This window comes from Pantherophis guttatus, chromosome 8, assembly GCF_059756535.1.
Source record: "Pantherophis guttatus breed Tessera chromosome 8, ASM5975653v1, whole genome shotgun sequence".
NCBI lineage: Eukaryota > Metazoa > Chordata > Lepidosauria > Squamata > Colubridae > Pantherophis > Pantherophis guttatus.
In genome coordinates this window covers 62,972,016-63,116,194 of record NC_142070.1, presented here as the reverse complement: position 1 = coordinate 63,116,194, position 144,179 = coordinate 62,972,016, and the positions used below count along the sequence as shown (strand labels likewise).

The following is a 144,179-nucleotide window of genomic DNA, read 5'->3' as shown; positions in this document are numbered from 1 at the left end:
GAAATTGGAGAGTAAAATACTAACAATTTGCTATATGCAAATCTTTAAAGTATCTCTTATTGTATGTTGTCATATTACCCTATTTGCTGTTATTCTAGAGATACCTTTCTTTGCACTTTTGTGCTTAACATTGATTACACTGACACTGACAAATGATAGTGATTGACAAATCTTACTGTATATGATAACTACCTTCTCTAAGTCCTATTTGCTTACATACCAACTGTATTCTTTTTAAAGGTCTATATTTAACCTATATACTTGACATCTAAAATTCATGGAACAATGTATGATCTGCACTTGGAAATATTCTAGATGACTTCTTCATGTTTAATTCTACTATGTAGTTTATAGAGATATAGATATTACATAGATAATTTGGATATTGTCCATTCAGAATGTCCAAATCTCTGTTTATATTGGCAAGAAAGAATTTTCTTTGAAAACCTTATTGACTCTTATCTTGTGCTGTGACGGTTATTCAGTCAAAATGTTTCTTTGGCAGTTTCTCCATTTATCCAGATTTTTAAATCTAATTTCCTGTTAGTTCTTTCATACTACTGCATCTTGCACCTCTTGCAATTTATAATGTTCTTCAATGTCTTCTTTCACTTAAACTGTATTAGATGCATACATTTGTATAACATTGATTTTAACAGATCTTAAAAACAATAATACTCCCTCTCTCACACACACACAGATGTCCATTATTCCTTTGTATGGACTTGTGAAATCTGCCTAATTTCATTTATCATTAAAACATCATTTCCACTCCATTTCCACTCTGAGGATTTCACATTTTCACCTTTCAGTGTTCTGACAATACACTGTATGTTTGTCTAAAGTGAGAAACTTCTTTTTCAGTAATAACAACATCAATTACCAGATTCATTCTAACTCTAGTCTTCGCACATCTTCAACCTCATGTCTACTTATGGAACTTTTTTTCCAGACACTTCAGTGCTTTGTCACCTCAGTTTTTTTTCAGCTAGCACCCAAACTCATCTGTTTCAACCATGTCCTTCTCCCTTGACCAGAGAAGGACCTTGTTTTCTCTTCAACCTGTTTTCTTTCTTCCTTGTGTTGCATTGGTCAGTGATGTGGTGGGGAGAAGTACAGAATGGAGTCTGAGCCAGTTGTCATATTTTCAGGAATAATTAATAGTAATATTAATGAGAGAGCACTGTGGTAGTAAAAAGTATTATAATAGGTTTTAATCATTACAATGTTCATTCAAATAAATATGATTTCAGGCTTGTTTCAGAACTCATTTAACATAATTTGTTTCTTTCTAGATGGCTGGAAATGAGAAATATATTTTCTTGGCACTTTACCCATTTTTTAAATGGCTATATCAACCAGGAATGTGTATTTGGGGACATTTTACTGAGCCTTATGGCTGCCAAACACTTTCATGACTCAACGAAGCATTCTGGGAATTGTAATTCCCAAAAATAACATTAAGAAAATGAAAAGTGATATAAATTTCACTTTCACCTTTCATAAGGAAGCTATTTGCTTAAAGAGAAAACACTGAAGTAGACATTATAAGTAAATGCGTGTATCTTAATCCCAGGAACTTTTTAAAGCATGTAAACCAAAATATCAACTTGGAAAGAAATAATATAGAGCACAGTAGAAATAATGTGTGCTTAATCTAGCATCATTAACCAAATTCCCAGGTAGCTTAGTTAATGGACTTGCTTGTTCAATTGCCTAAGAACTGCACACTGTGTATACCTGAAAGACCTGACAGGAAATATTGGATTATTTTTTTTTCCTATCTTTTTCTCTATTCCAATTTTTTAAAAAATGTTTTCCTCAGTTAAGGCCTTTCAGACAAATACCTGCAATATAATGTTGCAAGGAATAGCAGTTGACAGAATGAAAGGCATTGGTATAAAAATTATACTAAATGAAGAGCTAATATTTCTATTTCAGATTACTGCCTTGCCAAATTGCTATTTTGTGGGAAAGGATTGGCAGATATGAATTTCTAATAAAAATACAGTTTGAAATTTGCTTTCATTAAAAGGACTGTATGGAATAATTCTTATTAAATGTTATTTGCACCATTGAAAGTACACCATGCCATTCATCCCTGTGAAAGATATAAATTTTCAAATTTTTCTCTGGCTCAGTTTTTAAGACAGAAAACCAATATATGGAGAATATGAATTCAAAACATAGTTTTTAAAGATTCAGCAGTGGCTCCTATTTTATCTTTAAAAATAATTTCTGATAATAAATTATTATTGAATTTAACCCACTGTTTGAAAGTTGAGTAACATTTTTTCTCAGCCTCCATATATGGTAGTATAAGGTCCCTGAATGCCAGTTTGACTGGCCAAAATTAATGCAATAACAATATTTCAACTATTATATAATGCAAACACATCTGGAGGGTGTGGGACAAAAAACCTGAGTCCTCCCAATCAAAAGCAGTTCTGCCCATGAGACTGCATAGTTAATAATGATATTTCCCATATAATAATGTGCTTGATTAAATTTATTACCAGACCAGCTTTCACTCCAAACTTCAGAAACAGCATTAATAGTGCAAAATAATGTATCTATCTCACTTAGTTTTATTTAATTCTAACCTAGTGACAGGGAAACTTCTTCGTACCTAGGCCCATATGTAAGCAAATAATAAATTTACAATTGGAAAAAAAAGTATAAAGAGTCAAAATTAGAAGGGGCCTGGGTCCATAGCAAAAAGAGTTTTACGTATTAAATAAGCATTTTGCTTCAGATTATCCCAATTCATATTCTTCTAAAAGCACAAAGCCTAGGTCAGGGGTGTGAAACTTGACTTCATTGACAGTTGTATCAGTGTTGTGATTGACCTCAACGGGGGCAGGGTATGTGGCCAGGGTGGGCATGGCCAGCTCGACGTCACTTGTGTTGGGGTGCAAGGATTCTGCCAGAGAAAACGGGCTCTCAAGCTCCATTTTCAACTGCGATGGTGTCCTGCAACCATCTGCCAGCAAAAACATTTTCGCTGGCAGGGGCATTGCAGGCCGGTCTTTCACTGTTTCCAGGGCAGCCCCGCGGGCCAGATCTAAGCACCCCGTGGGCCAAATATGGCTCGTGGGCCTTGAGTTTGACACCCCTGGCCTAGGTAAATAAGATTGAGCGTATTCTGAGATTTTGGTATCTTTTTCCTTTAACAATGTATCTATTGTTGTTGACTCTAATCCATTGAGTTGTATATTTAGTTTTTGATCAAATAAGTTATGTTATCACATATGTTAAAATAAAGTTATTCCAAGATGGGTTTTTTTTCTGAAGATTGCATCATTTTATTTCAATTAACTATGTGGAAAACATATTTTGTATTCTTAGGACTAGAGCAAGCCAGCCAAAATGTTTTTCACTTAGCCATCCAGTAACCAACCCTACTTTATTTTGGCAATCTGAGGCATAAAATTTCACCAGCAGCTATCTTTTTTCTAATCTGTTTAATAAAAAATAGTTAATTTTCATGACACCCAAGCTTTATTAACTGAAGTTGCCTTGCTCATTTTAATTCTCAGTTAGCCAGATCATGTTAGGGAGGCAGGCAGGGTGGGAAGGCAGAAGGAAGGCTTGTGCTACAACAAATCCACATAAATAATTACTAGAACATAGATAGAATTCTGACAATCAATCATCCTTAAGTCCCCAGGATGACCACAGGAAGTCTTGTCTAGAAACTGCTTATTTCCTTAATCAAATTCATGCTGTGAAAATCAGTTCTTTAGTGATAGTCTTCTAAAAAGATTTTTCATTACAATATATTCCTATACAGAGGAACTTTCCAATGATTTGTAGGAACACACTTGTACATTTCTTCTTTTCCTTGTATATAGTATTCTAGATTGAAATAGCAGTTCAGGCACTACATTCACTGTTATAGGAAACACCACTGATTCAACTTTCTCGCCTTAAATGTTTAAGGCTGAAAACATTACAAAGTGCTACCTTCTGCTATGATTGATACTGTAATCCTTCTTGATCATTGCAAACAGATTTGTGCTAGAATAAAATTAATTTTAATACATGGCAAATCTCTTACCTCTGTCACTGTCATAGAGATATGCAAATTTGTTCCATTGATAATATTCAATTAAGCTCAGAAGTGCTCCCTTAAGGTCAGGTCTCATCTGAATGACAAAAGGGTGTGTACCATCTGTTGGAAAACTGGGTGTTATGAAGGAAACATGAAGAGTTCCACAAAATGATGTTATAGTATTTACAGACTTCTTATCATAAAATCCAAAAATAGCAAAGACTCCTCTTGAAAACTGAGAGCAAACTGAAAGGAAAAGATAAGAAAAAATTAGTAGATTGTTTTACAGTTTACATACATACATACAGAGGGAGGGAGGGAGAGAGAGAGAGAAGAGAGAGAGCAGATATGTATATATAAATATGTAGTTGATAAATATTAATCAGGCAAAGTAGCCAATAAAATAACCTGAACTAGACCTCTGTATATTAAACAAATAAATGGCAAGGATCTCCCTAAGAAAATGCAATTTTAATATCAGTTTCATCTAAAATAAACTTGAAAAACTCAATTGTTATACTTTACACCATTTGATTTTATTCAATCTGACACCGAATATATGAAATATATATTTTTTCTATTCAATGATAAATAGAGAATAAAAGAATAAAACGGCTATAAATAGTACATTAAAACAGAGTCACATTTCTATCACATAGCAGATGAGGTCAATAGTAGGCTCTGATGTAACGCTGAAGTCAGCCAATTTCAATGTTATGAGGGACCCCTTTTTTATTGCCTCTTCCTAGATGTATATTGTATATCCTCTCTCTCTCTCCCTCTCTCAAAAAAACCCTTGAAGTAATTATCTACTGGTCACTGCAAAAGGTGGCTGAGATTCTGCACAAGAACAATATGGCAGCCTTTAATGAATGAAGTCCACAAGCTAAACATCTTGACCAATTTAAGCTGGGGAAAGGAAGGGCAGAAGTGGAGATAGGAAGTATTCCCCTACCCATTCCACAGAGCTATAAATAATAACAGAATATGCAGCCAAACTGAAGGTTCCAGAGAACCTGTCTACAGTGGTAAAAAAGAGGTAGTTCCAGAGAACTGGCATCTGGAAATGATAAGACACTACCATTTGACCATGGATGAAATAATGCAGAGAAGAGAAGCTTAGCAGATAAAAGTGGGCAGTAAAGAAATTGAAGGAGTCCAGAATGATAGATGGAATGATAACAGATCTGATAAGGAAGCAAGAGCTAGATCAGGCATACTGGCAGATGGCAGAAGAGGAGGGCTGTCAGATCTGCCATTGTCAGCTTGGCGCCTTGTTATCATCCTGCCATCAACTGTTGGGCAGGAAGAGAGGAAATGGGCAATAAGCATGTATGGGGTAGAGATGAGAAACAAGAAAGGGGGGAATGATAGGTTTGACAGAAACCAGAAGTGTGAGAAACCAGCCCGTTTCAGTCTTCAATGCCATTAAGCTTGGGAAAGGAATGAGACTTGCATTAACATCCAAGCAGTTCCCCAAACACCTATGGGGCACACCATTGGTCGATTGGGGGAGGGCCATGATGTAGGGGAAACGTTTATAAACTTTTGCATGGAAACTTTACTCCTAGCCTACTTTTACTGCAACCAGGAATTCTTAGTAAAAGAACCATCAATCAAATGGAATCGAGGGCCTTTCTTTCCTAGGGACCCAGTTGGGGCAGGTCTCACAAACTCCAAGTACTATAAACTTATCCCAAAAGCAGTCCACCACCCTGGTGGAGAGTCAAAAGAATTCGGATTCTCAACCATACTATTCAATACCCATAAAATATTTTTCCCAAAAATGTTTGTCTTATTTTCTATACTCACTACCTTAATATATAGTAAGCCGCGTTGGTGCAGTGGTTGGAATGTAACTAAAGGTTACTTCTGCTGACTGCCAGCTGCCTGCAATTTGGCAGATCGAATCTCACCAGGCTCAAGGTTGACTCAGCCTTCCATCCTTCCCAGGTGGGTAAATGAGGACCCAAATTGTTGGGGGCAATAGACTGACTCTGTAAACTGCTTAGAGAGAGCTGTAAAGCACTGTGATGCGGTGTATAAGTCTAAATGCTATTGCTATATTATTGAGCCATAGCAAACATTTTATTTTGTATTATTTTATATTTCTTGAAGACCTAATCTTATATACAATTTATATTAAGCAATTTTAAATAAAATATGTGTCATCAGGGATCTGCTATATCTTCACTCATGAAGCTCACTCAGCAACTTTCAACTAATTATCATTTCTCAATCTCTTTCAAAAGATTGACCTTGGATGAATAAAATCAGAGGAAGGATGCTCTATATTCTGCTTTAATTTCATCTGATTAATAAATAATTTCCAAATGTTCCAAATGCTATGCATTGCCAATTATAGACTAGCTCTGTGCTATTTTAAAATCTCTCTAGTCTTATATCTAAACATTTATTAGGAAATTAAAAATCACAATAGCACTAAAATTATAAAAGCAGGAGGAAGATTATAGTTCCTATCTATTGTGTGCTAATCCTCTGTTTTAATATCAGTACTACCAGATTCAACAGAAGCCAGTCGTTCTCCAGTCGTTCTCCAGTCAGTCATGGAGCAGGATAGACAATCTCTTGAGCATAAATGTATGCTGTTTATTCTGTTTTTATTGCCATGTCAGACATAAAAGTCTAAATAATGCTGATCAATAAAAAAGCCCAAATGAACCCTTCCATCTTTCTGGATCATCCAGCTCAATGACAAGTTCAATTTGTAACTTAGGTGTTAAAGGTCCATGTTTTTATTTATTAAACAAATGAGTGTGAATGTAATTATAAATATTGTTTGCATCAGATAGTGGAATGTATTTTTAATTCAAAATCCAAATATTCTCAGGAATAATTTTCAAGACACATAGTCAAATGGTAAATGAAATTCATGCCAAATGTGTCCATGACTCTTCTGTCCCTTTTTCTATTCTTCTTTTCCTAACCACCCTACCATTTACTAGATCATTCTTGAAACTGTAGGCACCTAAATTCTGAACACCTTTATTTGCAAATTTAAATGGAATTTACTTCTAAGAATTATAGTATACTTAGCTGCATAAGAAGTAGATTTTATTTAAACCAACTGGATGCTCTTCCAGGTAATATATTAAGAATGTCAATGTTATATTAAAAATTGTAAAGATATATTGTCAGAATTCGAGGATCTTGCCCAATAATTACTCAGAGTCTGTTATGATATTAATTATTGTTTATTTTCATCTATTCTCTTACAGGAGATATAGCAGAAGAACCAAGATTCAGGGAGGAGTCGGTATATATACAGAGGAGGAGTGGTTAGAGGTAAGTAGGAGTGGTTACAGGGGTGATGTAGGCAGAATGGGAGGTAACCATAATTATATACACAGGCAAATATATATTAGGCATTTATATATGTAACAAAACCCCCTCTAAATGCCTAAGATAGTTGTATGTTGAGCTTTGACCTTAAATATGAATGCTGCTTGTCAGGTAAGGGTTTCGTAAGTATGTCTGCTATTTGCTCACTAGTTTCACAATGAACAGTTTTTAGAAATCCAATGTTAGACAACTGTCTTACATGTTTATACTTAATATCGATGTGCCTGGATCTTTGACCTACTGCATCTGATTTGGAGATTTCTATGGCAGCTTTATTATCTTCATAAATGATGATGGGATAATTGGGTTCATTCCATATTGTAGTTAATAAATCGTCAAACCATATGAGGTTATTTGCTGCTTTTGACAAACATACAAATTCAGCTTCAGTAGTAGAAGTAGCAACTAGATTTTGTTTTCCTGTATACCAATGGATGGGACAACCATTGAGAAAGAGAATATAACCTGAAGTGCTTTTTCTAGTTTTTACATCACCTGCCCAATCAGCATCAGCATAACATAAGAATGTGGGTATAGATGAGTTACTTGGCTCTAACCTTAGAGATGCTCCTGAACTATGTTTCAAGTACTTAATGATTTTTTTAACCGCTTCCCAATGATAAATAGTAGGATTGCTTACATATCTGGATAGTAAATTGACAGGTAATGCTATATCAGGTCTGGTCCAATTAGCTATATACAATAAAGAACCTATTGTTGACCTATATAATTTGTTGTTAGTGAAAGGATCGTTTTCATTATGCATGTTCTTTACAAAGTCAGGATGCAGAGGGGTTTCGCAGTACTTAGCTTCATTTATATTACATTTTTTCACTAATTCTAATATTTTTTCTTCTTGGCATAATTGGAATCCCTTTTGTGTTTGTGTGATGTGAACTCCTAAGTACTTGTTTATTTTCCCTAGGGATTTTAGAGAAAAATGTTTGTTCAATTCCTGAGCGAAGATCTCACATTTTTGTTTCTGATTCCCTATATATAAAATATCGTCAACATATATGAGAACATATTCTGTAGAATCCTTGTTTTTCTTATAAAAGAAACACATATCAGCATGAGTGGGGGAGAATCCTATTGATTTTAGTATGGTGGACAAACAATCGTACCATTGTTTTCCAGATTGTTTCAGTCCGTTTAGGCTTTTGTTTAATAGCCATGTGTTACCTTCCAGTGGGTGTATGCCAGGAGGAGCTTTAACATATATTTTCTTGTCCAGTTTGGCATGCAGATAGGCAGTTTGAACATCGAATTGATATACATCTAATTTCAAGATTGAAGCAATCACTAAGGCGCATTTTACGCTTTCTGATCTTACTGTAGGAGAGTAGGTTTCCGTGTAATCTTCAGGATATTTTTGGGGAAACCCTTGGGCAACTAATCTAGCCTTATATATGGTTTCATTATTATCTAGGCTCTTTATTTTATATATCCATTTTGTTCCAATTGGAGATTTGTCATTAGGTACTGGTGAAGGGGTGCATACATCTAGTTCCTTTAGACTATTTAATTCCTTTTTCATGGCTATTTCCCATTTATTTCTCTCCTCATGAGGTAGTTTTGTGACTTCTTCATATGAAGTAGGGGTATATTCTTCAGTGTGTATTGACATGACAAAATCATTGTGTTTGCTAGGTTTTTTGTTTCTGTTCTCCCTGATAGGTCTGTTCTCAGGTGTTATAGACTCATGTAGGTATCTTGCTTCTTTATCAGAGAGAGTGTCTAATTTCAATGATGGGTGATTTTCTTTCCAATCTTTAGTATCAATCTCTTGTGTTTGGGTTTGATTACTGGTTGTGTGTCATGATTTGAACTATCTGGATCTAATTGATTGTTTGTGTTGTGTGCTGTGTGAGTTATCTCGTTTAGGTGAATCTTGGACCAATTAGTGTGTTAATGAAATGTGGCTGACCTGGAGATTATGAAGTTGTTTTGGTTGTCAATAAATCTATACCCTTTGGTGCCAGATTCGTACCCCATGAATCTGAGTCTTTTGGATACTTTGTCCCCTTTTCTCCTAATTTGTTTGGGGATGAGGATGTCAGCTGTGACTCCAAAAATATGTAAATGAGATATGCTGGGTTTTCTTTTATACATTAACTCGTAAGGGGTTGAATTTATTGTGCTGGACCATAATCTGTTGATTGTATAGTTAGAATATAGGACGGCTTCTGACCAGAATGCCTTTCCTAGTCCAGCATCTTCTAGTATGCATCTCATCATTACCTGTAGTGTCCCATTCTTTTTTTCTACAATATCATTTTGAAAGGCTGAAAATGGACAAGATGTGTAATGAAGTATTCCCTGTTCCCTAAGCCATTTAGAAAAATCCTTGGATAAAAATTCTGACTCTCTGTCGGTCATAGTTTGTTTTATTTTTGTATTATGTTGAACTTCAACCCGTTTGTAGAATTCTTTAAATTTGTGAAAGACCTCATTTTTGTGTTTAATTGTGTATACAAATCTATAGCGACTATAGTCATCAACTATGGTTAGAAAAAATCTTTTCTTATATTTTATGGAAGGTTTGAATGGTCCTACTAGGTCCATATATATCAATTGAAAGACTGAATCAGTGGTACATACTGATTTTTTAGGTCTGGGTTTTGTTTTTAGTTTGGAAGATTTACAAATTGAGTACTCGAGATAATTGTCACAATTCTTTATTTTTAAGCCATTAGTATATTCTTTCATTTTTTGTACTGTGGGGAAACTTATATGACCTAATTTTCTATGTAGGAGATGTGCACAATCATCATGTAATAGTTTCCTTATAGAAGGCTTATCATTTTGAGTTTTTGGTTGATTGTCATTGTTTGCATTGTTATCAGTTATTTGATTTGATGCTGTGAGTGTATTGGTGAGATGTTGATTGGTGTATGTTGTATTGAGATAAGGCAAACCATCAATAATGGTGGTTTTTCCTATACGCATTCCGTTTCTGTTCATGTAAGCTTGGCCTGTCTTAATTTTAATTTCTATATTTAAATCTTGGCTGAGTCGAATGGCAGCCAGTATATTGTATGGAATGTCGGGTGTAACCAGGACCCCCTCTATTTTGCCAATTCCTGGTAAGATTATATCTCCTTTTCCAATTGCTTTGACATTGGCCTGATTGGCTACTTTGATTGTGGAATCTTCATTGACAAATGAAGATAATAGACTAGCATCATATGTGGTGTGGTTGGTTGCGCCCAAATCAATTAACCAGAGGTTTTCCTTTTTGATGTATTTGTTATTGTATCCCCGCTTTGTTAGCCTGTATAGTGATCCTGAATATCTCTCTTTGGAGGTGTCTCTACGTTCTTTTCTGTTGTTGGGGTTTGGAGAGTCTCTACGTCTAAATCTGTGTTCTGGAGAATGTCTATATCTATGTTCTGCTCTGTCTCTATGATAATTATGATCTTTACTTCGAGTGGCTTTGGGACAATCCCTTCTATAATGACTCTTAGATCCACATAAGTAACATTCAGGGTGATGATTGTATCTGTCTACAGTGAGTGGCCTTTTATCTGTTTTGTATTCTCTATGAGACAGGTTTCTATCCTTTCTTAGATTGTCTTCTGTAATCAGTTTGCTAGCTAGGTTTTCCACTGTCAAGTGCTCTATGTTGAGACTATTTAACTGAGATATGAAATTGTCCCAGCTTTGATCTAAGGAATTAATAATTATACTTTTCATGCTTTCATCTGTTATATTCTCACCTCTTTGAATTAATTCTGCTCTAGTAGCAGAATGTAAGTGTAAGCAAGTGTTCACTCATAGACATACCTATTTTCAGTTTTGAGGAATAAAATTCTCTGGAGATTCTGGTAGTTGTTGCCCTACTTCTGCTGTAAAACAAATTAAACAGTTTTTGTATCATTGTATCATTTCAGTTATAGTTAGGTGGTCACAGAGACTGGGGTAAATACAAGGAGATATGCTAGCAATTAACAGATAGAAAGCCCTGTGATGTAAACAATCTAACTCAAAAGACCAGGGTTTTTTGGGTGGATTGTTGATTAGAAATAAAATATTTTCCTTTAAAAAAATAATTTGCAATTGTTGGTTCCATTCTAATAAATTGGTTCCATCAATTTTAAATTTGGGAAAGTCAGATGGTAGAGTTCCTGTATTATATGGTGTACTACTTATAGGCAGGCGCTGTCTACTTATAGGCAGGCGCTGAGGAAACTCACAATATGGCATTGGAATAGAGTTAGGCAGTCTGTAGTGACTTGCTTCTATGTCTCTCTCTTGTTTCACAGGAGGCAGCTTCTGTGCATGCTCAGCCCTCATTTGAGCTCTGCAGTCGTCGGGGAAGGATCTCTCCACCAGAACTCCTGCCTGTAGGCCCCACCAGCCTGGGTAGATGGTCGGATCTGGTCCGGAGGCCTCTGGGTGGTCGAGAGGGTCCCGAATCATCGCACGGTTCTCCTGGGTGTCTCTCCGGATCGTTGCTTGAGGCAGAAGGTCTGCAGCGAAGTGCCTGCCATCGATGAAGCTTGGCTCCGCATTGCGATCATCATTGGGGGGGTGCATTGAAGACGTCACCAGCTGCTGGATTGGGGTGCCTCTTCGGTGTCATCAGGACTGGTAAGTATTTTTCCTGCTTTTGGGGGATCGGCACAGTGGCTTTTAGTTGTTTGGGTGTGTCCCAGCGGTGTAGCATAGGCATGGTAGTATCGATAGGGTCGTGGTAGTCTCTTGGGTAGGCTCTGTTAGGATTTATTTCAGTGTGGTAGCTGTTTGTTGTGCCTTTAAGGATGTTTGGGTTTTTATTTGTGATTTTTATATTTTTACCGAAGGCAGCTGTTAGGACTTGCATTGCCTTCTCTATTTCTTCTCTGCTGGGTAGGTTTTCAGGAGGGTTGTGACTTTCTTCTTCACTTTTATCGTCGCTGTCTGATAGGTTTTCTAGTGAGTAAGCCCTTGTTCCCGCTTTAGTGTTTAAATCTGGGGATTCCCTCCCTGATTGGTCGGCCATTTTAGTTATTATTTCTGGGCAAGATGGCCACCGCGAAAAAGGCGCAAAAGTTGTTTCTGCCCGTTTGGAGGGTGTGAGGTAAATGGAGGTTTCCCTTACTGGATCAAGGTCTTCATGTTCAGTTTCGGGGTCAGGTTCGTTATTCTTAGTCGCTGCTCCACAGTCTTTTATTAGATCTTGGAGTTTCACAATTAAGTCCCCTTCACCTGGTGTGTTGTTAATCATCTCCAGCAGATTTCTTTTAAGTTTGTCTTCCTTGCTTGGCGAGATTTCAACGAGGGTTTCTTTTTCATCTCCTTTTGATGAAGTTTCCTTTGATGTGTTGATCTCTGGTGAAAGTTGGGCTGCCATCTTTTGGGTACAAGCCCAGGTGTTGGTTCTTTTTCTTTTGGATTTTTGGATTTCGTTGTTTTCAGACATATCTGGATTTAATTGGGCTGCCAACCATCCTCTGCTACCATATTGTCAGAATTCGAGGATCTTGCCCAATAATTACTCAGAGTCTGTTATGATATTAATTATTGTTTATTTTCATCTATTCTCTTACAGGAGATATAGCAGAAGAACCAAGATTCAGGGAGGAGTCGGTATATATACAGAGGAGGAGTGGTTAGAGGTAAGTAGGAGTGGTTACAGGGGTGATGTAGGCAGAATGGGAGGTAACCATAATTATATACACAGGCAAATATATATTAGGCATTTATATATGTAACATATATCCACTGTTAATGTAACATAGAATGAGATTGGAAAAGACACAAGGATTTCAGCTAAAATAATGTTACTTAGAACATACAAGGAGTAAATTTCATATTTCTCATATCATTGTACATTCAACAAAATAGCATGTGATTCTTAAATAATAATAACAACAACAACAAAAACAACAACAAAAACAGTAACAGAGCTCCAAGGGACCTTGGAGGTCATCTAGTCCAACCCCCTGCTCACGCAGGAGACCTATACTAGGGATTTGAACTGCCCAAGATCATTTAATAAGGATGGGATGAGCAAGAGAAAGATTACTGAAAATTCTGTATTCTGTATAATTGGAATAAGAATTAATCTGATTTTTCATTTTTCAATTTGTTTCAACTTGTATCTTTGTCAAACTGATTTTTTTAAAAAGCTTGTTCAAAACACATATATACAAGTTCATGTACATGTGTATGTCTACTAATGTATTCCAATAGTATACACCTTTCCTAATGCACACATTAAGCAGGAATTTATTTAGTAAGTATGTATTTTGACTAATCTCAATGATTCTAAAAAGCTTTGAAATGCTGTATAACATAAATAATAATATAAACAACTTATCAATTAAAATTTCACAATTTTAAACAGCCTTGATAAAAGGATATTTTATATTCTGTCCTAGACTATATCAAAATTAGACTACTAACTCCAATACCAATTCATATAATAATAGAGACCTATCATATAAAAAGTAAAATGTGATGATTAGATTTGTTAGTTTAACAATGATTTTCTTCTCAGTCCTTAGTGCCCTGGTATACTTATTCCAAAATTTCACAAATGGAATTAGAAACACTTTGGCATGGTTGGAGGGTAGAGTTAAAGAAACATAACCTGGCAGACACAATATAGCAAGAGACACCAAAGAAGAAATAAAGGACTTGAGAGTAGATGTTAAACATGGCAAAAACAAATGAGGCATGGGATACCAGACACAGGATACATAGTTTTTTATCATAAAATTATTTATAGGACGGCTGGCAGTTCCAGGGACTGTCGATTTAGAGCCAGATAAAAATTATTACACAACCTTAGTGGACCAAAAGTCTGGTACTTTAGGGTCAGGATTCAGGATCGCATCTCTCAAAACAAAAAGAAGTGTCTGGTGGATGTATTGACTGACTTAATTTTTGATCTGGATAGGTTTACTAATCCTAGAATCCTAGAACTATTGATGGCCCAGGAAAAGTGCAAAAGCTGCAGGGCTAGCCTAAGACCTGTCCAGAGGCAGAGAACCTGAATGGTTAAGGTACTGAAGTCGGATTGGGGAGGCCTACAGTAAATTCATTCTGTCTTAGTCACAAAAGCTCACCCGGTGATTTTGGAGATTTCTCTCTCTGTGAGGCTACTTTAAAGGACTGATTGTCAGGTTTCGATATTGTCTCAAATAAAATAAATTGCATTTCCAAACAGATAGTCTTTGAAAAAATCTTTCATTTTATTAAGCACGACAATCTGCCCCCGATCGTGGCGTAGCCAACTCTGACTTCCTGACCCCAAACCCTCCCTTTCCGTTCCCCAAATATCTGTGTCTCATTGGCCTTCTTCCAAATCACTCTCCCCATATCTACTACTTAAGCTCCCAGGAATGTCACCCCTCCCTCTCATCTCCTAGGGGATATTAACTTCAAGGGAAATAAGTAGATGAAATGTCAAGGATCTTCTTGCCAGCTGCCCCCCTCTTCTCCTTCTTATGTCAGCACTAGAGTAAAAGCAGGTTGAAGTGCTGACACTGATGTTGTAGAGAAACATACCCCACACTCCTTGACCTACTGTGGAAAAGTGGTATATAAATGGGATATATAAGTTGGATATAACAAGTAAAATAATAATATAATGCCAAAGGCTGAAGAAATTATTTTGCCAACTAAAGGGGAAAAGGAAAAAAAAATCCAACAAACATCGCTTTTCCTCTCTGACAGGAAAGACACAATAATAATAAATAACATAAGATAATAACAAATTACTATCCTGCCTAAGGCAAACACCTTATTCCGCCTCATGCTTCAGTGGATCTAATCCCGAGTACAATGCCACTGTCAAGCAACAGCTTTATATTTTGTTTTCAGAAATGTAGGCAGTACTGGTGGAATTGCCTAGCAACAAACTACAGCTCTTCATTTCTCTCTCTGTTTTCTCCTCAAAGAAATCATTATTTGATGAAATTCCAGTGAGAAGCATCTGCTTGGAGTATGCAATAGCTTTTCACAAACTCAATTTAGCATATTTCTCAAAGCATTTGCTTGATTTGTGTTGCTATTATAAATATCATGCATCAATATATTTCAGTTTAAATTGGTTTTCTATTGCTATATATGTACATCATATATATGTTATTTTCTATTGATACATATTTAGCTGAGTGAATATGACTAGGTAGCGTGTATCGATAGCTATATATAAAAATCAAATGTTTCAATAACATAAATTCACATATATGAAACTGAAATATTATTTTTGCAAATTTTAAATTAAACTCAAGGACAAACAATAATATATATTGCCTAACAATTAATACATTGATTATAAGTCTTAATGAGATTATGGGATCTTTAAAAATACTTGGAATGGAATTTAATAAATTCGGGAAGGCTTGGACTCCGACTGGGTGAGTCCAGGAGAGGAGACGAGGGTAGGTCTTGAGAACATTATCTGGAGGAGTTTGATCCTGTGGCTCCCGAGGATGTGGACAGGGTTCTGGGTAGGATTAGTGCCGCCACATGTTTATTGGACCCGTGTCCCTCCTGGTTGGTACTGGCCTCCCGGGAGGTTACACGAGGCTGGCTCCAGGGGATTATAAGTGCTTCTCTGAGTGAGGGTGCCTTTCCTGCTGCTTTGAAAGAGGCGGTGGTGAGGCCCGTCCTCAAGAAGCCTTCCCTGGACCCGGCTGAATTAGCCAACTACCGTCCGGTCTCCAACCTTCGTTTTGTGGCGAAGGTTGTTGAGAGTATGGCGGCACGACAACTGCCCAGGCACCTGGATGAAGCTATCTATCTGAACCCGTACCACAAAACAGACACAAAACAAAAGAGTATGTCATTCTCCAGGGCCTGTACTGCAAAGATATTTACATATCATAATTATTACATAAATAACGGTGCATATGACAATTTTATGCCACACTTTCAGATACCAACCATATTGCAACATATAATGGTGCCAGAGTCTGTGGAACAGCAATCAAAATTTCAGAATGAGTACATGGTTTGATGTTTATCATGAACTATTACATTCAGTGGTGGGATTTTGCCGGTTCTAGGCGGTTCGGACAAACTGTTTGTTAAATTGCTGGCTCGCCCCGCCCCTCCACACCACTATTTATTGCCAATAAATAGTGGTGGGCGAGGGACGGGTGAGCCAGCAATTTAACAAATGGTTCGGTGGTTTTTTTGTAATTTTATTGGCCCGCGGAGCTTCAGCATAGGCTAATTAGCCCGTTGATTAGATCGGCCTCCCGACTCTCAGCTAATTTGCTCTCAGCTGTTTTGCTCAGGGCTCTGCCGCTTGCTTGCAAAGAGTGCTGATTTTTTTCCCCCCTAGCTATGCTGAAAAATGAAACTGAAAGTAAAACAGGCTGTTGGCTTTGCTGTTGCTGCAACGTTGGAAAATTAGGCAGGCAGATTTCTTTTCTTTTTCCTCACCAAAAAAGGTAGGTGCAAACAATGGGAAATTTAAGAAAAAAGAGGAGAGTTCAAGATTTTAAAACACAAAAGAAAAAAAGCTCTATTTAACTAGGGAATTATAATAATTGAGATACTGTTAATTGTATATTGTGTTGAAAGCAGAAATGGTTAAGTTGTGGTTTGGAGGAATATAGGGGGGAAATTATTTGGTTTATTATTATTGGTAAATATAATTAATTGATTTGTAAGAAATTGGATTGCATGGAAATAATTGAAATATTCATGTTCATATTGATTAATATAAAAAAGATAGTTATATAACTAATTGATTTATATTAAAATGTTGAATTTATATTAAACAACTGTAATATTACATAATTAACCAAAGTGAGGATGGATATAAAAATAGATGACAATGGGAAGGGGTATAATATAGAATAGAAGGGAAAAATTGAATTTGATTAAGATTAGAGATGAGGATGAAGGGTAATATTGGTTTTTTTTAAAAAATAGATAAGGAATAAATATGGCAAAAAGGAAATATAGAAATTGTAAATTTAATTGAAATGCCTAAACACTGTTTAAATTTGTGAACCGGCCAAATACTCTGTTCAAAGAAAATAAATTGTATGTTTGTATGTGTGTTTCTAATTATTGCTATTTATTCATATTTGTTCTCTTTTATTCTTTAAAGTTTAACAAATCATTCTTTATCTTAATATCTTTATATTTGTTTGGGGTTGCCTTTCTTCCATTTCATCTTTTTTACTGTACAGCAATCTTTCTCCTCAAACCTACCACCACTCTCTTTTCTTTCCTTCTTACTTTCTTTCCCCCCCCTGCTTCCTCTCCTTCCTACTTCCTCTTCCTTTCTCCTTCTCCTCCTCTCTTCCTCCCTCTCTTACCCTCACTCCACTCTAATTTCCCTTCCCTCCCTTCCTCCCTTCTCTTCCTTCCCTCTCTCTCCTTCTTTCTTCCATCTCTTTTCTCCTTCCTTCATCCCTCTCTATTGCTGTATCCTTTTGTGCATATGGATTACTCAGAGGGCTGAAAAAGTTATTTTTGACTGGTCCTCACACTTTTGACCACTCCTCGAACTTACGACTGTCCTCACATTTTACGTTTTTCGCCATATCTTGTCACCATGGTGAAGAGAAGCAGTTGTGAAATGAGTGACACGGTTGTTAAGAATGCTACAATGGGCATAAATGATGACCAGTCATAAGGGTGAGGACCAGTCAAAAGTGCGAAGACCTGTCAGAAATCACTTTTTTCAGCCCTCTGGGTAGTTCTTTTGTGCATATGGACTACTCAGAGGGCTGAAAAAGTTATTTTTGACTGGTCCTCACACTTTTGATCAGTCCTCGAACTTACGACTGTCCTCACATTTTACATTTTGTGCCCTATCTTGTCACCGTGGTGAAGACAACTAGTGGTGAAATGACTGACACAGTTGTTAAGAATACCGTAATGGGCATAAATGTGAGGAAGTCATAAGTGCGAGGACTGGTCAAAAATGTGAGGACCAGTCAGAAATGACTTTTTTCAGCCCTCTGAATAGTCCCTATGTGCATATGGACTAGTCAGAAGGCACCTTATCTTGTCCCCGTGGTGAAGAGAAGTGGTGGTGAAATGACTGACACGGTTGTTAAGAATGCCGCAACAGGCATAAATGTGAGGATGGTCATAAGTGCGACGACCAGTCAGAAATGACTTTTTTCAGCCCTCTGAGTAGTCCCTATGCACATAGCCATGCCCACCCGGTCACATGACCAGCTAGCCAGGCCTACCTGGTCACATGACCACCAAGCCATACCCCCAACTAAGCCACGCCCACAGAATCGGTTGTTAAAAAAATTGAATCCCACCACTGATTACATTGTATGTGAGATGGAGCACCCACAATCTCTGAAGGCAAACAATTCTACTGGTTAATTGTTCTCACTGTTGGGAAATTTCTCCTTCTAAGTTGTTTTTCTCCTTGATCAGTTTCCATCCACTGCTTCTTGTCTTGCCTTCTAGTGCTTTGTAAAATAGGTTGATCCCTCTTCTTTGTGATAGCCCTTCAAATATTGGAACGCTGCTATCATGTCATCTCTTGTTCTTCTTTTCACTAGACTAGACATACCCAATTCCTGCAACTATTCTTCATAAATTTCAGCCTCCTAACCATCTTTGTTGCTCTTCTCTGTACTTTTTCTAAAGTCTCAATATATTTTTATATCGTGATAACCAAAACTGGATGCACTATTCCAAGTGTGGTCATATCAAGACCTTATAAAGTAGTACTAACATTTCACATGATCTTGATTTTATCCCTCTGTTAGTGAAGCCTAGGATTGCATTGGCTTTTTTGGAGGCTGCAGCACACTGTTGCTCATATTTAAATGATTGTCCACTAGGACTCCAAGTTCCCTCTCACAGTTATTGTTATTGAGCCAGGTTTCACCAATATGTATCTGTACATTTGGTTTTTCTTGCCTAAGTGTAAAAATCTTACTTTTCTTTCCATTACATTTCATTTTGGTAGATAGGGCCCAGTATTCAAGTCTGGATCTTGAGCATATCTACTGGGATATTGGCTATTTTTGCCAGCTTGGTGTTGTTTGCAAATTTGATGAGTTCTCCTTCAATTCCCTCATCGAAATCATTTTATGAAGATGCAGAAGAGTACTGGGCGTAAGACAGCACCTTGGGGTACCCCATTCCTTCCCCTTCCCATTCCATACCCCTTCCTTCCATGTAGATGCATTTCCATTAAATACTACATGTTGAATACAGTTTGTCACCCAGTTACATATCCATCTGGTGGTGATGCTATCTATCCCACATTTTTCTAACTTACAAAGAAGTTAGAAAATGTTTTTTTTTGAAGATGGGAACAATATCAGCTCTTTTCCAGTTCTACAGTATAACAGTTCAGAATGCTCCAGGTAAGATATGGTTCAATGGTTATGAGATCATGTCTGCCAGCTCCTTCAGAACTCTGGTATGTAATCCATCAGGTTCTGATGATTCGTACTTGTCAAGTTGCAAGGTGGCATTAGAAACACAGGGATTTGAAGACCTCTTAATTTTAAATGTACAGGCTCTAATGATGCAGAATTGGGAAAGGGGTCCAGCCGAGTACCACAGAGAAATTATATTATTGGCTTGGCTTTAAATAATTTGAAAATTGCAGTAATATACTGCTTACCTCTTATGACTTAAAGTGATCCAGTGGTATCACCTTGATTATATCAGTAATCTGATATTCTAGTAATGTGTATAATTATCATAATTATATAGTCATGAAAAATAGGAAAACTTCATAATCTATAGTAAATAAATTAGCCATTTTTCAATCATCAGCATCATTTGATTTGCTAGTAATTTATACCAGCTAAATTTTTAAGGAACACTTGGATGAACACAATTTTACCATATCCAAAGGAAAGATGATTCTGAATGTAACATAATTAAAAGAAAGAACAGACAAAAAATAATAATGGAAACACACACAGCAATTAAGTGCATTTTCCAACTTCTTCATCTGTTCCATCTAAAATTGCTAATTCCAAGAGTCTCCAATTCTAGATTTACTCCTCGTCTAAATATTTTTCAAGAAACCATGTTTCCAAAAAAATCTGAGATAGCTCAAAGAAAAGTAAATTTATAATAATTGAATTAAGAACTATTGATTAAAATTGCATTTAAAAAAAACTGGTTTATCCCTTTTTCCCTATCCTAATTTTTCTATATTTATTATAAATACTTACTTAAAAAGATAACAGTTCCCTTCGCACATATGTGCTAGTCGTTCCCGACTTTAGGGGGCGGTGCTAATCTCCATTCAAAGCCAAAGAGCCAGCGCTGTCCAAGACGTCTCCATGGTCATGTGGCCAAAGGCACACGGAACACTGTTATCTTCCCACCAAAGGTGGTCCCTATTTTTCTACTTGTATTTTTTACATGCTTTTGAACTGCTAGGTTGGCAGAAGCTGGGACAAGTAACGGGAGCTCACCCCGTTATGCAGCACTAGGGATTCGAACCGCTGAACTGCCAACTTTTTGATTGACAAGCTCAGCATCTTAGCCACTGAGTCACCGCATCCTCTCAACACTTACTTACTCATACACAAAAACACATGTGCTCTTTCCAGACATAACAATACAAAGAAGAAAAAAGGATATGGAGACTGAGCAAGAAGAAAGTGAAATTACACTTGAAAGAGAGAAAAATGAGGGGAATTAAACTGAATGGAGAAAATAAAAAGTGAAGGGGCAATTCAATGCTACCAGACCTGGGCAGAAAAAACAGGATGACCAGCAAATGGCAGCAATAACAGTTTTCCACATCTCTACTAATACATGCATACACTAAATGTGATGCTGCTAATTGTCCCCATCATATTTCTAAATCAGTAACAGTAACAGAGTTGGAAGGGACCTTGGAGGTCATCTAGTCCAACCCCCTGCTCGCACAAGAGACCTGTACTAGGGATTCGAACTGCCGAACTGCCGATCTTTCTGATCGACAAGCTCAGTGCCTTAGCCACTTGAGCCACCTAGTCAGAGTATTTCACTAAGTACTGCAAGGCTTTTCCCCAGGAAAGCATGCATAGGATTGCAGCCAAAATAACCACAAATTGACTTTTCGTTTCTTCTTTTTTAACTATGTATATATGGCCTCATGTGGTCATGAGGTCTGCCCTTCTTATTCCATAAAATATTTTATATATTGTAATAGTTTTCTGACAATTGACAATGTGATTTTTTCTTTTATATCATATATTTGAATTACCATTTCTCATCCAAAACTAGAATCTGCAGTACATTTTACATCACCCAGCTTTACATTTGCCAGTCTCTGTTTCAACAGAATGGATCATTCTGAATGTAGGGTCACCAAATCTGAATGGCAAAGATCAGATGGCCATTAGATATTAAAGTTTTCATTTTCTCGTTCTTTTTATTGCATTGGATGATAATCCAAATTAATCCAGCCCACAAATGATAATTCCAGTGAGTGTCTAAAGTGATATAAAAAACAGCCAATTATGCAGCTGAAGTTTTCAAGCCTTAAACTGAGAATTACAGCTTAATCTGCTATGAGAACCAACTCACTCTCAACCTTTGACTAAGCACATTTTTTTTAGCCAATAAAGACTATATTTGATGATTCAACTAGAGGACCGTGTTTTTTAAGGAAGGCATATGGTCCTTTATCTAAGCAGTTCAGCACTATTCTAGAGCTCCCCAAAAAAGAGAAACTTCTGCTTAGTCCATTAAAGAAGCAACTATGGAGTTTACTTTATGTCTCATGCTGGGTTCCTCAAATCCTCCAACTTGTTTGGAGCCATACACAGATTCAATTATATTGGTAAATATTTCTAAATAATTATCTATGATCAAGTTTCTATAATAATTGAATTATTCATATAGTATTATGCTTTATAGGATAATGGATGCTACTGGACCTGGACTTTTTACCAGAACCTTATCCATGCATACCACAAAATGCTGTAATCTGCTGTAGAAAATTGGAAGGAAGAAAAAGAAAAGTGTGTGTAGTTATACAAGATCTAAGCTTGTCTACTCAAAAGTAGAAAAGTGCCTAGCATAGACTAACTCTACAAATTGGGGCCGATCAGTGCAAGCTTGCCAAGACACAGGATAGATGTTTATTTATTTAAGAACTCTCCTGATTGCGGTATACTTCATTACTAACTCTCTATGACAGCCCAACCATACATACTCCATATCTTGCTTCAAGCAAAAGAAGAGAATATGACTCTGTTTGGCATGTTTATTCTTTTATAATTTTTTTTCCTGTAATCTGCCCAGAGACATTTATTCTGAGATGGGCGGTCCTATGAATTTGACAAACAAACAAGTATCTTTGGAAATCTTAACTGTCCCATGAATTTAGCAACATAAATTATCTTGCCCTTGAATCTGAGTTGCCAGTAAGAATTTTGTACAAATGCAAATCTGTACTCCTAAAAAGTCTATGGCTTAGTTTGATGAGTTCACTACTATTTCTAATTGTCAGCCTTTAATTCTTTCCATTTGATTTGAGTACCATTAGCCAAGACATGCAACTTTGAACATCACCATTGAACACAAACAATTCAAGATAACTAAATAAGGTTTCACCTTTACAGTTCTAGCTTATGTTTCAATTCTTCACTTTGGGAAAATAAAGAACACTTAAATATTGTTATATAAACAAAATACTCTTGTCCATCCTAAAAAAAAGCTCATTAAAAGGTCACAAAATTGGCCAGTCACTTGTGACTTCCATTATATTATATTGTTTTCTATATTTTCTCTGGAATCATGCTTTGCTTGGTTGCATTTTAATCATTTTGTCCTGCTCAGTCTTTTTTTGAGTATGCACTTTAGCATACCACACAATTGCCCATTCTCAGTTTATGGAATAACTAGGAACTTTTAACCAGATTATTCTATTCAACATTTACAATGTTCCACTGGAAGGTGGAATTCAGAATTAAAGACTGGAGGTCTGCAAATATTTTTCTTTTATCTCATTCCAAAGGAGCTGTAAAAAAGAACAAAGCAATCCAGGTTTCTCAATGAATTTCATATGTAATAACAAACAATGAGTGGATAAAAGAGGCTAAGAAATATAAAAGATAACTAATATAAAAAAACCTGATACAGGAATAGATCTATGGCTTGTTCTGGTTGGGCTGTATTCTTTCTGCACTTCCATTGTGTGCATCTGTTTCAACATAAATGACAATTCTTCCTCCTAGAGAATTTAGATCATCATCATCATTATTATTATTATTATTATTATTATTATTATTATTATTATTATTATTATTATTATTATTCATGTCTTTAGTAATGAGTGTATCTTTTGATATGGATATAAACATGAAGCTGCCCTTAAAGGGTGAAGAACTGCAGGTACTAAAAATGTGATTGCTAGGCTGCTTTCTGGAGTTTAGTATTTGAATCATATCACACTGATTCTTTTTCGGCTTTATTTCCACACCAATTTGAGATGGTTATTATCTATAAAACTCTAAATAGATTGGGACCAGAATATTTGAAGGACTTTTCTCTAGACTTATTAGCAAAGCTTAAACATGGGGAGGCAAACTAGAAACATTACTTCAGACCAAAAAGCTAATGAGAATTATACCAGATGCCATACAAAACATTTGAAACTAAATCACAGAACATGTTAATACTTAAGTAGAAATATATAAGCGAGCAACTCATTAGAACAGTGCTTCTCAATCTGAGGAACTTCAGGTTCAGTGTTGACTTCAAACTCCCAGAATTCTCCATCCAGTGTGTTGCTGAGATTGAGAATATCAAGAACAATATTAGAGAAAATTAGAGAAAAAAATAGAGAAAAACAAAATTCTGAACAGCATTATTGCTGTTTTTCTCAGAATCTTTTAGAACAGTTGGTATTATATAGTTAAATAATATTTGTAGTATGAAGTATAGCCTTACATGCCTCATTTTCAGAAATTTACAGCTTTTATAAGCTTGAGAAAGAAACAGCTGGTGAAGGGACAAATTGTAATTGGGAGCATTGCATGTTAATGGCAGATTTAAAGAATCCAAATATATGTAGTTAAATGCCAGGACAGTATATGTAAAGCAATATTTTAAATAGTTTCAGAACAGAATGTGTTTATTCCTTGCATGTTTGTTGCTTCCAAGGTTAAAAGGTAAAGTTCCCCTCGCACTTATGTGCTAGTCGTTCCCGACTCTAGGGGGCAGTGCTCATCTCCGTTTCAAAGCTGAAGAGCCAGCACTGTCCGAAGACGTCTCCGTGGTCATGTGGCCGGCATGACTAAATGCCAAAGGCGCATGGAATGCTGTTACCAAAGGTGGTTCCTATTTTTCTACTTGCATTTTTTACGTGCTTTCGAACTGCTAGGTTGGCAGAAGCTGGGACAAGTAACAGGAACTCACGCCATTATGCGGTACTAGGGATTTGAATTGCTGAACTGCCAACCTTTCGATTGACAAGCTCAGCATCTTAGCCACTGAGCCACTGCTTACATATTTTATTACATATGTAATAAAATGTATTGTGATTCAGTGTCTATCTCACAAGTTAACTTTATGTTGAACAATAGGATACATGCCTAAGATAATTATTCACAAAAGAATAAACTTCCTTGAAAGTAGATAAAAATATTTTTGGAAGGTATCAGTAAGATATTATAATATGTATGTATTGTATGTATGTATGTATGTATGTATGTATTTTTTACTTATTTATATTTGAAATGCATGTGAGCATGACACTGAATTAACTATATGGATTCAAACAGCAGCATTTCTGTCTTACTGACAGAACATGGATTGAATTTGGCAACATGTGGATTCAAAAAAATCTAATCGCTGCTATTTTTATTGCAAAAAGAATGTAAAAACACCCAGGAGACGGGACTATGTATTATTCATTATGCCTCATTTAAAATATCTTTGTATAATAATCAATGTGGATTTATTGATGAAATAACATCATATAGCAATAGCACTTAGACTTATATACCGCTTCATAGTGCTTTATAGCATCTCTATGTGGTTTATAGCTTATTGCCCCCAACAATCTGGGTATTCATTTTACTGACCTCGGAAAGATGGAAACCTAAGTCAACCTTGAGCTGGTCAAAATCAAACTGCTGGCAGTTGGCAGAATTAGCCTGCAATACTGCATTCTAACTACTGCGCCACCATAGCTCTTATATGAATACATTTTGTTTTTTCTTCTTACATTGGCAAAATATTATGCAAAGTCATTGTACTCCATATCTTCTTAACTACCATCAGCACTAAATTGGCAAAAACAAAGTTAGCATGTCTGAGAACTAAAGCCTATAGGAGTTTTTATTCTTGAAATTAGAGTAAAAGCTGAAAGTGAAAGAGTAAAAGTGTGAGAAAAATAGGAATTATTCCTGTAAAAGCATAACCTGAGTTATGCCATTTTGAAATCATGTTAAGGTTTTGTTTTACCTTGTATAACCTGATTATATAATTTAGCTGACATTTAAGAACATGAGAAAGGAAATGTGTAATTCCTGTGTTTTTGAGAAGATGTTTGTCTTGCAGGAAATATGTTCTTGGGTTAACTTGCCCTTATTAATTAAAGGAATTAAAGGAATTTGAGAAGATGTTTGTCTTGCAGGAAATATGTTCTTGGGTTAACTTGCCCTTATTAATTAAAGGAAGTACGCAATTGATGTTTTTGAGGGGTATTTCTGTTGGGAATTGGGGAATTTCCAGGGTGGAATTATGTACTGCATATGTTATATAAGATGTTATGTAAGATCTGAAACTGATTCCCAAGGTACTTTATTGACGTGTATTCTGAATGTCCTGAAGACTATAAAAACTTGTGTAAATTGTTTTATTTTGGTCTTTCTCTACTTTAGAGAGAAAGGCCCTTTGCAAAGAATAAACTTTGTTCCAGGATTATTTTGGTCTTTGTCTCTTTAAAACGATAATGGGATTTACCTGTCGACCACAATTGGCGCCCGAAGGGACTGAAAACATTCTGTCTGGAAGGGATTTCCCTGCGTGCGCACATAACACTGATTTCAGTGAGATGGGGTTATTTCCTTTCCAGCCGGAATTGCTTTTCTATGAACCTTGAGGCAGAGACCTGAATGCCTGGACAGAGAGGAACGTTCCTGAAGACTTCGGTGCACCAGGAGTGAGTATATGTTTTCTTTTTGGTGGTTTGGATTTGTGTATGTTTGTGTGTGTATGGCCTGTATGATTTGTGTGTATAATTAGTGTAATACAGGTTGGGGAAAGTATGGGGACTTTACTAGGGAAAAGTGCTGCTGAGACTGAAATATCCTCCATCCCCCATATCTCCATTAGGGAAATTGTTAGTACAGTGGTTAGAGGATTGCTTGGAAGCTTGTACAAAGGTATTAGATAAGGTGACTATGATTAATTATTGTAAGGAGGTTTGGCTGACGTTTGTGTTGATACAGCCTAATTATAGGTGGAGTAAGTTTGGGGAGTCAGACCCATATTGGATCAATGCTTTGAAGAAAGTTTTGGTGAAAAAAAGAAGTTGAAAGTTCAATTGTTATATGTTGAACCTCAGTTCCATGTTCAGTAGTTTAACTCCTCTTCCCCGAGAAGTTCTAGAGTTTTGTATGGGAAGGAAGAAGAAGAGGAAGGTTGGGATCCTTTAGCTTATGCTACATGCCCACCTCCCCCTCCTTCGTATAATCCAAGTTGTGGGTGAAATTGATGTTGTTGCTGGGAGCAGAAATGAAGAGACTTCAGCAGGGCAGTAATATAGGTAGCTGGAGAAGGAGTTGGGTGAATTGTTAGTAACTGTGAAACAGAATCCATCCACTTCTCCTCATGTTACATGTTCACAAACTAAAGGAATGTTTCCTTTAAGAGGAATGCCGAATGGTATTGCGGCTTTTGTGAATGTGTCTTTGACATCTTCTGATCTGGAAGATTATAAAAGAAATATGCCGTCTTTATAGGCGGATCTGATCACGTTGTCTGAGTCATTGGATTTATTCCTGAGACCCAATCTGTATACTTTTGCAGAGTTACGGCATATATTGGGTTATTTGTTCTCCCCTGAGGAGAGGTCACAAATTCGAAAGGCAGCTATGGTTTTTTTGGGGGGATAAAAACCCAAGTGGGGGCTGTTCAGCCCGTTGCTGCAGATGTTAAGTCTCCATTAGTTGATCCTGGTTGGGATAATAATAATTTAGCTGATCGGGAACAAATGGAGGGAGTTAAGACAGCTGTACCTCAAGGAAGAAACAAAAGTTTTTGAGGTGGAACAGTTGTGGGAAGAAACACCGTCTGTGTTTCTGGAAAATATTAAGGACAATTTGAATAAGCACACTGGTCTTTCTCCTGAAACGCCGGCTTATGAGTCCTTAATGAAAATGAAATTTGTGACGAAATCATGGCCAGACATACAGAAGCTACTACTGATATTGCTGCTCTGTTGAAAGAAGCTTAAAAGGTCTATGTGAATAGGGACGAGGCCAAGACTAGAAGAGAAAAAGAAGGAAAGAAATGATGAATGATGGTGTCTGTGTTGCAACAGACAGGAGAGGGAAAGGAGTTAGGTAGAAGAGGAAAAGGTTTTGTGAAACTTTGGTTGCAATGTGGCGACAGTGTCCTGGAATTGGGAGAGGATTACACCAGTGGAAAAAAGTCTAGTGTTGGTGGATTGGAAAGCAAAAAGTGTATTATACGTTTGGATGTGATATTTGTTCTAGAAGTAGGTCTTAATCTGCTTGGGAGAGATGCATTGTCTCTTCTGGGATGTGAGCTTGGTATACAAATCTTTATTGTTCTTGGATGAGGCAGAAAACTCTGTAGGAATGTGGTAAGGAAGGTTTATTGTTCTTCTTACCTGAGGTTGAATGCGAATATTTTGTCTTTGATTAATGTGATGTGATGGTGATATGTGTGTGCTGGCTAATTAAGTGACCTTCTTGGCTTAAGTCTGGAGCTGTGGAGGACAGGTGTGGTTAGGGCCCAAAATCAAGTTTTTGATTAAAAACCGCATCCTGAAGTTTTCCACTGCTTGAGGAATGGGCTACAAGATGTCAAGGATAAAACTGAAATGGGTATCTGAAGGGATGGAACCTTTCCAGGTTTTATTCCAGGTTTGCAAATGTTGTTAAATGGTATGTGTGTGTAATGAGAGTTGTTTAGGCAATAGAGCTCATTGTCTTGAAAAAATAATAATACTGAGAATGATAGCTCCCTGAAGTATTTATGCTGACTAGTTGGTAGGGAAAAGGCATGTGTGTGTTGGAATACACTAAAAGGTCTGATTGCAGAATAAATATGAGTGTGTGTGGTAAGCCCTTAAATGGGGGTGGTAAGGTGATCCTGATATTTGTGAATGCCTGAGAAATTTCCTTTTGTATATTGAAATAGTGAGTGGCAAGAGTTTGTTGTTGTAGTTGTTGTTATGTTGTAATAGCAAGTGTTTAAATGAGCAAGTGAGAGATGAGAGAGATCCTATGGAGAAGTAGGATTAGGTAGAGGTATTTGCGATGTTAATTAGAGATAGGAGTAATATTTTTCTTCTCTATATTTCCCCCGTCTTTTTGTTCTGAATAAGAGAAGTAAGAAAGTGGGGAGGGAAGGTGCGGTTTGTTTTCCCTTTTACACATTTTTTTTTCCTTTGTTGAGTTTGTCTGAGAGAAAGGAGGGGCGAATGGGTGATTTCATCCTGCATTGTTTCTGACTGCATTGGCAGCTATGCAGATGTATTTCCTGTCTGCTTTAGAGAAGTGACGTTGAAAGTTTGAAAAGTTTTTGGGAGTAGAGATCCGGAATACCTCTATTAGGTGATTTTCTTTTGCTTTTTGAAGTTTTTTATTACCCTCTTTTATGTTTTTGTGTCTGTGTATTTTGAATGATTTTGAATGCTGAGAAGGAGATTTCTAGATACTAGATACTGGATAGTCTGGGGAATAGTTGACTATGTTATTTTAGCTTAGTGTTGTCTAGGTAAAGGAGGTTTCCTTGAGGGAAGAATTACTGGTAGAAGGTAAAGATGACTTTTGGTCTGGTTAGCTAGGAAGTTACTTGTAAGTTAGTCTGTATAGACTAGTGAATTTAGATTAAGTTTTGCATTTCTTTGAAGCTTGTGGAAATAGTTTAGCTAATTTTTGATAGAAGTGTGGTGTGATTCCTCTGAAGTGGGGAGAGTTGAGTATTTATTGAGACTCTATTGATTTATTGATAGTTAATTTTAAACTAAGTTGTTTGGAAGAAAGGTTGAAGAGTTGAAGAAAGTAATAATATAGTGTTGCTCCAGTGTTATGTTTGCCTGGTTTAAGGAAAAATTTCCACTTGTCTGTAGTAGTGAAAGATGGTATAGCCAAAGGAGTGTTGGTTCGCATGTGAACTGGGAACTAAAAGGTGGTGCACAAATGCTAGGTTTTTAAAATTGTTTCAAGAGAGTTTGGTTCTCTTGACCAATAGGAGAGAGAGATGGGAAGATGTGGAACAAAATTGTGTGGTTATGAATAAATGAATTGAGACTGGATGAGATGCAGTTGTGAATGGAGACACTATTGAGATATTGGAAGGTGGAAAGTTACCGTTTGAATGGTCAGTGCAGATATGTGAGGTTTTTGCTTTATTGTAAGCATTGCACATATTAATTAATGAGGTAGGGAATATTTATGCTGATTTAAACTATTCTTATGGTATCTTACATACTTTTGGGATAATCTGGATTGAAAGGGGGTTGATATTTAGTAAAAGGAATTGCGATAGGTGGAACTTATCACAGCTGTTTTAAAGGCAGCTGAGGATCCTTCTAAACTTGATATTATATAAATAGTGGATGAAGGGGTGTGTAAGTGAATGGGAAATGGATTACTAAGATGGAGTGAGAATTTTTACTAAAGTTGTGATGTGGAATGTGATTGAATGAGTGCATGAGGGAACCTATTGGGGAACGCAAGCACTTATTGATTTTATTAAATGTATATGCATATATGTGTCTAGGGGTGTGTATACAATAGTTATACGAATGGTACGGAAATGAATACATTGTGTATGTAAAAATATATGTAGAGATTTGACCATTTGGCCTTTTCAATGAATCTAAGTAGATTACATTGAAATGCTGGTGGTATGACCATTGATATATGTAATAATAATAGTGGATTATTTTATTGGATAGGTTGAAGTCTTTCTTTGTGTAAAGATAGGTGCTCAGAAGATTGTTAAATCATATTAGAGCGAATAATATCCAAATATAGTGATAGGGGTATACATTTCATTGTCCAAGGTGATGAAGGTTATGGAACAATTAGGAATTGATTGGCAATTACATTTATTGTTTATGCAAAGTTCTATAGGGTGTTGTGAATGTGCTAATCAGATAAGTAAATCTATGTTATAAAAATTAATGTTAGAGTTTCAACTACTCTGAATGAAGTGTTTGCCTTTAGCTCTATTAAGAATAGGAACTAGTCCTAGGAAAGATCTGGGGATATCTACGTATGAAATGATGTTTGGATTGCCATATGTGGGGAAAGTTGAGATGCCTAGGATAGAATTGAAGGATGTTTTTTCTGAAAATATATATACAGAGACTGTCCCAGTGTTTTTCTCATTTAAGGTAAAAAGGACAGAATCCACCTCTTGATTTCCAAGCACATGAATACAAAAGTGGAGACTGGGTCCGATAAAAGCCATTACTGAGAAGAAGTTGCAGCTGGTGTGGAAGGGACCGTTCCAAGTTTTGCTGACTACTGAATCGGCTGTAAGGACTAAGGAACAAGGTTGGGTATGTTATTCCAGAGTCAAGGGACTGGTGGCTTTGCCTTATGGAAGGACAGTTGCTACGGAACCTGCAAACCCTTTTAAATTGACTTTTTGATGACAAACCTTAGACGATTGGGGACCAATGGATGGAAGAAGAGTTTTATGAAGAGATTTGTATTTGGCTAGGAGTGGTAATAATTCTTGTTGTGTTTTTGATTGTATTGAGGAAAGATATTATTGATTGGTGTAAATCTATGTTTTGGTATCCAGTGGATGTAAGTTCTCCTTGATTGATTGATGTTGGGGGAGCTAGTTCACTAGGAATAATGGGGTTTTTTGTGGTAATGTTTGTTATTCTACAGGTGTGGATAGGAATGGGGATTTTGGCTGTGTTGCCTAGTTACCCTATAACATGGTAGCAGCTATGTTTCCATACTGAATTCGAGCACCGTTATTCTTTTATAGAAGCACCACTAACCCTAATAGACACCACTGAGGAAGCTGAGATATGTATTAAGTCATCTTTTGAAGATGGTGTGTGCCAAGTGCAAACGTACATATGAGATAGTTCCTCAATACATTGGCCTTACAAATAGAATGGAATTTTTATATAAGCAATGCACTGAGCTATTTGGTAATTATATACCTTCATGCAAGAAGTTTTGGATTTTGGAGGAAGGGTTACATTTTCTATGTCTAAGGATACAAGTTCCCTCCAAGTTAATGTTTTTATGTGGTAACATGGTATTGACCAAATTACCTATTGTATGGAGAGGAGTTTCTATACTGTTACAGGATATTCATAGTTTACAGGAATAAAAGATAATGAAGAGGAGAATTGGGGATTGTGAGAAAAATAGGAATTATTCCTGTAAAAGCATAACCTGAGTTACGCCATTTTGAAATCATGTTAAGGTTTTGTTTTACCTTGTATAACCTGATTATATAATTTAGCTGACATTTAAGAACATGAGAAAGGAAATGTGTAATTCCTGTGTTTTTGAGAAGATGTTTGTCTTGCAGGAAATATGTTCTTGGGTTAACTTGCCCTTATTAATTAAAGGAAGTACGCAATTGATGTTTTTGAGGGGTATTTCTGTTGGGAATTGGGGAATTTCCAGGGTGGAATTATGTACTGCATATGTTATATAAGATGTTATGTAAGATCTGAAACTGATTCCCAAGGTACTTTATTGACGTGTATTCTGAATGTCCTGAAGACTATAAAAACTTGTGTAAATTGTTTTATTTTGGTCTTTCTCTACTTTAGAGAGAAAGGCCCTTTGCAAAGAATAAACTTTGTTCCAGGATTATTTTGGTCTTTGTCTCTTTAAAACGATAATGGGATTTACCTGTCGACCACAAAAAGCTACTCTTTTACCTGGTATCTACAATCATGCTCATGTCAAACAACACAAATTATTCTCATCAGGTATTTTCTAATGGGCCTATTTATCTTATTAATGTTGGGAATAGTCAAATCTTGGGTCAAATCATAACTGCTTTGAAAACAGCCTTTCATCTTTCAAATAACTATTACATTTCCATGTGTGCATATATTCAATGAAAACAACATTCAGTTGACTTCACAACATTTATTTTATTGGTCTTCTATTCTTATTAATTAATAAGTGAATTAATAAACAAATAGAAGAAAACTTCGTTAAAAACAATGGAGATAATAAACACGATTCTCTTGGAATCTATAGCACCACGTTTCTAGAAGATCTTGATTACTGAATGTGTTATTAATCAAACCTAATATTTGGGATTTTCAGACTAGCAGATATTCTCAGGAGAAGGTTCAGGAAGTATTTACCCTGAAGTTTGTATGGTGGATTTGTTTGTATGCTGGCAATGGAACTAGTAACATTCCTGCCCCTCAATCTCTCTAGTGGTAACTCAGAAAGCCAGGATAATTTGGCTAAAATTAGAAGGGTTCACAAGGGGATTTGTGCATTATATTCCCTTCAACTCTTAAAGTTGAAAGACCAGCCAGTAATTTCTGCTTCTAACATAGCCATTTTATAGCATTCATGACATTTGGAAATGTGATTATTTCTTCTTATGGAATTCGCTTGCCAGAACATCAGAATGCGAAAAGGCAGCATTAGAATATGCTTGACTGAATACCATATATTGAATTAAACTTGGTCAGAAGCATTCAGGCTCATATTTCACCTTTCCTGTAAGCATGAAAAAATGTGTTCTTCTTGACATGTGCAATGCTTCAAATTGAATGTCAAAAAGGTTCTTTGGAGTACATGTCAGAACAACTGTAGATTTTTTTTCAAATTGAATCATCCTAAAACATAATCCTGGAGACATACACTTAAGCATGTTGAAAGCAAAAGTGATTAGAAGCTACGTAAGTATTATATGTTCCAGGAGCACATCAAAATAACAAGGGCAGATAAAAGTACTTTTTGAAGGAAATTTCAGTTAGCACTCATGAGCTAGTAAAATAATCTGTTATTTTCATCACAAATATAGCAACTGCTAACGAGCTGTCTGATGGGTGCAATCTACGCATTTTTAATATCTCAGATGCTACATTCAAATTTGCTTACAAAAAAGCCCTATTCCTGATTATACTAAGCATTCTCCTGAAAGAAACCTATTCATATCAATGCCATTTTAATACAATTCAATAAAGCAAATACCTAATGAGTGACAATAAAATAACATAATTGTCAAATATTATCTGAGACATCTCTCATGGTGATGGACATTGTATATTCAGCACATGCTTGTATTTTAAGAAAACAAAGTGTAAAATATGTGAATTGGCAATTAACACTTAATAATTCCTTTTTCCAAGCAGAAAACATTCCTATTTCACATTTTAACCTCCCTTATAGAATATGGTATATTTTCCAACTTGATGCAGTCCAAATATTTTTGTCCCAGTGGCATGCCATTAGAACTGCCCAGAGTGGTTTGGGATATGGGTTGCATATAAATTTTAAAAAATTACTATGGTTAGCCACAGAGTCAGACAGATGTTTAGATTGGATATGGCATTTTTGTTCACTGATAGTGTTGCTCCCAAGGACCTAGGGTAGGCAGATATTCTTTAATAATATTAAAAGTATCATCGCAGCCTTTTGCAATTTACTGATGGTGATTTCACCAATGCCATGGTGTTCAAGTAGTGCTCCAGATGTTTTGGAATTGCATCCAAGGTGCCTATTACTATTGATACTTTGCTTTCTTTTACCACAGTTTTTCTATTTCTATTTGCAGGTAGTTGTATTTTGTTATCTTCTCCAGTTCTTTTTCTTCTTTCTCCAGGTACTGCTACATTCACTATTTTATTTGGCTTTCTTGTCAACAATTGTTAACTCTGGGATGTTGCATGGCAGATGCTTGTCTGTTTGAATTCTAAACTCTCAGACGACTTCATTTTCTATAACTTGTTTTGTGGTAACTTGCTTATTGACAAGTGGTATTTCCAAGGCACAACTGTTATTACTTTGTTGTTTGTAGCCAATCGCTGTGATCTTCTGGAAACAGCTAGCAATGTGGTCCACTGTTTTTTCAACATCTTTGCAGAGGTGACATTTATTGCCTGTTGCTATCTTCTCAATTACAGTTCTGTATGTATTTATTCTGAACGTTGATCTTGTGCAACCAGAATCAGCGCCTCTGTCTATTACTTCAATTTTCCTGCTCCTAGCTATTGCCAGGTCTTGTGGTTATCTGCTTTGCCTGCTATTTTTTAATGTACTGGCCATGCACTATTTACTTTGCCTAGCCACATCTCTTATCTATTTTTCATTTGATCTATCTTATAAGCCAGTTTAGTATCTTTGGTATTCAGTAAATCTTCATGATGTACTAGCTTCAGTGCATCTTCTTCACTCTCCTGCAGATATTCTTCCAATGCCTTTTGCATCTTCAGTTTTCTGGTGTACTTCCCAGACTCATGTATTTTCTTTGGTAAATAATGTCTGTCAACATTATTGTGTGGATGAAGGGTATGATTCATTCTCATTATTTTTCTGATCTTTCTAACCAGGGCTTCTACTTCAGCTTGAGTCCCCTCCACCATTACAGCTGCATAATTAATGACTGAAACTATTTTTCCCCTATTGCTAATAAAGGTGACACATTTGTCGATTCCAAACTCCGTTGTAATATCTTGGTTGTATAAACAACCAAGTTGTATAAGCAACAATTCTATTTCAGATGGTATACAGCTTCAAATTGTCCACATGAAAGAGATGTGATGGTTGGCAGATGTTTTTGATGTTTGATAGCCATGACCTGAACTTTTCTGTATTTTTGACAGAGGGATCTGTGCAAACACAAACAGTAGAGGTGATAGTGAATCTCCTTAGAAGATTTCTGTCTTGATATTAACTTCTCCCAATCTATCACCATTGACCAACAACCATGTCTTCCATTGTGCCATCAATTTTTGTACAAAATTTCTGTTGTTTCTAGTGACTCCTTCTAGTGACTTATTTCTGGCTCTTATCCAATCACAGCAGGGAATCAAATGCCTTCTTCAACCCACTCTACGTTCAAGCTAGTTTTGCTTGTTTGTTCATTAGATTTATTTGCTGTCCATTTTGCCTTAAGATAACTCTGTATGTTCTTTTATTTTTTAATTTTTCAAAATCATCATCAATTAAGGGCTGATATTTATTTCTCTCCTGTTTGGGCAGTTTCCCTTCTGGTCGGAGGGTGGGCGAACTTTGTTTACTACTAGATGCTGTTGGACTGCATCAGTAAGAAATTTAAAACTTGTTCATAATCAGGTAATTGGCCTGTAGTTGCTTGGTGCTGCTTTCTTTTTCAAAGCTGAAAAGACATTTTTAAAAATGTCAGCTGATTTAAATGTTGTCCAAACCAATTCCAATTGAATGGTAGGAAAAACCTCGTAAAAGTAAGAGCAGTTTAGCAATTATTACAGGAGCTGGCTGGTGGCTAGTTCCTTCCTCTTTGCAGGAATGTGTGTGGCTGCCATGCTTGGTTTGACGGCAATTCCTGTCCTGAAGAGGGGGTTAGACTCTTTCAACTTCATGATTCTAATTCTATTAGTTTCTAATTCTAATTCTAATTCTATTATTAAGATTATTAATCTTAATAATAAAAATGATACGAATTTGTCATGCAAGTATCATTTCCAATTAGTTTAATCCTTACTGTACATTGAAAATACAGCCACATCACCTTTAAAAGGATCTTTTTCTTTAACAGTATTTCTAAGATTCTGTTATGTTTTTCCTTTGCATCCATGAAGGAAGAAGTGAAACACATTCAAGACCATGATTGCTGGGATTTATTCCATGTAAATATATGTGTTGATGAAATGAAACAGAATAAATTAAATAAATGATCATTTCTTAATGGCAAAACAAAGCAGAATATACAGAAATGTGTTTTTAAAATATCTAGAATTGATGGCATCCTCTAAAAGATCAATTAGCAGCAAAATGCAAAGCTTCACTTAGGAATACACTTTTATTGATATTATAAGGTTTACTTATATCTTAATAAAATATTATCACTTGCTAAAAAGCTCAGGAAATGGTTTTACTGATATTTTTGTAGTACTTGAAAAACATTTGGATACATCATGGCACATTTACAAATAACTTTGTTAGCACTACTTGACACAGCATTCTTAGCTTACAGCATCAAGGGAAATGCAAGGTTTTATTAAACCAAGCATGCAAGTGAAATTTGATCAGCTATTAAAATGAAACATAAGTGACCACCACTTAAAAATATAATTTAATTGTATTTTTAATTACATGTATATGTATTGAATCCAAAGATATATAGTAGCCTAACTAATGAGAATTAATTCAGTGAATATAACAAAGATTTATTTGGAACTTAGTCCTATTACACATTTTGACTAGGTTGTCACCAATATAGTTAAATTTATTTGCTATGGAAAAATGAATTTTAAATAGTTTCTAAGTGAAGAAGCCTAACTGTTTCTTTTATTATAAATCATTTGATATATTATAATATAACACTGAAAGTCAAAGAAATATGAGAAATGAAACACTGGAGAATGTACAGTATTTTGCTATTTGCAGAAAACCATTGAAAAAGTTGTGTTTATCAACTAAGAATATTGACTACATCATATTTTGCTCTGATTATAGAAGATAATAAAATAAGGTGGGCTTCTCATATGCATCAAAGTCACTGTCTCATAAGTGATCAAAGCACTTTTTATCCAATACTCACCGTGAATCACACACTCAATGCCTGTTCACGCCACAAGCATCTGGATACATCATCGCTGCATTTTTTCTTTTTATTAATTATGACATGCATGTTGCTTTTTCAAACAAAAATAATGAACAATGACAAATTATGGAATGGTTTATGGAAACAGCTCTAGAGAAAAACCTTAAATACCATCTTGAATAAAAATTAGAAAGTTATAATCTGCATTGAAATGTATACAGCATGGAAGAAGAAAGTGAACTAAAAAAGACTAGACTGAATGTGTGGTTATGCATATAATGAGCTTTACATAGCATTATGGGAGTAGAACTTTAGGACTTGATACCAGTATTTTCCTATACAACTCCCATGATTAATTTTTGCAATGGCAGGAAAATAGCATTCAAAATGGGTACTTTAATTTTACAAACTACTATAGCCCATAAATTAGGAAATAGAATTGTATCTGAGTAACAAATCTTATCAAAAGGCATAAGCTTTCACAAGATGCAGCCCACTTAGTTATCTCCATGGAGTGGCTAAGCTAAAGCATTTAAAAGCATTTAAATTTGGATGGCGGGAATGGAGAAAGGGTAGACAGAGTGGCTATGAAGATATAGTTAAATATGATTATATGTGAGATATATACAAATATCATAACTTTTGCAATATATTGAAAAAACCTACTGTATTTGTTGAGGCCTTCTGCAATAGTTTGAAAGCTTTGCATATAAGTTTAGCAATCACTAGCAAAATTGCGCTGGTAAAGATTCTTTTTTTCCAGAATGATTCCTCTATGTCAGTGATAGCTAACCTTTTCCGATCTGAGTGCCCAAAGCGCGTGTGTGCACGTGTGAAGCGCATGCACCCAAACCCCCAAAATGTGATGCATGCACGCCCCCCCCAGCATGCACATGCATGGCAGAGACCTGAAGACCAGCTGGCCAGTGGCAGCATGTGCGCATGCGCAGCAGAGCTGAACTGGGGCGATGGCTCGCGTGCCCACAGAGTGGGCGCTGCATGCCACCTGTGGCACGCTTGCCATAGATTCACCATCATGGCTCTATGAAATCAGTAGAAATATTTTAACCTATGAAGTGGAAATTATTTTATCCTTTCTTTGATTCTTGATCTTAATCTTGAGTCCATTATAATGCGATGACATTGTACTGTAAGGTACCAGAGTCACTTGATAGTAGGATGGATGGCATATAAATTTAATAAATAAATAAAATTATTTTTTTCTGGGGAGAAAGATATTGCTGGCAGGTGATAGCATATATCACAATAGAAGAAGAATGTGTGATATATTATGTTTCTCATTGAGCTGGAAATACTGACAGTTATAGTCTTGTCACATTTCTGTGGAAGCACTAGATGAGAAGCGCTAGATGCTTCAGATGATGACAATGGTGGTAAGAAGGGTGATGATTTATATACTGCCTGTTTATATAAATGCTCATGGTGGTTACAATATGTCTCATAAAATACGTAATTTACTAGTCTCTTCCAGAATATAACTATATTGTTTTCAATATAGTAATTAAAATATTATTTAAAATCTTAACATTGGCTTATAATAAATACAGATATTTTCAGATAATCATATTTCAAACAGCTTAATGGCAAGTGGAGTTCTGAGTTGCAATTCTTAAACATACAGTATATCTAAATCATAGAATTCTGTTCATGTTTATATAGTGCATTTCTTTAAAGAGTCATTCTTAGTTGCATTATACCTGAAGTTACTTTAAAAGGTATTGCAAATGTCTCCTTATAAAACAGAATAATTTGTGAAACAAAAAGCAAATATAGTACATTTAATACTTGAATAGCTTTGTTTTTTCTCAAGATCCATACTGTTACAGTATTCCTCCAAGAACTTTTGCTTTAATAAAAATAATATATAGCCAACTGATGAAAAGGGATGAAAATTTGTCCAAAATCTCTACTGTGGTCCTTTCTGCAGAAAAAAAAAGAAGCTCTCATCAAAGAAAAATATACTCCTGGTGCAATTGTATAAAATACTATTAGATTGTAATCCTATAGTTCTTGGTATATCGCTTCCTGAACTGTATAATTACAGTATTTAGTTTCTAGTCTCTTTTGTCTGAGACTTTGAACCCTGAAGTGAAAATATAACACCAGATCATCTATACCACTTTCTTGACAATTTCCAGGGTTGGGTATTTTCAAGGATAGTAAATTCCATCCTTGGAAAGCCTCAGAGAAGGTAGGGAAGGTGCCGAGTAGTGTAGGGGAAGCTGAGTATCTGAACTCTCTTAATCCTCCTCTTTATTTCATACCCTGATGTGTCCCAGAAGTAAAGTTACAGTGTCCTTGGAATGGTGTTTCTTTAAAACAATAGTTAAACATTTAAAATAGTTGAATAAGAGAGATACAAACATTTTTCTCCCTTTATGTCTGCCCCAATGGACACCAGACTTCCCTGCAGGACACACTGACCTCTTTACTTGCATAAAAGTAGCAAAGGAATCAAGCATGGAAGGCTGCAAATAGCTGCTCTTGCCAGCCCAATGCACTCTGGAGGCTTAGTGTTAATGAAGCTGATAATACAGCTTCCATTTGCAATCGACTGCATCAGAAATAGTTGTATGTGAATTCTGGGAACAATAACCCCACAAATTTGAAATGCATCAGAAGGGGAAAGTTTGCTACACATGCTTGCTTGGGAATGGTTTCCACTTAATTCACAATGGAGATGTATGTATGCAGTTACACCGTAATAGTCTGAAAGAACATATTCTGTAATGTCTTGGGAAAAGAAAATGAAGGTAGTAATATCCCTGTTTGTTTGTGGTAATTTCTGAAAAGTGTTCTCTGTGCTCTCTACTCTCCCAATTTTTTCTAATGTAGAAATCTAGAAAAGGTCCACAGAGTCAGAATTTAGATTTAAGGTTTAAGGTTTATTTGGATTTATAATTTAGCTAAGTACGTAGCAAAGTGGCCCCTTATTAATATTTTGATTCCAATGTATTTAGGACTTTAATAGTATAAGCAAGTTCAACAAGTCTGCAGAATTCTCAGAAGGTGTTTGCAAGGAGTAGGCTGAGGCCAGGAGGAAGCAAAAGTGATTTAGGAAGTTCCAGTAAAAGACAATCTGCTTTTATTTATTTTTTCTCAGAATGTCACATGGAACAATAGTTCCTGAAGGACTCTGGAGATAGAAATTTGAATTCTGGAAGGCCACATTGCACAGACGTGGCACATATAATTCATAAATAATGTCAAGCAAAATTGAATATATTTCAAAACATTCTGTTCCCTTAAAATTATACCTGCCTTTCTGGTCACAGAAAGCATGGGAAACATTCACGAGAAGACAAGTCTGGTGACTGATTTCTTGACATCATTTGAATACTGTTATTTACGTTTTTAATACACTTTTAGGACAAGTCTTAAAATATATCATCAATCATATTTCAGGTATATTCTCTCTCTCTCTCTCTCTCTCTCTCTCTCTTCCAGACATGTACATACAAGATTTTTTTGGGTGGTGGTGGTGGATTTGCATCTCTCCATCTGTTTCTATTCCTGAGCATAAGTGAGTGGGTGAACTATTGATGCAGCCTTTCTGTTGCTAGGTCCATACTGCCATCTGGTGGACATCTTGCCAGCACTCTTACAAAAGATTTCTATCACAATCCCCTGCCTTTATCTTTTTAAGTAAAGCCCACTAAGTTAAGTGGATCTGTCTAATATTGATGTCTTTTATAAAAGGTAGCATTTAATATATTTGTCAACTGTGGTATCAGATCAAATAAATTTTTATTACAATAAAAGACTAAAATAAATTACACTATCTTGTTCTTAATTAAATCTTTAATAATGCATACTTTTACATAATCACATCAAATTATTTACTTTTCTCTTTATATCATTCGCTTCTTAATATATAGTAATGATATTTATAAAATGTAAGTTTTTCAACTATCAGATCACTATTGTCTCACATTTACTTTTTTATTATCATTATTTTAAGTGTGTCCTTTAATTCTTTTGGCAATTTAAACTTTATTAGCAGGCAAAACATGAATTAAAGCAAGCTTTCCTGTACATTGGAATAAATGACTACCAAAATTTATATCAAATAATTATGCACTAATACTTCCTAGCTTTCTTTTGTAGAACATTTATTAACATCTATTACCATTTCTCACCTGATATCTGTTGGATTACTCCAACAACTCAAGTACTCCACTACTCAAAAAACATGTAAAAGACAAAGAACAATAGCAATTGGAAATCAATCTACTTTAGTTCACCAGGTGAGGATAACCAATATATTCATAGCTTCAAGTCTTCTCTTCTTTCTTCTTGCTGTATTCCACATAATTTTGCTTTTTCTTCCTTAATCTTTGGTCACATTCAGAAGTAATGTATTTACCAGAAAGGAGGGCAATTGTAAATTATTACCACCACTATTCCTGCCAATAAATATTAGATTGAAAAAATCTTATATTCTCCCTTAGTGTATTCTAAAGGACCACGTGCATATTAAGATTATCTGTGGAAAATTGTAGCCTTCCTTTAAGGTTTATACAATCCACAGAAAAATATGTGCTATTTTGACTTCTATATATTCTGGTTTTATTTGATGATTTTACTTACTCATTTGTTTTCTGTTGCATTAATTTGGGCTATGAAAGGATACTACTAGCATAAGTTACTCAGTTATGAGTAATTTTAGAGTATGAGTAACTTTAGACAACAGTTGTGGTTCACTTTGGCATATGTATTATTTCATACCTATTAATAACAAACTGCTACATATTTGAGACTGTTGCATATGAGAGCCAAAAATGAAATCTACATTTTATCTGATGCTTTTCAGTAATGGCACTGCCAGTTAAAACTGTCATGTAAGCAAGTTTTGCATGATTCAGGGATTCATCTTCATCAATAGAAAATTAACTGGACACAGTGGTTAAGATGCCACTTCTCAGATTTGACTTGGCAAATTTTTGAGAGTGATTTAGTAGTTGAAATCCCTTCTTGTGTGGTATAGGATATAGTTGTGTGGAAAGTTCCAGTGGGCACCAATTAGGTACAGTGCCGTGCAAATGTAACCCCCCCCCCCAAAGCTCTCAACAATTTTTTCTTTGTGCTTACCTTGTTCATAACATTTAAGCTATACCAGAAAGAATCTAAGGAAGGTGTAATTGTAATTATCTATTTATTTTCTTTTAAAGAAATAGGTAGACAATGGAAAACTGTTACATGCATTTATCTTCTACACCATCTTGTTCAAGTGATTAGTATCTGCATTGCTCTTATTTTAGTCAATATGCTACAGTGAATACCTAAAAATATTTTTTCATTCCTCTGCTGTCACACTGAGATTTAAAAATTATAGTGAAGAGGCTGAGAATAAATTAACAGTCAAGAATGTTACTTTGTCTGAAGTTTACCTCAGCATTTCAGTTAAAGAGATTATCTATTTTAGCCAAATGTTTTTACAAGGTTGAAGGAAATCATTAATTCATATTCATTCATTTATACACAATTTATTTTTTAAAAAAATCAATATTACTATACTAATATTATAATATATTTATAACATATCCTGTCATATGCATATTAGTATCTTAGGAAGTACCTATACAATAAAAAGCTGGTTTTTATAAAGAGAGGTTTTACAATGGTCTTCGGCAAGATATTAAAAGATAAATAAGCCATTTGACCCTGTGATGTCAAAATATTATACACTTCAATTTGTATTTCCTAACCCAATCCAACTGTCCTGATCACTGACTAATATTACTTATATTATGAAGATTCCAGACAGTTATAAGTTAACTACATTTCAAATGTTAAAGGAATATGAAGTACAAGCCAACAAATGAGAAACCTGTTAAGAATCAAGGAACAAATTCATAATCTCAGCCCAAACTGAAGATGGCAATCCATGCAATATGCTTTAGTTTAAGCAAGTACATCTGCACATTTTTTCCTATTGCTTTTGAAAGACAGTGATGGTAGAGGATGAAATCATATATTGGGGACGGAATGATTTTTCTTACAATGCTTCAACTGAATCATATGCAAGCCTGTATGTCACTCCAAATGTCCCAACGTAAGCATTATTTGCCAATATATTTTGGGCATGAGTTTTATGTTACTATGTAGATTTATATTTTATAACAAGCTAATAGGGGTAGTAGGAAGGAAACTCTCATTCAAATGAATCTGCACACATTATTTGATATACCTGAAAGGAAGATCTTTGGGTAAGTTCTGCCCACCAAGAGGTTAGGGAAGTGGGAATTTGGGGCCAGGCCTCTTTGGTGGCTACCATTACCCTGTATCAACTTCTTTCTGAGGCCTGGTTAGACCCCATCTTGGGCCTCTTTAAACTCTTCTAAAAGCAACTCCTCCCCTGAGCACTCAAGGCTTAATGTTGATGGCTGTGGTGTATTTTTTTCTTACAAAGTATGAATTGTTGAGCATATTATAAAAGTTCTATTGATTTTTTTTCAACATGTTATTGATTTTTTTTTTAGTGTGAAGCATCCAAAGTTTTTTTTAAAGCATGGGATAATATACAAATGATAATAATTTTTTCAGGCTGAACTTATTTTATTTATTAGATTTATAGCTGCCCATTTCATACTTGTGGTTCTTATGTTAATTTACCATTTATCTAATATTTTCTCTTCCTTCTCTCTCATTCACCTTTTCCTCCCCTTTCTTCATTATCAAACTTCAATTCTTTGCATCTATATGACATGAAATGTCTTTTTCTTTTGTCTTTTTCTGATTCTTCAGATCAGTCATACTAAAAATGGTAACTTTTAAATAAATACATTTCTGTATAAAACATCTGATTATATAGTTAAATGTTTTATTTCTAATATTTTACCAAATTTAGACATTCATTAGAGATTTATCATCTCCCTATAAAATATACTATTATGGTTTAATTGTGACTTTCTTATTTATGTTAAGTGTATAGTAATGTCTTATTTATTAATAAATGAGTTAATTTGTATTCAGTTGTAATGCTGGTTCATTATAATCTTAATTTCAAAGTATTATGGCAGGTTAATTTCATTTGGATTGTTTTTTTCACTCTCTGACTAGTTGTATTTTGTTTCTTTAAAAGTCTTGTGTTTATTTTTATTTTAAAACTTTTATATTTCTCCATTTCCTGATTTTTAAAAGTATATACTTAATCATCCCTGGGGAACCCAGTGGATTTATTGATTCTTTTGATCTTGCCTATATCACATTTCTAAAAAGAAGTGGTAAGGACAATTCCTTCCTAGAAATCTTTTTTCTGCCCTAAAAAGAGAGATAAATAGATGAAGAAAATGTATTCTGCATATACCCAGAAGCCTTTGGGTTAAGTGCTATGCTTTTGAGGGCTATGCTTTTGAAATGAAGATAGATTTGTGACTTGAATCCTACCTGTAATAATGAGGTTTTGCAATTAATCACAAAAATACAGGGCTGACTGAATAAGTTTCCTTTAATAAGTCTACCAAAAAATTGAAATAGCCCTGGATACATGACCAACAATGAGAATAATTTTCCTTTTGTCCAAAGGTTTTTCTAGAAGACTTCTCTCCTCCCTTGGTCTCTCGCCTCTCTCATAAAGAATTCAGCGAAACCTTTAACATTATCCGTTTTGAAATGTTGCGAATTTTCAGTGGTATTATACTATTTAATAATTAATACAAGGGATGAAAATTGGTATTGCCTACACACGCCTACTCCACAATAAAATAGGTTTAAGATGAAGTCGGAGATGTTTCTGCTATGACAGCTATTACATTCAATATGTTAATTTTCATTGCAGACAGCTGCATTTAAGTATAATCTCTAACCCATGAATATATAGAATATGCTTTTCCATCCACAGGGCAGATCATGGTTTAGTTAGCATTTCAGAGTTAATTCATATGAGGAATTAGCTCTCTTAGAAGGTAACAAAATGACAAAGTACATTTCTAATAATTCTACCTAGCACTTATTTTTCTACACAGGCCATCATGTGGAGAGTCAGTCCAGCCACCATTCTCTAACTATATGAATTTTAAGGTGGGCCATACAAATGTGGGCTTTGTATTCATTCAATTCCAGCCCCAAATTAGTCTGTAGATCAGGAATCAACACTTTCTTGACCATTGTACTCCACTGTATATTGTAATAAGTTTAACAATGTCCAATTCAGTAATGAACATCTTAAGAGATACTGTTAAACAATGAAGTATAATAAAGGACACATTTCTGTAGGTAAATAATTAAGTGGAAAGAAAATGAAATAATGACAATGGTTGTTAGTTTGGTAGTAGCAGCCACAATAATTTGTTGTTCTATCATCTATCCCCTAAATAAACGTGTTTTTCAATTAAGGTATGGATAAAAAAACCTGAAAGCTAACAACAACATCATCATCATCATAAACCCAAGCACTTTCAGGTTTGCTTTGGCTCAGTATTATTTTTGTTATATGATCTTTCAATATCTACACCATTTCCTTTGCTGAAACCTCCTGGAAATGTATTTATTTATTAATTAGCTATATATACCACCTTTCCTTCTCTAGCTCATGGTGGCATATACAGCACTCTTCCCTACCATTTTTTATTCACAACAAGTCTGCAAGGTATACTGGAATAAAAGGGAGTGCCTATCTTAGTTATCCAGTGACCTTCTGTGGAAGCCAATGGATTTGAACCAACCTTGTACAAGAAGAATATCAAATTAAGGCCAAGTAGGAGGAGGAAGATTGTGTCATATGTTTATTCTGGATATGCTAAAGATTCATTGAAGATATGCCAAGCAAGACTGCTATTCCAGTTATCCTCATTCTAGCAACATTACTGTATAGGAAGAGACATTTCTACCCGGAATTCAGAGCCTTAGTGCCTTCTATTCATTTCTTTCCTTCCCAAATCAAGAGAGAGCTCCTTAAAGTGATGTGATTTATTGAGAAAGAGATAGGGGCAGTATAATTCTAAAATGGTAAAATTGCAAAAAGGAAAATGGCTGATCAGTATTTCTGCAGCTATTGCTTTTCAGAGCAATAATCCAGCTGCAGCTTTTGGTTGCTTCCTCTAGCACTCTCTTTCCATGTATCTTTTTCCAAACCAAGCAAGATGTCAAAGGTTTGAAAGAGGCATAGGAATAATTGTGTCTTTTAGCATACATTCTACATGGAATCTTGCTCCTGATACAGCCATCTCAAGGGATATAAGTGATCCTCTGCCATGTGCAACCAGCCAGCCATCAATACAGGATCCAGAAGGAATAGCTCACGATCACTCTCATTTTATGTACTTCAGCTTATGCCATATATGTCATTCACATATATGAATATACATACATACATACACATATATAAATACACACACACACACACACACACACACATATATATATATATATTTTCTCAACATCTACTTCTAATACTGTATTATACAGAACCAACAGCCAAGCATTTCGCCTGCTAAGGAAAGATTGAGAGATGAGAATACAGCTTTATCCTTTTCTGTAGAAGGATAACATGAATTATCATATATGAAGGTAAAAATATGTAATTTTCAGATTTAAAATTTCTATACATTCTGCAATAGAAAACAATAAAAACCCAACCCCAAATAGTCCATTGTTGCAAGAGAAAAAGAGAAGAATTAATTTCAAGAAGCAAATACACCAACATAAGTGGGGGGAATTTTAGAAACAAATAGAGAAAATCACACATCCCTCTCAGACCTCTGATATTGAGAAGGGTGGGGTCCTGAAGCCAATTTATACAAAACAGAAAGAGAACCTGTACTCTGCTTGCAAAACTGCCAGCATAAGCTGTACAATCCAGTTTGAAAGGTGAGGGGTGGGGGATGGAGGGATCACAGTGAGAGGTAATCATAGCAGGATGGATATTTCATATTTTAAGCTCCTCACCCCTCCACCAAGTTTTCCTAAGATTATTTTGGGAGAGATAAATGCCAAAATCATTATCCTCATTCTTTGCATTATTCACAATGGCAGTTACTACCCCAATCTAGGAAACACAGTGATTCACAAGGAGAGATTGATTACTCACATGCATTGGTGACAGCAAAACTGTTGGCCACCTCCAGATTGTCAATGTGCGGTGACAGTCGGAATTCTGAAGTGGAAAACTGAACCATTCCTACACGAAATGCACTGTATTCCTGATCTGCTCCTCTGGGGAAGAGCCCTCCTGTTGGATGACAGACAAACATAAAAACAGAACAAGAGACAGAAAGAGGGAGAAAGAGAGAGAGAGAGAGGACATCAGTGCTGCAGGCTGAGCTGTAGGAGTATCAGCTCTGCTTGGGGAAATAGCTTTGGAACTTGCCTCAGATTAGAATGGCCTCCAATCTCACTGATGTTAAGGACAATCTGTCCCAACCTACAGTAGTAGTCTTATCTTGCTGCTTTTCAGCAACTGCAAACCCTGATTAAGTTTGGTGGACAGGCTGAGGGTGGGGGCGGGGGTGGTGGCCACTCTGAATATCCTTCATCAGTTTAGGATATGCATCCTTCACTGATCCAGACCCCTTCTGATTTTTTTTTAAATCCATTCAGGAGATCTAATTTCATGATTTCAGGGGGAAACATTGTCTGTACAACTGGTTAGCAACGGGGATTCTCTTTTAAAAGCCATTTGTGGAAGTAAACTGTTTTTTTAATGGGAAAAAAGTACAGCTGGGAAGCAGTCATTTGAATTGCGAAATAGGCTATTGGAAACTGGTCTCTAAAGAAGGCACTCTCAGCATCCATTTCCTTCAGCAGAGAAGCACAATTTAAGTTTACATGCTGTGAATTGGGGTTCAATCAAATCTTCTTTAGAGGAAGAAAAAAACCCCGCAGATTTTGGGAGATGAAGACAAAAGGTTTGCTCTGAAGAGGACACTCACCTATTTGTATGCCGTTTGAGTAGACCTCCCAGATGAATCCCCAAACCAAAAGAGCCAGGAAAAGAGAAATCTGCCGTTTTTTTTGCATTGCCATGAAAAGTAGAGCATCCACCAAGCCAGAAATATTCCTCTGCTGCTGCTGCTGCCTCCTCCTCCTCCTCCTCGTCTTCCTGTTCCACTACTACCGCCTCCTTCTTCCCTGACCGTTTCTCGCTCAGCAAATTAGATCCTCTGCATATTGAGCAAGCAGCCGAAGGACTGGAGCTGGAGAGGATCTCCCAGCAGAAGCAAAAGGATCTGGGTGCCGGGGAGGGGGGAGCTTTGGCCCGCTGCTGCAGTGCTCTTGGGGCTTGCCCAAAGAAGAAAGAGGCAGCTTGAATGCAGTTTTTCAATGCTGCTGTTATGGTCCCGACGCTTCGGTACATCCAGCTCCTTCGTAAGCTATCACACACATTCACCCCTCTCTGTCACACACACACACACACACACTCACGCGCGCACACACCACACATGCACACACACGCACGCACTCCCGGAGTCCGGGTAAGGCAAAGCAAAGGAAAGAAGCAGGCGTGCGCGTGCCCGCCGCGAACGCGCCTCCGCCCCCTCTTTGCTCGCCCCGCGCAGGCCTCGAAGCGGGGAGGGTGGTTTCTTCTGCCGCACGGCTCTCCTTGTTGAGGGGTTTGCCGTTTTCAGCACCGGGGACAGCGCCAATGAAGCCTCTGTTCGCAACCAACCCACTCCTCAGCCCGCCCCCTTATGCTGCAGTAAAGCACCCCCTCTCATGGCAATTGTGGTTAGTTTGTCTCCCTCCCTCTCCATCTTATTACGATAAGTATAGCCTTTTGGTCTAAGAAAACATGATGTGGGTTGCACAAGATGCAACTTAGAAATTGCCTGGCTTTCAAAGCTCCTTCTTCCCCTCCATCATCCCCTACTCCAGTGATTCAAGGAGTATCTTGGAGGAGGAGGAGTTTGCTGGTTGCTTTGTACATGCTAATTTTTAAAAATCATATGTGCTGGTGCTGAAGGAAACGGTTTTGAGGAGAAATGGAAAGGAGAAGCTCCCACTACTGTTTTCTGCTTTCCTGAAATTCTGACTAAGCCATCTCTCTGAAGTGGCACACACCCACATATACAAATAGGAGATGCAGTTAAATATGGTTCTAAACAAGCTAACTGCCAGATTTTTGGGGTCTGCATTAAAGTTAATGAAAATGCTGAAAGGTTCACAAAGCATGTCACCACTTTGGATTGCATATATAAGAAATTAATTCTTTATATTGAAAGTAATAGGAGATATTACCAATTGCTATTTATATGTCAAAAAGTTCATCAAAGGCCACAATAGAAAAAAAGGTTATGTTCCAGGCCAGAATTAGTTATCAGAACAATAATTTAGAGCACTTATTCTTAAAGAGGAGTTAATTACGCCTAAAGGCATAATTTGAGCCCATCCTGGAGGTAATGGAGCAATTTGTAATTGCTTGTTTGTGAATTGAGAATCCACTTTGGAACTGTTCTGCTTGTGCGAAACAAAACCTATTTTTTCGGTGGGGGGGTTAATTTTATTTACTAATAAATTGGGTTATGACATTATTTGAGACCAGAGAAAAAGGTAATTGGGTCAAACAGTGTAAGCAGCTCTGTTTTAGAGCAAGGAGAAGAACACCTTTAACAGTAGCAATGTAATTTTATTGTGTTTGAATTTTAGGGCAAATCCACAAACTCTATACTATTCCTGTTAAAAAGACGTTTATATTTTATTCCTAAATACCAAATAAGATATCTCTGTGTACCAATTTATTATGGTCCCTATGGCTTCTGAACAATGATGATGGAGCTTATCCTTTGTTTTCCTTGTCTTACAACATTTAGCTTCACTTTCCATTTTTAAAAATTTAAAATATAAGAGGTTCAACTTTTTGTTTTTCCTAATGTATTTGAATTTGCTTCACCTCCTAATGTGACTTTTTGTTTCAGATTTTAATGCAGATTGGCAAGAATATCTACCAGTTATTTTCAAATAACAAGAAGAAGAGGAGGAGGAGGAGGAGATGGAGGAGGAGGAAGAAGAAGAGAAGAAGAGGAAGAAGAAGAAGAAGAAGAAGAAGAAGAGGAAGAGGAAGAGGAAGAGGAAGAGGAAGAGGAAGAGGAAGAGGAAGAGGAAGAGGAAGAGGAAGAAGAAGAAGAAGAAGAAGAAGAAGAGGAAGAAGAAGAAGAGGAAGAAGAAGAAGAAGAAGAAGAAGAAGAAGAAGAAGAAGAAGAAGAAGAAGAAGAAGAAGAAGAAGTGATTGAAAGAGTTACAGTACAGACATTTAACCCAGCAATATTCCCACCTTCCCTTAAGGCTGTGGAGAAAGTCCCTTGTGATGGAGGGGGCCTCAATGGGCCATAACCTTATCTCTTTTACAATCTACTAGAACAAATGAGCCTCACAAGCAGTTTACACTAAACTGTTTTTATTTACATAAAATAAAACAAGGTCTATTCAAAAAGAATATTAGATGTCATTCTCTTTCTTAAGTGTCCTGTCAGCTCTCTGGTGCAATCGCTCTATGTGATTGGAGTTTGGGCTTTTCTTCCTCAGAAGGAAGAGGCTTTAGTGACTTCAGCTCTGCCTCTGATCCTGAAGAGAAGAGAATGTCTGCTGGAAAGCATCTCCTTTTATACTGTCACAATGGCAGTTAGGGGAGGGCATAGAAAAGCCTGGGAGATTCAAAGTCAAGAGCTGCTCTCTGATTGGCTTATTTAATTGTCTAAGTCAAAGGCCATTAATAGGCACAGCAACTGTGAGGGAATTTTTCTCTCACATCCCTAATGGCTGTTCTTATGCTTAGTGCAGCCATCACAGTTATGAGCAAACTGTCCAAAGTGCACTCATGTTATCTATGTGCAAGCAAGCTTCAATTTCAAAAAGCAAAAAAACAAACAAACATAAGCTTAAACTGCCTCCAGTTTGCAAGAAGCTTGAACATGTTTTTTGTCTGTCCCTGACCACCAAATGGAAAGACCCCCCTCAAACATTGGATGATGGGTGGGCTATGACAACTTGATAGTTTGGTATATTTTTCTTTGTCATATTTGCGCATTTTCAAAGTCAATTTGTTCAATACTTTTACTGAATAACCTTGTGTCTCTTATTTTGAAAATACTTTTTCAAGATTTTATCTCTCTAAATGTGTTTCAGATTCTGGTAATGAAAAAGAAAATTCTCCTTTTCCTTGGAGGTTATATATCTGAACCATGAAACTCAAAACAGATTTTAGTTCTAAGTGCTAATGAATCTTCATCAGAATTAAAGTTTTTTTTTTCAATTATTTATTTATTTATTTGTTTATTTGTTTAAATTTCTATACCGCCCTTCTCCAATGTAGGACTCAGGGCGGTGAACAGCCAAAGTAAAAACAAGACATACATACAAAACATACAAAATCTAAAATCTGTTTAAAATAATTAAATAATTTTGGCCGTAATTAAAACATTCCAATTTAAAATCCGTTTAAAATTTGACTCAAGCCAGCTAAAATTAGCTAAAATAATAATTTAACTAGTGGCATATCAGTCCTGAAAATTTATATTCATGACTCTTTATTTCAAGATGGATTTCTCAAAACAGATTAATGCAAGATATAGTTCCATTGAAATTAATAAGATTTTCATTAGAACAGTTTAGGGTCAGATTCAAAATTCCTTCTGCATGTAATAAATAATCTGAGTCTTTAGTTCCTGTGAATACTATATTATTTAGTCATTCTGTTGTCATTTTATTTACAGTATCTTAACATGAGCAGTTTGGGAGAACTACCAATCAAGTATCTACTTATTTACATATTTATTTGTTTATTTAAGATATAAACAAGCTCTTTATATTGTGAATCAGCCAGTTTTTTTCACCTACTATAAGGTTAAAAGAATAACAGATCAAAGACAAAGTACAGTTGTTTTCTTATGTTTGGTAATTTCCATTTTCGTAATTATATCCAGATTAAGAAAAGAATTCCACCGTAATGAAATCTCTCACAGAATAGTAAATCACACACACACAGTATATATAAACCTGATGTACTGAACAACTCTGTTTTTTTATTTTATTTTATTTTAAATTTGATTTATATGCCGCCCTTCTCTGGAGACTCAGGGCAGCTTACAATGCATTAAGTAATAGTCTTCATATTTTTGTATATTTATACAAAGTCAGCTTATTGCCCCCACAAACTGGGTCCTCAATTTACCTACCTTAGAAAGGATGGAAGGCTGAGTCAACCTTGAGCCTGGTGAGATTCGAATTTACAGTAATTGCAGACAGCTGGTGTTAATCACAATGCTATCAATCTGCTGAGCCACCAGGCCCATGTTGCATATTAAACTTGGGTTAATTTACTTGGGTTAATTTATTCTGTGTAATAATGTAGATTAGATTATTGATTGGAGTAACTAGGTTTAATTTCACATATCATTTTATAGCTTCATGGATACAATGAGCAAATGGGCTTCCTTTTCATCATAGTACACCTTCCAGATAACAAGGATATATCTTTAATCATAAAGAATATTACAGGAGACTTTTTTTCAGTTATCTGTGGTTTTACTGTCTCCTTCTCACAATTATAGCACTCTTCATGTGTGCTTGAACTGAGTTTCATGCCTGGCTATTTTTTTACCTATTTGATAAACAGATAATCAAGGCGAAAATAAATAAGAGCATCCATATTAATTCACAAATAAAAGCAGATCCAAGGTGACCAGTTTTAGCAACAAAAATATTGTAGGTAAGGAGAACTTAATCTCTCAGATACACACAATCTTCATTTGCCCAGTTTAGATAAAAAAATGAAACAATATATATTTTGAATATAGAGTAGACATATTATAGATTTGCAGGTTCAAACCACTGCAGGTATTTGGGGGAAATAAAACCTTTTGGGGAAGAATAGACTCAGTCACAATAGACAATACTTTGTTATATTCTCAAATGGTTTAATTTAGTTTAATTTTGGTATCAGAATTAAAATGTTGTAAAGCAGGAATAAGTTTTACTGCATCTTCCGCTGCATACCTTTTGTTCCAAACAATTTTTCCTTGGTTTATATATAAATAAGGAAAACATATGAGCAGTGAATATCACTGCCTTCATCATGTTTGTATTGACATATGTTAGATAAATAAATGTATCACCTCCTGACAGTACTTGATTAATGTAGACAATCGCCGGGAAAAAAATAGGAATGGTATGCCAATATACTTTAGAAGTATTCGCAAGCTGACTCTTAACAACATTTGCTTTATTAAATCCATATTTCAACCAGCATGATTCTTCAGCTTTCTATTGTGGTGTAATAATATGGATGTATTATCTTTCAAACAATGTAACATCTTTGTTTTTTGTTAAGTTTAGTTTCAAATTCTTTGAAAGAGTTTAGGAAAGATATTCTAAGCAAATTATGAAATTTTATTTATTTTTAAAATACCTGTCATCTGAAAACTTTTAAGGCCTAAAAATCAAGGCAAACATTAGAAGCTTAAAATAATATTGGTAGCTTTGTTTATAGCAGTGCCATTTTCTGAATCATTTTTGCCCATGAAACATATTATAACTCTGTTGATGTTTAGGTACCCAATAGGTGTTAATATCTAAAAATTTATCCTAGTATTGTATTAATTAAAGACCAGTGATTGTGTTATAGATATTGTAGGAAGAGAGCTGTATTCATCTATGATGGCAAAAAATCAAGAATCTGGCAGCATCTTCCCCAACTAAAGTTTTTATTAAAAAGCACAACCTTGCATGAGCTCAAGCAATTTTCATCAGATACTGTACATAGAGTGGTAAAGCTGAAACAGGTTTTAAACTGGGATGAGGGAGAGGGGAAAGATGAAGGGGAAGATAAACTGGTTATCCAGATCAGATTACATGTGAGATCCATTGCTTTGCAAGTACCTAATCAATTAAGAATTTTAAAAAACCATTGTATGTGTTGATGCCTTCTGAGATTGACTTAAACTTTTTTGCTGTAAATGAATTCAATAATTACTCACTTAATGGTGCTGTTAAAGTCCCACTTTTCTATTATGGTTACTTTGAGGTCTGCTGTGGAATGTCCTGGGATACTGAAATGTTCAGATGTTACTTAGTTCTTGCTTTGAGTTCTGATGACAAAGTTGTATACATTAATTCTTTTGCACAACATTTTCCTGTTTGGCTTATGTAGAAACTACTGAGATGTTGTTGACAGATCACACCACTTACAATATTATAACAATGTGACTTCCCCTGGCTATCCTAATTTAAATCCTACATCAGTTTATATGCATTTGATTACATGAGCTATAGCTAACTGAAGCTTATGCCTTTTAATAATGTTTTAGATATTATCAGACTGCTGACTTAAGTTGGACAGTTTATGTTGTATAGTGAATACAATGTTAATGATAAGGAATTTCTTAATGTATTTTAAGGCATTTTTTAAATTTGTTTTTTTTTTTTACCTACTTATATTACCTGGATACATGGTACATGTGAGGTAGTGTATGCATAGTTTAATTAAATAAAACCATTAAAATATTTAAAATACAATGAAAAGTAGGCAGAAGGAACAGTCTTGTCTACAGTGGGAAAGCTGAACTTTTAAGTCTTCCAATATATTCTTCTGCCAATGAAAGGAGAGGAAAAACATTTATGTTTTCTCCCAATTTCAATCAAAAACAAGTTGTATAACCTTGATAATACTGATTGTCAGATTACTTTGAAATATGTGCTGGTGTTAGCTGAAAAAGCCCTTCATGACTTGGTCAGTGCAGAACTTCAAACAGATTCACTCTGTCCTTGAGATTCTGTAGGCCAAGGCTTGTGTTTCTTCCAAATTTCTGTCATATGACAGCTCTACTTTTCTGGTTGCTCACTGCAATCAGACTGGCCTCCTTCCTGGTTGTTTTAGGAAATTATTAAAAATAGGACTTTTTTTTTTTTTTGCAGAGTCTATCAGTATCAGCACCCACATCTCTTGTTGTTGTTGTTCTCTCCTATTTGGGCTTTCTTTGGATTTGGATTTAATGGTGTCTTTTTTAAAAAATCTATTGTTTTTATTATCATACTGTGACCACCAAAAGGCAGATGATTATGGCAGAATAAATAAATGAGAAGATCATGCTGTGACAGCCCTGTTTTTGGTAGTTTCTGAAGAACAAAAATAACACAGGGGTGACTGTTAACTTGAACTATTTCTCCAAGTCTGTTAGGAGGCCCTCAGACAAATCAGGAATGCAGTCCAAAAGCCCTTCAAATAAGTTTTAAATTGTCTTCTATTATTTTAATTTAACTATGATCATAGACAAAGTCTTTTGTTTTCTTTAAAGGTACATAGCTTCTTTCCTGAGCCAAAATACTTTTTAGCTCAATTAGCAGGTTTAATCATTTTCTCAGCAAGTGAATTTCTTTTATAAATTGATTAATTTCTGGTTCAGTGTTGTATATTAGTGAGTGTTGTATATTAGTGAAAAAGATAATGTTTTCTTCAATCTAATCTAATTTGAATTAAATTTCTGGCAACAATTGTTTGTGAACTCTGTAAACATTTTTATACTTCTGATTTATCTTTATTTTTTGATATCTTTCATGTTTAGAATAGAATAGAATTATTTATTGGCCAAGTGTGATTGGACACACAAGGAATTTGTCTCTAGTGCCTAAGCTCTCAATGTACATACAAGCAACAAATCATGATCATAATCATAAAGTACAAGCATCATTAATAAGATACTCAGTGATAGTCATAGGATTCTAAATAATCAATCAACATAAATAGGATACTAAATAAATGCAATCAACATAAATCATAAGATACAAACAAAAAGTTATAGTCATAAGAAGCTAAGGAAATGGGTAATAGGAAAGATGAGAAGGATAATAGTAATACAGCCTACTAGGTGGTTTCACATCCCAGGGCATAAGACAGTATTGTGGGAATTAGTTGTTTAGCAGAGTGATGCCATGGGAGAAAAAACTGTCCTTGTGCCTAGTTGTTTTGGTGTGCAATGCCCTATAGCCATGATGGCAAACCTATGCCACACATGCCCGAGGTGGCACGCAGAGCCATCTTTCCGTGCACGTGAGCTGAAACCCAACTCACCTGTAGCTGCACATGCGTGGGCGCCCCAGATGGTGTTCAGGCCTCCGGGATACATGCGTGCAATTCAGGGGACCCAGCTGGTTTTCGAAGCTCATCTGCACATTTTGTGCATGCACACTCATTTGCACGTGTGTGTGCATGTATAGACGGCATTCATGTGCATACACTGCATGTGCAAAAACTGTGCGCATATGCAGATGGTGCAATTGAACATGCAGCGCACAGGGGGTGCAGCGCGAAACCTGCTCACATGTGCAGATTGTGTGAATGTGCATGCAGCACATGGGTGTGTGTGCAAAAGCCGCGTGCATGCTCAGATGGTATGGTTGCATGTTCAGTGCATGGGTGTGTGTGCGAAAGCCATGTGCATGTGCAGATGGTGCAGTTGTGTGCACAATGCATGGGGAAGGAGCCGTGCATTAGCGCGGAAAGCACACAAGTGGAAAGCGTGCACCTGTTCGGCACTTGGTGAGTAAAAGATTTGTCACCACTCCCCTATAGCATTGTCTTGAGGGAATAAGTTGAAACAGTTTATGTCCAGGATGTGAGGGGTCTGTAGTTATTTTCACAGCCCTCTTTCTGGCTCATGCAGTATACAGGTCTTCAATGGAAGGCAGGCTGGTTGCAGTTGTTTTTTATGCAGTCCTAACTATCCATTGAAATCCGTGTCTGTCTTGTTTGGTTGCTGTGCCAAACCAGACAGTTGTAGAGGTGCAAATGACAGGCTCAATAATTCCTTTGTAGAACTGTTTCAGCAGTTCCTTGGGAGTCTGAGCTTTCTAAGTAACCGCAGGAAGAACATTCTTTGTTGTGGTTTTTTGATGACGTTTTTGATGTTTGGTGTCCATTTTAAGTCCTGAGATATTATAGACCCTAGAAACTGGAAGTCTTTACTATTGATACTGTGCTGTCTAGTATTTTAAGAGGCGGTAGAATAGGAGAGCTTTTTCTAAAATCTACTATCTACAATTTTGAGTGTGTTCAGTTTTGAGTGTGTTTATATGGTATTCCTCTTTAAACAGAGGGTGGGGGAAGGAGGGAGGATACAGAGAAAGAGATATGAATATTTTACATAAATTTAATGTTGGAAATTATATAATACAGTATTCGGTGATTCAATGAATAAAGCTATACTGTCAAGTCTGTTCCAACTTAGACCCTTAGGAAAGAAAGACCCTCGACTCCATTTCTTTGAAGTGAAAGGTTCTGTTACTAAAGTCAAGTGACTACAGTGAAAGTAAAGCTGGATCTGAGTACTCCCATGCAAAGGTTACAATTTTCTCTTTCCCCTGGCCCTCTCCCCTTAACCAGTCCATCAATGTCCAATCATATTTGTGTTTGATGTTATGGGAACATCTTTGAGGTTTGGTGCCTCTCAATGTAGTTTTGCATTCTGTTCTCAGGCTATGTGTTCTTGGCAGCTGGTTTATGCCGCTTGACACCTTGGTTTCTGTCAGCTTGTCTTCTTCTCATCAGAATCAGAATATGGGAATAAAATAAAATGTTATATGTACCTTTTGGGTGAGTTCTTTATGGTCCAGTTAATAATCTCACTGGATTGTATTATAATATTACATAGGTTAGTCTAGGTTTGGATTGCTTATTAGAACTATGATAATGTGATCATACAGAACATTGTGATCTAATTGTAATCTGCAGTGTGCACACACCAATTCAGTTCATTTAATTATAATAGCATATTTCCAAAGCTTTTTTCAGTGGCATGACATCATAGATGTAGCATTCCCAACAATGTTTTGTTGGTTTGTTGATTGTTTGCACCAAGACTGCTGGAGAAAAATGTACATGGTTAAAATAAGTAAATGGTATGCTGAAGAAAGAGGGTAATTACAGATATTGGAACTACAAAGGGGCTAAAAATCTGTGCGCTTGTAATTGTCAGCAGGTTACTAGATTGGTTTAAAATAATGATGTGGCCTTTCAGGGATTGACTCTAAATAGTGTAGATAATTTACAGTTCTGACTGAGGTATGCTCTGCAGTACTTTAATACATTCAAAGAGGACCATGTCTTTCTTTCCCTCTAGGAAAATAGGGAAATACATGTATTACCTTGAGCAATTCATATAAAAGATGCAATATATATTTTTATTTATTAAACAAATTTATATGGCCATCCAATTCATACAGGTGACTCCAGATGGCTTTACAAAATTAAAAATCCATAATGCAAAATCCCATAAAGCCTCCCCACACCCCTATGGTGGCAACAAACACAACCAAATGTAAACAAACCAGCTACTTGATCATCTTTTTGTCAACCTAGAGTTCACAGGACTGCTGCAGAAAAACATCTTCAGAACCTTCTGATAAACTCTCAATGTGGGCTAATTTTAATTCTGCTAAATCTTATTCCATATGGAGGCAGCCATCACAAAGAAAGCCCTTTTTATTGATCCTACTAGATGTACTTTTCTGACGGAACCTTCAATATATCCTGCCTTCCTGCTTTGGTGGACTAGGTAGATATAATTGGAGAGAGGAATTCTACAAACAACCTGGCCCCAAGCCATCTAGGGCTTTAAAGTTGATAAATTGCAATTGAATGGATCATGAAGCAAATCAGAAACTAATGTCGCTTTCACAAAAGAGGTGACACATGTTACAAACCTAGACTGAATATATTATATTGTTTATGTTTAGTGCTCATTAAGATCTATTACATTTTGCACAAATATATTTTTTATGGCTAACAAATCTGGCTGCAAACATTTCTGTAAATATTGGATGGCAGTAAATAATTAGATTTTTTCCATATTTCTTTGATGCCATCCAGTAGTCATCCAGATTTTTGTGATCCAAATCTGGATTATTCATTTTCTGAATATCCATTTCTATGCCAAGAATCAGTCAGTGCTGTACTGTTCATAGTTGAACAAACAAGTAACTGAATTTTAAAACCTAGCAATATTTAAAGCAAATTTAGATTAAGTGCTGGGAAAGTTCCATGATATTGTGAATGTGAAGTAAACACAATCAAGCCAGATCAAAGCCAAAGGTTCAAGTACAGATTAGGCAAAACCTGCCTCAAAAACAGTACCTCTGTGAGGGATCTTGGAATCCTAGTGAATAATCACTTAAACATGAGCCCGCAGTGTGCGTCAAGAGCCAAAAAGGATAACTCAATCCTTGGTTGTATAAACAGGCATATAATATATTATATATATTAAAATTATGTGAGGTATTAGTACCACTTTATAAAGGCTTAGTAAGACCACACCTGGAATACTGCATCCAGTTTTGGTCACCACATTACAAAAAAGATGTTGAGAGTTTGGAAAGTGCAAAGAAGATGATTAAGAGCCTGGAGACAAAAACATATGAAGAATGGTTGCAAGAATTGGATAAGGTCAGTCTAGAGAAAAGAAGGGCTAGGGGTGACATGATAGCAGTATTCCAGTATTTGAGGGGCTGCCACAAAGAAGAGAGGGTCAATTTATTTTCCAAAGCAAGAAAGCAAGACAAGAAACAATGAGTGGAAACTAATCAAGGAGAGAAGCAACCTGCAATTAAGGAGAAACTTCTTAACAGTGAGGACAGTTAATCAGTGGAACAGCTTGCCTTCAGACATTGTAGGTGCTTCATCCCTGGAGGTTTTTAAGAACAGACTGGTCAGCCACCTATCTTAAATGGTAGGTCTCCTGCTTGAGCAGGGAGTTGGACTAGAAGGCCTCCAAGATCCTTCCAGCTCTATTCTGATTGAAAACCCTTCCAAAGAAGGCAAAGAGCTGGCAGAGGATTGGCAAATAGGCTATCAAGCAGGCAGAGAAAGAAAGAAGGAGAGAGGGGGGAAAGAAAGAAAGAGAAAGAAAGAAAGAGAGAGAGAGAGAGAGAGAGAGAGAAAGAGAAAGAGAAAGAGAAAGAGAAAGAGAAAGAGAAAGAGAAAGAGAAAGAGAAAGAAAGAATGAAAGAAAGAAAGAATGAAAGAAAGAAAGAAAGGAAGGAAGGAAGGAAGAAAGAAAGAAAGAAAGAAAGAAAGAAAGAAAGAAAGAAAGAAAGAAAGAGAAAGAAAGAAGGAAAGAAAGAAAGAAATTCTGTTTTTATGTTATTTAACAATCAGGTGCATCAAAGGAAGTTTCTGCTGTGTTTGTTATTTTCAGGCATATTTCTTCTTGTTGGATGAGACAACTTACAGATTTTTAATGCTTATGTTGCTTTAAATATATTGAGCTGGTTTTATTTCTAAAAACAATTTTACCAAGTTTTTAAGTTACTCTTAATTCTGCTTATTTAGATATTACATAAGAAGGTCTAATAGTACATTTACTGATGTTATTTATTTACTCTTATTGAGAACTATATTAAATAACCTACCAGTTCCTGGTATACTGGAATTCCATTCCCTGTTTATTGGAGGCTTATAGGACCTTAAATTCAGCCCCTCTCAATGATTCTAGAAAACTCTAGGAAAAGCTGCTTCTCATTTTCTTGCTGGCTAGTAGTTGAAGCTGGGCTAAAGTAACAGGCAGTCTTGTTAATTTATGATAAAACAATCATACTGCTAGTTTGAAGTATTCCTTGGCATGTGTCGTCTTGCTCTTTCCATTGATGTTACAGGAAAATTGAATGAAAGCTCATACACTATATTAACACATAATATTTTTAAATACATGGAATTAAGATGAGTAATATCAACTTCATAGTGAATCATTAACCATAATATATGTGACAGGATTTGCAACACCTAAACAAAATCAAAGTTCTCATAATGCATGAACACAGTTGTATAAGTCAGTCAGACAACTTCAAATCCCACCATAAGGCCAAATGTTTGTTAATGAAATTGTTTGTTTCCTAAATTTTATGATGACTGACCTTCACCATCTCTGGGCAACTTACAAGTAAAATAATTTTTAAAACCCAATAAGAACAAAAAATAAAGAATCAACAGTGACAAAAATGACAAAAACAAGATGGATGGATGGATGGATGGATGGAATGAAGGCAAGCAAACGAAGGGGTATTCATTTACTCTAACAAAAATACCTGGCAGCAGGACAAAGTCTTCAATAAAATTGACATCCTAGTAAAATGAAATAAAAGTGCTTTTCAACGAGAACTACTGACATTAACTACTAAAGGCTTTTTTTTGCAAAATTTGTCAGAATATACCATTCTTTTCCTGTAAAATTTATTTTGGCGTTTTTTCCAGATCATTTTATTCTTGTGAAGAAATGGTTTAATTGTTTCCCCCCATCTCTTAGATATCTCTTATCCATGTTCATCTTCACTTGGTGATATTGTTCCCTCTCTGAAAAAGTCCATAGAAAGAGAACTCATGACGCTTTTCCTACAGATGTACCTGGAAGCCAGGAAGGCTACAGATGATGGAAAGAAGACTTTATGAGGAAAATAATGTATTCATATTCTCAGTCACTTAAGGACAAATTGCAAAAATAGCATCTGCATGATTTTGGAAAGAAAAATGGCCAGAATGGGACACTTGTAACCTAAGAAAGTGGTTTCTAAAGAAACCACTTTCTTCACGTTTTCAAGTTGCCCCATAACTGGCCATTTCTTTGGTGGTAAATGTCCACCTTGTTGCAGAAACTTCTCTTAACCCCCAGGCCATCACTGGCAAATATACTAAGCTACAGTCCTTGCACCTCAGAAGCATAATTATTTGAGCAGCATGGCTTTACTAAGGTGAAAGATCCTACAAATATGTATTCAACGAGATAACTGGAGTCATCTTATTGTCAAATATCCAGACAACTGTATTTTATTTGTGGTATAGATGAAATTGATGATCTTGAAAAATCTGTAGGGTTCAAAGCTTTCTTTCAAAAACTGTTTTTTTTAACTGTACAATTTTGGTGTGGCAAACTAAAGGGAGAACATCAATGTGGGTTGCTTGCTGCAGTTATTTTAATTGTTAAGGCCTATTTTTATGGCTCTGGAAAAGATGGAGTTCTTCTGTTTTAGATTATATGGTTGGTCACTAAATAGAGACATTAAAATTGCATAGTATACTTTGAGATTACAGATTGTACATTGCTACAGATGACATTCTAAGGGCACAATCCTATACTGAAGATTGGCTGGCTGAAAAGTTATACCAACTTTAACTAAGCATTCACTGTAATGCTTATCACTTACAGAGGAAATGAACGATGGGATTTGTTGTACAACACATCTTAAAAGGAATTATCTTATAAAGTATATGTAATGTCTTTATTGGATTTTTTTCAGTTGAATTTTAATGTTGAAATTATTAGCTAATATTTAACTGTTGTGAATATTAAACATAAAATAAAAACAAAAACAGATAGCTTTGAGGGAGAAGATGGGGTAATATTAAAACTGCATGGGGCAGAGATAAATCCAAACTGGGATCCAAATTAGCACATAAGAAAGAGAATTTCCATCTCTGCTGATTATGAAAAGGGTTTGAAAGTATGGTTAATATAAGCGCTGAATAGCTAAATTGGAGTAAGTAAAAAAGAGATGCTGGATAGTAAGGACAAATGAGAATAGGTAATTAATCCTGGCCAATCAGGTAGCATCCTTACAGTCTATTAAGGCAACTGGAAGGATGATTAAGAAAACAATGGACCAATAGAGGGATTGACAAATGCAGAAGTTAGTGGTCCTGATTGGTCATATCATGAATTACTGGGTGGTGTGTCATTACACTCTAACACAGGGTTTCCCAAACTGTGAAGTGTAGCTCTCTTGAGGAGGTGCAGGTAGAGTCCAGGGGAGCTGTGAAGAGCCTTTTAGATACATTCTTAACAATAATCTACCTTTCCCAAAGTTCAGTGTGTTGTTTTCATTGTTCATTGGTGTTCATTTTGTTATGTGGATTTTTATGTGTGTGTAAATTAAATTACGTTAAAAATTAGGCCTGATGGCAAAACCTTTAGGAACTGCTCTTAACATATAATTGCCTTGAAATCATCCTAGGGCGATTAAGCAGATAAGTGTTCTATTTTCTATCTAGGCTAGAATTATATTTCAAATTCTGTACTCTGATTTCTGTGTTTAGGTATTAGAGATAGATGCCCAAGAGATGCCTGCTTTTTCTTTGGCCCTGTACCTGAATTATGTTTTTACCTTTTATCAAGTTTTAGGAATTCCCTCTTCTACCACAGCTTTTAACAGATGTGCAAACATGTGACACTTGAAATCCTGATCCAGTTTTAGTCCATAGCCCAGTGCAATGATCCACTGAGTATTAGATTAACTGTGTGCATTGCAGTTGTCTTGTTGTATTTCCTAGGTCCTTTACTTAACTTTTTTTTCCTCTGTACAGATCTACAGTTCGTATCTTTAGAAGGTTTTGTATGTTCATGGAAGCACCCTATCTATGTGGAATTCAGGGTTATGCTTCTTCTCCTTCCGTGTTGTAAAAGTGGCTATGACAAGAAAAAACAGGCCATATTATGTCTATGAATAGATATAAATCTTTGAATTTGATTTCTCAAATTCTTGCTGGATATGAGGGTTGATACAGTATATGAAGTAGATCAGTAAAACTGTGTGACTGTTGCACTATGTTATCTCTATGTTATTTGTGTGAAATTCAAGTAATGTATTGAGGATATGCTTTGTGGATAGCTATCATTAAAGTGCCAGTACTACTTTGAATATATTCTATGGAAGTATTAATAACATTTTAATATTTTTCAGATTGTTTTCCTTTCCCTTGTCCTATTTAGCACTCAGACTGGCCTATAGAGGCCTTTCTGCTGTCAAGTATTAGTGTATCTTCAGTTTTAGTGTTTATTTGACTAGGTTTACTGGCTATATTCATAGAAAGAAAGTTTTCAGACCCAAACATCTTCAAACAACATGAAGATAAGCCAAAATTTCACTTTGCTATGTTCAGCAGCATTTTTTCTCAAATATTATGATGAAACAGTGTGATGTTGATAAATGACATGATTTTGCAAAATGAGTAATTCTCTGATCTTTATTTTTCACATAGACAAGATCAGCATAATATATACTTTGATCACTTACAAAGTCTACACATTTTGAATTACAACATTAGCTTGTTCTTTCACAGTGCCATTTAACTTTATACAAGAAAAATGGGTATTGTCCTTGAAAGTCATAGATTTTTTTAAAAAAATACTACATATATTAGAATATTGATCTTACTGATACTCAGCGTGCACTTCAATTTCATTGTCAGAAACACTTGGATTCTTGATTATGTCACAAGGGAGTGTTGTCCAATATGTAGTATGCATTGTCTTTCATATATTCCTAAAGCAAGATGTGTATGCTGTACATTTATATACAACAGTTGGTCAAGCACAGACATTGCAGTGTCATGCTTTCATTCAAAATCACGATACTACTCTTTTCCCTTACACATTATAGTCATATTTGGCTTCTAATACTCAGTATATTGTTTTGCAAATGCAAATAGTTGTTGCAAGGTGGCCTTCATGATGTAATGAAATGGTGTATATTGCACACACTTTTTTTTTTTTAAAAAGGGATTATCATAAATAGACAGACCAGTATATGACATTGAAGAAGAGGAAGCAAAATGGAAATAGTGCTCTTGCATAAAGATCAATTCGCTTTGCTGCTGATGGGATGACAGGTTTGGGAGGAGGAGGCTTCTTGTTGTTCTTTGCCTGAGACTTTCCAAGACCATTGTTGACCTCAATGGGTTTTCCGTAACAGTCATAATTTGACAATTCAAAATCTCTTGGCAAGCTTCCAACAATGCTGAAGTCATTGGATCTCAGGTCAGATTTGGAGGTACAAACTTTTTTGCATCGGGTCTCCCCAACCTATAAAAACAGTGTAGTAGAAGTTGTGAGTTGATGAAGCATTTCACTACATATTTAGGACATGTGAACATAAATTAAAATTAATTCAATATGGGTTAGGTATTAAATTTATGACTAATTTTAATTGAACTGGTATCTCTTGTTACTAGGACCCTGTAATTATCTCAGTTATTGCTTTATTCTAATATTCAAATGCCAACTTTCCATGTTTTCATTTTATTTGTTTCAATCAATTATTGTAATTGAATTTTATATTGTTGATTATAAAAAGTTATGATTACAATAATAAAACAGACCATAATATAATAAAATGTAACTATTTAAGATATTACCATAAAATTAAAGTAATTCAGTAATAACAATATCATTCCCAGACATAGCTGTAGATGCAACAAAATATGAACTCTTAAGTCTCTAAGTCCTATTGAATAATTACATTTATATTGCTTTGCAATGCTTTGTAGGTCTGGTTTTGTCTAGTTTCAATAAGTGCTGGGTGGGAGAAACTATTCTATATGTGGGAGACCATAAATTCAAAATATTGGTCCAGGCCGCACCAAATTAATTTTCCACATCTTGGGCTGCTTCTATATGGAGAAGGCAGTCCTATATGTAGCTAGAGGTGAAACCAAGTAGTGTTTTAAAGCTCAAAAATGACACTTTGAATGGTCCCTGGAAACATGATTATTAACCAATGTAGTTCTCACAATGTAAGTGTAATGTAACCAAAGTGGTTCTCACTTGCCACCATGCAGGCAGCTGCATTTTGAACTCTCCTGGCCAGAGCCTCAGTTCTCTTTAAATCAGTAGATATAAGTCAAGGAGGACAATCAAGTCACAAATCTGCTTTTTAAGATGGGATGCCACATCATTCTAAATTATAACTAGAGCAGTGTTCTTGCATAAAGATTAACAGCCACACCATCTTCCTAGAGCTTAATTTGTTTTGTCCCTTCTAGACTTCCACATCTTCCAAACACTGTGTCAGGACTTCCATGATATGGCTTGGCCTGGGTGTTAGCGTACAGCTGATAATGATCCTCAAAAAAAAAGCATAAGCCCTCCCAATGGAATCATGAAGTCATTAAAAAGGTATGTAGTTACTTGGTTGAGTGAGAAACTGAATCTGTCACTAATTTGAGTAGCCTACTTAGTAAGAAAGGGAATCAAGGCAAACAGTATATTCAACCTTTGTACGGGATTCAAAAAGGATTCTATGATCTACAGTACTAAATGCCAGTAAGAGGTCAAGAAAGACTAGAAAACGTACACTTCCCCATCTAGGTCCTGACATAGTTAATCTACCAGAGCAGTCAATGCCATTTTATTTTTCACCAAATCTGAATATTATGTTTGAAAGGAATTCCTCTTAAGGGCTCCACAGCTGAAGCCACCCTATCTCATCAACTTTTCCTAAAAAGGTAAAGTTATGATAGGTTGGTAGTTGTCTAAAGGCTTGTTTAACAGCTAGTGCACCAAAGCCTCTTTAAAGGCACAACTCCTTTCGCCACAGAGGTATTGACTACTTCCCAAATCCAGCTGTGTCTCAGTCCTAAAGAATCCAAAGGAATAATAGGGGTATACACCTGACATACAAGTGGCAAGCTCATGCTAGAGATTGCTCTAACCACTTCATTAGAATCAATAGAGTGAAAAGAATCCAGACGACAATACAAGATACTTTCCAGGACACTATTTCAGACCTTGCCCACAAGGAATCAAGATTGGCAAATTTGAACAATGTTGTCAGACAGGGGTCCTTCAGGAACATTACAGAAGTCAAGTTCCGGCTTAAACAATTTGAAATAACTTTAACCAAAACCAACATCACTGATAAGAGTGAAAAAGCACAAACACTTCATCATCCTTACTGCCACACTGAAGGATCAAACACTGAGTTCTTACTCAAATTCAAATCCACTTTTTGTCTTTCAGCTAGCATTGTTGGCATTGTTTCTCTTTATCTCTTGAAACTCAATAAACTAAAGAGTATCTTGAAATCTACAAACAGAAAGAGAGAAAAGCTTATCAAGCACCCAAGGTACTGCTCTGCTGCAGACTGAGTTTGTATTTGATGGAATAGCACTAGCAATAGCACTTAGACTTATATACCTTCATAGTGCTTTACAGCCCTCTCTCAGTGGTTTAAAGAATCAGCATATTACCTCCAATAATCGGGATCTTAATTTTACTAACCTCGGAAGGATAGAAGGCTGAGTCAACCTTGAGCTGTTTAGAATCAAACTCCTGGAGTGAGCAGTGAGTTAGCCCTACAGTAGTGCATTCTGCATTCTAACCACTGTACCGCCACGGTGCAATTGCTTTCCCATTCAGATGATATAACTTTTCTGAAGCAAAAAACTGATCCAATATTTTCTATCTGCGTGGCTCATACTCATGGTTACCTGGGACAGGCTCACTGTTGCACTGGAGACCCTGACATTCTGGGACTTTCTTGACCCTCTCATAAAGATACGATGACTGAAATTCCCCAGTATAACTGAGGGAATCCCAACATTACCTGCAGCTCAGACTGGGTTCCTACCAAAGATGAGTGCTACACAGACAGGATCTCCATCTTGTCTCTATACGAGGCATCCTCAAACTATGGCCCGCGGGACGGATGTGGCCCACTGGCCCAATTTATCCGGCCCGCGGAGTGGTGGGGTTAAACCCCGCCCCTCGCCCCTCTCCTCCCAGCCACTTCCTGCATAGCTGGCTTTTCCTGGCTAATGGCCCTGGGGAAGCCTCCTCCAGCCGTCGCCCTTATCTTCCACTGTCCAGCCGCACTTCCCACTTCTGCTCATTTCAATGGTTCAACATCACCACACATTGCTGTCGCAAAGGTAAGGCCGAAGGGTGTGGGTGGGCAGGGGAGGAGCTGTGGGCGGGAGGGGGGTTAAAAAAATGAGCCGTTTTTGCCTGGTTTTGACCTGCAGAATACTTCTGGAGGTGGGGGGGGGGGTGAAAGGACAAAAAAACAGGCGAAAATGGTCTGTTTTTTTACCTTCCCCGCCTCCAGAAGATATATATATAGAGAGAGATACAGAGAGAGGGAGAGACAGGAAAGAGAAGGAGAAAGGGAGAGAGAGACAGAAAGAGGGAGAGAGAAAGAAAGAGAGGGAGAGAGAGAAAGAAAGAGGGAGAGAGACAAAGAGAGAGATTTCTCACACTCCTTGGGGCTGACAAGAATTGCTGCAAAACAGTTTCTTGAAGTGGACCACTAGACTCCTAAACAACTGAAAAAACGATCTAGTAAAAAGAAAAGGCAACCAAAAGAGCAACATGCAAACAAAAGCAAATAAAACCCCCAGGAGCAAAACAAATTAAAGTTTAATTTGTGTGCATTGTTCAATGGACTGTTAAATTGGCCACATCCAACTAGTCATATGACCTAGCCACGCCCACCCAGCCAATCTGGACCCCCAACAGTCTGAGGGACTGTGAATTGGCCCCGTTTAAAAAGTTTGAGGACCCCTGCTCTATACCATAACTTAAAATATTTCTCAATTAAATAATTTGTCTTTTAGAATATGCTTTATAAATGGATATAAATTAGATGATTAAAAGTGTTACATAAATGCTTTAAATAAATCTCCGGCTCCATTCAGATTCAATTCAGCATGGTCTTCCTGGTTATATTCCTACCAGAATATATTATTCTAGTTGTCCTAAATCATCATTATCAAGAAGACAAAAGTTCTGTTAGCATAAAGCTAATTAAATTGCACGTTAATAAAGTCTCAAGTACTCAGTTTGACTAAAAATTATGTTTATCAATCAATTACAGCATGGATTTGAAAAAAACATTACATTTTCAGTAATATTAATGAAAATAGAAACTACACAAAGATAATAAATGTTAAATATGGAAAATAGATGGAAAAATATATATTTTTCTGTTAACTGAAATACTCTGTCATGGAATAATGAGAGCAATTTTTTTCTTAATTTTTCACCTTCCTTCATGCCCCATGCATTCAAAAATTATTCCATAAAGTTCACTTTCAGAACATATTTTAAATGGATGTAGGAGGAAAGAAGATAGAAGTCGTACAAATGTATTGCATATTGTTGCACAATGTTGGATTCTATCCACAGCACAAATACACACTTTTACCAATCAATAGCTGAAGCAAAACCAGCACACACATAAAGAGCTGGGTGGTGCAGTGGTTAGAATGCAATCTTACAGGATGACCCTGCTCACTGCCAGGAGTTCAATTCTGACCAGCTCATGGTTGTCTCAGCTTTCCATCCTTCCAAGGTTGGTATAATGAGGAGCCAAATTGTTGGGGGCAATATGCTACCTCAATAAACCACATAGAGAGGCTGTAAAGTACTGTGAAGTGGTATATAAGTCTAAGTGCTATTGCTATTCTCTACATATTACTACATACGGAGAAATTCATTTTATACATCTCTTCATTACATGCCCAAGTTACTGTTGTTTTAGCAGATAATCAATTCTTTCGCAAATTAGATATTGGATAATAGATATTACCTATAATTATCATGATAAAATGTATTTTTTCTGGCTTTGAAAAAGCTAATAATGCAAATCTTCTCTACAATCATATATTGGCAGCAATTTTATTTTCATTTCTTGCCCTTCATTATGTCAAAATTACTAACATATTTGTTTCAGCTCACATTTTTATTAACATTTTAAATACAGACGTACAAACACATCACACTGTTCCCTTTTGTGGCCTGCAATTTTACACAGCCAAAGAAATTAATGGAGTATAATCAGAAAATCAGATATAACTAAACTTGGTTTATATCATTCATTTTTTTTTTATTTATTTATTAAATTTCTATACCGCCCTTCTCCCGAAGGACTCAGGGTGGTGAACAGCCACAAGATAAAACACATAAGTACAAAAATTTAAAATAGATTAAAAACAAATTAAATAATTTGGCTGAATTTAAAATACTCCATAATTTTAAACAAATTAAAATTTATATTTAAAATTTATATTTAAAAGGGGAGAAGATTTAGGCCAGGCCAGCTTGATGAAATAAAAAAGTCTTAAGCGTGCGACAGAAGGTGCGCAGATCCGGGATCCTCCGTATCTCCGGGGGGAGCTCGTTCCAGATCGTAGGTGCCCCCACAGAGAAGGCTCTCCCCCTAGGGGCCGCCAGTCGACATTGTTTGCCCGACGGCACCCGGAGGAGCCCTTCTCTATGGGAGCATACTGGCCGGTGGGAGGCTATTGGTGGTCGCAGGCAGTCCTGTAGATAACCAGGTCCTAAGCCATGGAGCGCTTTAAAGGTGATAACCAAAACCTTGAAGCGCACTTGGAAGACCACCGGGAGCCAGTGCAGCTCGCGCAGGAGCGGTGTTACATGGGAACTCCACATTGCTCCCATAACCACCCGCACGGCCACACTCTGCGCCAGCTGGAGCCTCCGAGCGCACTTCAAGGAGAGCCCCATGTAGAGAGCGTTACAATAGTCCAGACGAGAGGTGACGAGGGCATGAGTGACTGTGTGTAGGGAGTCCCGATCTAGAAAGGGACACAACTGGCGGATCAGGCGGATCTGATGAAAAATCCTCCCGGTCACGGCCGTCAAGTGCTCTTCTAAAGACAGCCGTGAATCCAGGAGGACGCCCAAGTTGCGAGCCCTTTCCGTGGGGGCCAATGATTCGCCCCCAATAGTCAGCGATGGTCCCAGCTGACTATATCGGGACGTCGGAAACCACAGCCACTCAGTCTTGGATGGGTTGAGCCTGAGCCTGTTTCTCCCCATCCAGATCCATACGGCCTCCAGGCACCGGGACATCACTTCAAGGGCATCGTTGGGGTGGTCCGTGGTGGAGATGTACAGCTGGGTTTTGTCAGCGTACTGATGGTACTTCACCCCGAAACCACGGATGATCTCGCCCAGCGGCTTTACATAAATGTTGAACAAAAGGGGCGAGAGGAACGATCCCTGCGGCACCCCACATATGAGGGGCCTCGGGGTCGACCTCTGCCCCCCTGTCAACACAGACTGCGACCGGTCGGAGAGAAAGGAGAACCACCGTAGTACGGTGCCTCCCACCCCCAACTCTTCCAACCAGTGCAGCATGATACCATGGTCGATGGTATCAAAAGCCGCTGAGAGATCTAACAGGACCAAGACAGAGGAGCAACCCCTGTCCCGAGCCCTCCAGAGATCATCAACCAACGCGACCAATGCCATTTCCGTGCTGTATCCAGGCCTGAAACCCGACTGGAACGGATCTAGATACGACGTTTCATCCAGGTACTGGGGAAGCTGTCGCGCAACCACACTCTCAACAACTTCATCATTCCTCCCCCAGCTTTTCATCATTGGAAACAATCCTTGGTTATGTTGTATTCATATACCACTTCATATATGCATTTTGTTATTTAAATTTCTTAATATCTTCTGAAGATATTCTCTGGTCAATCCAACCATGCCTTTCTCAGTCTTCCCTATTTTCTTCTCCACTAAATTTCCCTCATAGATTTGCTTTGCAATTTGATTATCATTTATTCTTTCTATATGACCAAACTACTTACATATATTTCTTCATACTGGTCACACAAAATTAAATCATTTTCTGATTTAATTTCCTTTTTCAAGAAACATTTCTATTGTATTTAATGTTTAACTTTTATATTTTTCCTAACATATTCAACCCTCACCTACAGTACATATGACAAAGTAGACAAAATATACTCTATTTTTATATTTTTCCTCACCTAGATGATATATCTCCCAGTATTTTCATTCATATCATATCATAAAAAATCTCCACCCATCTTTTTATCTGTAATTAACATCCAGCTAAATTCAGCTACCTACACTAGTTTTTAAAAAAATTATGTATAATCAGAAATCATTAATTCCATTGTATCTATTAAACAAGGTACTTTAGACTTTGATTCATTATTTTTTAGATTCATACTCCTTGTTGTGGTATACAATCTATTTAACATTCATTGCAAATCATCTCAGTTCTCAGTCAATAGCACAGAATAACCTGCATACAAAATTACATGTCCATTCATGTCTCAAACCAACACAATTCTGCTATCTCTGCAAATATTCCATATACAATTATAAATAAATATATTAAATAACCAACAAAACATCACACATCCTACTTGCACACCCAGATCAAGCATCACCCAGAACATTGTGCCTTTTATTTACATAACTCATGACACACATTATAGTAATTCTCACTCTTTGCAGCTATCATTATTATATATGTATTTCTCATCATAACCTTTCATACTACATCATATCACCAGACATATTTTTATACTTTACTTTTGTAGCAGTGTTATTTTCCTCACATACTTTCCATTCGTTATGCTGAAGATTGATCAATCTTTTAAATTAAGCTAGCTCTTTTAGGCCTTTTGATACAGATTTTTTTTTTTTTTTGTAGTTATGCTACTTTCACTATCTCTTCCCTATAGCTTTCAGATCATTGCTTATCTTATATTAAGAACCTTTTCTTACCCTTTTTGCTCTTAACTTCCATCATAAACAGTACAATTAATTAGGCATTTAGATTTTTATTCATTCTTTGGCTAGATGTGAGGAGGCCATGTTTAGGGTTAAAAACATAGCCAGGAATTTAATTTAATTTAATTTAATTAATCATATTTCTATGCCGCCCAACTCCCAAGGGACTCTGGGCGGCTTACAACAAAAATAATACAATGAACATAATTTTTTTTAAAAAAAAATTATAAAAGCATTTTAAAAACATTAAAAACACATGCACATGGCCGTATCTCGCAAGATTGAACAGCAAGATCAACAGCCCCAGGCCTGCCGGAAAAGCCTGGTCTTCACCGCTTTCCGGAAGGCCAATAGGGTGCGGGTAGTCCGGACTTCAGGAGGTAACTGGTTCCAGAGAGCTGGGACAGCCACAGAGAAGGCCCTCCCCTGCGAGCCTGCCAGCCGGCATTGTTTAGCTGACAGGACTGGAGGAGACCAACTCTGTGGGATCTTACCGGTCGCTGGGAGCTATGCGGTAGAAGGCAGTCTCAAAGATAGCCTGGCTCTGAGCCATGTAGGGCTTTAAAGGTAATAATCAACACCTTGAATTGTGCCCGGAGACCAATAGGGAGCCAGTGCAGCTTGCGGAGAATTGGTGTAATGTGGGTGCATCTAGGTGTACCCATGATAGCTGCATTCTGGACCAACTGTAGTCTCCGAACACTCTTTAAGGGTAGCCCCATGTAGAGCGTGTTGCAATAATCTAACCGTGAGGTGACAAGGGCATGAGTGACTGTGAGGAGAGCCTCCTGATCCAAGTAGGGTCACAATTGATGCACCAGGTGAACCTGTGCAAAGGTCCCCCTAGCCACAGCTGCTAGATGTTGCTCTAATCTTAGCTGTGAGTCTAGGAGGACACCCAAATTGCGAACCCATTCTGTGGGGGACAATTTCTCCCCTCCCCCAGAACCAGGGATGGACAATCGACATAGTCTTTAGGAGGCAATACCCACAGCCACTCGGTCTTGTCTGGGTTAAGTCTGAGCCTGTTGACTCCCATCCAGACCCTCACAGTCTCCAGGCACGAGCACATCATATCCACTGCTTCACTGAGCTGACGCAGGGTGGAGATATACTGTACAGCTGGGTATCATCAGCATATTGCTGATACCCCACCCCGTATCGTTGGATGATCTCACCCAGCGGTTTCATGTAGATGTTAAATAGGAGGGGAGAGAGGACCGAGCCCTGAGGCACCCCGCAAACGACCTCTGCCCTCCTGCCAACACTGACTGTGACCAACCAGAGAGATAGGAGGACAACCACCGTAACACGGTGCCTCCCACTCCCAACTCCCTTAGTTGTTCTAGAAGGATACCATGGTCAATGGTATCAAAAGCTGCTGAGAGGTCAAGTAGCCCCAAGATAGAGGAATGACCCCCATCTTGGGCTCGCCAGAGATCATCCATCAGCGTGACCAAAGCAGTTTCTGTGCTGTAGCCAGGCCTGAAGCCAGACTGAAAAGGGTCTAGATAATCCGTTTCATCCAATGACCGCAGGAGCTGAAGTGCCACCACTTTCTCAACAACCTTTCCCACAAAGGGTAGGTTGGAGACTGGACGAAAGTTCTTTAATTCTGCTGGATCCAGGGAAGGCTTCTTGAGGAGGGGCCTTACAACCGCTTCCTTTAATGGTTGCGGGAAGGACCCCTCCCTCAAGGACGCATTAACTAAAACCTGGAGCCAGCCTCATGTCACCTCCCTGCTGCCAAAACCAGCCAGGAGGGGCACGGGTCCAACAAACAAATGGAGGAACTCAGCGCTCCTACAGCCTTGTCCACTTCAGGAATATCATTCCCTGCATCATTTTCAGCAAAGAAATATCTGTAAATCTTATTCAATGAAGCAAGGCACTGCATCTTATTAATCTTATAAGTGAAAAAGATGTACACCAGTTAATACACTGTTAAAATAGAAATCCCCAGTTATCACACCTCAATAACATATAAAGATCTAAGTTCAACTTTTATAAAAATATCATTTGGAAGTATAACCGAATTAGAAATTCTGTTTATATATTGTGTAGATCCATCTGAGTGGATCTATATAAACAAAGTAAACAGAACCTTAATGTAGAGAGAAAGGATATGTCTAAGGAGATTCTCAATCATGGTTGTCCCAAAAGTGCTTTTCAAAAGGAAATTGGACTTTCTTGGTTTTTCCTTGAAAAGAGCAGTCCTTTAGAAAAGGACTATGTACACTAAATATTCTCAACTTATTTTCAAAACTTCAGTTTCTAACTACAAGTTAACTACATGTAAATATTGGAGCAAAATTTGAAGAGAATGCCATTCAATAGCAATAGCACTTAGGTTTATATACTGCTTCATAGTGCTTTATTGCCCACTCTAAGTGGTTTACAGAGTTAGCAATAGCATATTGACAACTGAGTTAGAATTGAGCCGGTTAGAATTGTTATATTGAGCCGGTTAGAATCAAATTCCTCACAGTAAGCAGTGGCCTGCAATACTGCATTCAAACCACCATGGTACCACAGCACAAACCAAACTAGTGGTAATACAGATTAATAGAAAGCAGCAGAACAGAAATTTTAATATTGCCTAAATGTTCATAGACAATAATCCACTTCAACTGATGCATGTATTGTTCTAAAAAAAAGTATTACTTATATACACACACACAGAAACACAGACACCGAGTTATGAGAGAGAAGACAAAGGATAAATAGTGAAAGGAAATGTGAGAGACTGAGTTACTTATAAATGGTGACATTTACACAGCAATAGTTACATGTGATACAGACATTTTGCATTAATGACCTAGTTAATATATGTAGTGTTACACGAAACTCAGGTCTTTCTTTATACTGTGAAAATTGAAACCCATTAGAAAGATTTTCCTTTCATCCCTTACCTTACCATACATTTCATTATTTTATCCTCTATTATCTCATTCTGTCTTTTATTTATCACTTCCAAATTTATTTCCAATATCTAAATTCATGAAAAAAAAATCTAAATTAGAATTTAGTATACGGAGATAGTATTTCTGATATGTAGTTTATTTATATTACCTCATGTAAATAAATAGAAAAAGCATTACTAGCAGTAGCTACCCTGAAAGTAATCTTGAATTCATGATGAGCTCAGTAAAAATGGAAACTCAGTATGTTTTTTTTTTTTAAAAAAGAATCAAAGAGGGAATATTAGATATTGGGAATAGTCTAGCCATAGCTCTTCTCCACAGTGGGCCCCATTCTTTGAAATGCTTAGAAACACAGACAGGGGAAAATTAAATCAACAATGAATTATATAAAGCAAAAATATTTTGAGTTTGCAAATAATTCAGGTAAGTGGTTAGCAGATGGATTACAAAAATAAAAAATATATATTGACATTTACAAGAGAAAGATACTGCATTACTGGACCATACAAAAACATTTTATTGATATTATTCTAACTTATGTAAAGGAAGCAACATCCCTTTAGAGAAAACAGACTGGTATCTCAAGAAACAAAATTACAGAAGAACAGAAAAAGATTACAAATGACCTATAACTGTGATGGTGAACCTATGGCATGTGTGCCAGCGGTGGCACACAGAGCCATATCGGTGGGTACGCGAGCATTGCCCTACCTCAGCTGCAGCGCGCATGCACACCTGGCCAGCTGATTTTCGGGCCTTCCGGGCCCACCGGAAGTCGAGAAATAGGCTGTTTCCGGTCTCTGAAGGGCTCTGGGAGGGGGGGGGGTGGAGAAGGCCGTTTTCACCCTCCCTAGGCTCCTAGAAAGCCTCCGGAGCCTGGGGAGAGCAAAAAATGGGCCTACCGGGCCCATCGTGCCATCATGTTCCAAAAGTGGGGGAAGCATGGGGGGGTCATGCGTGCACGTGCAGGGAGCATTTATGGGTATGGGCCCATGCATGCGCGACCCCCTCACACTCCCCCGCTTTTGGCACACGATGGCAAAAAGGTTAGCCATAACTGACAGCTATACTGTTAGCTATAACAATAAGAGAACTTTTTGGAAAAAGATTAAATTAGAAAATGTGCCTGGACCAGATGGATGATAAGGTTCTTATTATAAAAACGGTTTAAGGATGAACTTTTATAACATTTACAAAATATTAACAGGCTAACAGAGTTGGAAGGGACCTTATAGGTCATCTAGTCCAACCCCCTGCTCAAGCAGGAGACCCTATACCCATGATGGCGAACCTATGGTACGCATGCCAGAGGTGGCCCGCAGCGCCCTCTCTATGGGCACGCAAGCCATTGCCCCAGTTCAGTTTCGCCATGCATGTGTGCATGCCTCCCACTGGTCAGCTGGTCTTTAGGTCTCTGCCATGCATGTGCAGGGTGCATGCGGGGAGCATGTGTGCATGTGTGTGGGTGCATGTGGGTCCCCATGAGCGCATGCATGGAGGGGCGAGGCGCATGAATGGGGGCCACACATGCATTGCATTTGGGGGGTTCGGCGGGGCACATGTGCATTTGCGCATGCATGTGTGCACTTTGAGCACTCAGTCTGGAAAAGGTTAGCCATCACTGCCTTATACCATTTCTGACAAATGGCAGTCCAATCTTTTCTTGAAAGTCTCAATGTCAGACTTTGATGCTATCTCAAAATAAATGAATTTCCAAACTGCCAATCTTTAAGGAAATTTTCTCTTTATTCGAGTACAGCAACCGGATCATGGCTCATGCGGTCAGGACTGACCTTTGCCCCCCAATCCCTCCCTTTCCGATCCCCAATTCTCTGCTTCTCATTGGCTATCTTCCAAGTCACTCTCCTGACTCCTTTCCTCGTCAGTTCACAGGAATGTTTCCCCCCTCTTCATTTCCAAGGAGACCGAGCTTCAAAGGGATTTAGCAGGCAAAAGTTCAGGCTTTATCTCCCTTTTCTATGTCAGCGCTGAGACGCTGACACTCAAGAGATGAAGCTCCCACAACTTCCAAAGGCAAGCTGTTCCATTGGTTGATTGTTCTCACAGTCAGAAAGTTCCTCCTCATTTCTAGGCTGAATCTCTCTTTGGTCAGTTTCCATCCATTATTCCTTCTCTGGCTTTCAGGTACTTTGGAAAACAGCTTGACCCTCTCCTCTCTGTGGCAGCCCCTCAAATATTGGAACACTGCTATCATGTCTCCCCTGGTCCTTCTCTTCACTAGACTAGCCATGCCAAGTTCATGCAACTGTTCTTCATATGTTTTAGTCTCCAGCCCCCTAATCATCCTAGTTGCTCTCCTCTGCACTTTTTCTAGAGTCTCAACATCTTTTTTATAGTGTGATGACCAAAACTGGGTGCAGTACTCTAGGTGTGGTCTTACTAGGGCTTTATAGAGTGGTATTCGTACCTCACTTGATCCCTCTGTTAATGCAATTAGGATTGCATTGGCTTTTTTAGCTGCCGCTGCACACTGCTGGCTCATATTTAGCTGATTATCCACTAAGACTCCAAGTTCCTTCTCACAGTCACTGCTATTAAACCTGGTTTCCCCCAGTTTATATGTTTCCTTTTGGTTTTTCTTACCTAAGTGTAAGACTTTACTTTTGTCTACATTGAATTTCATTTTGTTAGATAGGGCCCAGTGTTCAAGTCTGGATATTGAGCCTATTTTCTAGAGCGTTAGCTATTCCTGCCAGCTTAGTATCATCTGCAAATTTGGTGAGTTCCTCTTCTATTCCCTCATCTAATTTGTTTATGAAGATATTGAAGAGTACTGGGCCTAAGACGGAACCTTGTGGCACCCCACTGCTTACTTCTCTCCATGTAGACTTAGACCCATTAAGGACTACTCGTTGAGTACGGTTTGTCAGTCAGTTGCGAATCCATCTGGTGGTGAAGCTATCTATCCCACTTTTTTCTAGCTTACGAAGAAGTAGGTTGTGGTCTACTTTGTCGAATGTCTTGCTGAAGCCTAAGCATATTATGTCGACAGTATTTTGCTGGTCTACTAATTTAGTCACTATGTTGAAGAATGAAATAAGATTGGTTTGGCGTGATCTGTTTTTAACAAACCTGTGCTGACTGCTAGTTATTACTTTACTTGTTTCTAGCTGTTGGCAGATCTGTTTTTTTATTATCTTTTCCAGTATCTTTCCAGGTATTGATGTTAGGCTGATTGGTCTGTAGTTTCCTGGGTCTGTTTTTTTCTTTTTTTGAAGATGGGAACCACATCAACTCTTTTCCAATCCTCTGGTAGTGCCCCAGTGTTCCAGGATTTTGTTGTGGTCCGCCAGCAGTCTGCACAGCTGGCAGTGGAGCCAGACAGCGATGAGGCTGAGGAAGAACATGGGCCAGTCCTGGAGGCTGGGGAAGGCTGGGATTAGGACTCTGCATCAGAGGCAGAGATGGGGCCAGGGCCATCGGGGAGTGAGGTACGGACTCCAGAGTCTGATAGGAGTGAGGCAGAGGAACAGGAGGAACCTGTTCCTAATGCACGCATGAGAAGAGTGCCAGAAGGCAAAAGCAGCTCAAGCAAAGAGGACAACTCGGGAGTAGGGCCAAGAGATGATTGGCCCCTCCCATAAGGCTTAAACAAACCAGCAACGGCGTTTGGGCTTTGCCGGAAAACAACATTGGTAGCTTCGTCTTCTTCTTCGTCTACGTCTTGTATTTATTTTTGTATCTGTGACTTCTGATCGTTTGCCAAGAAAGGCCTTTGGCAGTTTGCCTAATTGGACTAAGGTTTGCGATAGGACTGATGAATTTGTGTTGGGAGGAATTTGCTTTAATTTAGTTGAACGACGCTGGGAATGAAGTAATTCTCAGCTGTTCGAATAAAGTTTGTTTGTTTTTTCACTGACTGATTTTCCTACTACTTACTTGGGCCTGGGTCACAACAGATTTTTGAAAGATGTGGTGCCATGGTTCTGAGATGACATCTGCCAGCTCCTTTAGAACTCTGGGATGTAATCCATCAGGTCTTGATAATTAGTATTCATCAAGATCAGACAGGTGTTCTCTTACTATTTTTTTTGCTTATTTTAACTTTTATTTCCAGTTTGTTTTTTACAGCTATGTTTCTGGTAGGTTGGGCTATAGTTTCTTTTTGCATGAAGACCGATGCAAAGAATGAGTTAAGCAGCTCTGCTTTCTCTCTATTGCCTGTTACTTCCTTGCCGTCTTCTTCTTTAGTGGATTGTTTCCTTGATTTTTTTCTTGTTATTTATGCATTGGAAGAAACTTTTTTTGTTATCTTTGACTTTTGTTGCAAGTCTTTGTTCATTCTGAGCCTTTGCTTTCCTGACTTCGTCTTTGCAGATTCTGGCTATCTGCTGATATCCTGCTTTAGTTATGTGTCCCTCTTTCCATTTTTTTGTACTTGTCCTTTTTGTCTTTTAATTTGTCAGAGAGATCTTTGTGTAACCATGCTGGTTTCTTCTTGGATTTCTTGTTTTTCTTTCTCAGCGGTATTGCACTGGTATGGGCTTTTATGATCATATTTTTCAGGATTTCCCATGCTTCTTGAGTTGTTTTCCCCTTTTAGGATTTTCATTCAAGGAATCTTTCCCAAGTTCTCTCTGAGTTTATTAAAATCAGCTCTTTTATAATCTAAGACTCTGGTATCATTTTGTTCTACTGCTTGTGTTTGCGTTATATTGAATTCTAGTATGACATGGTCACTCTCACCCAAGGTTCCTGCAGTTTCAACTCCCTCTATTATTTCTTCTCTGTTTGTAAGTATTAAGTCTGCTATGCCTGTTCCTCTAGTTCCCTCCTCTACCTTTTGGACAACAAAGTTGTCAGTTGGGTTGGTTAGGAACCTATTTGATTTTTCACTTGGTTTTTTATTATGAACTCTATTATATTATGAACTCTATCCTATGGGTAGGAAAGTTGCCAGAGAGTTGGAAAGAGCCCAATATAGTATTAATACCAAAGAGGAACAAGATTTGACTTTACAAGAAACTATTTATTTATTTATTGTATTTCTTAATCTTTCATTTCCCTCTGAGGCCAATATAATTATTAAATAATGACTACAAATTGTTCATAATGATTGTAGCTGACAGAATGAAAATAATTTTGCAAGAGGATCAGTCTGGGCTTTTACCTAAAAAATAGTTAAAGGACAATGTTAGAAATGTCCTTTATATGTTGGACATTTTGAAATACAGTATATGAAAAACCAGCCACACTGATTTTCATAGATATAAAGAATGCCCTTGACAATTTGAACTGGGCTTTCTGTTCAAGATTTTGGAAGATCTGAATTATAGAGAGAATGTTATAAAATTGGCAAGATCAATTTGCATTTCATAGAAAACACAAATAATTGATAATGAAGATCTAGCAAAACTATGAGATAGAAAAACTAAACAAGAAAGGAATGCTGACTGTCTCCTCTTTTGTTTATTTTGGCTCTTGAAATACTGAAGAGATATATAAGACAAGATGAAAAATTGTGGGAAAAGAATTTGATGCATTAGCAAGTTTCAAGATTAGAAAACAAAACAAAGAAGTTAGTAAAAATATGAAAATAAAAGATAATACAAAATTGATAAATAAAACAATGTTTAAGATTGAGAAGAATGTAAAATATCTGGGTATCACTATGATAAAAATATGAATTGTAACCTATTTCAAAATAACTGCTAAGACTGGAATGAAGTTAAAAAGATATGTTAAAATGGGAGAAATTGTAATTTCATCGTTGAAAGAATCTCTGTGTTAAAAAGAATGTATTGTCTAGATGTTTTTGTTTCAGACAATAAATACATTCTACTTGCTAAGCATCTGAATTTCAATCATGTGACCACGGGGATGCTGCAATGGTTGTAAGTGTGAAAAACGGTCATAAGTCAGTTTTTTCAGCATTATTGTAACTTCAACTAGTCACTACAGTTGTAAGCCGAGGACTACCTATACCTTTTGTGACAATTGATACACTATTTAAACAGTGGCAGTAATTTAATATAACTCCTACCAGGCCTTCTAGCCATACTAAGAGAGGCTGATATAAACTGGAATATAAAACATCTGGAGGGCCTACTCTGAAGAACACTGCTCCAGAAGATCTTTATAAAATGACAAAGCTATTGTCATTATTGGAGGAGAGGTATTTAAAGTTTAAATAACAACATAATTGAACTCCAGCCAGAAAGATCCTCCAGCCTGAAAGGCAGTGTATCTTTATGAATCAACATTTGCCAGTGTTAAAGAATTATAACCTTCTTGCAGATAGGACTAGATTTGAACTTATTTGCAAGCAGAATGCTCATTTGATACTTTCTTTAAAAGTTCCTTGAAGGGTAGTTCTAACAGTTAGCTATAAGAGGGATATCAAGAGAGACATTAATAACAAAGATCTTACAGAGAACATAATTATACAATGCTGATTCAGCCAGAAAAATGCAGATTCAACTCTATTCATACACTGTTGACAGGCAAGAAAAAAATAACCGTTTGCTTTCTGATAAAGAGAATCTTATCTTATCTAATAAAGTGAGAATGGAAACACAGATTCAGTTGACCTGAGAAATGGGAATAATTTCAAGCTTCAGTTTCAAATAATATATTTTGTCAAAGGGAAATAACCTGATCATATGGACACTTACAGTACATGCAGAAACCTCATACTTTTTATACGTTAGGAAAACTCTATTTGAACTACAAAAATCCAGATAATGGAAAAATGTTAACAAATACAAGTTTCTGTATTTCAGAAATAAAGTATATTTATATTTTTAAATTAAAGTGCACCATTAAATAATGGATCTATAAGTTCAATTTAGAAAAGGTTACACATATATTTTGTAGGAGAAAATATAATACATTATGGATGCTGATGATCCCATAAAACATCACTAGAGGGTGTTAGATAATTAAAAAATTTTCCAGCTAAACATGGAACAGGTTATTTTCCTAAAAATTCGAATGATATCTAAACTACAGATTTTCCTGATTGCCAGCCAAAACTAAGCAATTGTAATTTTTTGTATCTAAATATTTTCTTAATATTGCATCTAATTTTACAGTTTTCCTAATAATTAACAATAGTGTATAATTTAATTTACTAATAGAAAGCCAGTTGAATGACTTTGGAGCAGTCTCTCTCAGCCCAACACACCTCACAATGTTGTTGTTGTAGGGAAAATTTGTTGTATATATTCACCCTCTTGGGATGTTTGCAAAAATAATAAACACGGGATAAAAATAAAATAATAAAATAAAATAAAAAATGCATTCTCTTAATGAAGGTACATAATTTTCATTTCCATTTCTGAAATACACCATTATTCTGAATATCATATTCTTCCCATCCTTCAATTAATGGCAAATTTAAAAAGACACATCGTTGACCACAATTATAGGGGCTCATAACATCTGGTTTTATTTTAAAGTAATTTTATTTAGCCAAGTGCCTCCATTTATATACCGGACTAAATTCCATCATCCTCAGGTAGCAGATCCACTAGTGATCACAGTTTAGAAAATAAGAGTTATAGTTGATTTCGAAGGGTAGGAATGCTGGTTATATAAAAGCTTCAGCCTACCACATATTTGATATCAAACCATTACTGAAAAAGATCAGAACCGAAGCTGGATGATTTAACAACGTACCATACTTACCTGTAAAGTACTGATATGCACTGGGGTGCCTGTGCCATTCACAGTATTCTTTTTAGCTGCATTTCCACCTTTCCCTTCTGCTTGCTCTGCCTTAGCAATCTTTGCTTTTTCAGCTTCAATTCGCTTTGGATTGTTCAGCATGACTTGGACCACTGCATACTCAACCAATGAAGCAAATCCAAAGAGAAGGCATGCAATCAGCCATACATCTAAGGCCTTCACGTAAGACACTTTGGGGAGTTCAGCAGCAAGGGTAGTGCATTCTGATGCCAAGTTGAGCACTGAAAAAATGCCTAAGAGAAATAAAAATGCAACAATATACTATGTAATTGCAATGTTGTACTGCTAACCATTTTCACTTTGCTAACCTTAAAACATTTTTGCTGCACTTTCTAAATGATGATATTTCCTCAATGGAAATAGAAGTTGTTGATGTACCACATGTGTCGCAGAGATGAATATGAATGTATAGGGTGAATTATGGAACTGATTAAATAAATTGATACATAATCATTTTGAGTACATGTATAGCACTAACAGCTGGAAATGGTTTCTCTTGGTTACTAGCAACTCTATTTATCATGACATATATTGTTTTGTGGATATAACTTTTTCTTAACATAAATTTGCAAACTGTCAATCAAATGGAATTCTAGGATATCATAAAATACAGAGTAACTTGGCAACTGAGTTTCTTCAGACAGCCTTCTCTGTTCTAGTAGCATCATTTCTTGGGACATACTAGCTAGGATTTCTGCAAACAGCAGGCCAACATATCTGAAGAATATGAGAATGCAGCTGATTTCCATTTTTCTTTAATTGAGAGTGAAAAATTCAATCTCCCAATGATGGAAAGAATCAGATCACATATTTCAAATCAGGTCTAACTTTTCACTTACCATCTATCTATTATCTGTCTGTCTGTCTGTCTACCTAATCTCCTAAATAGTTGAAGCACTAACAGCTTTCCTTTGAAATCAAAATATAGTAGTATCAAAAAAAGCCAAAACATGCTATGATCAAATTGGATTTTATTTTCTTTCTGAAAAAAGAATTAGCTAAACTGAAAATAGCAGACTGAAAATAGGGCCAATGTAAAAATAGGATTAGTTCTGGTTCTCATATATGAAAATTAAACCCACTAAAATTTATTTCTCTGGAATACTGTTCCAAGACTTTACAGACTGATCAAGAAAAGTTAAAATCTGTTTTCAGCAGAAGATCCATTGTCTATTTTTTTTTTATTTTGGAGGGCCATTTATCTTGCAATGCTATAGGAAGCTGCCATGAGGAACTAAAATAATTGTAAGTGTTCTACTATCTACATTTTATATTAAGTACCATTGCCAGCCCTATTATCAGGTATCTGATAGTGATTTAAAGCCATAACATAATCCATTAAGGATAAATTTGTATAAATTTGCTCATTATCATAAAATAAAATAATAAAATAATATGAGCTGAGAAGGAGATGGCCAATATTTTCATGTGCTCCTGCATTTTGCCTTCTGTCCCAGTGAGTCAGCAGTGCTATTATTTACCTCCAGCTGTCTGATAAATGGAACTATGTTGTTTGGAAGAACTCAAAAGGCAACTTGCTTTTTTCAAGATCACTTTTAGCTAGGGTTAGGTCTGTTTTCTAACACATAATTAGAGAAAATAAAAATGAGGAAAAGTTCTCTGTAGGTTTCATGAAACATTCTATTTGTATATTGTTCTATTCAATATTTAACATTATAGCATTTCAAAAGCCCATCATTATATAGAATCATATCTTGTAGAAACAACTATTTTTCTGGTTCTTTGGGTATCAATAATCCATTATTCCACTCCCAGACAAAACTTATATCCCTTTCAGTTTTCTACTCACTGTTGCACTCAAATACGTCCCTGGTGATATAATGAGTAGATACAGGAACAATTTGCTTAAAGGCTAGAGTTCTTGTCTTTTAAAAAGTGGAGGCAACAAATATGGAACTGAAAAAGAGAAGATTGGAATGACAGTGAAGAACATGCTATGAGAACACAGTTGCTTTCAATATCCATGATATGTCTTGCTACTGAGGCAACTGCAAATGGATATGAGACATTAAGTAATGCTGACAATATAAGAAGCATATATTACCCAATGGTACTCTTGCAGCACTTGCATCAGGATTGATCCAGAATGATAGCCACGAAAGCACAACTATTAGCAATGTAGGAGCATAGACACCCATCATGTAAAAGCCAACTTGTCTTCTCAGAGTGAAGATAACTTCTACACATGTGTAATAGCCTTTGGAGAAAACAACAACACAAAGCTCTAAATGCTTTAGCAAGTTAAATCACTTGGGTTTACTGATGCATGTCACTTTAACTAACTTTTCACTTTAATTTACTTGAAGCTTTAACCAATTCTGAGCCTATCCTAATTAAGCTTATTTTTCAAAAAAAAGTACTGGCAGCCCAAACTCCAGCTAACTCGCATTTAACTGAAAGTGTGAATAACAGTGTGACCTCAGTTATCAGGCTTGTATACTATACAAGTAAGAGCAACAGAAAGTCATTCAACTTACCCTTTTGATATGCCAGTGGATGCTTTGGTTCTAAGGTAAAAGGTTGATGCCTAATTGGCTAGACATACTTTGACAGAAATGAGTGCACTGCAAATATAATGTTTTGCATTTTGCACAGCAACCAAAGGCTTGCCAGCTAGTAAATTTTCCAGGGAGAAAAAAAGAACACTTATACTACTATAACACTAAATTAAAAGAGGAGAAAGGATGATGGTAGCAAGGCGTGAGTGAGTGAAATATTTTGACTCTCCAACAACAATCAAAAACAAACAGAAGGAATGAAACACAGCAGTGCCATAATTGAACCAATATTTATTAAAATGTTTTCTGAAAAAAAAATGCCAATACAAAATATGTAATTAGGGTTTTTCTCAACCCACTACAAATAATTGCAGATGACCCTTATGCAGTAGATGTTTATGTATTGTGCATGCATGTGTCTTCCCACTATTCACTCCAACAATTGTCTGAAATTAAAAATATACAAAATGGTAGCTAGTTGTGGATGACAAAGATATGGTAATGTATCAGCTATGTCTTGGCTTGGCTTGGGGTCTTACAAGCATCCTGCCATCAAAAGAAGAAGGGGGTGGATGAAAAGGGAAAAAGTGGGGGAAGGGTGAAAGGGGGAAGGACGAAAGGGCAATAAAGCTTTGTGTGTATGTGATAGGAAATAGGGAAGGGATGGATGATAGGTGATAAGGACCAGGGCAGCCAGATCCTAGCAGATTCCCCCAACCCCCAAATATCTCAGACTTTCCAGAAACCTTGGCGATCTTTGGTTGGCTGCAAATGGACTGGTCACGGACGGGCTGGAGACAAACCTACATCTATTTTTGCATCTAGCAAGTATAGTACATTTCAGAGTCAGCTTGACTTTATTGCAACCAACATCCTTAATAAAAGAACCCTTTGCTTTAACCAAATGAGCTGAAGGCTTTTCTTTCCTAAGGGATTGGATTGGGGCAGGTCTGACATTAAGTCAGCTCTGCAACTGTGGTCAACCCAAAGTGGAAACTGCCTCTACTGCAGGGACTGTGCAAACAATGTTGGCTCAAGAGAGCGACCAGGAAGAGATCAAGGGGGAAGTATCCTTGAAACCTCCTCCTGGAGGGCTAGATATATCCGGATGGCTGGGAGAGGATGACCCACCAAGACCCTGATGGTCCCTTGGAGCTGGGAAAAAGGAAGAATGGGAAGAGAATTCACATTCACCCATGGGGGCCGTGGCAGCTGGAGCGAGAGGACTGGATGTTGCAGCAAGCCATAAAGTTCCTGAGGAGGCCTTTTGATAGTCTCAAAGCTCGAGAAGTCCTAGCCATGGTGGCACATCCTACTGACCAGCCAACTCCAGCCATGGCAAGCAAGGGGGCAACTACTCCACAGCAGCAGCAGCAAGCCGCTTAGCAACTACAACCATCTCAGCACCTGGCCAGCAAGGTAGAGAGGACGCTAGGCACCAGCCCTGGAAATAAAGTTCAACAGAGACCCAAGCAATTGGGGTTCTTCCTGGCACATTTGGGCATACATGCAAAAATATGGTCCAGAGATAGCCACTGAAGAGCTAAGGTGTGGTGCATGACCATGGCGTTAGAGGGGGCCGCAGTTGAATGAATGGTCATCATCCTCCACAACAATGATGCCCCGGAGCTGAAAAACTTTGACCGCTTCATGGTTGCACTTTAAAAGCACTTTGAAGACCCTCTAGAGACGATCACAAATCTAGAGATTGAATAAAGACCATCAGCCAAGGGTGCAGAAGGGGGAAGAGTACATCCAAGAGTTTCTCGACCTGGCCTGCCGACTGACCAGAAGACATACTGATCAGATGTTTCTGAGTTCGGCTAAGTGATGAGGTCTACAGCACCTGCATTTCCAATGGCTACCCCCCTACATGGCTGGTATGTTCTAGCAGAGGAAGGGCTGGTATGTTCTAGCAGAGGAAGTGGAAAAGGACCTGGCTTAATCTAAACACCAGCCGAGCTGTGGATGATGAAGATGCCCCCCTGAAAAGAAAGAGGCCCCAAAACTGGTGTCACATGAGCACAGCCCATCCTGACGATCCACTGGCTGCTTCAGATGTGGGAAGGAGGGACACCGAGCTGCTGATTGCCGAGCTGCCCTCCCCTCTCTTTTTCCTTTTGAAGGACTAACATCTCTGTCAAGAGGGGAAGAATATCAGCTGTGCCTGGCTCGGCTTGGGGGTTCACAGGCATCCTGCCATCAAAAGAAGAAGGGGGGCAAGATGAAAGGGGGAAGGATGAAAGGGCAATAAAGCTTTGTGTGTGATAGGAAATAGGGAGGGGGGATGAGAGGTGATAAGGACCAGAGTAGCCAGATCCTGTTTGTACCAGCATCCCATGGCCAGGCATCCTGAGAAATATGCAGATTACTCCCACACATCTTAAGACTTCCGAAACATCTTGGCGATCTCTGGTTGGCTGGAAGCAGACTGGTCACGGGAGCAGGGATGGTCTGGGCTAGGGCAAACCTACATCTATTTTTGCATCTAGCAACTGGCTTGACTTTATTACAACCAACATCCTTAGTAAAAGAACATTTTGCTTTAACCAAAGTCTTTTTTTTCATAAGGGATCAGACTAGAGCAGGTCTGACATAAGGAAAAAATAAGGACACTACACTATGTTGTGGTCCGCCGGCGGCTTGTAGAGCTGACAGCAAATTCAGACAGTGAGAGGTTAAGGAGGAACATGGGCCAGTCCTGGAGTCTGGGGAAGGCTCGGACGAGGGCTCTGCGTCAGAGGCAGAGAAAGGGCCATCTGGGAGTTATGCGCTGTCTACAGAGTCGGACCTCAGCGAGGCAGAGGAACTGGGGGAGCCTGTTCCCAGTGCGCAGAGCTGCCAGAAGGCAAGAACAGTTAAAACAAAAGGAACGACTTGGGAGTAGGGCTTGGAGATGATTGGCCCCTCCCATAAGACTTAAAAGAGGAGCAAAGGCACGTGGGCCTTTGCAGGAAGAAACGTTAATTCTGTTCAGTTTAAAGTCTGAAGCTCTGTTTGATTCTGGACTCCGTGTGACTTTGCCAATGAGGTCTTTGGCAGCGTGTCAAGGAAGATAAAGGTGGGTGATTATCAGCCTTATCCCGAAGGACTCTTTACAACTATTTGGGATTCATCTGTGAATGAACAAAATTCACAGCTGTTGCAATAAAAGAGGTTTTGGGGAGTATTCGTGTGTTTTGCTGAATCAGGAAGCCTAGGTCAGAACACACTATTGTTATGATGAATTCAATTGCTGAAAAATTTAACTCCTATTTCACATGAAGTTGTTGAGTATCTTCTTGTACTAAATTGTTGAGGCTGTAAGGTAGAAGTCTAGAGATTCTAGACCTTCTTTCCTAGGAGTGATCTAAGTCTGCCTACTCTGGTCCTGCTTCCTGCTTTGCAGTAGCGGTTCAGTAGTTATAGATGCCCCTGCCCTAGTTTTCATTTGTCTATCCATAGCACTTAATAAAATTATTATTAAAAATGCACTGTTGCTAATAAAACTAAATGGACATATCCATTCTATTACCGGGAATTAAATTAGACTCAAATATATTTTATATTTTATACATTTTAAATTATCAGTGTATTCTTTGCATCTCTGGCTTTGCAACATTAAATTTGCTTTATGCTAAAATATATAGTTGTTAAATATACAATTAAACAAAATGAGCTAACAGTTGAAAGATCTTAGCAAACAATAATTTTATACATCCATATGCTATTGTTTTTTTAAAAGAATTATAAGATAAATAAAGCATCTATCTTTTATGTTTACAAAGAATTGATTTTACTTACATTATGTGCTCTTATAAATCTTTATAGCCAAAATATTTTCCCATTAAATATTAAGCATTTCTTCATTTTGCTTCTCTGTCCTAGAGCAGGGCTGTCAAACTCATGTTGCCACGGCAGTGTCACGTGATGTATTGGCACTTTTTTCCCCCCTTTGCTAAACTGGGTGGAGGTGTGACCAGCACGTGACGCATCCGGCCTGCGGGCCGGGAGTTTGAAAGCCCTGCCCTAGAGGCTAAAGCCATTAACTGAATTATTATGATTAATAAATTGATGAGATATTGTTGTGACTGTGAATCAGCATATTTCTGTTACAAACATATCTCTCCATATTGACTAGGATGGTAATTTGTATGTCTCATGAATCTGGAATGGTATTAATTATTAAGACCTATTAGTACAGAACACAACAAAACGTTATATATAACTATCTAGCATTTTTTTTTTACTTAAAACAGATATTATAAATCAGATTTCCTGAATCAAGCTTTCCTGCAAAAGCAACATTAAACAAAATCAGTTCATTCACTTAATAACATCTTTCTTTCAGGAAGGAAGGATAAATGAATAAATCATCACTGATTTAATGATTGGACAAATAAACTGATTAAAATATATACCGGTCCCTTTGTAGTATTTGGTACAGTTGCCATATTCAATATCTTCTTTTTTAATATCAAACTGGGGCAAAGCAATTGTCTCCAGTTGAACAGGATCGCCAGATTGCCAGATAAATCGTAAATCATCAGTAGTGTAACCAACTGTATATTTTGGACAGAAAAAAAAGATGATGATGTTAATGTGCTTTAAAAGTAATAAATGCAATAATTATAAACAAACATGCTTTTCTTTTACCATGTCTAAGAATCTGGCAGGTTAATTATTACAAAGTGTTTATTATACTGATCATATCTCATTAGTACTGAAGTGCACTTTACAGATTTTCATTGTTTCCATATACACTTCTAGAAAGTTCTGAGTGTTAACTTAAAGAACCTGGAAGTAGATTATCTGAAGCAGTAAAAGTTTTCGGTCCACATGCCAAAGTAATAAATTTCTAATTTTAAAGGTGTTTCTGAACTTTCCTTTATATATTATTTCTTTATTGGACATATTTTCTCACTATGGCATACTAGTTTTGAATGTTTCTGTCACAACTTGGACTGAAATTCACATGGGTTGGTGTGGTGTCACAAATAGATCTTTTTCTTACACGTTTCCCTGCCAGCACCCTGCCAATCAGATAACTGCATTTGTGTCTTGGATATAGTAGAATTATGGCTGCCCATCCACACTTTCCAAATTAAGATTAGTAGATTTTCTACTGATATTGAACACTTTGACTGAGGTAAATTCAAGAAAGAAAGAAGAAAAAGAAGTGATGACTGAAAACCAGAAATAGCAAACGATTCTTCAGTTATGGCTTTGATAAACTTGAGTTTGGGACAAATGACTAAGGAATATGTGAAGTTGGCAGGCTCAGCTACCTCCCCTAAGGAAATATCTAATTATGATAGCCTTTGATACTAATTTGCATCTTCCTCAAGTTATCCATTAAATATTATTGTTGATTATAAACATTTTATTTAGTATGTTTTAAAATTTTGTTCTAAGTATCTGCATCTGCATTTTCTTGTTATTTAGCCATTTCCAGGCAATTGTTTTATTTAAGTGTATTCAATGTTTCAGTGTTTAAAAGGAAAATGTATATTCCAAGGAAATAATAGTGTCTATGAAAAATTCTAGATTTTCAAGATTCAACCATTCAAGATTGCTAAAATATATCATATGCCCTGTGTAACATTACTGCTATTATATGAAGGTTTTTATTCAAAGATAAATCAAACAAACCAAAAACAGAATTTAATGTAGTTTTACACCCAGATCTTTCTATACAAAAGTGCAGGCTCACTAAATACTGTATTTTGTTTGTGTGTATGTCTATTTAAACGCATACACATGCACATACAAAAAACAAATATCAAACTTCAACAGGAATATTTCATGGCAGTAATTGGGATATTCTGCTAAAATTTACTAGAAGTTATACTAGTCAAAGAGATTTTTTTAACTTGGTTAACAAGCACATATAAGTGTATACATATTTTGTATACATTATACAGTATGTATATATAGAGTACACAAGATATGGATAGCAGGGGTCCCAAACCCCCAGGTCGCAGACCAGTATTGGTCCGTAGCCTGTTAGGAAGCAGGCTGGGCAAGCGGCAAGTGAGTGAGTGAAGCTTCATCATGCACAGGATCTAGGTTGCATGCGAAACCATCCAATGGTGGGTTCGCCCCAGATCAGGCAAACTGGTAGCGGCAGCGGGAGGCTCTGCCCACCCACCTGGACGTCTCCGCGCATGCACAGAAGCTTCTGCACATGCGCAGAAGTGCCGCGTGTGCATCTGAGACCAAATCGGTAGCAACCAAAATTGAAACCCACTACTGAAACCATCCCCTTCTCCCCCCGGTTTGTGGAACACAATTTTTCTTCCAAAATCGGTCCCTGGTGCCAGAAAGTTTGAGCTTGTGGGAAACCAACAGGAAGTTGCCTTATGGATTGTAGGATTTGGTTAATGATGGCAGTTGGGATTGCAGGGATTGCTGTTGCTAAATGATGTGTTCATGTTTTACAACTATATTATTTAGCAACAGAAATTCTGTGAGGGTGTGTGATTGTGAAGATGTGGCAAGAGTATGGGAAGGTGAGGGAGGACATGACACAGGTTGGGGAAGGTGCATAAAGTTGTGACGTGTGCAAGAGCATAGGGAGAGTCCACTAGGATACAGGTCAGGAAGAGTGTGCAGGGGTATGTGAATGTCCGGTATGTGAGAGTGCATAGGGACTAGGTAAGATTGCATGGATGGGACAGAGTGTGGGAGAAACTTACCCCAGCAACTTCTGATCTTCCCTGCTGGCTTTCCCATTGCCTTTCTGGAAAAGCCAGCAAGGAAAGTTGCAAATGATGATCATATGATCACAGGCACTACAACATTGTAAATGAGAATCATTTGCCAAGTGTACAGATTGCAATCACATGACCATGGAGGTCCTGAAAGAACCAAATATAACTATCTGTCAGCCCTGGAGGCCATCTTTTTTCTTTGGATCTTCAGGGCTGCCACACTTGGTGCTGTGGGAAATTGGGAGGGGGGATTGCATGGAGTTGTAGAGATATCTAGCTATAACAACATTCTTTTCTCTAGGAGTCAAGGACATTCAAACTGCACCTGGAGTGGTGTGACTGGGAGGCATCTCCAGTTTGTTTATTTATTTATTTATTTATTTATTTATTTATTTATTTATTTATTTATTTATTTATTTATTTATTTATTTATTTATTTATTTATTTATTTATTATATTTCTATACCGCCTTTCTCCCGTAGGACTCAAGGCGGTGTACAGTCAAGAAAAATATAGATACACAAACATCATAAAATTGCTAATTAAAATTATTACTTAGTTTGGTCAATTAAATAAAACCCAGAATTAGATAACATTTTAAAAAATCATTCACATGTTCATATGTTTAGCCCCGCCTGTTGGAACATCAGGGTTTTGAGGGCACAGCGGAAAGCACAGAGATCAGGGATATTTCGTATCTCAGGGGGCAGTTCATTCCAAAGGGTTGGAGCCCTCACAGAGAAGGCCCTCCCCTTGGGAGTCGCCAGTCGGCATAATTTGACTCACGGTACCCTGAGTAGTCCCTCCCTGTGAGAACGAACTGGTCGGTGGGAGGCTATTGGTGGCAAAAGATGGTCTCGTAGGTACCCAGGTCCTAAGCCATGGAGCGCTTTAAAGGTGATAACTAACACCTTGAATCGCACCTGGAAGACCACCGGGAGCCAGTGCATCTCGCGTAGGAGAGGTGTTACATGGGCGTAACGAGCTGCGCCCATAATCACGCGCGTGGCTACATTCTGGACCAGTTGGAGCCTCCAGGTGCTTTTCAAGGGGAGCCCCATGTAGAGAGCATTACAGTAGTCCATACGGGAGGTAACTAGGGCATGAGTGACCGTGTGCAAGGCGTCCCGATCCAGAAAGGGACGCAACTGGCGGATCAGGCGAACCTGATAAAAGGCACCCCTGGCCACGCCCGTCAAATGATCTTCTAAAGATAGCCGTGAATCCAGGAGAACACCCAAGTTGCGGGCCCTCTCTGTGGGGAGCAAGATCTCATCCCCTATTGTCAGTGATGGTACCAGCTGACTATACCGGCACGCCGGAAGCCACAGCCACTCGGTCTTGGAGGGGTTGAGTCTGAGCTTGTTTCTCCCCATCCAGATCCGCACGGCTTCCAGGCAACAGGACATCACAGCAAGGACATCATTGGGGTAGTCTGGGGTGGAGATGTATAGCAGTGTGTCATCAGCATACTGATGAACACTCACCCCGAAACCACGGATGATCTCGCCTAGCGGTTTTACATAAATGTTGAACAGAAAGGGTGAGAGGACTGACCCTTGCGGCACCCCACAAATAAGGTGCCTCGAGGTCGACCTCTGCCCTCCTGCCAACACAAACTGCAAACGGTCAGAGAGTAAGGAGGAGAACCACCGAAGCACGGTGCCCCCTATTCCTAACCCCTGCAGCCGGTGTAGTAAGATACCATGGTCGATGGTATCAAAAGCCACTGAGAGATCTAATAGGACCAGGATAGAGGAGCAACCTCTGTCCCGAGCCCTCCAGAGATCATCCACCAACGCGACCAATGCCGTTTCCATGCTGTATCGTGATCTGAAGCCCGACTGGAACGGATCCAGATAGACAACTTCATCCAGGTATCGGGGTAGTTGTCGCGCCACCACACTCTCAACAACCTTCGCAACAAAGCGAAGATTGGAGACTGGACGATAATTTGATAATATAGCCGGGTCCAGGGAAGGCTTCTTGAGGAGGGGCCTCACCACCGCCTCTTTCAAGGCGGCGGGAAAGACACCCTCACTCAGAGAAGCATTTATAATCCCCTAGAGCTAGCCTCGTGTAACCTCCCGGGAGGCCAGTACCAACCAGGAGGGACATGGGTCCAATAAACATGTGGCAGCATTAAGCTTGCCCAGAATCCTGTCCACGTCCTCAGGAGTCACAGAGTCAAACTCTTCCCAGGTAACGCTCTCAAGACCTGCCCCCGTCTCCTCCCCTGGATCTACCCAATCGGAGTCCAGGCCTTCCCGAATCTGAGCGACTTTATCATGTAGGAATTGTACAAAATCCTCAGCTCAACCCTTTAAGGGATCTTCCCATACCCCCACCTGAAGTAGGGAGTGGGTCACCCTAAACAGCGCGGCTGGGTGGTTCTCTGCAGATGCAATAAGAGCGGAGAAGTAGCTAGACTTCGCCACTCTTATCGCCACTAGGTAGGTCTTAATATAAGATCTCACCTGTGTTCGATCAGATTCAGATCGGCTTGACCTCCAATCGCTCTCCAGGCGTCTTTTCCGACGCTTCATCTCTCTCAGCTCCTCAGAAAACCAACGAGCTAGACGAGATCGGCATCGGGTCAGAGGCCGCAAAGGCACAACACGGTCCAAGGCCCCAGTAGCCGCCCTGTCCCAGGCGACCACCAGGTCCTCAGTCGAGTCGTGAGCCAGAGTCTCAGGAAATGGCCCAAGCTCCATCAGGAACCTTTCGGGGTCCATCAGGTGCCTGGGACGGAACCATTTGGTTGGTTCTGTCTCCCTGCGGTGGGTGGAAGTGACTTGAAAGTCCATGTGAAGGAGAGAATGATCAGACCATGACAAGGGCTTGATGTCTATATCCCCTATTCTTAGATCATTCAGCCACTGATCAGAGACAAAAATCAAGTCCAGAGTGTGATTTCCCAAGTGGGTGGGGCCTTTAACTACCTGGGTCAGGTCCATGGCCGTCATGGAAGCCATGAACTCCCGAACCGTCTCCGACATCTCACCAGCGGATGGCAGGTTAAAATCCCCTATAACAATAAGTCTGGGGGTTTCCACCGCCACCCCGGCTATAGTGTCGAGCAGCTCAGGCAGGACCGCTGTTACATGGCAGGGAGCCAGGTACGCAATCAGTAGGCCCATCTGAATCCCCTGACCCCATTTCACAAGGAGGGACTCACATCCGGCTATATGAGGAACAGTGGCCTCCCTCGGGCAAAGACTTTCTCTAATGATTGCTGCCACTCCCCCACCCCTTCCCTGAGTCCTTGGCTGATGGAATGCATGGAAACCTGGCGGGCACATTTCCACAAGGGGAACTCCTCCCTCCTGGCCTAACCAGGTCTCCGTAATCCCTGCCAGGTCAGCACCCCCCTCTGAAATAAGATCATGAATGAGGGGGGCTTTATTTACCACTGACCTGGCATTACATAACATCAGCCGTAGACCCAGGGTCTGAGACTCTGAACAACCCGGGAAACGAGCAGTGCTTTGGGGGTCGGAGTGGGCAGTCGCTCGAAAACATCGAGTGCGCACTCCCGAAACATAATATGGCCCCCTGCAGCCGTCATATCTGCCCCTCCCACTTACTATACTAATGCCCATCCCTTCATCCCCCTGTATCCTTGTCAGATTTCTGTCCCCATCCTCCCCATCGTGATCATCAGACCCATTACCCCTTTCAGTGGATTTATGGATCCCCCTCCAGATCCATTCCCACAATCCCTCCCAGAACCCCTTAAAATAGAACTTAAAGATTTATCTAAAAAACCCCAAAGCCGTCGGTTTTTTGCAAACCACCTCTCGGGGTTCCAAAACCCGTCCTCAAGGGCGGCCCTTGATAACTGAGAGGGCCAGACATGCGAGAGGGGGGAATCTCGCAGTGCAAGGAGCTCCGCAGTTGAATACATCAAAGATCGGAGCGAGTTGAAGGAGATGAAGGATCATTTTCTTCTAAGAGTGTTAGAGATGGTTAAGACAGGTAATTTAAAATAAGGGAGGAAATAGATGTCAAAGGAAGACCAGTATGTTACAAATGTCAATACATCGGAACATCATCGCCCTCTCACGACGATGGGAAGTCTTGTGGTTGTAGTAAGTCCATCCAAAGGAGGTGGGGGTAGAGGTCTCAAAGGGTCGTCCTCTCACAGCGACCAAACCATTTGAAACAAGCAAAGAGAAGGTGGTCTATCTTCCCATAATCCAAGACTCTTGATGTCTGTATCTCCTCCAGTCCTGATACCAGCAATGGCCGAGGATTAGATCAAAAAAGTAAGGCAGAGCCACTGGACAAAGTATTTAGGGTTAAATAATCAGGGTAATCTTGGGGAATAGGTGGTAAATAAAGCTGCAGATCAATCTAAGATTGCAAGTTAACGCTGAGTGGTCGTAATAAGACCATTGAGATGGTGGATTGATTGGACTATGTGATGGACATATGGGTGCAGGGGAAGGAACTTCTTTTGGGTGGGGGAAACCGGAAGCTTTCAGATTCAGGTTTTTCCAGATGTGCCAATATGACATCTCTAATAAAGTGGAACTTTGAGGAACTTCTAGCCTCAGAGTCTTCTTTCATTGGGGGTGTTACTTGGAACCCTGACACTATCATTCGTTCAGCACCACTGTAACTTCAATCCCTGAACAAATGTTGTAGGGCAAGAATTATCTATACATAAATATGGAAAGCAACAGAAGTAGAATCAGTAAAGGCTCTAACCAAATATGAAGAATGTCATAGCAGACAACATAATGATAAAAGTTAATCTACAATACATACTAATACCAAAGAACATACTATGAAAATTATTGCACAATATTCTTAATTTAACACACTGACAAATAATGCTTACGATCATGGAAAAGGAGATGCTACTTGTTCAAGCTTAGAAAGGGCCAAAGAATATGAAACATTACTGCTAATACAGTACACATATATAGTATGACATACAAAGAATATGAAACATTACTGCTAATACAGTACACATATATAGTATGACATACAAAGAATACCAAAGGGAAGTGAATATTTTATCATTGATTATAGAAAGGCATTTGATTATGTTGATCATGTCAAGCTTTGGAATGTGCTTAGAAAAAATGGGAATGTCATTGTGCTGTCAACACTGAAGTAAGTTAAGGAATATGCCACAAACTAGTATTTTATACAGTAGCCATGAAAGCCTTCAATTACTATGATGTGCCTGTATTTAAGACAGAATTGTACAGGCAATAGTTTCCCTGTGACACATTTTGAAAGTGAAGGTTGGGTTTTAAAGAAGCAGAATAGAAACAGGATTTGATACTTTTATGTATTCCTGAGAATATATGGCTAGCCAAGGAAACAAAGGTATGTTCAAATGAATCAACCCAGAATTCTCCTTCAAGGCATAAGTTATCATATTTCAGACCTATTGCACAAATATTTACTCTCTAGAGAATTCTATAATTCTGGGAAGGATGGAAGGAAAGAGAAGAGGCACCAAGGTGGAATCAAGTCAATTACAGGAGTGGTGAGTGCACCATTGGAAGATCTGAAGGTCTATTATTGTACTGAACATGCATATTTAAATATTAAGCATAAGAGATAGATGATAGATAGATAGATAGATAGATAGATAGATAGATAGATAGATAGATGTAAAATATGTAAAATGTAATTTACATACAGCTCTCCAACTGCATTTTGCAACGCTGTGTATCCATAGGAAACAAAGTTAAATCCAATGGGCACGACAGAGTAACAGATAATCTGGAAATATAAAGTGAAATTTGAAAGCAATTCAAATGCGCTACAAGTTAGAAAGACAAAATTTAAAATTTAAATACATATACTGTATATAAGCATAAGAAGTCATATTTAATATCCACACTTGCACTCCTTTTCTTATTTGGATTTTTGTTTTTTTCTAATTCTTTGATCTGTTTTATTAAATACATAAGCACATAACAGAAAAATACTTCTCTAGGAAATAAGCAGTTACACTATGTACATACATTAAAGGTACATGTGCTTAAGCTAGCAATTATATTGCATTTCATTTTGATTTTATGGCAAGAGGCATGATGCTTATTCGGTTTTTTGAATAATCACTCTATTTTTGACTAATCATTTTTTGAACTAGCACTTTAACTTGAGTTCCAATAAAGCAGTCCAATTTTCTGATTGTATAGCACCTTGTTTACTTATGATAACATTACTTAAAACAAAAATTCTATAGTTATGGAGTTTCCTCACAACTATTCATAAGAAGTAGAATATATAAAGTACCTCATGCTGACTAGGACATCTCCATCACGGAATATAAATAGGAGAATATTTTCTTGAGTGACATCATGGAAGTTAGCATTCTTTTCATTTGCAAAGAAAAGATCAGGCTTCCACAGACATTTAAACATGGTAGGATCCACTGTTAGTGAGTCAGATCCTTTCCAGTCACTGGGCAATTTAAGCCGAGGATCATTCCATTTCTGTCTTAAGAAGATGTTCACTCTGTAATCCTGTTTGAAATATATTAAGCATATTAACAGTTACATTTATTGAATTAATATCTTAACATCTAAAGCAGATAATCAGTATATTCAGTTGACAGAAATGTTAGCAAAACTTGCGAAGCTTAAATTAAGAAACTATTTTCATAATTCGTATATGGATTCACCTCATGGTGAGATAGATAGCAAGCAAATTTAAGAAATAATAATAATCAATAGTATATGTCTATTTCATTCATTCAGTCAGTCAGTCATTCAAAAAATTTGCATAGCTAAATTTTATGCCCCATCACTCTTTTAGATTCAGCCTCACACTGCCCCAGTGCTTGCAAGAAATAATGTAGTTAATGCATTTCTAAAGCCATGTTTGAATTTTAAGCATAGTTTGCAGGGAATCCATTTGAAATCAAACAAATAAATGGACAAGATTAGGATAAAAGATGAATGTCATTTAATACATAAATATCCGTTATACTGTTCCTGTCCCTATGCTGTATCATTTAACATATAGAGTAGATATCCATTATACTGTTCTTATATTGCAACATAATTCAAAACTTAGAAAAGAAGAGAATATAAGCCGAAGGAACTAAGATGTAAAGTAAGACAATGTTAAAGAAAATGTACTGGGATATCTGGACAGAGAAAATGATGGACTAACAAATCTTCATGTGAGGGGATGATGCTGAAGCAAAGACTGGAAGCCAAGTGGGATTCTCGACCACTGGAGCTTCAGACAAGAAATCATGAAATTACACACATGTGTGCTTAAGCAAGCAGAGCCTTGTGAGAAAATCAGCAACAGGGATCCTGCAGGTGACTTGCAGGTAGAGTGCTGGGAGCTGCAGAAGAAATAATCAAGCTCATAGACTCTAGTGGAGCCTGCTTAAAGGCCACTGGGTTTGGATAGTGCACTTTCTATTGCACATTAGAACCAAGATTTAAAGTTACAGAGCACATTAAGCGATGTTTTGAGTGCATTTCAACCCATGGGCAAATTTAAAGTAAAAACTAAGGAAATAATTAAATTGATTTTTTTTAAAAGTACAAGCAAAACCTTATCAAGTTTGGACTAAGAAAGTTTAAAGCATGACTGTTAAAATTGGAACATTATTTATTTTAAAGTAATTATGGATTAACTAATTAACATACCTCCACTGGAAAGAAGATTGTTTAAATTTGCTGTAGAAGACAATCGGATGACTTTGCTAAATGAAGAATAAGGGATATGGAAACTGCAACAGACCGTGTGACTATAAAAATTATGATACACAATGAACCCTCTTTTACTTTTTATGTCCATTTACTGGATTATAAATTAAACAAAGAATAATGGCCACTACCAGAAAAAAGAGAAAAATTACAGAAAACAAGAGGATCATTTACAGGGAATTAACAGAAAAAGTTATTATGCCAGAGATTTTACAAAGGAGGTCTGAACAATTGGGGAAGAATGTCGCAGCATCAATAACTGCAGCAGTGACTGAATCAGTTAAAAGAGATCTGCTACAGTTGATAACAAAGCTACATTTCTCATGGGATTTATAGAAAAACCTATAGAATCATCCTATGAAAATTATGTTTCTTGGGAAACTGGATCCTGGAAAAAATAATCAAGAAACAGATCTGCGAACAACTAGAAGCAAATAAAGTTATAATTAGTAGCCAGCATGGGCTTGTTAAAAACAGATTGTGTCAAACCAATCTCATTTCATTCTTTGATAAAGTCACTAAATTAGTAAATCAGTGAAATGCTGTGCACATAGTATACTTAGATTTCAGTAAGGCATTCGACAAAGTAGACCACAACCTACTTCTTGGTAAGCTAGAAAAAAGTGGAATAGACAACATCACCACCAGATGGATTTGTAGCTGGCTGACAAACCATACTCTGTGAATAGTCTTTAATTGTATTACATCCACATGGAGAGAAGTAAGTAGTGGGGTACCATAAGGCTTTGTCTCAGCCCCAGTACTCTTCAATATCCTCATAAATGACTTAGATGAGAGAATAGAATGGAGATTCATCAAATTTGCAGATCACACTAAACTAGCAGGAATAGCCAACAGCCCAGAAGACAAGGATCCAAAAAGATCTTGACATACTTGAACAATGGGCCCTATCCAACAAAATAAATTTTAATGTGGAGAAAAGATTAGATTAGGCAAAATCTGACTCAAAAACAGTAACTGTGAGGGGGACGTTGGAGTCTTACTAGATGATCACTTAAACATGAGCAGCCAAAAAAGCTAATACAATCCTGGGTTGTATAAACAGAGGAATAGAATCAAGATCATGTGAAGTATTAGTACTGCTTTATAAAACCCTAATAAGACCACACCTGGAATACTGCAACCAATTTTGGTCACCATACTACAAAAAAGATGTTGAGCCTTTGGAAAAAGTTCAGAGAAGAGCAACTAAGATGATCAAAGGCCTGGAGAATACAAAAGACTTGAAACAGAATTACAGAAAGAACCGCAAAAAAGGACCTTAAAAAAATCAAATGGAATTAATAAAACATAAGTTAAATCTAATGGAAAAAGAAGAATTAGCACAAAAAATTAAAAGAGCAAAACATTTTCTTTTTCAAAAATGCTAATAAACCAGGAAGATGGCTAGCATATAAATTGAAAAAGGAGAAAGAGAAGAAATGGATACATAGTTTGCTAGATGAAAAGGGAACTCTTCACTATCAAAATGAAACTAAAAAGAAAATAAGTCAGGATTTCTATGAAAAACTATATGATCAAGAGAATGTGTCAGAAGAAAAAATAAAGCAATACTCGGAAAAAGCTAAACTACCTAAGTGCTTGAAACAGTGAAGGCTATGTTAAATGAAAAGATAATGATGATAGAATTAACAGAGGCGAGTAAGAGACAAAAGAATAAAAAAAACCCAACAGGACCAGATGGGTTACCGGCAGAACTTTATAAATATTTACAAGACACTTTAAGTTGGAGGTTTACAATGAAGTATTGTTAGAAGACAAGATTGGATGGAAGCAAATATCACTTTAATACTGAAAGAAGACTCAGACTTAAAACAGATAAAAAATTATAGGCCAATATCATTATTAAATGTAGACTATAAAATATATGCTTCAATAAAAAGATTCTTGAATGAATTTATACACCCAGACCAGAATGGATTTTTACCTAAAAGACAAATTAGAAATAATATGAGAATTATCTTGAATACGTTGGGAGTACTATGAAGTACATTCTGAAAAACAAATGGTGTCGATTTTTTTAGATGCACAGAAAGCATTAAACAATGTAAATTGGCAATTTATTGTATTACGATTAAAATATATGGACTTTGGTGAAAAATTTACTAATATGGTTAAGGTAATATATTCTAAACAATCTGCAAAGGTGATGGTTAATGGGGACATGACAGAGAACTTTAATATAAGGAAAGGCACAAGATAAGGATGTCCTTTGTCCCCTCTACTATTTATATTAACATTGGAAGTGTTAAACAGAAATATTGGACAAGACTCAGAAATAAAAGGTATGGAAATAAAAAAATAAAAATACAAATTACAGGCGTTTGTAGATGACTTGGTATTTATTCTAGAATAACCACAAGAAACTGGACCCAAATTAATAAAAAATAAATAAATAGAAGAGTATGGTGAAGTTACAAGATTGAATTTAAACAAAGAGAAAATTAAGATACTAGTAAAAAAATGTTACAGATAAACAAAAAAAAAAAAGAATTGATGAAGAAGACAGATATTCAGATAGTTAAGAAAGTAAAATACTTAGGAATTCAGTTAACAGCAAGCTGCCCCACCCCATCCAAGATCCTACCTGCCTGATACTGAAGGGTAGTGGGCCTGCCGTGCCCCCCCCCACACCAGAAGCCGCATGCCCCATCAAAACTCATGTGCCCTCTGTGCCAGAAGCTGCGCTCATCGCCGTTCCCCATGCATCACACACCACCATTTTCCTGCTATTCTCTCCCATGCGCTGCCTTTTGTCTGCTGTGCCCCCCCCCACCAGAAGCTGCACACCAACACCATTTGCCTGTCACGCGTCCCATAACCCCACAGCCTCTGCGACTGCCTATCAGCAATTGTATGCTGTCCCCGCAACACCATGGCTTCTATCTGCCACTTAATTGGATGAGGAATATTTGTTCCGTGGAGTGAAATGCCTGGAAAAAATGGTGTCTCGGCGAATGGGTCAGGCCAAAGACAAGGGGCAGAGGCCGAATGGCCTGGGAGAATGGCCGGTAGAGTGCCATTGTGGAGGAGGAAAGCTGGCTGTAAATGGGCTGACATGGGAGACTGGAGGTGAAGGAGGTGCAGCCAAGGGTGGGAGTCTGAAGGTCCCAGACCCCTCTCTATATAGCTATAGATCAATCCATAAAGCTATGATAGCCTTAGTGGGAAATTTTAAAAAATTAAATAAACACTTAGAAGAAAAGAAAATTTTTAACCTTTTATACAGATATAGTGAATATAGAGGATTCAAAGGTGAAGTATCATATCCTTCTTGGGACTGCTCTTTCCTTAACATCTGCTCCTGAATAATATTGATCCAAACTTTTTAAAATCCTGGTAGTCATTTGACTCTAAACTTTCATCTGCCACACTATTTTGAGTGTTGGCTATTTTAACATTAATTTTAACTATTCTGATATTTTTCTTCTAACATTGTTGCCCAGCAAGTACTACGTTTAATAAAGAAAACATTAATTATCCAAATAAATAAATAAATAACTGCAATCTCACCATAGTTGTCTCTTGTATTGATCCAAAACTGTTAATGAAAATATTCACTGCTACATCCACGGGAATTCCTAAAACATATGCATAAGAATTTTTATTCTGTTTTCTCTCTTTTACCTTTCCTTTTATTTTTGTTATCTGACTCTCAAATAAAAGATTTATAAATACAGAGCAAGTAAAAAAGTAATCCTAATTCTATATTTTTAATGAAAGTACACTCAGTTCTAGTTTATGAAGAAAATTTCAGGAAAAAGGCTGTAAAAATTATTAACAATTTATTAATTACATAGTATGACCGAATATTAGATGGGCAGGTGAAAAAAGTAATGATGACTAATAATGGTTAGCTCAGCTTACAATTCAGATAGATTTTTGTATATAATGGTATATTAATTTATAGCGATTGATGGCTATGTTAATTTGTTTAAAGAAAATTCAATTTTCTAAATTAAATTTAAAATACATAATCTAACATTTAGTTTATTTTCTGCTTATTGTAGTTTGAAATCTAATCAACTCTTACCTACCAATGTCTAGCTAATTTACAGAAATAAATAATTAAAATGCAGATGCAAACATTTAGAATAGGAAATCAATCAAATTAAAAATATTGTTATACATTACCCAACCTTTGAAATTTGGTCTTATCCTGGGATCATAACTAACCAGAAGTCTATTTAAGATGTTACTTGTAGAATTAGCAGGTACTCTTGCAAGATCTTCAGCTGATTGCTGTCTGTTTTTTTAAAAAAAAGTGTCACTTTTTTTTTCTACACCTTTATAGCAATAGCAATAGTACTTAGATTTATATACCACTTCATAGTGCTTTACAGCCCTCTCTAAGTAGTTTACAGAGTCAGCATATTGCCCCCAACAATCTGGTCCTCATTTTACTGACCTTGGAAGGATGGAAGGCTGAGTCAACCTTAAGTCAGTCAGGATCGAACTTCTGGCACTGGAATGCAGTTAGCCTGCAACACTGCATTCTAACTACTGGGCCACTATGGCTATAAGTAATTATCAGTATTTTTTCAATTACCGTATTTTTCGGACTATAAGACGCACCGGAGTATAAGACGCATCTACGTTTTTTGGTTGTTGTTTTTTTTAAGTTTTTTTTTTTAGACAAACACACATACAAACATACAATGTATTTTCTTTGAACAGAGTATTTGGCTGGTTCACAAATTTAAACAGTGTTTAGTCATTTCAATTAAATTTACAATTTCTATATTTCCTTTTTGCCATATTTATTCCTCATCTATTTTTTAAAAAAACCAATATTACCCTTCATCCTCATCTCTAATCTTAATCAAATTCAATTTTTCCCTTCTATTCTATATTATATCCCTTCCCATTGTCACCTATTTTATATCCATCCTCACATTGGTTAATTACGTAATATTACAGTTGTTTAATACAAATTCAACATTTTAATATAAATCAATTAGTTATATAACTATCTTTTTTGTATATTAATCAATATGAACATGAATATTCCAATTATTTCCATGCAATCCAATTTCTTATAAATCAATTAATTATATTTACCAATAATAATAAACCAAATAATTTTCCCCATATATTCCTCCAAACCACAACTTAACCATTTCAGCTTTCAACACAAAATACAATAGTATCTCAATTATTACAATTCCCTAGTTAGAACTTTCCCCTTACGTTACTCATTTTCACATCTTAAACTCTCCCAATAACCCAAAGTTTTGCCCATATAGAAAAATATTCCAATTATTATTCATTTCATTTTTACAATCATGATTTCCCATTTATTTCTTATTACTATTCATATTTCAATTCTAAATATGTATAACATCTTTCTCTTTCATTTCATTTCATTTTCTTTTTCTCCCTTCCCATTTTTATTTTTGCCTTTTTTCTTTTGTGTTTTAAAATCTTGAACTCTCCTCTTTTGCCCTAAATTTCCCATTTTTTGCACCTACCTTTTTTGGTGAGGAAAAAGAAAAAGAAATCTCTCTCTGCCTCATTTTGCCACGTTGCAGCAAAGAGCCTGCTTTACTTTCAGTTTTGTTTTTCAGCGTAGCTAGGGAAAAAAAATCTGCTCCAGCACTCTTTGCAGCAAGCAGCAGAGCCCTGAGCAAAACAGCTGAGAACAAATCAGCTGAGAGTTGGGAGGCCGATCTAATCAACTTGTGCTAATTAACCTATGCTGAAGCTGAAAGGAGCTGTTTTTTCTTGCTGTTTGCTTGGAAGGAGGTAACTGCTGTGAGGCACAGGCCAAAGGGTGGGGGTCAGTGGGTGGGCAGGGCTACATTCGGTGTATAAGACGCACCTAAATTTTCACCCCCTTTTGGGGGGTAAAAAAGTGCGTCTTATACTACGAAAAATACGATAAGCAAAAGACTCAAAAAGATCTTTTTTTATATAGATGTACTATCATGTACATGTAGTACATTTATAAGTGTACTAGTAACTACATGAATTTGAAGCATGATACATAAAAGCTTGTTCAATAATGAAACATGAAATTATAATGCATGAAGTAGGATACATGAAACTGTATACAATAATACAAAACAAACCTAAATCATTAAGGTTCTACATTACTTTTTGTTTCTTTTATTACAAAAGGATAGCATAACTTGATTTTTGGAACTCTGAGTCTAATGAGCAAGCATTAGTGTTAGAATCTTTACTATCCAAATAGTGGCAATGTTAATATTCAAAAAATTAAAGTTAAATATCATATTTAGAAAAATCATACCACGATTCTGTCACAGCTGAATAATTGTGAGAGACAGCTCTCACAAAATCAGAAGTAGAAAAGACTGACACCACTTCAGTCCAGATTATTTATTACCAAAGCAAGAAACAAGTAAAAGTCATTGTTTCGTAACCGGAAAAGAGAGGCTTCAGGCCTGTTAGTCCATGCAAATAGAACAAAACATTTAACCCGCATTTTAATTAGGCTTTGCATTTGATACACCACAGCACTAGAATTTTAAACAACTATTTCATTAGCTTTCTTACAAAAATGTACTTATTAGAGGTTTACTATAGTGTATGTTATTAACAGAAAAGCCTGATAACTTTTTACAAAGGCCAACATCAGCTGAATACCATGCATTGGAGTTTGTAGACTAGAAAAAGTATGCCAAGATGGCCAGCATATACAATTGCCATTGCAATTTCAATCTTTGACAAGTACCCAAATATAAAGCTGCATTGTCAAAAGTTCAAAGTTACAAACATTTGCAATACTATGGAATGATCACATACAATACAGTTAAGAAAATATGAATAGGGAATGTTGAAACTGGTATAAATATATTAGTAACATTAAATATTCCTTTGAACCATTTTTCCATGTATTAGTTGATTAATCAATATATTTATGCATAAACTAAAAGAACTGAATATAACAATAGCACTTAGACTTATATATCACTTCACAATGCTTTACAGCCCTCTCTAAGCAGTTTACAGTGTCAGCATATTGTCTCCAACAGTTTGGGTCCTCATTTTATTGATCTCAAAAGGATGGAAGGCTGAGTCAACCTTGAGCTGGTGAGACTTGAACTGCCAAACTGCAGCCAGCCAGCAGTCAGCAGAAGTAGCCTGCAGTAATGCATTCTAAGCATTGCGCCACCACACAGATTATATAGGTATTTCATTTATGGCACAAATGGCCAAATTCAAATTATTATAGTTTGGACATATTATAGAAGAAATTAGCACTCTTGATTTTGAAGACATCAAAGCAAGATAAATAAAAAACAGAATGAAAAACAGTTTTAGCTAAAATTGTGCTATAACTGGATGGGTATTGCAATTCTCTGCTATCGTATCTCCCATACTATTTATATTTATTATTATTATTTATTATTTGAATTTATATACTGCCCTTCTCCCGAAGGACTCAGGGCGGTGTACAGCCAGAATAAGAACACACATATAGAAAATTGAATAACAATTTAAAATATATATTAAACAATATGGCCCGTAACTAATTAAAAACCCATTTTTAAACCTCAAGAATTAAAAATTAAAAATTAAAGATTAAAAGTTAAAAAGAATTAGAATTAGGCCAGCCCGGCTTGTTGGAACAAAAGAGTCTTGAGGGCACAGCGGAAGGTGCATAAGTCCGGGATCCTCCGAATCTCCAGGGGCAATTCGTTCCAGAGGGCAGGTGCCCCCACAGAGAAGGCTTTCCCCCTGGGGGTCGCCAGTCGACATTGCCTGACCGACGGCACCCGGAGGAGACCCTCTCTGTGGGAGCATACTGGCCAGTGGGAGGTTATTGGTAGCAGAAGGCGGTCTCGTAGGTATCCAGGTCCTAAGCCATGGAGCGCTCTAAAAATGTTAACCAACACCTTGAATCGCACCCGGAAGACCACCGGAAGCCAGTGCAGCTCACTCAGGATAGGTATTATATGGGAGCGCCACGTCGCCCCCACAATCACCCGCGCGGCTGCATTCTGGACCAGTTGGAGCCTCCAAGTGCTCTTCAAGGGGAGCCCCATGTAGAGATTGTTACAGTAGTTACATATTATTACATATTATTATAAACACTTAATGGTCATTTCAATTAGAACTAGAAAATGTCCTGATCCTTTGTAGGGGAGATACTGTGGTCTACCCGGATGGTTCTGAAATAAATTCATCAACGTGCTCCATTGGAGCAACAGTTTAAGAAGCAATTGTGAAAGGTGCAAAGGTTGTTCATTTGCAGGTGAGGAATAGGAAAATCATGAAATATCTGCTAAATTTATAATTCACAATGCAAATTAAATTATATGTTATAATTTACATTAACTGATCCATTCAGGATAAAATAATATTCTTGGATTCCCTTTTATTCAGCTAATGTACACGAAGCTATAATGTTAAAGAACTGGTTTTGACAAAAACTAACAGCTAAGGATCACTACATTCCAGGGTCTTGTTTTTATAATCTAATAAAGCTCAGCCGTTTATTGTGACATTTCTAAGATCACCTGTACAAAATGAAATATAGCAAAAGGCCAATTCATTTCTGCAACTGAATGGGAAAAATAACATATCCTATCTTTCTCTCATACTACACTCAGGAAATTGAGTAACATAGAATAATGTTTAGTATGAAGAGAAATATTGCATGTGTATTTTATTAGAATTCTGTATGCCTTTCTTCTGGCATAATCAAAACACTTTTGATTTTATATCGTGGGGAAGCAGAAAAATGTCTTAGCTTTATATTCCAGCTGAATCCCTTTTGAAGGAAGATTAAACATGTTATATGATTTTGTTTGTTGCTCACTTGTCTTCAGGCAGTTAAACTCCCATTTCCTAACTAAGCTAGCTTGTTTTTATCTATATGACCTTGGCTATAAAGAACAATTAAAAAACATAAATCCTATAGAAGCTCTGCTTGCTTTTTTACTTGCACCCGTACTATGTGTTCTTCCTTTTCTTTCCTCTCTCCCTCTCTGTTTCTTTTACATTTCACTTTGTTGGATGTCAGTATATTTCAATAGGTTTAGCAGCAGAACTCTTTTCTTCTTTCCCCCAACAGCTTCATGGAATATTAAGTATTGTCGTCATGTCCTTCCTCCTCCTCAGTTTTTAATGAGAGGGGCAATGGTCTGTTCTGCATAATACATGATGACTGACAAATTGGGAACATACATTTTTAATCTTCTCTCTTTATTTACTTTATTAATATTTTTTTATCATTTATTCATCTTGATTTCTTTCACTTAGGAGGGAATTAAGATACCTCATTGCCTTTTGTGTATATAGGTAAAATTTTTTGTTATTCTTACAATATTAATTAGAAATTATTTAATAGTCAACAATTTAATATTAGAAAATATTAATATATTTCATGGCAGCTCCTTTGTAAAATGTGGAATCAAAGGTTTGTTGTCTTTAGACTAGTATAGTTGGGCCAAATTTTAAAAGATGTAAAACTGCTTTTTTGTGGAAGTCTTGTACATGCTGTCAATATATTTGATGGAAAAAGTCATTTCTCAATGTCTATGGTAAAACTGAATGATATGAAATTAATGTATGGCTTTTTTATTCCATCCCATTGTTTTAAACAAATTTATAGCAAGTTGAATAATGCCCTATGAGAATTTTAAGGTATAAATTACAATTACCTATCAGTAAATTAAGTTTCTATATTTTACCTTTTAGTATATATGTTAATTTTGTTATTGATTTAAGTATAGAATTTCAGTCTTTCTGTCCTAGGAAGCAGAACATAGAAGTGAAATCTGGGTAAGTATTGGAATCCTTATTTATGTGGTGATTTATTTCAATATTTCTGCTTAGTAAAATGTATACAGAATATATTAGATTAGCAATGGAGCGAGTTTGGTGAAGTGTTAAGGAACCAGGTACTGTGCCTTAACCAGAAGTTCTGTGAGCTCTAGTCCTACCTTAGGCAGGAAGCCAGCCAGATGAGTTTGGATCAGACAATGGGGAAATCAGATTCACTTAACCATGTCACTAACTTAATATCTGCAGTGATTCACTTAACAACTGTTGCAAGAAAGGTTGCAAAATAGGGTAAAACTCATTTAACTACTGTTTTGCTTAGCAATGGAAATGTTGGACTTAGTTGTGGTTGCAAGTTGAAGACTATAGTAGATTTAGCCACGAACTGATCATTGGGGGAAGATATAGGGAGTATTAATACAGTAAGAAATCATAAAGACAAACATGTATTTCCTTTGATAGATATAGATTTCTTGATCAATATTCACTGTATAGGGACAGGATACTGCATTAACAAAATGTACAAGATGTTTTCTAAGGTTAACTGCTGCTGTCATAAAAATCAGATGCCAAGAAAAGGTTTCTTTTCCTTTAATCAGATCTCTTTCTCTTTCCCTGATTAAACCACCAATACTAGAATCTATATTTATGAGTAAATAGCAGAACATTTCCTGCAATTTTTATTTATTTATTTATACATTTATGGTCAAAGACAATATTGAAGGAATAAACAAAATATGTTTTGATGGTAATAAAGTAGATTATGAAAATGAATGCATGTGATGGATTAAAATTGTATAAAATTATATATTTATAAGAATATGCAAATGAACAATAATAGGCAATAAGTAACAACCAGATGCTCCAGGCTAAAACAAGTTTATACCTATTGTCATCTATTTGCAATTGGAACAGAACAAAATTAAGCAACTTTCTTAGAAATTTTAGAGATGGTATCTGCTAATTAAAAGTGCTAATAAGATTTTGTCAGATTCAGGCCAGCTTGTATGTTTGACAAAGAAAATATAACTGAACTGATTGCCAATGCTAAGATAATGGACAATGCAACAGCATATGAGCAATTACCGGTAATAAAGTGCCTACTGTAGCATCTGCAATGGCAATCTAAATAGAGCATATTATTAAATCACCTTCTACAAGCATAAATGGTATGGCATTGAATCTCAAGAATAGCAAAAGAGTTGAGGCAAAAATAATCCCCACAATATAATTGGGAGGTGGGTCTCTGAATTTACAAATCAACACTAGAATACATTGCTTTGCCTCTGAAATGTTTGCTCCAAACCATTAATACTTTATGGATAGACCATTCAAAGAAAAATAATTTACTAAGGCTGTCCTCAAGGAAGTGTTGAATTCCTCTGTATGATAAGATGAAATGCTGATTTTTTTTCAAAAATTTAATTTTAACCAGTATCTCAGATGGCAAATTCACATGCAAATAGTGATAAATGGAGGATTTAGTTCAATACTCAGGGAAGCCTTAAGGATAATTCAGGGTCATGGAGAATGTTTCAATATAGAATAAATTACTTTTAGAATCATAATATGGTTATATTTCATAAAGGCTAAACTGGATACCATAAAGCAAAAGCAAGAGTACTCTAGGTAAATAGTGTAACTGCCATTCAGATCGCTCCCTTTATGGCTAACAGATCTGTCATCAGATTGGAAAACCTCTATGCATGAGATGAAGCTTTGACAATTTGTTGTTTCCATATGGAAAATGAATGAAAGAGGATAAAGTAGGTAATATTTAAGGACTTGATTTGTTCTATGTGAGTTATAAATGATTTATTGACAGTTGAAATGTCTTGCAGAAAACTGGACCACCTTTACTTTAAAATAAATATGTTCCACCCCAGTAGCAACTAGTTATTGCTTGGAGGCTCTTCCAAAGACTATGACAGTGGTTCAGCTCTCTTTCTTAATAGTTGAGACAAATTAGGATCCTATATTGTTGCATAATACTGATGACAAATGTATGTACAGTAATAAATCTGCTCTAATGTCCTTTTCTCCTATCTGCAGATTTAATATTAAAAAATGTTTATGCTACCACAGGCATAAATACAAATTTATTTGTCCATTGTTATTGGTGTACGCTACAGTCCTTTCTCCACAATTTACCCCAGGACTAAAAGCAAACATAGATTAGGTATGACGTGAGACAGTTTTGCTCCAAATTCTAATGATGTTACACACAAGAAAACCCATAAAAATTCTTCTACTATTTTCCATTGTCCTTTACTTTCTGCCTATTTTGCTTTGTGATATTAGAGTAAGGATTTTGTTCCACAAATTAGCAGGGGATAAATTAAAAGATTATAAAGAAGAGAAAGCAGAGATCAGAAGAATTTTTGCTCTAGTCAAATTAATGGGAATGCTACATTCTTATTTCTGATTAATTACTTCATAATTTCAATTCATAATTGAAAAATCACCTAAAATACAAATTAACCTATTAAATATCTTCACATTATCTTCACTTTCAGAACTTGCATTTCAAGGGAAAAAATAGTAATTATTGCAATTTTTCCTTATCCAACTTGATAATCTTTGTGCTGGTACATCAGAGCTACAGCTCCAAACCATAAGAAGGTAGGGATTCTCTCATATGTTAATTTAATTATATCTATAATATTAAGTTGAGGAAGGCCAAATTAAAATATTGGAATAAAGTATTGAAATTTGACTCAGCCACATTTATCAAAAGCTGAATACCAACAACATCTTTTGATGTTTCAGCAATAAGTCAAAAAGTTAATTTATTATGAATCTATCCCAATCCTTATATTAGATAAAAGCAATGTAATTAAATATGGATTTGTAACATCATTTTTACTATAAGGAACACAAGGAGATCACATATTTAATGATAGTGTTAAAATATCACTTTGAAAATAAATCTAAAGAACAAAAATGACTTTTAGAGTTTTAATATTTCTTTTAATAATCAATATAGGAATGTACAACTGAGAAACAAGTTAATTAAGATCTAAACAAACATTAAAAATCACTCAATCACTCAATAATTATATCATTAAAACTAAACTACAGATATGGTAAGAATGCTCCTATTTTGGAAACAAAAGTATTTTAAATAAATATTTCAATATAACATAAACATGCAGAGGTTATGCAGTTTCCAAAAATGCTTTAGCGTGCACAGAACAGCACATATAGCACCTGCCTGTACATCTTAAAACAGTGACATATTTTTCCCCAAGATCATAGATCAAAGATGTAGCTTCTCTAGTTTATTGCAAAAGAATTAGGTTTGGGTTACCACATGTTGCAAAGCACATTTGGAGATCAAGTCCAAAGCACTATACAACTGATAATTATTCATGCAGCATCATATATTGCTTTACACAAATAGTAAGATAATATTTATTTAAACATTTAGTTCAAATTAGGAATTTGGAAATTATTATCTTTAATTCAAAACATTTAAAAATTGGAAGAACAATTTCAAGATATAAATATTTGTCAACACCTATAAGTAGCAAGCTAGTAAATATTGAATTCAACATTCACATTTAATTGTGACACTTCTTTAATGTTGGAGTGCTGCTATACAACCATTCATTCAAATAACTCAGTTCCTATGAAACCAACACAAAATAAGGCCTTCCTTAATGTATGATTTCAATCACTGTGTATTTTGTAAGACATCTGTTATATTCAGGTAGTGATAAAAAATACAGCTGATTTTTCCCACAGATTTGGATTGTGTTTGAAACTGGAAAATTTATTTATAATGATATATGTATATTATAACACTTAATCCTTAAAAATGGTTAGCTATATTCATCATATATAAATATATGGCATTTTTCATACAGAAGAAATTAGATAGACAGTATGTGAAGTAAACAAACACTTTAAATAAAACTCTTCAAAACTCTTCTGATTTCAGTGCCATTGATAGCAATAGTAGATTTTACTACCTCCACCCCCTTTTAGAAGTCTTTCTAGTGTGAGGGATCCTTGGTGCTCTCTGAGCTTGGCTGTCTGAGCTTCTTGCAGACATTTTATTACCAAACTAGATCACATCATCAGTGCTAGTAGGAAGTGGGGTAAGAGGTGAATTTTATATACTAGTACCTTGCCCTACTATATAAAATAGTCAGTGTTGGTGGGAATGGTCTTAGTGGTTCCTTGATTGAGTTGTAGTTTAATGTTAGCTTGTTTGTCAGAGTTGGTTAGGATATTGTTTGCTTCTTTACTGTTGGTCTATCTTAGTGTTAATTTCTGCTCATCTGGGTCTTAGCTAATTTCTCCAGTCTCAAGAAATTGTAGTTTATTGAATGACGACTAGGAGGAAATTTTTCCTTTCTACTGGACCATAGGGACTTCTGACTACCGTATTTTCCGGCGTATAAGACGACTGGGCGTATAAGACGACCCCCAACTTTTCCTGTTAAAATATAGGGTTTGGGCTATACTCGCCATATAAGACTGCCCCTCTTCCAATGCACACCAAATAAAAATTAAAAAACATCAACTGGCTCACCCACAATGTAAAAGCAGCTGTGCTAGACCCAAAATGGCCCCTGCAACAAGCAGGAACCTCACACAGCCACAAAAAGTCCAAAAAACCAACTTTCACACTTTACACACACCAAATTCCACATACAGCTTTGTGAGATTTTGTGTGTTTGTGTAGTTGGAGTGAAACACTACAGAAACACACTAAATCTCAGAAAGCTGCACACATATTATTTTATTTTATTTTATTTTTATTTTTATATGAAAGCTAAATTTAAAACTTCCTAAACTTTAAATGGCTAGGTCTAAAAAAGAACAACTAAAAAAACCCCAATTGACTATTTTTTTTAAAGCTCCCAAAGGGGAAAAAAACTTACCCAATAGAACAGGGGTCTCCAACCTTGGCAACTTTAAGACTTGTAGACTTCAACTCCCAGAATTCCTCAGCCAGCTTTGCTTTGCTGGCTGAGGAATTCTGGGAGTTGAAGTCCACAACTCCCTCCTTGCTTGATTGCAGGCAGGGAGTTGCTTGCTTGCCTGAATAGATTCAGGCAAGCAAAGCAAGGCAAGCGTTGCGACTAGCAGCTGAGGTAAGCAAGCTGGAGAGGGAAAACTTTTTCCCTTTTACATGGCTCTGGCGATCCCAGCTGAGTTGCAGGGAACTCAGCTGGGATCGTCAGAGCTGGGATCCTCAGAGTAAAAGGGAAAAAACTTTTTTCCTTTTACATGGTTTCTGGCGATCCCAGCTGAGTTGCAGGGAACTCAGCTGGGATCATCAGAGCTGGGATCGTCAGAGTAAAAGGGAAAAAACTTTTTTCCTTTTACATGGTTTCTGGCGATCCCAGCTGAGTTGCAGGGAACTCAGCTGGGATTGTCAGAGCTGGGATTGTCAGAGCTGGGATCGCCAGAGCCATTTAAGGCTCGTCAGAGCCTTTCGGGCTGGTCTGCCTGGTTACAGGAGAATGACACCCGGCGTATAAGACGACCCCCGACTTTTGAGAAGATTTTCATGTGTTAAAAAGTCGTCTTATACGCCGGAAAATACGGTATATATCTTTTCAATAACAAGAGAAGCTATAATCTAGATCAGGGGTGTCAAACTTACATCGTATCGGGACTTTTTTCTCCTACACTAAATCGGAAGTGGGCCTGGCCAGCATGACGCATTCGGACCACGGGCCAGGAATTTGACTGCCCTGATCAAGATAGTGACCTTGCCAAATTTTGCTACTAAATCTGATTTTTTGAGTTCATTCATTCAGTGCTATCATCACAATATTTATCTATGGTTTTCCTGGAGAGAACAAATGGCTGTAACAACTTTTGCTTTCATCCACCTCTTTTTTCATTTTGTCTCAAGAATCTTCCTCCTACACACATAATCTTCCATCTTCATAGCTGTTTTCACTGTCTATTCACTTAGCTAGCTTCACTATCTTCTGTATACTTTCCTCCAAATCAGGTGTGCTTAACTTAAGGCAACTTTATTATAAAGCTTTTTAACTGTGCTGAAGGAACAGTATATGCATGTAAATATAAATAAATTTTAAAAAAATGAGGACCCGGATTGAGAGGGCAATAAACTGACTTGTATAAAAAAGAACACCGCTTAGGGGGGCCCGAAAGTCCTACTAAGCAGTTATATACAAAAGTATGAAGGCTATTGCTTAACGCATTGTAAGCCGCCCTGAGTCTCCGGAGAAGGGTGGCATATAAATCGAACCAATAAATAAATAAATAAATAAATAAATAAATAAATAAATAAATAAATAAATAAATAAATAAATAAATAAATAAATAAATAAATATTAATTATTAAGTATATAAATTATTTAAATTTAATTTAATTTTTGATATAGTTCCTACCCTTTCATTACCTCTTTACCAGACATTAAAGCTATAATAGTTTTACAGGCAACTTATGTAAATAAAATAGGAAGTAGAAGTAAGATATTTCTATTTCCACCTAACATTTAAATAAAATAACATTTCTAGAAAAATTCTGACCAATTTAAAAAAAGCTCTACATAACATTGAAAGCTTCAATTCATAAAAATCATAATTCATAAAAGTAGAAATTTGCTGTCTGTAATCAATTTATATTTGTCTAAGCACTAGTTTGTAACAAAACTCATTTCTAATATTGTGTTCATATGGATCAACTCATTGCAGCTTGTCTAATGATTATCTGGAAGTAAAATTAAAGGACATCTCACAGCATTCATGAAAGTGATGATAAATATTAGACAAAATAAGATCAGATATATATGAATACAAACAGTTGTGGTGGCACAGTGAAAATGCATAAGGGCTACTGTTGGACTGAGTGTGCAGAATAATAGATTTTGAAATACCGTATTTTTCGGAGTATAAGACGCACCCTTTTCCCTCCTAAAAGAGGCTGAAAATTTGGATGCGTCTTACACTCCGAACGTAGCTTTTTCAAAGCTTTTTTTCAGCCCTAACAAGGCGCTAACGAGGCGCTAGCGAGATCTTCCCAGCTTTGCCTGCTCCCTCACTGTGCTTTAACGAGGCACTAAAGAGTGAAGCGATCTCCATGCTTTGCTTTTCTCCGACTCTCAGCTGTTCTTTAGAAGCTTTTTTTCAGCCCTAACTAGGCACTAGCCAAGTGAAGGCATCTCCCCATGCTTTGCCTGCTTTTCTCATTGCTGCTTCCTCTCAGCTGTGCCTTAGAAGCTGCTTTTTATCGCCAAGTAGGGGATAAAAAACCAGCAAACTAATGTGCTGAAACTGACCAGACTAAGGATGCTAGCCAGATGAATACCTGGTAGGCAGATTCTCCCCCCACCATTTCCTCCCCAAAAACTAAGCTGTGTCTTATACTCCGGTGCGTCTTATACTCTGAAAAATATGGTAATTGGATTTAATGAAATTGTTAATAGAGGATTTTTAAAACATTCATATACGGTACATATTACTATACATTTGTACTCTATTTTCCTACAAATAGTATTTTAAAGTAATACTATTGTTTTGCTGCAGTGTCTGGAAATCCAGATAACTGAAGCAAATTAAAGTTGAGTAAAAATCATATATAAGGATTCCGAAATTGATAACCATGTACATTTTATATTCATAAAACAGTTTGGGATATGTTTTGTACTTTACAAAAATAGGTTTATGCTGAATATTATTGTACAAAAGTCAGAATATAAAACACAACAGCATATATACTGCTCAAAAAAATAAAGGGAATACAAGCAGAAGACATCCGAGATCTGAATGAATGAAATAGCCTTATTAAATACTTTGTTCATTACATACAGTAGTTTATACACTGCTCAAACAACTAAAGGGAACACAAAACTACTGTATGTAACGAACAAAGTATTTAATAAGGCTATTTCATTCATTCAGATCTCGGATGTCTTCTGCTTGTGTTCCCTTTATTTTTTTGAGCAGTGTATATTAGGTGGATATAATCACTCTGGTATATATTTTACTAAGATTATAATCTGAATTTGCACTGTCCAATAAGGTAATTTCTTTAAACTCGTTGAATAAAGCTAAATTCAAACTCGGTATACCTTTTTTCTATGTTTTTTAAACTTTTCAAAATTTACCCTTGGAAAAACAAAAGAATCCTAACTGCACAAAATAAAATTGTATTGTCCAAACCTCAAAGCAGAATTCATATCATTCTTTACTATCACATGGACCATACCAAAGTAATGAAAGTTAATTTAACTTTTTAGAATAACAGGTCTTGTTCACTTAGAGGTCACTGAGGTCAATTACTAAAAAGTCATTGCATAATATGGTAGTCCTTGACTTATGATCACAATTGAGCCCAAAATTTCTGTTACTAAATGAGATAGTTATGTGAATTTTACCCCATTTTACAACTTTTCTTGCCACAGTTATTAAGTGAATTTCTGCAGTTAGGTTAGTACCATAATTGTTAAGTGAATTTGGCTTCCCCATTGACTTTGCTTGTCAGAAGGTCACAAAAGGTGATAATATCTCTGGGACACTGCAACAGTCATAAATATGAGTCAGTTACCAAGCATTTGAATTTTGATCATGTGACCATGGGGATGCTGCAGCAACAGTTGTAAGTGTGAAAAATGATCATAAGTCATTTGTTTCAGTGGCGTTGTGACTCTGAACTGTCATCTAAATGAACTGTTGTAAATCGAGGACTACCTGTACTATATTATTTATGCATTAAGAAACAAAAAAACAGAGGAAATAATTTTGTACTACGCAAGCTCAAAATTACTGGTGAGACAATTGTAGAGATGCTGGCTGCTAATGTCACTAAAACTAACAATTTATCTGTGACCATGGCATGCTAAGGTTGGTTATGCCTTCCATACCTTCAACTATATAAACATATGAGTAAGAATTAATTTCTCTCATGTCAATTTGCCTAAAATGTCACATTCTGGCTTTATAATAAGAAAATAATAAGAGAAATAATAATTTCTCTGTTCATGCAAAAACAAGCTACCTACACAAGGACTTAAGAGGAATGTTATAGTATAATGATTAATATGCTTTTCAAAACTCACACATTTAAAGATTCTGATTATAATTTTGGGTCCGATTATCAACAATATAAAGTTGTAGTCATAGCTTCATGGCAGTACACAAGGTTTTAATTTACAAAGTTCCAGGTTCAAATTCTGCATTGAGAAAGTCTCTTGTCTAAATCCCTAAAAAGTTGTTTCAGGAAATGGCAATCATAATACTGAGTTACATGGATACAATTACAGTACTGCTTATGTGAATTATCTTGTTTTATGGAAAGCCTACATTTAATTATAGGCATTTTTTAATATGCAACTATACAGTATTTCAGAAATCGTATAAAAATGTAATGAACATACGAAGGACAGAGATATTGCTTCTTTTTCCCTTTTCCTTTCTTTGAAGATTTCTCTTTGGAACAGACTTCCTCAACATATAAGGAGAAAAAAGCAACCACAACAATTGCCAAGAAAAACTTCATTGTGGGGACTTGAAGCCCAGGATTAAAGTTGACCTGTGTTAGATGAGAAAGAACAGAAATGCAATTTGATGAGGTTCAATGAAGAACTAGGTTATACTTCACATAGGAAGCAAACACTATTATACATCATACATAGAAATAATTATTCTCTAATGATGACCTATTAGATCTTATTAATTTGGCTGTTATATGATTTAAGGAAAGCTAAAATAGGCATATATGAGAACTGGTTTGATATAGTTGTTAAAGCATCTGATTAGGAACTGGCAGACTGAGAATTTTAGTCCTGCCTGAGCACAAGTCATTGAGGTGACTTTGGATCAGTCACTCCGTCTCAGTCCTAAGAAGTAGCAATTGCAAACCACCTCTAAAACATCTTACCATGAAAACTATAAGGATTAGGCCAGGGAGTTGCCAGGAATCAAAAACTGAGTCAAAGGCACCTAATAAATAAATTAAAAATGGATATATATTTTAAAGCTCATTTAAGTTGTTTCAGTTTGTGGTGACTATATTTTAACTGTCACTATAAACTTTGCAACATATGGTCATCCTTTATTAATAAAACCTTGAGTTACTTTAGTAACCAATCTTCCAAAAGAAGCTATAGGCATGAACATTCACCTGCAGAAATTCCTAAATAGAAACACTATAATCAATCATGGAGTTTTTGATTTGTATTTTCATATTATGCTACATATAAGATACAACAAATTAGTTTTGGGCCCTGTTTAAAATTTTATTCTTCTAATAGTTCAATTAATATTAATAAAATATTTACAGAATATACGGTATATTCATTCCCACTGGAACGTTCACCTTTTTATTACAATTAATATACTTACATGAATTATCAATAATCTTCTGTTTAACATTCTAATTTCAAATAGAAATAATGGCAGGTATTTATTGAAGCTGTTTTATTATTACATGCTCTTTGCATGGCATTTATTGAATATTCTGTAACAACATAATTAAACAAGGAGCAGCATAATTATTTACACTTAATACAAATACTGTTTGCTGCACTGACTGAAAAAAACCCCTCTGCATTTATGATCGTCAACCAGCCTTAGCTCTCTAGTGACTGAGCATTATAATATGTGCTGCGTAGATTCCTTTCTCCATCCTTCTTTTGCCTTTTTACTCTGAATGCAGAGGTTGGATATTTATATCCCTTCAACAGAATTCAACAGAATTTATATCTCTAGCAACAGAATTGTTGCCTTTCTTCCAACAGAAGAGGCATCTTCTTCTGCCCACAGCAATGTGGACTGCAGTCAGATTATGAGGCATGGGTTCTCTGTACCTCCCATAAGCACATCCAGGCTTTGACCAAGGACATGCTCCAATGCTGCAGCATTGGTAGATTGTACCCTCTCATGTCTCCAGTGACAAGGTTTCCATAACATCTTCTCCATCTTCTCCTCTTCACACTAGATTCACTAGTATGAAATCTTTGTGGCCTTTTCTGAAGTTATCACATATTACTGAGGTAAATGCACGCGCGCACACGCACACACGCACACACACATTTTATAGGATCTTCATATAGAAGATCTGCAGAACACATTTCAAGATGCAGAAATTGCACCTTTGACTGGAGGGCACATTTCTAAGAACACACACACACACTTTAGTGATCGCCTGTGTCACCTTAGCAACAGATGTCCCTTTTCCCCCCCCTTCCACCAAACAACAATACCTAGGCTTATCCCTTGCCCCCTCCAGCACCTTGTCGAGCCAACAAGGCCTCTAAAACACCATTTGTCTCCCTCCAAATCGGAACCGAGCAGTGGAGCCTGGCTTCTCAGACCCAGACCCTCGCACTTGCGCCCTACAGCTTTTGCTATATTTGGATAGCCACCTGCCTTCCCCCGCCCCCCCGGATGAAAATATCTCCCAGCCCGCAGCTTTCTCCCCTTCGCGTCTCGACCACAGAAGCAGCACCCGGGGATTCCGCTGTCCCCAAATTCTTTCCCATCGTCGCTTCTCAACAAGGGCGGGCGGCCATCCCTCCAGAAGCTGGCCGAGGTACTGAACGGAGGTACCGATGGAGCAGAGAGTTGCCGGTCGCTCACCTCTGCAGAACGGGATGCTGCACTAGCCCGGGACCTCCGGACGGGGAGGGCTCACCATCTGGGCACTTCCCAAGTCCCGCCTGCGTGTATGCCCGAAGCCTTCCCTTCCCTTCCCTTCTGAAACGGACGCGCAGGCACAAACTCCTGGCTGAGCTCTAAGGGCCCTTCCAGCCACGGGACGAGGACTTACCGCTAGCAGGATGGCTCAGCCTCCCCTGCCTCTCCCGGGATTACAGCCAGAGGTGACTGAACAGTCTCCAGCGGCCCATGGCCAAAGCGAAATTCACCAGCCCGTTTGGGAAGAGAAACGGAGCAACCCCGGAGAGCCGCCGCTGAATTATGAAAACGAGCCCCGCGTCAAAAAAGCGTCCATTTTGGTACTGAGCATGTGCACACTCCTCGGCAGGCTGTGAGGGAGCATGTGCGATCCTGTTGCGCATGTGCCGTGGTGATGTGGCGTCTGCCCTTGCTCCTTTCTGCCCCCGTCACTTTTCTGCCTTTTAAGCCGTTTACTTCGACGGATCTTGCTAGGCTTTCTTCCCCTCCCTTCTGCGCCTTTTCTCCCTTCGCCCTTTTCGGTTGTTGGGGTTTAAAGTGAATCACTGCAGTTGTTAAGATAGTGACAGTTGTTAAGGAATCTGGCTTCCCCATTGCTTGACAGAAGGTTGTAAAAGGTGATCACAACCCTGGGACCAGGGGCGGATTTTCCTATAGGCTAACTAGGCTTCAGCCTAGGGCCTCAAGATCAAGAGGGGCCTACATTCAAATTGTTAGCAAAATTAAAATTACACTTTCACTATAGGTGAAAGGGCCTCATAAGTGGAATAGCCTAGGGCCTCTTTTCATCTAAATCCGGCCCTGCCTGGGACACTAAGTTATAAATATGAGTTAGTTGCCAAGTGTCTGAATTTTGATCACCTGATCATGGGGATGCTGCAGCAACAGTTGTAAGTGAAAAACAGTCATAAATCACTTTTTTCATTTGTAACTTTGAACAGTTCCTAAATGAACTTTTGTAAATGAAGTACTACCTGTATTTGGATCAGAATCAGCACCTATTTGCCTACTGGGATTCTTTCTCTGTTCTGATTGAAAGATGGGTTTAGACTGACTTCATTCAGTGCATTAAATGTAATGAGATTTCTTGAATTTGATTGGAAGAAAGAAGATGTTGGATTCATATAGATCCTCATTCTTAATTGTTTTTACATGGGATCAGTCTCCACAGATTCATACTCATCGTCATGGATCTGATGTTCTCCTGATATCACCAGTGTTTAAAAAAGAGAGCCAATGTGGTATAGGTTAAGATACAAGACCCAGGATCTTGTCCAACCTCAGCCACAGAAAGTGGGCGATGTTAGTCCAATCTCTCTAATGCCAGATTTAGTCACAAGCTCATTGTAGGAAAAAAAATAGATGGGTCAGTTTCTAAACTACCATGAACTTCTGTACAAAAGATAGGAAATCTATAAATAAAAAAAATGTGATCCAAAGAACATCCAATCTGCATGGATTTGCTGGATTTTATTTTACCATATATCTGCCTGAAATCAGTATTACAATACATATCACATCAATTTGCACAAGAGACCATAAGAAGCACAAATCTGACAATTTTAACTTGAAGCAAAAAAAAGTGTAAAAAAGGGGATCTGAAGTATAAACTCACAAATTTTTATGTTTTTAGCTGGAACTGCCGTTAAAATAAAGCAATATTACTATCTTCACAGACCATTGATCATGAGTCAATTAACCAATACTGTACTTTCAAATAACTTCATCCAAAATATGAGTATCTATGCCTTGTATTTCTATTTTTGTACATGATGATTCATGAAATAATCAAATTCACAATTGTTAGACCTTGATAACAAATGTTTTCTATGATTAGATGATAGTTTCAGGTGGATTCATGTAAAAATAATGAGAACCTGTACTAGATTCACATTTTTGCACCATGAAAGCACCAAAGAATGGTTTACAGTATGTTATGCAGTCAGATGTGAGCTGGTCTTCTTCAGCAATTCCAAGTAGATTCTATGTAAAAATACAATCAATTTATAACTTCCTTGGATTAATGTTTCTGTATTGTATTTTGAATTAAAGTTTCTTAATTGTGTTGAAAATTTTTGGATCCATGCTTGTACAGATCCAACAAATGAATAATCCAACTATAAATTGCTTAGAGAGTGAGTTAAAAATTTTAATGAAAGTGATATACACCATAGCCCAAATTGTAGTAGTAACATATTTGAACCAAATTATGTGATAATTATATTCCATCCTTAGATAGTCAAACAGGATTTTCCTTTCATTGGTAAAAAAATAATGGTACTAGAATGATATAGTATTTACTTGTTTTCAGTTTTAGGATTATTATTAAAATCATAACAACTTATTTCAGGGCTAACTTGCTTCTTTCCTCAGATGTATAGAGGATTACAGAACAATGGAGTAACTTTAGACTTCAACACCTGGATACTAGCTTTTGTTTATCAATGGATTCATCATAGCTGAAAACATAGGAGGAAAGTCATGTTTGTTTATTTATTTATTTATTTATTTATTGAATTTCTATACCACCCTTCTCCCGAAGGACTCAGGGCGGTGAACAGATTAAGATTTCAATTTTTCAATTTTATTTATTGATTAGCCCATTGGGCCATATCAAGTGCAGAATTCCAAAGACAAATCATTACAAAGGTTTGGTAAAACAAATTAAGTGAGATTGGAATAACTCGCAATTAAAATACAATTAAAATAAAATACGATCTAAAATAAAATCGGGATAAAATACAATCATTTAAAATACCATTTACATATAATTAAAATTATATTATAATGTCGCCCCTGTCTACCCAATCAGTGTTAACTGCTATTAAAATTACATTGTTAGATCAAGTGGTTATTCTTACAATCTACCACATTTTGCTGCACCAACTTTGTCCTCCTTCCCATCAACTTTACCACAAATTTAGCAATCCATTTTACCAACTGCAAGTTGGAACCTAACAAACAATATCGCAAAAAGTGCTCTTTAGACTTAGGGGTGCTGGTATAAAAGATCTTGCCCAGTTGGTGTTTCCTCAGGTCTGAATATAGGGGGCAATCAAAAATTACATGGGACGTTGTTTCGACTTCCCCCGTCCCACATAGACAGACCCTTTCCCTTACAGGAATACCCTTATATCTACCCCAGAGCATATTTGTTCCAAGTTGGTCCAACCTCAATTTTGTAAAGGATCTTCTCAGGACGGGAAACAAGGGCACAGCTAAATATTTTTCTATTTTGAAAATTTGTTTATTGGCTAATAACCAGGGGCAAACTTTTACTGCTGTCACTTGTGCAATATCCGCTTGGGCACTTATGTCCTTAAATCTCTGTGCAATCCAATTTCAGATCTGCCTATAGTCGTACTGCTGCCAATTTAAAGGGATACCAGAGCTAGATACCTGCTTCAGAACTCTTGATAACCAGTTATTTTTGTTACTTGAGATAATCTGCTCCATTAGCGCTAATTTTGGTAACCTCCCTTCCTCCATCTCGATTATTCTCAACCAATAATAAACAGTCTTCAACAAGGCCCTAGTGCCAGTCGCATGGACTCCTGTTTCTGCCCTTACTACACTTGCTGGGGTTCCGGGGGACACTGCCAAAATTCTCCTCAGGAACTTATTTTGAGGGGTTTCCAGCCCAGGCAGCTTAACTGACCCCCATATTTCTGCCCCATAGGTAAGTACTGGTTCGATTTTCGCCTGGAAGACCTTTAGCACTGGAATTAATGAAGATGGAGTTTTCTCTAAAATAAGTTTGTTTAATTGAGCCATCCGAGCCATGGCCTTCCGAGCTCCGGCTTTTACCTGCTTATTCCATTTGCCATTTGTCTGAAATTCTAGCCCTAAATAGGTAAATGACTGAACTTGTTCTATTCTATCATTTAAAACCCATCTCCTTATATTTTGTTGTCTGCTAAATATCATTACCTTTGATTTCTCTATATTAATTGTCAGGTGATTTTTTATACAATAAGCTGCCAACCTCCCAAGTGACCTTCGTAGCCCCACCTGTGAGGCCGACAACAAAATTATATCATCGGCATATAACAAGCAATTGACCTGTCTTGTTCCTATACTAGGCCTATGGAGTGATGTATCTTTCAGACATTTTGGGAGGTCATTTAAGTATAGGTTAAAAAGTGTTGGGGCTAAAATGCAACCTTGTCTGACGCCCTTTTTTAGTAGGATTGCATTTGTTACCGATCCTGACCTATTCACTCGAACTCTTACTTGGGTTTCCATGTATAACAGTTGAATTAAATATAACAATTTCTTTTCTATTCCCATGGCCTCTAATTATCCCATAAAATTTTTCTATCAATTGTATCGATGCCACAAACTCTGTATGAATGCCACATACAGAGGTTTTTTCCAAGACTTAAACTTTGTTATTAGATGGTCCAGCACAAAACAATTATCCATAGTAGATCTTCCGCTCCTGAAACCTGACTGCTCTTCAGCTAAAATGTTATTTCTCATTATCCAATCCTCTAATTTATGAAGCAAATGCTTAGCATAAATTTTTGCTGAAATATCGATTAGACTAATTAATCGAAAATTATCTGGGTTATCTCTAGAACCTTTTTTATGTAAGGGGATAATTATTGATGAACGCCAACTAGCAGGAATTTGCCCTGTTCTATTGATAAAAGTAAAGAGACCCGCCAGGACGGGCGCCCACCAGGCTATGTTATCTTTAAATAACGAAGCCGGGAGCGCATCCTGTCTGGAGCTTTGTTTGTCTTCAGGGAGGAGATTAAACTCCGCACCTCCGTGATTGACAATTCTTCCCACTGCGGTAGGGCTTCATATTCCTGTATCAAGCTCGGAGAGGATATAAGCTCATTGGAGCTATCCACTGCTGCTGGCGTGGCCAAATGCTTCTCCCATCTTTCTGCACTAATGTTTGGGTCACTTATTAGTTTTCTATCTCTAATAATTTTTGAGACCTCCAACCAGAATAGTGTGGGTGAGGCCAGCTTTGCTGCCTGTTCTAGACCAGCCCATAAGTTGTCGATATAGGAGGCCTTTTTTCTCTTCAGCAGCTGCTTATATTTCTGCCTTATGGTAATATACTCCTTCTGTAGTTCCATGTTTGGGCTGCTTAAGTATCTCCTAAGTGATTTCCTAAGCTGTTTTTTCTCTTCCTTACAGTCGTTGTCAAACCATGTTGAGTAACTAGAAACAGACTGGCCCATTGGCTTGGTAGTCATGGAAAAATGCTTCAATTTATGGCATATTTCCGCAAACCAAACTATAGGCTCTTGTTCACCCGTACTGTTTGCGCATATATGCGCTAAGGCTTCCATATATGGTGAAATCATGAATTCAGTCACTGCTTTGCTATCAACCCTCTTCCATGTTAGTCTTCTCTCTTGGGCTATTTCTAAGTTGAGGCCTATTTGTTGGATTGTTTAATTCCTTTTCCTTAAATCTGAAGGGATTGCCAGGGACGTCGCAATTGGAAGATGATCACTTTCTGGCCTTGGTAACATCAAGACCGAAGTTGCCCCTGCTACTAGGCTGTGAGAGACACAAAAATAATCAATAGAACTACATGCTTTGGGGCCAAAAAAAGTTATGGGGTACTTCTGAGCTCCGACTACTGGCCTACAATTTGGAGGTTACAGTTGTATACCATTGTTAGAAATTTCCCATCTTTGTTCTTTTTCCTGTCTTGGGAGTCCCATGATTGTTGGTTATGTAAATATCCATCTGGAATTGTACCGTTTTCAATAAAAGGTTCCAACGAGGGACCCACACACGCATTAAAGTCTCCTGCCAAAATTAGAGGTGTTTTTGTGAATTTTTTCCGTATATCTAATATTTTTACCTCTAGAGCCTCCCACAAATCCCCCATTGTTGGGTTGACATACACATTTGCAAATATCATTGACTTCCCTTCATATGCCAAATGGATTGCTTGAAAAAATAGAGGGCCATCCTCCAAGCATATCTCATTTCCCTTCCATCCTAGTTCGGCTTTTACGAAGATGCCCAATCCTCCAGAGGCTCTTCCTTTTTTAGCTACTCTCTTTGCTGGCAGCTGCCAAATATTAAACCCGGGGAGCTCAGTTGGGGTCTCATCGCTGCTAACCCATGTCTCCTGCAAGGCAATTACATGGTACCTATTTAAAAATTTAATACAGTCATCTCTGCACCAACTTCCTCTCCATCCTGCCACATTCCAAGAGAGGAAGTGCACTCTTGAAGGACGTGGTTGCTCGCTATTTCCTAGTCAGGCTTCTTGGATAATCTCTCCTACCCCTCCTCCCTCGAAAAGAGTTGGATAGTAAGTCTTTGACTGTCATTTGGAAGCAACAGGTGGCTGGTGGAAGGGCCGGGGGACAGTTAGACTGAAGAAGTCTGTTATCTTGCCTTGTTTATCTTGTTTAGTTTTGGAAACATTGTTAGGTCTTAGGAAAATCTGGTGGGAAGCCAGATTTGGACTGAGATTTTCATCCTGGTCTTGGTAATGGCTTAAATGTCGTACAGATGGAACTGTCGGGGGAGACAACTGTATGGAATTGTTGTCATTAAAAGAAATACAGCCGTTATGTGATTTGGTGATAATGATAGACGGCGAAAGAGGGGGAGCCCGAGGAGTCTGAGAAGTCAAACCAGCCAGTTGTGGGGACTGAGAGAGTGGCAATTTGGGAGGCGGGATTCTCGGAACAGAAGGAGAACAAGTAAACAGGGATAAGGGAACGAGTCCTGATAAGCCTTCAGCATTAGAGGTAGATAGGGGTTGATCTGGGAGCGCAACATTTCTAGTCCGGAGGTTGTCCTCCCGTTGTTGCTGGGTCACCAGCGAGTTTGTGGGACTGGTAATTGAAGCCCTCAGAGGGCTACCAGGTTCCGTGTGAAGGTCCTTGCACTCCGGCCCCATCCGATGGCAAGATTAAGATTTCATATACATATAATATTTTTTTTAATAAACAGTAAATAATAAATTGAGTCAACTTGGTGTATCTGCTAAGATCTTGGCATAGAATTTAGATGTTTATGCTAGCCCTGCTTGTTGAAACAGAAAGGTCTTCAGGGCACGTCGGAAAGTGCGAAGATCTGGGATTATTCGTATTCCAGGGGGTATTTTGTTCCAAAGAGTAGGTGCCCCCACAGAGAAGGCTCTCTCCCTTGGAACTACTAGACGACATTGTTTTAATGTCGTCTATGAGTAGGCCTACTCTGTGAGAGCGTATTGGTTGGTGGGAGGTTATCGGTTGCAGCAGGTGGTCTCGTAAGTACTCAGGTCCTAAGACATGGAGCACTTTAAAGGTAAGAACCAACACCTTGAAGCGCACTCGGAAGGCCACCGGAAGCCAGCGCAGCTCGCGTAGAAGAGGTGTTACATGTGAGCGCCATGTTGCTCCCATAATTACTCGCGCGGCTGCATTCTGGACCAGTTGAAGCTTCCGGATGCACTTCAAGGGGAGCTCCATGTAGAGAGCATTGCAGTAGTCAAGTCGAGAAATGACGAGGGCTTGAGTGACTGTGCGTAATGAGTCCCGGTCCAGAAAGGGACGCAATTGGCAAATCAGGCGAACAAGATAGAAAGCTCCTCTGGCCACGGCTGTTATATGATCTTCTAAAGACAGTCATGCATCCAGGAGGATGCCTAAATTGCGAGCTTTCTCTGCGGGTGTCAATGACTCGTTCCCAATAGTTAGTGATGGGACTAACTGGCTGTACCGGGACGCCGGCAGCCACAGCCACTCAGTCTTGGAAGGGTTGAGTCGAAGCCTGTTTCTCCCCATCCAGACCCCTATGGCCTCAAGGCACCGGGACATCATTTCAAGGGCATCATTGGGGTGGTTTGTGGTGGAGATGTACAGCTGAGTGTCATCAGCGTACAGATGACATCGCACCCCAAAACCACGGATGATCTCCCCCAATGGCTTCACATAAATGTTGAACAGGAGAGGTGAGAGGACCGACCCCTGTGGAACCCCGCAAATAAGGGCCTCGAGGTCGATCTCTGTCCACCTGTCAACACTGACTGCGACCTGTCAGAGAAGTAGGATGAGAACCACCGTAATACGGTGCCTCCCATTCCCAGCCCCTCCAACCGGTGCAGCATGATACCATGATTAATGGTATCAAAAGCCGCTGAGAGATCTAATAGGACTAGGATAGAGGAATATCCCCTATCCCGAGCCCTCCAGAGATCATCAACCAACGCGACCAATGCTGTTTCTGTGCTGTATCCAGGCCTGAAACCAGACTGGAATGAGTCTAGATAGACAGCTTCATCCAGGTACTGTGGGAGCTGTCGTGCCACCACACTTTTTGACAACCTTTGCTAAAAAGCGAAGGTTGGAGATTGGACAGTAGTTTGCTAAAACAGCCGGATCCAGAGAGGGCTTCTTAAGGAGGGGTCTCACCACCGCCTCTTTCAAGGTGGGAGGTAAGAATCCCTCGCTCAGAGAAGCGTTAATAATTCTCTGGAGCCAGCTACGTGTAACCTCCCAGGTAGCCAGCACTAGCCAGGAAGGGCACGGGTCCAATAAACATGTGGTCGCATTCAACTTCCCCAGTAACCTGTCCACGTCCTCAGGAGTCACAGTATCAAACTCATCCCAGATAATGTCCTCAAGATCTGCCCTCGTCATTTCATCCGAATTAACCCAGTTAGAGTCCAAGCCTTCCCGAATCTGAGCGATTTTATCGTGCAGATATTGTGCAAAATCCTCAGCTCATCCTTGCAGAGGGTCTTCCTGGGCTTTCAGCTGGAGTAGAGAGCGGCTAAACAAGGCAGCTGGGCGATTATCTGCCGATGCAATAAGAGCAGAAAAATAGTTATATTTTGCCGCTTTTATCACCACTAAGTAGGTCTTAATATAAGATCTCATTGGTGTTCGGTCGGATTCGGAATGGCTGGTCCTCCAACTACTCTCCAGGCGTCTTTTCCGGCGTTTCATTCCCCTCAGCTCATCAGAGAACCAAGGAGCTGGGTAGGTTTGACGCCGGGTCAGAGGCCACAAAGGCACGACCCAGTCTAAAGCACCAGCGGCCATCCTATCCCAGGACGCCACTAGGTCTTCAGCCGAGTCATGAGCCAAGGTCTCAGGAAATGGCCCAAGCTCCACCCGGAACCTATCAGGATCCATCAGGCGCCTGGGGCGGAACCATTTAATTGATTCTGCCTCCCTGCGGTGGGTTGTAGTGGTCAGAAGGTCAAGCTTAAGGAGAGAATGGTCTGACCATGACAAGGGTTCGATGACTATATACCCCATATCTAAACCATTCAGCCACTGGTCAGAGATAAAGATCAAATCCAGAGTGTGTCCCCCTGTGTGAGTAGGGCCATGAACTAATTGGGTCAGGTCCATGGCCGTCATGGAAGCCATAAACTCCCAAGCCCCTTCAGACGTTTCACCAATGGATGGCAGGTTGAAATCTCCCATAACCAGTAGCTTAGGAGTCTCAACTGCCACCTCTGCTATTACATTGAGGAGCTCAGGCAGGGCTGCTGATATGTGGCAGGGAGCCAGGTACGCAATCAACAGGCCCATCTGTAACCCATAACCCCACTTCACGAGGAGGGACTCACATCCGGTTGTCTGAGGGACAGTGACTTCCCTAGGGTCAAGACCTTCCTTTATAATGATCGCCACACCTCCACCCCTGCCTGGAGTCCTTGGCTGATGGAATGCGCTGAAATATGCCCCTGGTGGGCATATTTCTACGAGGGGAACCCCCCCTTCATTGCCCAACCAGGTCTCTGTAATACCTGCCAGGTCCGCTTTCCCCTCCTGAATTAGGTCACAAATGAGGGGGGCTTTGTTAGCCGCGGACCTGGCGTTGCATAACATCAGCCTAAGATTCGGGCTCTGAGACCTTGAGCAACCCAAGGAACGAGAAGAGCTTTGGAGGTCGGAGCACACCACCGCTTGAAGATAGTGGGTGCGTACCCCCCTGACATGATGTGGCCTCCTGCTCCCAGCATATCTGCCCCTCCCAACCATAACCTTGATGGAACAGCCCATTTCCATGCCAGTATTAAGTCTGCCTATTCCCAGTTCTGAGTTTCCTATGATGAAATTTTGTGTTGACTTTGGCTTCACTTTTGGAAAATTATTTACTAATCTCTCCCTCTGTGGATTGCCCCCCAAATCCACATGATCCACCCTGTTTATACCCACCCCCCTTTCAGAAGCCATTAAGATTTTGGTTAGAAAATTAGATAAGAAAGCCCTTAATCCCCTCTTAGCACCGTGCCACCTCTCAGGATTCCAAAATCCGTCATCAAGGTAGGCCCTCGATAATGTGGAGGGCCAAATTTGCAAGAGGGGGGAGTCTCGCAATGCCAAGAGTTCGGTCGCCAAATACATCTAGTAAGTCAGATGGGTATAGCATTTGGGTCTGGTCCAACAGTCTGATGTAAGAGTCTTGAGGCAGGTGAGTAATAAATTCAGTGTGGGTAAGAAACTGGTCTCCCTTGCCCTCTCACGGCAGGGGGAAGGAGTTTAGTACTATCTCAGGATGGACAGAGGATAAAAATCTAGTCATCCTCTCACGGTGGCTTGTTCTGAATGAGATGGTCATAATAAATTTGTTGTTCCATCTGCTCAAATGATGTCAGTAATTCGAAACTCCCTCAGCATCCACATTAGTAGCTAACCCAACAATGTATGACAAGAGGGTGGCTCAGTTGGAAATAAAGCCAAACAGTGAAGGTAGAATGATAATAGCTCCATGGGGGGAGGGATAGATGTATATAAAGAGGGAAGGTAGTCTATGTGGTGAAAGTATAGTCTGGAGGCAGCTAGGTCAGTGTCAAAATCAAGGTGGTAATGTATAAGCTGGAGGCGGCTGGGTTAGGGACTGGCTGAGGCAGAGAATTGAGAAAGGTGGGGGAGGCCTCCAAGGTGACCAGGTAGATAGTCTTTTGTCAACCTCTGGCCTCTCCTACTCTCGACATATTGAATAGTCCTCTGCATATATTGCCAGGCTCCAGACTTTAGATTATAATGATGTCTTCCAATTCCAGCAAGGGTCTAAACACCTTGCATGATTCAGGGCACTCAAGGCACTCCAGGGGTTAATAGTTTTTAGATTCCCTCTGATGACATTGCAAGCTGTCACTGGCCTTAGCTCAGGCCTCTCGAAGAGGTAGTCATTACTGCCTCAGCAGCTATCGTCGGTGAGGGCAACTTCAGGTTTCTCGGCAAGTCCCCAAACCAATTCGGAGCCCCCAGGGTGTCTAGGGCTCGACAGGGACTGCCATGGTGCCGTTCATTGCCGCCGCCTGCCGCCATTGTCGTTCCAACCGCCGTTGCTTTAAGAATGGAGGAACTGATGTAACTGCCATTAATGGAACTGCTAGAGTTAGCCTCCCATGGTGCCTTCACATGCCAATATCTGCCCAGCTCCGATGATCCAGAGGGTGAGAGAAACCTCGTTGAGCTGGGAAAAGCTCCCCTAGTTGGTGCTGGGGCTGAAGGGAGTTAAATCAGCCCCGGTGGACCTCCAAACGACCCAAAGCTGCCCCATCATCAAACGGAGATTAGGCGAAAGCTGCCATCTTGGCACATGCGCAAGAATTTAATGTTAATTTAATGTTAATTTATGGTTGACAAAAAAAGAGGTACACCAGTTTCTGACTAACAAATTGTGTTAAAAGGCATATGCTTCCATGAGTTACAGCTCATGCAGATACATAGAGTGGCTAGACTGAGATAAGATACAAATCATAGCTACATCTATCCATCGGGGGGGGGGGGGGGGGCTGAAATCCATTGGCAAGAGTCAAAATAATATCTAATGGTTTTTGTTTTCAAAATGAATATGAGCCAACTTTTTTTTTATTTTGAATTTTGGTGATACCTAACACCTAATTGCACCTACAACTAACAAATGCATTCAGGGCTGATCCACACAGTTTGTCTCAGCATAACTAAGGGGCACTCAGGCAGGAATATAAAGCATCATACTCTAGCCACTCCAGCCTTCCAAGAAGGCAACCTGCAAACATTTGCTTTGTGCTTTACATTCGTAATTCCTGAATTGTGCCAATGCAAATGGTGCTGTCCAGTTTGTGTGCTGCACTTAATTTTATTAAGTGCAGCACACTTAACACTTCTACCCTAGTTATTGTGCATTAAGACAGAAATACTTTCTCCTCTCCAGGGACTGGTCACTATTTTCACAATCATATTTTCTTACAAGTTTATGAGTGAAATGTTGAAATGTAGGATTTTTTTTCAAGTCTACTAATAGAGCAGAACAGTGGAGACACCTGGATTACATCAACACATTTTCAAATTGCTCTAGTATATGTCCTTAAAAGCATGCCCAATAGCAGTGCTAAGGAAGGGAGTTTCAACAATAAACAAAAACAAAGATTAACTTAACTTGTTTCAAAAATGGATTTGGGCTGTTGTGTGATCTCTTACAAAAAGAATTGGTAGTAATGCCATATGTTTTGTGCTGACTTACAAAATAATTTTTAACCATTGCTTTACCTTGTGGAACAATCTTCAGTGTATGTTTTCCCTAAGGTGGGACAATCCATGGGGTTTATCAGTTTGATCTTGATATATGTGTATGTGTGTCCCCAGTTTTTACACACACACACACACACATGTGTACACATATATGTGTGTGTAAAAACTAAAATATTGTAATATATATTGACTTCCAGTAACCTTCCAAAGAAAACTGATTTTTTGGGGGGGGCAATATGTTCTGTACTTATTTGGCTCTTTTGGTATGCCTCTCTGAAATGTAAATTTTTAGCAGCCAAAATTAGCTTTTACAGGTTATTTTCACCTAAAATGATCCTGATTTTGGCTTTTCTATTAATCCATTGTTAACAATAAACATCTGGTCTTCCGATTAGTCTATTCCTAGAGTTACATAGGAGGCAATTGAAATAATTAAGAAAATAACAGGAAAGAACAATTCATTTTCTTCTGTTCTTGGTCCTGGCATAAGGATCTCAGTTCACACAGATAAAAAGAGTTTGAATTTCTGAATGTCACACATTTGTTCCTAAAGATTTTTAATGAATTTCAAGTTGAGTAGCATAATCATACATGGGATATAAAATATTGTGGAATGAGAACATATTTCAATTTCGTATCACTTTTATCTGGTTTCTACAGAAAAAAAAACATATATTCTGGTTCAGAAACCGATGATTTCTCATTATGACATCTACCACATGAAATGCATTATTTATGGCACATACTACTTTCAGAAGAAAAACTGTACAACCCTCACTGACTCATAAAGAAATTACAGAGCTATGTATGCTGGTAAGAAAAATGGCCTATGGAGTGGAAGCTGAACGTTTCCACTTGTTGACCACAAAGTATGTCTACTCTCTTATTAGACTACTGATGTTTTTGAGCTTTCTCCTTGGATCCTTGATTTATATACAAGCAACATAGTCTACAACCTGTTTTACAACAGTTGCCCAAAGTAAACATATGATTGTTTTTAAATCACAGGATCCTTGGATTTCTTGCCTAGTGCCCTTTTTGTGTATTAACATTATAGCTTAATATAATAGCCATCTGCCTTAATGTATTGTATAAAAGCATAAAATGTGGATATTCACAGTGCTGTTCACAAAATATTTATTGAAAACCATTGGGTTTTCCAATAAATTATTTCTTATTGCATTAGAAATACTCTCTTCTCCTTTGGTGAAGGTTTACTTGCACTTGAAAGATTTTCTCTCTCTCTCCCTTGGAAGCATATCAATAGAAATCCTTGTATTTAATCTTTCTGAGATCATAATTCCACAGTTCATTTCATGCATCAGTTGCAGCTGTTTCTGGAATGGGAAGCCCGGCTCCTACTCACTCGCCTTATGATCTCCAGATTGGACTATTGCAATGTGCTCTATAGCTCATCTGGCACAGAATGCAGCACTGTGGCAGTTAATGGCACCAGTTATGTGGTGCATGTGACACTAAAGCTCCATTAATTGTACTGGCTTCCAGTGTGCTTCTGGATGCAATTTAAGGTGCAAGTTGTCACCTTTAAAGCCCTTCATGTCTTGGATCCAGGTTATTTATGGGGCCATCTCTCACCAACGGTCCCTGCTCACCCTACCTGATTTCCAGGTATTGTTAGCAAAGGAATGTTAATAGGGGGTGCCCAAAAGGAGAGCATTTTCTGCTGGGGCTCCTGCACTTTGGAACATCGTATCTTCTTAGATTAGCTAGGCCTGAATCCTTGCATGCCTTCTAAAAGACCTTGAAAACTTGGCTTTAGTCTCATGTCTGGAACTCAGTGTGTGTGTCAAAACCTATGTCCTGGTTGTGTTGATAATTGTTGGATTGATGTTTTTAATGCTACTTGTTTTATTTTATTTTATTTTATGTATTTTACTGTAAGCTACCTACAGTCATACTATATATATGAGATAAGTGTCTACCAGGAAGACATTAGATCTGCATGATCTTTGGAGAGAGCAGAATGAAAATTGGGTGGGAGGAACACTTTTCTTCTGCTATGTCTTGCATATTGGACATGGATTTTTCCCAATTTCCAATTACACTTTGTCTGAATGAAATAATGTGTGATTCACAATTTATAACCAAAATTAGCCAGCTTTATAAAATTCAATAAACTTTTTAGGTAAAAAAACATCCAGAGAGCATGAGTGATCACAAAAGAATAGTTATATAATGAAGAATTTGTCATTTCTGTTGAGAAATTTGAGACTTTAATAAATTTTACCGGATAGATCCTTAAACATAAATTACATTCCAATTTCAGATCCAAAACTTTAACATTTGCACAATTAAATAATTCTCATTCATTGTTATTTTATCATACTTAGCCCAAAGGCTTACAAAATTAAGTTAGTTAAGTCAGATGAGACCTTCTGTAGGCTTACATGGTTATTGTTATGCACTCCACATTGAAATATGACATCAAATGTCCCATATAACATCTTACAAATTGCTTCATTTTGAGAGGCCTGAATACTATAGACAGATTCAGCTTTTGTTAAGTGCCTTTCCATTTTAAATTAAGTTAATTTTAACTTATAGGAAGGCAGAATTGATGAAATTCATGTAGTACTTTTATAATTCCATCAAGAAGTAATAGGAAAAAGGATTTAGCTGCTAGATAAGTTTGATTTACCAAAACCTCAAAATTAGTGCATTGTCTTTGATTGGACAGAGCAATCGTCTCTTCTCATTCCCATATTCTAAATGAATGGGAATAAGTTTTCAGGAAAAAAAGTGGTGAGAAGAAAACAAATCAAGGAAGATAAATATCCAATTATGAGTTTCAAAAGATCTCTGTAATCATCATGTCTGCCATGAAACTACTGAAGACTAGACCTTGTTCAAAAAGACTAAGTAACCAATATTGCTAGGCTCCCTATACTGATTTTATTTGAATAGAATAGAATAGAATAGAATAGAATAGAATAGAATAGAATAGAATAGAATAGAATAGAATAGAATAGAATTATTATTTATTGAATTTATATGCCATCCATCACATTCTCACATGACTCATGGAGTGAACTTTCTTTGCTTTCATTTATTTCTTAATGTTGAATTACTTCAATGTTCTATTCCCTACATATATACATGACTGTCTCTACTCAGGGTGAGGAACAATATGCCAAGTACAGAACAGTAGTAATAAATAATAACCAAGAAATTAGAAATTAAAGCAGAAGATAAGGTAAGGAAGAAGAAATACAGACGAGCCTAATTTACACAGAAACCCTTTACTTCTGGCTTGCAAGCCCTCCTTGACTTCATCACACCATTTTTTCTTTAAAACAGTCAGACCTATCTTTTTCAATCAACTCTATGTAGCTATACTCATTAGTTTTTCTCCTTGTCTTTCCTATTCACTCTTCTTTCATCTATTTGTTCTGCAAATCAATCCTAGTTCATTCTATCACCAATCTACTCAAAGTACATATTTCATAATGATAATTCACATTTACACATCAGCCTACTGCTACAGCCTCTTTGTTTAGTTATTTTATTGACTTCCTAAAAATTTTTTCCATCCAAATCACTTAATTTTCTTCACTTTTTATAATTTTTATGGTTCTTACATTATTTGCAATTATCTTTATTTTTTAATTTGATTTATATGCCGCCCTTCTCCGGAGACTCAGGGCGGCTTACAATGTGCTCAGCAATAGCCTTCATCCTTTTGTATATTTATACAAAGTGAGCTTATTTCCCCCACAACTGGGTCCTCAATTTACCTACCTTAGAAAGGATGGAAGGCTGAGTCAACCTTGAGCCTTGGCAAGATTCGAGCCTGCAGTAATTGCAGGCAGCTGGTCTTAATAACCAGCTTAATAACAGGGTGCCTTAGACCACTGTACTACCAAGGCTCTTTTTATCTGTAACATTGGAAAAAGGCATTTTACTTCATCTTTTGCAGCAATAATTTATATGCGTCTTAACTCATGCAGTCTTTTTCATTTCAACATTCTACCAGATATCTGATTATGCCATGAGTGTAGCTCCACAAAGTTTCATGATACTCAGTTACAAAACTGCTTCTAGTCTATTCCAAGCAATTTTTATATCCTCTTTCCCTATGTTCACTTGCCATTTATTTGGATGGAAAATTAATTCTAATACTTTTCATACAATAGTTGTATTTCCTATTTCTGCAATTATTCTGATTTTTCTCTAATTTTTTCATTTTTAAAATTTTATTCCATGTTCGTTTTCTTCCATAAATCTATTTTTCCATAACAAATAATAGATTGTACCAGGGGTGAAATGCTCCCGGTTCCGACCGGATCTCCTGATCCGGTAGCAATGGAGACGGGTGGTTTGGAGAATCGGTAGCAAAAATCCCTGCCCCCCCCCATGCCCAGCTGAGCTGCATAATCATCAGAGGCTTTTTTTTAACTTTTAAAAGCATTTTTTCTACAACCTCTTTGGCTGAAAAAATGCTTTTAAAAGTAAAAAAAAAGCTTCTGATGATCGCGCGGCTCAGCTGGGGTTGAAGAGGTTGTAGAAAAAATGCTTTTAAAAGCCTCTGAGGATCCCAGCTGAATTGCCTGATTGGCAGAGGCTATTTTTCTTTTAAATCCTCTGATGAGCCAAGCTGAGTTGCCTGATGGGCAGAGGCTTTTTAAAGCCTCTGCCGGTCAGGCAACTCAGCTTGGATCATCAGAGGCATTTAAAAGAAAAAAAACCTGCTGATCAGGCAACTCGGCTTGGATCGTCAGAGGCATTTAAAAGCATTTTTCGCCGAAGAGATTGTAGAAAAAATTGTTTTAAAAGTAAAAAAAAAAAAATTGGCCACGCCCACCGAGTCACATTACCCCACACACACACCAAGCCACACCCACAGAACCGGTAGTAACAAATTTTAGATTTCACCACTGGATTGTACCATATTTGGAATTTCTCTTCCCATCATCATTTATTTCTTATAATTTTCATCACAAATTCAATTACTCATTTTTTAGATTTATATTAATTCCTTTTTGAAATGTGCATATATATTGACTTATGCTTAAACCACATATTCAAAATGAGCAGGTCTTTTATTAAGGCCACCAAATAGCCACCATTCTCTCTCTCTTTTTTTTTTTTGAATTTGATTTTTATTATAACATATAGTGATACAATCGGTACATTTTCGGTTCATTGGTGCAATTATATACATATATACATCTACATGCATTATTGCTTGTCTTTTGTTGATATTGTTTCTTGAAGCTAGATTTAATTTCAATACACTTAAAGATAATAGTGCTCAACTCTCTAAGACTAAATATAATACTATTCATATAGATTTTGTTAATTAGTTAATATTTAATCTCTGTTACCTTCTTTATTTCTTTCCTCCATCCATTCGTACCACATGTCCCACACGCTATAAAATTCTGAATCTTCTCTGTCATTAATTTCTGAAGTCAATTTGTTCATTTCGGCGCACTCCAATATTTTTCCAATAACATGTTCTTGAGGTGGTATTTGTTTTTATTTCCAATACTGGGCAAAGGAAATTCTAGCGGCTGTCAGAATATGTATAATTAAATACTTTTTCTTTTTTGCATATTCAGTTTTCAAAATTCCCAGGAGAAAAGCTTTTGGGTCGAAATCAAAATTTTCTTTTATTATTTCTCTAATCCACACCCATATCATCCTCCAGAATTTTTGTGCCTGATTACATGTCCACCAGCAATGATAAAAAGTACCCTGCTGATGGTCACATTTCCAACATTTAGGGCTCGAATTGGGGTAGATCTTTGCTATCCTAGCTGGGGCCATGTGCCATCTATAAAACAGCTTGTATTGGTTTTCCTTATAAGCCGTCGCCTTTGTCATTTTAAGATTATTATTCCATATTGAGTCCCATTCGTTCAGATTTATATTCTGTCCTATATTTTGGGCCCATGCTAACATCGGTTCTTTAACTACTTCCTCTGCCATATCATACTCCAATAAGTAATTATATAATTTGGCTAGAATTTTGTCGTCCGTACCCATCCATATCTTGTCGAATCCATTTATGCTCATTTCAATGCCAAATTCCTCCTTATCTTTTTTATATCTGGATTTAATTTGGTTATATGGCCACCAGTCTATAGAAATACCTTGTTCCATCAATTCTTCCCTTGTTTTAAGGTTCCCTCCCCCATCTAATAATTCATTGTATCTGACCGTTTTACCCATTTCTAATACATTTGGATATATTATAGCCTCCATGGTGGAGAGCCATCTCGGAATTTTCCTATAGTGCTTCTGTCTCATCTCTCCCCATAGTTGTATCAAGATCTCCCTTATTTTATGTCTATGGAAGTAAGTTTTTATCTTCTTCCCAGTATCCCAGAGATATGCATGCCAACCCTTCTGGAGATCATACCCTTCTAAGGTTAACAGTCTTTTATTTCTCAGGGTTGCCCATTCTTTCAGCCATACTAGGTTTGCAGCTTTTTGATATAACTCCCATTTAGGTAATCCGAAACCCCCTCTTTCCTTCTTGTCCTGTAAATTCCTAATTGCTATCCTTGGTTTCTTTCCCTCCCAAATAAATTTCATCACAAATTCAATTACTCATTTTTTAGATTTATATTAATTCCTTTTTGAAATGTGCATATATATTGACTTATGCTTAAACCACATATTCAAAATGAGCAGGTCTTTTATTAAGGCCACCAAATAGCCACCATTCTCATTCATTCTTGGAACTCTGAATGTCTTAATTATTTTTTCATATTGTTTCCACTCATCCATTTAAGGCAACAAAGACAGTAATTATTTTTCTTGGATCACATTCATTCAGAAAGTTGCACATTTTTCTTTAAATTTAATTCCTGGGGTTTCTATTATTTCCATGACTGGAATTGTCACTAATCTATGGGATCAAACGTTCATAGGAACCTGTAACAAACTGGATCGCACTAGTTGATATTTTCTTTTATTTCTATCTATTTTTAATATCTAATGTAATTCATGCTCCTTGTGTTCCAAGTGCATTGTTCCATAGGCCAGAATTCTTACCACATGGTGGAATAGACGTTGAGTGGAATAGACGTTGAAAAATGAAGGTTTTCATACACTGCTTTTCACACACGAAGAGTTCATCAAACTAAACTTTCATATAATTTTTTAATAGGAATTAAAAGCTATATAATAAATTATAAATTTCATTCATATCCTTGTTGGGAATACAATCCTTGAGGAGAAGCAAGTTTCTTCATATGGCAGGACCAGATGCTGGTCAAGAACTGCAACATTTTATATTTGTGTTGGAATTAAGCATAAGAGAATGACATCAGGAAGGAAAAGTGACATGTGGGAAAGCATGAAGTCTAAATTGAGAGTCTCATAGAACAATGCTTATATATGTGACCATGTGTACTTAATCTTAGCTGAGTAAACTCAAGCATAAAGATGTTGAGGTAACATATTTTGCTTATCACAGAATTCTACAGTTGCTCAAACAGTATATGTGCTTATCATCAATTCAGTTAGACAGGATAAAAAAACTATGTCAAGCAAATTGCATTGCTTTCCTTTGTTAACATGAAAGGCATGCCAAAAATACCAGTTTGGTTTCATTGTTTACCAGTCATTATTTTGGCCTGTAACATTACTTTAGGAAGGAATGATTCTACCTGTTGCTAAGCTACATGAGAGTATCCTGAGAAAAATTTTACACACAGATTGAAAAGAAATAGCATCTTATTGGGGGGTCCTGAATTACAATGTAAATAGCAGACTTCATTTTAATTTTGTAGTATGCAAAAGTATGCAAAAGTAATGAACTTCATCAGATTGAGCAAAGGTGTCCTAAAATATGTCAGTAAACTAAGATAGAAAGATTATTTAAAAACAATAAAACTTCTTTTTAAAAAAGTGTTATATGCCCTTACTTATGAATTGTTGAAGTTAGTGAGTGTTAACTAATTAATAGTAGTTTTGGCCTTGATTTAAATAATCCCATAAAGTCCCATCTGCAAATGAGAATAAATTATTGTATTAGATAGTAACATATACTTGAATAAAATATTTAAATATAAATTAGCATATCTTTATTAATTTAGTTTCAAGCATACTTTTATGTCTAGCCTTCACCATGCTAGAAACTGGACTACTACCCAATGTGAGGCACAGGAATTCATTGTTTTAATGATCATAACTGACTGTAGTGCAAAATTCCCACAAGACTCCCAAATAGAGAGTAAGATGACATATAGTTCAATAATTTCTTTATCCATTCTTCAGAAGTATACATCTGCAAGTACATGGAAATTATCACTTGACATTTTGTGCTAATTAAAATTTCCAAAGACACTTCAAAGGCAATATATACACTGGGTAACAAACTATGTTACTGTAATCTGGATGTGATCAGGGAATCTATACTAGTGGCTAGGTCTCCTTTATCCAAAAGAGATAGTACTTGATCCATCAAATGAAAATGCACAAAAATACTCCTAACCATAGCCATCCCAAAAGCACCTATATAGACTTGGTCCTTAGTTCATTTGAACTGCTCAGTCCGCACAGTGTAGGTGAGTTAATTACCTGTCCAAGCAGCAGACAGAGGCAGAGGCGCAGGGGGGGAGGCATGCGATCAGAACGCGTCGCACAGGCCACACAAAAACTGAGAGTCGGTGGGCCAAAGCAAGCAGGCGGTTGCGAAAGGCTCATCTTCGCGCAGCGGCACTGGTAGCAGATGGGGGCAGAGGTGCAGGGGAAAGGCAGGTGATCCCGATGCTCCATGCAGGTTGCAGGAAATCCAAGTGTTGGTGGGCTGGAGCGAGCTCATCTTCACATGGTGGCACCAGCAGCAGATGGAGGCAGAAGGGCGGGGGAAAGGCAAGTGATCGCAATGTGATGCATGGGCTGCAGGCAAGCTGAGAGACGCAAAACAAGCCTCCTGTGGCCGCCCACCCACTCTGTCCTTCAGCTTCCCTGCTCCATTGCGGTTGCAAGCAAGCAGAAGAAGGGGGGCAGTGACCACGTGGGGTCCTGCTAGACAGGGCTGCTGGAGCCGCCACCATGATGCAAAGAGTTGGGGGCATGGATGGTCTGGCTGCGGGGCCCTGAGGTAAGCCAGTGTGGGACATGTAAAGGCAGCTTCAGCCCCCTGCCTCGTGGCAGTGGCACTAGCATGCTGCGCTCATGGTTGCCCCATTGCAACCATGAGCAAGCAAAAGTGGGCCTCCTGTACATGGAAAAAAATAAGACATTCCCTGAAAATAAGTCCTAGACCGGGTCTTATTTTTAGGAAAACATGGGTATTAGTGACAAAGTAGTTAAAAGGAAGAATAATAATACTAAAACAAAACAAAATTAAAGTTTAAAAACTCTCTGTTAATAAACTGTTATTGTAATCCACTCATAGAAGGTTTACCATGCCATATGTTATCTATCCAAGTCATCCCAAAAGTTATAGTTTTTCCTGGATCAAATACACACATTTGTTTCTTAAACAATAATTGATAACAAGTGGCATTAATTAAATATATTAGATTCAGTCTCCAGAATAAGTCTATCTTCCAATCAAAATCCAAATAGAAGTGGTTATTAATTAACTGTAATAAATCCATCCATTCTCCCTCTATCTTTGTAGGAAAAAAGGAATTTGTTACTTCCCCTTTTAGTCAGAGTCCTAATATTGTAGGAATATGCAGAGATATTCAGAACAATAGATGAAATCCACTCTCTTAGTTCTCCAGCTATGAGAACTAATATCTCTTTGGTCAGGAACTGGATCAAAGTCTTTTTGTGTATCTTTATCCAAAGTTCCATGGCCCAGCATATTTTTCAGGATCATTATAATCTCATCAAGTTTTTAAAGAGAAATTCGGCTAAGAGGTGCATAGTCCTCCACCTTCCTTTCTTAGGTTCAGCCATTTCTTAGTCCAGGGGTCCTCAAACATTTTAAACAGTCCCACAGACTGTTGGGGGTCCAGACTGGCTGGGTGGTCATGTGACTGGGTGGGTGTGGCTAGGTCATGTGACTAGGTGGGCATGGCCAATTTAATAGTCCATTAAACAATGCACACAAATTAAAATTTAATTTGTTTTGCTCCTGGGAGTGTTTTATTTGCTTTTGTTTGCATGTTGCTCTTTTGGTTGGCTTTTCTTGTTACTAGATTGTTTTTTCAGTTGTTTAGGAGTCTAGTAGTCCACTTCAGGAAACCCAGTTTTGCAGCAATTCTTCTCAGCCCCAAGGAGCTTGAGATAT

General features: G+C 37.4%; 2 protein-coding genes and 1 pseudogene across 9 annotated transcripts in view; all 3 read right to left on the bottom strand.

Annotated features, from left to right (window-relative positions):
• GRIA2 (glutamate ionotropic receptor AMPA type subunit 2) overlaps positions 1 to 48,770 on the bottom strand; it is a 97,518-nt gene extending 48,748 nt beyond the window's left edge. For 4 of the 6 annotated variants that reach the window (XR_004593957.3, XM_034432867.3, XM_087874873.1 and 1 more), the window contains exons 1-3: positions 48,166 to 48,748; positions 47,325 to 47,465; positions 4,061 to 4,300 (exon numbers count right to left, since the gene is read on the bottom strand). Coding sequence is in view for 5 of the 6 variants with exons in the window: in XM_034432867.3 (XP_034288758.1) it covers positions 4,061 to 4,300; positions 47,325 to 47,465; positions 48,166 to 48,259 (475 nt within the window). In the remaining variant the exon portion in view is untranslated. Of the gene's footprint in view, positions 1 to 4,060; positions 4,301 to 47,324; positions 47,466 to 48,165 lie in introns of all 6 variants that reach the window. The other 2 variants (XM_034432864.3, XM_034432863.3) reach the window with 1 other exon arrangement.
• Positions 48,771 to 64,215: 15,445 nt separating this feature from the next.
• GLRB (glycine receptor beta) lies at positions 64,216 to 121,873 on the bottom strand. Of its 3 annotated transcripts, none has more exons than XM_034432868.3 (10): positions 121,639 to 121,873; positions 119,246 to 119,400; positions 104,264 to 104,370; positions 103,638 to 103,705; positions 98,671 to 98,900; positions 98,069 to 98,151; positions 90,115 to 90,255; positions 85,261 to 85,413; positions 83,136 to 83,428; positions 64,216 to 65,067 (listed from the first exon to the last, which is right to left on the bottom strand). In XM_034432868.3, the coding sequence occupies exons 2-10, from the start codon at positions 119,365 to 119,367 to the stop codon at positions 64,771 to 64,773; spliced, it is 1,494 nt and encodes a 497-aa protein (XP_034288759.1). In that variant the 5' UTR covers positions 119,368 to 119,400; positions 121,639 to 121,873; the 3' UTR covers positions 64,216 to 64,770. The 3 variants fall into 3 exon arrangements, with proteins under 3 accessions (XP_034288759.1, XP_034288761.1, XP_034288760.1); XM_034432870.3 differs by having other exon boundaries at positions 104,259 to 104,370; positions 121,639 to 121,847; XM_034432869.3 differs by having other exon boundaries at positions 121,449 to 121,827.
• Positions 121,874 to 127,815: 5,942 nt separating this feature from the next.
• LOC148112683 (uncharacterized) lies at positions 127,816 to 131,408 on the bottom strand (annotated as a pseudogene).
• Positions 131,409 to 144,179: the final 12,771 nt, after the last annotated feature.

Excerpts from the sequence above, each read along its gene's own strand:
- GLRB (XM_034432868.3), bottom strand. The coding sequence starts at position 119,367 with ATGAAGTTTTTCTTGGCAATTGTTGTGGTTGCTTTTTTCTCCTTATAT. Across the intron at positions 104,371-119,245 it reads AAGCAATATCTCTGTCCTTC|ACAGCAATCAGCTGAAGATC; the intron begins GTATGTTCATTA and ends TTAAAAAAACAG. Across the intron at positions 83,429-85,260 it reads TGCTGCAAGAGTACCATTGG|GCATTTTTTCAGTGCTCAAC; the intron begins GTAATATATGCT and ends TATTTCTCTTAG.